At 41.0% G+C, this 137,296-nt stretch overlaps 7 protein-coding genes and 1 long non-coding RNA gene across 21 annotated transcripts; 5 read left to right on the top strand and 3 right to left on the bottom strand.

Annotated features, from left to right (window-relative positions):
- Positions 1-874: 874 nt before the first annotated feature.
- Positions 875-31,392, top strand: nup214 (nucleoporin 214). Of its 5 annotated transcripts, none has more exons than XM_005459467.4 (36): positions 875-1,108; positions 1,802-1,997; positions 2,140-2,294; positions 2,424-2,622; positions 2,716-2,786; positions 2,877-2,940; positions 3,146-3,249; positions 5,297-5,403; positions 5,575-5,641; positions 6,128-6,251; positions 8,777-8,935; positions 11,470-11,902; positions 11,993-12,120; positions 12,237-12,325; positions 12,775-12,858; positions 13,887-14,036; positions 14,282-14,440; positions 14,566-14,669; positions 14,784-14,957; positions 15,228-15,310; positions 15,414-15,500; positions 15,841-16,149; positions 16,324-16,488; positions 16,834-16,945; positions 17,272-17,335; positions 18,002-18,071; positions 18,189-18,273; positions 18,776-18,828; positions 18,925-20,448; positions 21,171-21,238; positions 21,348-21,567; positions 21,804-21,956; positions 26,582-26,753; positions 28,073-28,251; positions 29,175-29,208; positions 30,749-31,392. In XM_005459467.4, the coding sequence occupies exons 1-36, from the start codon at positions 1,067-1,069 to the stop codon at positions 30,783-30,785; spliced, it is 6,024 nt and encodes a 2,007-aa protein (XP_005459524.4). In that variant the 5' UTR covers positions 875-1,066; the 3' UTR covers positions 30,786-31,392. The 5 variants fall into 5 exon arrangements, with proteins under 5 accessions (XP_005459524.4, XP_005459523.4, XP_005459527.4 ...); XM_005459466.4 differs by having other exon boundaries at positions 12,772-12,858; XM_005459470.4 differs by having other exon boundaries at positions 876-1,108; positions 12,772-12,858; positions 21,351-21,567; positions 28,106-28,251.
- Positions 31,393-43,514: 12,122 nt separating this feature from the next.
- fam78ab (family with sequence similarity 78 member Ab) lies at positions 43,515-67,943 on the bottom strand. Of its 4 annotated transcripts, none has more exons than XM_025909388.1 (5): positions 67,793-67,943; positions 65,348-65,668; positions 58,783-59,151; positions 53,196-53,499; positions 43,515-47,736 (listed from the first exon to the last, which is right to left on the bottom strand). In XM_025909388.1, exons 2-5 carry the CDS (start codon positions 65,358-65,360, stop codon positions 47,211-47,213), a joined length of 1,212 nt encoding a protein of 403 aa, XP_025765173.1. In that variant the 5' UTR covers positions 65,361-65,668; positions 67,793-67,943; the 3' UTR covers positions 43,515-47,210. The 4 variants fall into 4 exon arrangements, with proteins under 4 accessions (XP_025765173.1, XP_025765174.1, XP_013132882.1 ...); XM_025909389.1 differs by having other exon boundaries at positions 65,348-65,489; positions 67,793-67,942; XM_013277428.3 differs by lacking the exons at positions 65,348-65,668; positions 67,793-67,943 and having other exon boundaries at positions 58,783-60,833.
- LOC100692831 (inactive phospholipid phosphatase 7) lies at positions 55,355-64,345 on the top strand. Its single transcript, XM_005459472.4, has 3 exons — positions 55,355-55,719; positions 55,894-56,638; positions 62,750-64,345. The coding sequence occupies exons 2-3, from the start codon at positions 56,164-56,166 to the stop codon at positions 63,136-63,138; spliced, it is 864 nt and encodes a 287-aa protein (XP_005459529.1). The 5' UTR covers positions 55,355-55,719; positions 55,894-56,163; the 3' UTR covers positions 63,139-64,345.
- A 4,647-nt stretch (positions 67,944-72,590) lies between the features above and the next one.
- On the top strand, positions 72,591-98,686 carry prrc2b (proline-rich coiled-coil 2B). Of its 5 annotated transcripts, none has more exons than XM_005459473.4 (31): positions 72,591-72,764; positions 77,183-77,360; positions 77,468-77,645; positions 77,996-78,098; positions 78,432-78,495; positions 78,664-78,807; positions 79,398-79,711; positions 79,851-79,975; positions 80,079-80,242; positions 81,247-81,334; positions 81,427-81,595; positions 82,255-82,594; positions 82,690-82,880; positions 83,580-83,763; positions 83,927-84,134; positions 84,435-86,477; positions 86,671-86,837; positions 89,558-89,673; positions 92,107-92,248; positions 92,823-92,899; positions 93,059-93,331; positions 93,469-93,570; positions 93,733-93,925; positions 94,015-94,112; positions 94,220-94,347; positions 94,506-94,746; positions 94,906-95,073; positions 95,225-95,304; positions 95,446-95,527; positions 96,246-96,454; positions 96,696-98,686. In XM_005459473.4, exons 2-30 carry the CDS (start codon positions 77,246-77,248, stop codon positions 96,450-96,452), a joined length of 6,504 nt encoding a protein of 2,167 aa, XP_005459530.2. In that variant the 5' UTR covers positions 72,591-72,764; positions 77,183-77,245; the 3' UTR covers positions 96,453-96,454; positions 96,696-98,686. The 5 variants fall into 5 exon arrangements, with proteins under 5 accessions (XP_005459530.2, XP_019216575.1, XP_019216576.1 ...); XM_019361030.2 differs by having other exon boundaries at positions 77,471-77,645; positions 96,246-96,478; positions 96,696-98,589; XM_019361031.2 differs by having other exon boundaries at positions 83,930-84,134; positions 96,246-96,478; positions 96,696-98,589.
- Positions 98,687-98,879: 193 nt separating this feature from the next.
- Positions 98,880-100,778, bottom strand: LOC100692562 (uncharacterized). Its single transcript, XR_267114.4, has 2 exons — positions 100,639-100,778; positions 98,880-100,207 (listed from the first exon to the last, which is right to left on the bottom strand). It is a non-coding gene; the product is annotated as an uncharacterized LOC100692562 (long non-coding RNA).
- LOC100692291 (uncharacterized) lies at positions 100,120-104,225 on the top strand. 2 transcript variants are annotated; one of them, XM_013277431.3, is made up of 4 exons: positions 100,120-100,232; positions 102,452-102,590; positions 102,702-102,806; positions 103,099-104,225. In XM_013277431.3, the coding sequence occupies exons 2-4, from the start codon at positions 102,453-102,455 to the stop codon at positions 103,261-103,263; spliced, it is 408 nt and encodes a 135-aa protein (XP_013132885.1). In that variant the 5' UTR covers positions 100,120-100,232; position 102,452; the 3' UTR covers positions 103,264-104,225. The 2 variants fall into 2 exon arrangements, with proteins under 2 accessions (XP_013132885.1, XP_003455009.1); XM_003454961.3 differs by lacking the exon at positions 100,120-100,232 and adding an exon at positions 100,678-100,833.
- Positions 103,980-107,326, top strand: edf1 (endothelial differentiation-related factor 1). The gene is made up of 5 exons (XM_003454960.4): positions 103,980-104,224; positions 105,288-105,339; positions 105,482-105,642; positions 106,551-106,644; positions 106,742-107,326. The coding sequence occupies exons 1-5, from the start codon at positions 104,147-104,149 to the stop codon at positions 106,798-106,800; spliced, it is 444 nt and encodes a 147-aa protein (XP_003455008.1). The 5' UTR covers positions 103,980-104,146; the 3' UTR covers positions 106,801-107,326.
- Positions 107,327-111,362: 4,036 nt separating this feature from the next.
- prag1 (PEAK1 related, kinase-activating pseudokinase 1) lies at positions 111,363-130,531 on the bottom strand. 2 transcript variants are annotated; one of them, XM_005459462.4, is made up of 6 exons: positions 130,176-130,531; positions 126,768-127,106; positions 124,966-126,686; positions 117,916-118,061; positions 116,040-116,803; positions 111,363-113,859 (listed from the first exon to the last, which is right to left on the bottom strand). In XM_005459462.4, exons 2-6 carry the CDS (start codon positions 127,029-127,031, stop codon positions 112,714-112,716), a joined length of 4,041 nt encoding a protein of 1,346 aa, XP_005459519.1. In that variant the 5' UTR covers positions 127,032-127,106; positions 130,176-130,531; the 3' UTR covers positions 111,363-112,713. The 2 variants fall into 2 exon arrangements, with proteins under 2 accessions (XP_005459519.1, XP_005459520.1); XM_005459463.4 differs by lacking the exon at positions 130,176-130,531 and adding an exon at positions 129,550-130,084.
- Positions 130,532-137,296: the final 6,765 nt, after the last annotated feature.

Raw genomic sequence — 137,296 nt, 5'->3', positions numbered from 1 at the left:
AGCATTTCATCTTTATGATATATAAATATTTATATGTACTGGGGGGGGCTCTTATTAAGCTACCACTCATTCTTACAATCTTTTTTAAAATTTATTTTGCTATGAAAATGAGAAATACTGAAGATGCAGCAGTTTATTGAAACATGCATGAATATATGGTATGTGAGGTGAAAGAATGTGTTCAACTCTAACAAGATTGAAAGTCGGTATTTGGTATGACTACTTTTATCCTTGAATACAGCCTGAACTCTTGTAAATTCTTGAACTAGTCTTCAAGGATCGTTCTCCAGGATTCTTGAAGGACAATCAGAGCTCTCCTTTGCTGGCTTAGCTGGCTTTTATTCCATTCCCTGACAGCCACCAGTCCATTTAGATAATTTATGCTGAAGCTTCGAACAGTAGAATTGTAGATTAACTATTAGCCAACACTATTATAAGTTTTGGTTAATGGCTCATGGAAATCACTTTGTTGGTGGAAAAAGTGCTATTATATTACTGTAAAAAGTGTGACCTTTTTAACAGTAAGTAAAAAAAATGCATAAAAGTTATGTTTTCGTATACACACACGTGTGGGTATGTATGTATACATATATGTATATATATACATATATATACACACACACACACACACACATATACAGTACATATATGTATATACAAACTTACACACAAACATAACTTTTATGCACTTTTTTACTTACTATTAAAAAGGTAAAATATATACCTTTAATTATATATATATATATATATATATATATATATATATATATATATATATATATATATATATATATATACACACACACACACACACACACACACATGCCTTTCACTCAACCTTTAATTGCAACTCTGGAACATACGCGACTGTATGAGCTCGTGTTCCCGCAAGCTGCTCTGGTATCTACTCGTCATCCTAGCTGGTTTTTGTTTTTTCTACGGAAAAATCGCGCGGTGTGTGTTTAGTTGTCCTGATGTAGCTAACCAAAACTTTCTGTGGTACATACTAGCAAGAAATAAACGAATACAGCAGGTCTTTTGGAAGAAAAACCCTCAAAATTTCACAATGAGTGACGATGCGGACTCCCCTCCTGAGAGGGAAATGAAGGTATGTCTCTGTTAAAGTTGACTTGACAGGTTAGCATGTGTAAGTTACCGTGTCAGTTCATCCTCAATGTAGTGGCTAGTTTAGCTAGCTAGCTAGCTAAACAAGCCACTTGTCGTGGGTTATGTTTTCTGGTTTAGGTATCCTTAGCCTCACGATATTTACTGAACTGTAATGACTACTTTGATACGATAAAACATTAGAGACTTTCACAGCGGTTTAAAAGCATTTAAATTAAAAGTAGTTACGGCAGTTTCATTCATGCCATATTTTTAGCCCGCTACTTAGGGTTAGCACCGTAGCCGGTGTGATGTTGTGCTTGTAAAGTTAAACGCCGCTGTGTTGGGTGGATTCGTCCTATTAAATTATGCATTTGTAAAATAACGTGTTCTAACACACGTTGCATTTTTTTTATGTTTAAGTTTTATGTATTGCTGTAATATTACAACAAGCCTTGCACCGATAGCTAACACGATATTGTAACGTGTTAGCATTGTGCTAATTGAGAGGCATTACAAACATTTGGCTTTGAGATCACCCTTCAGGCTCACCAGCTAGCTTGTCAACAATGTTTATTTACAGTTTGTATTATTCTGTCTCAAAGACGCTGCGTTTGCATTTACCTAAGTGGACCCACAGTTGTTAACAGTTCATAACAGTTTACCATGAAATGAAAGTGTTTGCCTTTCGTTTTAGGATTTTCAGTTTCGTCAGATGAAGAAAGTCAGAGTGTTTGAGCCCACCGAAGATTTGCCAAAAGACAGATCCAGCCTCCTTGCCATCTCAAATAAGTATGGCTTAACTTTTGTGGGGCTTGACAGAACTTTCAAGGTGTACTTAACTCGAGATATTCTGGCTGCTGATAAAGGTGATGGCAACTCCAACGAAATAGGTATGAATCCACTACAGTTTTAAATAGTGCAATAATGACAGGTTAAAAACACAATGTTGTCATGACTGATACACCACATGTTTTATGTCATTAATAATTTTTGCTGTTTCACTGTCCACTAACATCTTCTTCCGTATTTTAGTCAAAGGAATACCAGTACTGGCTGAAGTGACCGTGGAACTAGTTTTGCACCACTTGGCTCTCAGTTGTGATGAGCTCACACTGTCCGTGTGTGGCATGTCTGAGGAAGCTGGCTTGTCACTCACATTCTATGATGTCCGCACGTTCATGAACAAGGTAGTTATTTCAGTCTGTCTACCTAATGTGCTAACACAGTCGAACAGCTGCTGCCAAATTTCACCTTGTCTGTTAAATGTAATGATGTTGTCTGATTTTTGTTTTAATTTGCATTCTTTGCTTTTCCAGGGAAAACTACAGAAGCTACCATTTGCATTCCACCAACCAGCTGTAGCACCTGACGTCTTAGTGCAGGACCTGAAGTGGAATCCTGTGCAGGTGTCTGTGTTGGCTGTCTGCCTCTCTGATGGCAGTATAATGATTTTGGATGTTACTGACAGTGTCAATGTGCAGGCCAGGCTGCCTTCTTCAAGTGGAATTACCTGCAGTGAGTGACACTCTTGACATAATTGCTAAATTTATCTGCAGTCCATATCGGTGATGTGGCTCAGTAGTCGTTTACTTGCTTTGTTTACCACAGTTTGCTGGAGTCCAAAGGGAAAGCAAGTAGCAGCTGGAAAAATGGATGGTACAGTCACGCAATATACACCAGTAAGTTATTATAATAATTTTGAATTAAAAGCAAATTGCTTAACAGCCTGTGGAAGCTACAGGAACAGATTTTTCTCCTCTGTTTTAAAGGGACTGGAGGAAAAGAAAGTTATCCCATGTCCACAGTTCTTCACCCCTGGCGAACCTGTAAAAGGTAAGGTAGCCATACCTATGTATATAAATTTAAACTATGAAAATGGTCCATACACTAAGGTTTTTATCTTGGTGGTGATAGATTAGTAATAGATTGCAATGATTCCATAAAATATTTCAAATTGTATAGGAAAAGGAGGAGCTGAGTCTTGCTGTTTCGTTGATGTTCCAATTTCTTGTCTCTCTTTCCTATTTGTCTCTCACAGCTGTGGATGTACTGTGGCTGAAAACCTATGTGTTTGCAGTAGCATATGCTGCTGGAGATGGCTCACTTGAGACCCCCCCTGAGCTAGTGTTGATCTCACTCCCAGTAAGTATGCCAGGCATTGGTTTTTAGATAGATTTTTATCTGGGTTTATCAGGTTTATAAGACTCTGGTTCTACTGTCGAACTGCTGATCAGAGTATGAAGCTCAGTTAAGACCATTTATGGGTACTGGGGGAAAAAATCATCACTGCAGCTCAGTTATGGAGAAAGGAGTTAAATTCATTATCCACATTTTCATCTTTTACCAAACTTGAATTTTCCTTGCTTGCGTTTCTAAGTTTTATCACATACATTTTAAAATGTATTTATATATCAGCAACATGACAGTGATAACAATTCAAGTAACAGAGTTAAACACATGTATCTAGCAGATTAGTTATTGATCCGTGAAGTGTGTGAAAAAGATAACCAAGGTTCAAACTGTAACAGTTCAATTTATACTCAAAATATAAATGCACAGCAGTTTTTAAACATTGTTTACAAATATATTTGTGTATTTATGTTTAACATAAATACATTTAGATTATGGTTAGGAATTCATTAGAGCTGCTTTTAAGTCTGGAAATCTACAAGTCATTTGATCACAGTCATCTTTATTCAGAAATATTCACATCATCCCCACATGAAGTGAAACAGAGCTGGAATGATCCAGCAAACTGATCATCACGATCTAATTGTTCATCATTAGTGTTTTATGCCTCCAGAGCTTTATACAGGTTTTAATAATTAAACAGGGATTAATACAGAAATGTTTCAGTGCAAAGAAAATGACCACAGAAGAAAAGCAAAGAATAACAGTGTTGATTGTTTTTTTTTCCTCCTGATTTTGAACCTTTATCAGGTAGCTCAGTGGTTGCCATTGACAGCCATGAGTACCAAAAGAAACTTCACAGCATTTTGGCATACAGTATTCCTGTATGCCTGGCACAACCAGTCTAGAGGCATGAGAGTGCAAGCGGGTCAGTCAGTGAAGACATTTCTATGACACATCTGTGAAGGAACTTAGATTTCCAGATGGTAGAAATAAAGATTTAAAACCAAAAAGAACTGCTTATTCCTATGAATCTGTGATTTATTTATTTATTTTTTCCTTAGGCTTCCGTTTCAGTGTATGTAGTTCTGGTGCTCTGATGATATCACAGCTGTGCATGCAATGACCAGTGCTTTGACCATAATTGGGCTTTTGTGCTTTCTTTTCGTATTTACACTACTGTGCAAAAGTCTTGAGTCACCACTCATTTCTTCATATTTTGCTTCCAGCTAGACTTTTTTTTTTTTTTAAATGACAGAGAAAGCATTATGCAGGCTCTCTGAATGTATTTCAAGGTTTTTCTTTGGACATTGGCTGCTTTTCCACTCTTTTTTTTTTTTTTCCCCTGTCCAGTCCTTGTATCTGACCGTTTTCAGAGGAATGTTTTTGTGTGTAAATTGAAAAAGGCAACCCTGTATCAGTCATGGATTGACCTCCTCAGTGCCCATTAACAGTGTGGGATAATCTTAACAGAAAAATTAACAAAACGCAACCAACATCCAAAGAAGAGCTTTAAATGGCCTTTAAGGGACTACTTAAAGAAATTACAAGAAAGACTACATCAGAGAGTTCAGGCTGTGATAAAGAATAAAGGTGGTAATACCAAACTGTAACCTTTAAGCTTGTTAGAATTGTACAAACTGTGTTATATGCTGTATTTCCATTTCTGTTTGCAGATGTTCCAATAAATTGCTGCACCTGTTTCCCAGGGGTAGCTCAAGGCGTTTAACTGTCTTAATGTCAAATCAGTTTTATTTTTAAAGCTCAGACTTGTATGTGTGTCAGACAGCTTTACAGTCTGTATACTAAGACTCTTGAGGCCCACTCATCCCCCTTAAATTTGTTTAACAGAAAGCAGATTTAGCATAAAAAAAACACCCAACCTTGAGACACAGTTTGATGTCACTAGCTGACAGGTTAATGCACATAAATTACTATATGCATATTGGGGTTCTTTTTCTGGAGTTTAAATTTTTGACATAAATTACAGTGCTACTGAAGTATGCCACTTCTCTACTATAGATTTCTTTATTTATTTGTTTATTTATTTATTTTGCAGAAGAAGGATGAGAAAGTGGAGCCAAAGTTTTTGAACTTTGGTGAATTTGTTTTTGGAAGCTGTACGGAGCGTCAGCACCACTACTTCCTCAGTCACGTAGAGGACTGGTAAGACCAATTCCAACTGATAGATTTGCTCCAGCAGTGACCTGAAAGCCTGATTACTTTTAAGCTAAAGTGCATTGTTTATGCCCTGTAAGTTTTGTGCTTTGTTTAATGTTAAGGTCATGGTAAATTGAAGCTTTGTCTCATTGATTTTATTTTTTTTCTTTCATCCAGGGACCTTGTGTTTGCAGCATCAGCAGCTTCCATTGAGGTCAGCGTCATTGCCAGACAAGACGATAAGGTAAACGCTAAAATGTGTGAAAATGTTTTAGGTTTGTCTAAATGTAGAGATGAATGAAAGTGGTCTTGAATGTATTTTCATTTTTCTACTTTGTCTTTACATCTGTTTGTTTTACTCAGTTAAAGTAAAATGCTTCCAAAAAATCGAGGAGGGTTACATAAGTGTTACAGCAGCTTCTACTCAGTCACAATACTTTCCTTCTAAATAATTTAGAATAGCTAAACTCCTACCAGGTCAAATATCCAATGCGTACCTGACTTTTTTGGTGACAGTTGAGCCAGCTTGTGCTTTTGCTGAAGTTTTATCAATTAGGTAAACCAATAATTTTATCTGAGTGCTTCAGCGTTTTAGTGAATTAGACTTGATGCTTTTAGAAACTGTAAATACCCCCCCTCCCCCCAAATCTATTAATTTTCCTTAGATTTTGTTTGAATACTTACTCTCTGTAAACGGTGCTGACCATGCCTTATTGTTACCCCCTTTTAGATGTGGGAAGTTTGGCTCCTAGAAGATTCGAGCAGGGCTGAGCTTCCAGTGACTGAAACAAATGAAGACACTTTGCCCCTTGGCTTAGCTATAGACTACACCAGCCAGCAGGAAATCCACATAAGTAAGTGAATATGACTTTTTATGTATTTAGTTGCTTCACTTGTCTGAGCAGAAGTTAATTTCACATATATAAAGATTATTACTGTTGTTGTTGTTGTTTTGCCTTGTTTTTGTTTGTTTGTTTTTGTTTGTGGCATAACCTTCATAGGGACTTGGGTTATGGTTCATGTTAATTCAGAATATATCAGAGCTTCTCCTGGTTGACTGTGTCAAATAAGCATGACCAGTCTGCGTACAGTACAGTAAAGGTGATCTGTCTGTGCTACAGTTGTTGACAGAAATACTCCTGTCTTTTGATTGAGCAAATGTTAACAGAGATAACAAATGTAATGCTTGACTCAATAGAATCCCAAAAAACAAAGCAGGGTTTTAAAAAAATGAGTAAATAAAAAATCATTACAATGTTGGTGTCTCTGCTTAAAACCGCTTTGACAAAAACCAAAAACAAAACCCTGACCTCATCTGGCACCTTGCCACGTAGATGTACACCTTTCACAGTGCTGGTGCTAGAAATGAGACCCAACACAGTGAGATTTATAAATATCATTAAGGATAACATTCAAGTTTAGTGAATAATCTTGGATCACGATTTTGACATTTTCTGTCATGGTAGTCAAAGCTTCTAAGAATTTGGATCGGTAATGTTGGAAAAACGTGTGGATTGTGTGGGAAAAGTAATGCAGCATTTTGAACACTGGAGAAGCAGTGCAGTGTTAGTGCTCACCATGGATTTATTGTGTTTACGCTGTGAGTCTGGCGATCAGTAGTGAGCTGTCTTCTAACTTGTGTGTCAGCAGAAAACTGTGGAAATGGATGGAAGAGGAATTAATGACTCGATCGCACCATAAGTCAGCAAAACACAGAGGCTCGTGTTAGTTTCGAGTGAATTTCTTTTAGCAGAGACAGGCACATTATATTTGGTTGACTGTGGTGGGTGCGTAGTTTCTAATTCTTTTTTCTTCTTCACCAAGACACACAGTGACTGTCTCTTGTTAAAGAATCAGACAGCTGCGGTGTGAAAAACATCATTCAGCCCTCTTACCGCACTCTAAAGATAGGCGACGGTGCACGTCTCCTCTGCCACCAGACAAAAGTTAATTTGGTCATTTTTAAGTTTAGTTTAATTTAATTTAGTCGGTGTTATCTCTTGTAGCGCATTCCCTTGCCTTTGTTTCAACTTTAAAATGTTTTCTGGTGAGAAGTCCCCTAATGAGCCAGTGAAGCTTAAATCCGTCAGGTTTCTGTGTGCATACAGCATTCACCGCAGTGCTGTATTGCAGCATGTGTAAAGAATAGTGATAAGCTATCGTCTCAGTACACTGTTTTATCTTAACTGGCCCAGTCTGCCAGACATTCACGTAGAGCTGCTGTTGCTGTCTAGTCACATCTCTTCCTGTTCTCTCTACGATTCCCTCCCTCCCCATTACGGGGAAAAAAACCCTGCAATTTGAGCAACATTATGACATGATTGTAGTCTGATCAAAACCTTGATCTAAAGTTAGACATTAGGTTGGAAAAGCAAAGGGAGAGTAGGAGGGAGTTATCTGTAGGGAAAAATGCACTCATTAAAATGGCTCACACAAGCTAGAGGACCATAACAAACAACAAAGCCCAGACAATCCTGTTGCAGAATGCTGATGAGGTTTACCGTGTGCCTCTCCCGTCTGTTCGCTCTCTCTCACCCTCTCTCTGCTTGCGTCTTTCAAACTTTAGTTTCATAACAGAAAAGCATTAGATACAGTTTTTTGGGGGTGGTGGGGTGGGGGTGTATGCTTTCTTTTTGTCTAAAACTTTAAATCGCACCGCTTCTTCAAGTGTATTTCTTGGCATTTTATTTGTCAGGTTGGGTGTGTATTTGTGTGTGTACATTGACTGTGATTATCATGCATGTAGCTCATGGGTCAAATAGGTGCAAAGTTGGTGGATATTAATCACACAGTCAGAAAAAGCAAACACTTCATCCACTCATGAACAGTTATACTTGATAAATACAGTAGTTTTAGATATAAAACGTGGTCATGGAGAAAACAAAGAGGACTGTGTTCAGTGTACTTTTCTGGCATTTCTGAAATGACTAGTATCAACTCTGACTAATGCATCTTTAATTTGTGTCGTGAAGAGTCAGTTTCGTTATTTGAATGGTGGTTTAGACATGATTTGCCATTTTCTCTGCAGCCCACAGCATACTGCAAGGCTTTGGAAAGGGCAAGAAAGTGGGTGTGAGGAGCAGAAAATGTTTCAGGGTTTGGCGAGAAGAGAAAGGCATCTTACTCTTTTACCGAATTACGAATCTTAGGACAGTCGTCTTTGTAACTGACTGGAGTATCTTTTTTTTTAAAATGAAGACTGGATACCTTTTTTTTTAACCACTAGAGGGCGTAAAGCTCCAACTTCAATCAGATAACTATAGTGCTAACCTACTGACTTTATACTCAAATGTTCTTAAAACTTGATTTTTAATGTATTGTGTGGAAAATTGCTCAGTGTCTGACTTTGTTTATATCGAATCTTTCCACTCCCATAAAGCTGATGAGAAGACCTTGCCCCCAGCGCCCACAATGCTAATGCTTTCCACAGAGGGATTACTTTGTCCGTTTGCTCTACTCAACCTCAATCCAGGGGTTAAGCAGCTAGTCGTGGCTCCTTCTAACCTGGCTTTGGAAGGGGAGAGACTTCCCAAACCCGGTAAGAAAACCTGTGAATTGGAACGATATTTGCCTAAAATATTTCCTCAATGTCCTAATCATATAATGTATTGATTGCATAGTGTTTGAGCTGTTACAGCTACTCCTTTGGGGATTTGAAGTGGCTATTTGTGCTTTTTTAATTTAAGTAACAGTGTGTACAGCTCGGCCACTGTATTCAAAATGTGAGGGAACACAGAGACTTCCACAAACCAGTACCTGCTCCGATGTATTTTGATGGATTCATTCGAAGTTTTTAAGTTCATGAGAATGCACCCGTTTGTTGGAAGACACAATTACACACTAATCAAAGTACATTTATGAGTACAGCATTCTTTTTTATGTTAAATAAATTTAACAAAATGACTGACTTTATCTTTAAGGAAGCAGATTTTCTGAATATATCCCTCGTGTTAATTTTGATGTCTTCTTCTTGTCTTTCAATGTTTGATAGCCTTAAACTGTGTTCATAAAACAACTTAAGAAGCAGCTGAACACAAGTCATCACATGACAGCAACTCAGTGCATTTAGGCATGTAGACATATTGAGCATCAGAATGAGGAAGAAAAAGTGATTTCAGTGACTTTGAACAGGGCATGGTTGTTGATGCGTGTCGGACTGGTCTGAGTTTTTCAGAAACTGCTGCTCTACTGGGATTTTGACACACAACCGTCTCTCAGATGATGCAAAAAAAGAAAAAATGAGCAGTAGTTGTCTGGGCGAAAATGCCTTGTTGATACCAGAGGTCGGAGGAGAATGGCTAAACTCCTTCGAGCTGATAGGAAAGCAGCAATAATTCAAATAACTGCTTATAACCAAAAATATGCAGAAGAGCATCTCTCAATGCACATGTTGAACCTTGATGCAGATAGGCTACAGCAGAAGAAGGTCATGGCGCTTGCCAGCCCTGTCAGCTGAGATACAAAATAGGGTTATAAAAGATTGGAAAAATGTTGTCTCAGTCTTAAGTTTTGCTCCAATATTCAGATGGGAGTGTTGGAATTTGAGTAGTTCCCAACTCAATTCATCTCTTTATTACCACAATACAGCCATCATCTGCTGGCTGCTTCCAGCAAACAAAGTTCCATGTGACAGAGCTCAGATAATCTTCACCTGATTTCTTCTAATCTCTTGAGTTCATGTATGCAAATGGAATCCACAGTCACCAGGAGTGACTCAGTCCAGTATTGCACCATTGGGATGTGGAAGATTTGCATCATGATTTGACAAATATGCTGCAACTGTGTGATTTTTGTTATTTTACATTTCTGAGGAATGTTTCTGTCATCCTTTTCTCACCAAAAAAATCTAAGTAATTTTAAAAGCAAAAAAGGTCCTACCCTGGATTATCAGGCTGTACCTAATATAGCAGCCGTGTAGTGTATTGTTGGTTCTAGTAATATTTAGTAAAGAGTTTATTTCTCTAATTTTTTTTTGTTGTTGTTGTTTTTTACATGATGTTCACTGACGTTTGTTAAATGTGACCAACTGTTTTTGCCATGCAGTGAGCTTTTACTACACTTAGGGCTGTTCGATATAACGATATATATCGGATGACGATATAAAAACGTCTATTGTTTCATTTTACGCTATCGTTTGTTTCGTGGTGTCGCAAAATAAACTGTTTACGGCAATATTTTTTCACCGTTTTGATGGGTCACTGTAGTGGCTATATTAATTTGTTAAAGTTCTCTCTTTCTCTTATATTTAATATAACCACACTACGGACGGACAAGCGCCTGTTTTTATGCGTTGTGGTTAGAAACAACGACGGTAACACCATCGTGTGTCCGCTTGTTTATGTTCCACATAAACCTTTCACAATAAAGCTCAAGATCCTGTTGAGACTTTTCAAAATAAACTGAATCACGTGAAAGAGCAGATTATTTACGGATGAGAAGTAAAAAAGAGCCGCCAGGTGCTAAAAAATAAACCTTAGACTCAAACGTTAGAACAGGCTTTTCCCTGCAGCATGCCGTGTAATAAATACTCACAAAGAAAACGGCGGCCGTTACAACTTATGTCTAAAAATGTATCGTTTCATGCATCTGCTAAAACACTGGACTTCAGCTACATGACACGCAGCTGGAAACACTTACCGCAAGTCGAGCTGCCTGAGATTCACAGAATTTACAGAAAATGTTACATTTTTGTGATTTATATCGTTATCGGGACGATAGAATTCTTATATCGGGATATGAGATTTTGGTCATATCGCACAGCCCTAACTACACTCTCAAGTGCCTTCTATTCTATGAACAGCTTTTTTTTCTTTTTTTTTGTTCAGTCAGAATCACTCGTAAAGGGGTCATTTGTGCAGATACCTTTAAAAACAGTCAGAAATTTGATTTTAAAGATGTTTTTTCACCTTTCCACTTTTTTTTTTTTTTTTTTTTTTTTTTTTTCCCCCCCCACTATTAGAAGCTTGCACTTGTAGATGAAATTCTGCTTAAAATGTGATGAGATCAAATAAAAGTAATGTTTGTTTGTTTGTTTGTTTGTTTGTTTGTTTGTTTGTTTCTCTTCTTTCACAGGCTCTTTGGCAACCCAACCACCCAAAATTGCTGCCTCAATCCCATCTGCCCCAGCAGCATTTCCAAGCCTTGGTCTTACTCCAGCAGCTGCTTCCAGTTCTCCATCCCCTGCTACTTCTTCTGCCGCTGCCCCATTCAGCATTGTTCCAAAAGCTCCTGTGTCATCGGCAGCATCAGGCTTCACTTTCTCCATCCCAACTACCTGCTCCACTTCAGGCCCTTCAGCTTTCTCCCTGGGGGGTTCTGCACCTTTTGGCTCAGGATCATCCGGCTTCTCTTTTGCTTTGAAACCTCCCTCTGACACTCCCTCTGCACCTTCAGCTTTTTCTTTCAACAACCTTTCTGTCAAACCATCAGCAGCACCAGCTCTAACTCCTCAGAGTCTTGCCACTCCTGCGTCCCAGTCTGCAGTGAAACTGAATCTAAATGACAGGTACTGAACTATCACGTGTTTTTCACAGTATTAGTCCTAAGATGTCGATTTTTGTCTAAATGTTTAAAAATTGGTCTGCTTTTTCCAAAGATTTCCAATAGTGGAGGCTACACAACCTCCTTTCTCCTTTAACTCCCCACTGTCCAAAACGGTTGCCACGACTTCCAGCAGTTTGACTGCCCCTCCTTCTTTAGCCAGCAAACCACCAGCTATTTTAGGTAAGAAAGGTGTTATATTTAATGTATGTAAATTTATGTTGTAGTTTTTCTTACAAAGGTCCTCTTGGAATCTTAATTGCAAATGCATGTTGTCTGTTGTTCCAAATGTGTATCAGCTCCAGTGCATCAAGTTCAAACCAGTGTCTCTCCAGCAGTTGTCCAGAAACCTTCTCCTGCTGTCCAGACCCGTACCCAGGCTCCACAGGTCTGATCTCTTTGCTGCGAAGAAAGTTCACTGTTCTTATATCAAATAGGTTTCTTTCAGTGATGTGATAGACTTTTTCAATAGATTAAAAAAAAACAACCTTTTAGTCACAATTTGCCAATGACACAAAATGATGATGATTGGTGTTAGATTTGGTCACTCCCAAAGGAGGTGTTGTCAGATAGAGCCCTGGATACGTAAGCAATTAACTCATTGCAGCAAAAAATATATTCACAAATCCTAAATAAAGTAACACAAAACAAACTTCTGTTTGACTCTGCAGTAACTGGTTGCTACTGGCAACAGACTTCAACTAAAACAAAGTGAAACTGACAGATTAAAAGTAATATCAGATGACAGGCATTTTGATATTTTTTAGTTCAGACTTTTTTTGTGTTTGTTGCTATCAGTGAAAAGTAAGTTTTGATATACTTTTCATGAAAAAGCAGGCGGCTGTCAGTGTGAAGGCCCTGGAGAAACAGCTACAGCAAAAGAAAGACTCTGATCCCATCATGGCTGGCATATTGGAGGAGGTGAGACGCATCATGTACTGTAGTGCCATGTAGCAGTGGTTTGTGGGGGAAGAAATGCTGGTTTTGTCGAGTGAATGCTTTAAATCTCTAATATATGGGTTCTTGAGCCTGTAGAGAAAAGAAAGGGATAAAATGAAATGCATAATATCAAGTCTCGAAGTTAATCAGAATCCTTTTAATTATAAACTAACAAATAAATTATATAGAGAACATATAATACTTATACCAAATGCATAATAAATAAATGCGACTGAGCTGGAGGTAGCAGAGTTGAAGGTGCTAAGATTTTCACTGGGAGTAACCAGGAGGAAGAGGATTAGAAATGAGTGCTGGGGGGACAATTCAGGTCGAATGTGTTACTGACAAAACTGTCCAGTATATCCACTATCTCTCCTCTGCACATGTCCAAAGCATCTCAAAGGATGTTGAAGACAGAGCTGCCAGGCAGGAGGAAAAGTCCTCAGAGGAGAATTATAGATGCAGGGCATCCAGAGGGTTGGTGGGACAGAGTCAGATGCTAGGGACAGGGTTAAATGGAGGCAGATGATCTGCTGTATGGACCTGTAAAGCAGCTTGAAGAAAAAGAAGAAGAAATGAATACATTATTTATTTCATTGAGATAACTTGTTTCTTGTGTTTTGGGTGTTATAACACAGTAATTTCCCAGTGTTTGGGCTCAATAAAGTACCTTCTTATTTTTCACATTATTTGTTATATGGAGAGGCAAAAGATAACAAGCAAGTAAATATTAATGCCATTATTTTATAAGGACGCATCAGATTAATTATGTGCAATAATGTGTTTCGATAAATAGAGCAATAAGCATAGAACTTTTTAGCTAATGTACCTATCACCAGCTTTAATGGTGCAGGTGTCTAGTTATTAACTAGTTCCGAAGACTTAACGTACAAAGTTGTAGGATTTACAAAAAGTTAGTGGACTTTATTTAGGACCCCATTAAGGCAACGTGTTATTTAAATGTGGTGTCTGGCAGAATATTACTAAACATTTCTCTGACTTGCCATCAGATCGCGCACTTCCAGAAGGAATTGGATGACCTTAAGGCACGAAGCGCAAAAGCTGACTTTAAGGTTGGCGCTGATGAGGAAATGAAGGAGTTGAGGAAAGAGTCGGAAGACCTCCATATTTTCACCCTGGAAATCAAGGAAACTACTGAGGTAAGACAACGGTTGAAACACTGAATCCTGTCCACAGACTGCTCTTCTTCCTTTTAACATTTGATGTTGAGAAAGCCAGTAAAAATAATTTTGAACAACCCTAAATTCTGCAACCATAAGACTTCAACCACTGTGACTTTAGAGTCCTGTCTGAAGCAGTGTTTGGAAGATGGTGTCACTCTAGGTTGATAAATCTTTTAAAACCTCCTTTCAAGCCTTTTTGTGTGTGTTTCTGTAATCTTTAGTCACTCCATGGTGACATTGGTACACTGAAAACTTCGCTACTGGAAGGCTTTGCTGGGGCAGAAGAAGCCAAGACCCAGAGTGAATTGAGCAAAGACAGAAATTACAGACAGCTACTTTACAAAAAGCCTCTGGACCCACGCAGTGAGGAACAGCTCAAGGTGAGAAATAAAAGGACAGATGACCCCATGTTTGCATGAATTGACAGTTTTAAGGTTTTACAAAAAATAATCTCCTTCATCATGTATATTTGATCGTTGTTGTTTTTTTGTTTTTTTTAATTCAGGAGATTCGAAGGCTATACCAGTATGTCATGTTCGCTGTGGAGGATGTTAATGACGTCTTGGATGTGGAATGGGAGAAACACTTGGAGAAGAAGAAAAAGCAGAAGTGAGTTTTAAAGAAGATGGAAGATAATTGCACCAGCAGTTTGTGTGTTGGATAGAAAGAGAGAATAAAAAGTTTGATGGAGTGTAATTTGTTATTAAATAAATCTCTTTACAGACACATGGTTGTGCCCGGGCGTGAGGGTCTGTTCACTACACTGTCCAATAATCTGTACATCATCAACCAGCAGAAGAACAGACTGGACCAGCTGGTTAAGGAGCTCACTTCACTGCGCCTCTACAACAAAAGAACCACTCCTGCCAGAAGTCCTGCAACACCAATGACAGCTAGGTAAGGCCTGGCTGGACAATGTGGGGAAAAAAATCAGGGATTTAGGAGGAGATTAGGAGTTTGTTATATGGGGTAGTTTAAGGAAAGACTTACGTTTTAAGTTAACCATAAGCTACGGTTTTTGGCAGTTTTTGAGTTATTAAAAAGTTTTTTAGTCAGCTTGTACTGTAAAGAATGGTTCCAAGCAGCATTCCTTACATTGCATGGACGTTCACACGCTTTCATTTGCTCCTATTGGATAAAAACACCATGTTTTTGTGTTATTGTTAGTTTGGAAAATGACCTTGAGACTTTAAGAGATGCTCTCCTGAAAACCAGGCTGGACCCTACCCCTTCTAAGACCAAATCTCCAGGTATCGATTTTTTTTCTACCGTCTGCATAAAAACAGCACAGGATATATTTAATTATTTCAGTATATTTCTCAGTATATTTCAGTATGTATGATGTCTCTGCAGCCGTCAAGATATCACCAGTTAAACAGTCCCAGCTGCGCAACTTTCTCTCAAAGGGACAGATGCCTCCTGTCCGCTCAACTGCACCAGGTACTAGAATTTCTGGTTACATGAAAGTTTTATCCTAAATGTTCAAATGATTGTGTATTTCGCCTTTTGAAAAAGTATACGAGAAGCCTGATTTTAAAGTAAAGGGATGTTAATCAAGACCTGTTAGTGTGTTTCATAATAAATCATAGTAAATCTGCGTGCCAATTTCATGTCTACAGTAGCTTTTTCCTCACAACTGCAAATATCGCTTCCAAATTCAACACCAGCTTTATTTCAGTGAAATTAATATTGAAATCCCTATGCTGTTGCTCATACTGTGTAATGCAGCAGCACTTCACATATTGGCATCGAAATGTATTTATTCATTTTTCTGTTTCAGCCAACCTGTCTCGCTCAGCCTTCCTTTCACCTAAATACTACGAGGACTTGGATGACGCGAGTTCAACATCTTCCCTGTCCCAGTCCCTGGAGCCTCACCCGCCTCACTTGGAGCAGGAAGAAGAGGAGTTGCAGACACGGCCCCCTCCCATGTCCTCCATACCTCCAACATTGTCCACCCCCCGCCATCCTACCGTTGTGAGGACCCCCTCTATCCAGCCGGGCTTTGGAGCCAACCAGTCCACCCCTTTCTCTAAAATTCAGTCAGGACAGGGTATGGGCTTTGGACTCAGCCCTATTGCCAGCCCCAGTAAGTAAATTATACCAACTGTTGCTGTTCATAAAAAATTACGAGGATATATTCATAAATAATAAATAACTTCATGTTATAATGCCATATTTTACTGAAAGTAACGTAAAATAATGTCGCTAGTCCTAGATGTGGATGTTTTTATAGATATTGATTACTGCAATAATATTCCAGTTCCAACAAATAAGATCAACCTCAGCGGGGCTGAGAGCACGGCTCTCGCCACAAAGACAGTCAAGCATGGAGCTCCACCAATTGAGAGGACCGCACCCGTCACCATCTCTGCCCAGCAGGCTGCAGCCACTGCTGCTTTACGCAGGCAGATGGCCAATAAGTTGGGTAAGTAGTAGTGTGCAGCAGTCAAAATGTATTTATTTGTTTTTAAACAATGAGGAAGATGTGCACATTTGTTTTTAGCTCCAGTGGGCATTTAGGGATCTTTTAAATATTATATTGTTATTCCCTCAGTAATTCACCAGGGGGAGACAAAGACTTAGGGAACAAATAATGTGTAACCGTTAGCTCATTACCCCATCCTGCCTGAGAGTAATTTGGTAAAATGTTTCCATGTAAACAAAGCAGGCTTAAATAAACCTGGAGCCTTTCAGTTTGATTGCTTCTGTCTCATCTGGTCCCTTTTTTCCAGCTGTGAATTTGTCTAATCTGCATTTATTTATATTCCAGCTGTGATCAATACTTCACTGACAGAGTCCACCTTGAAGACTGTTCCTCAGGTGGTCAATGTTCAGGAGTTCAAGGACAAGGGGACTCCTGTGGTGGTTCCTTCCAACATCAGGTAAAACCTAAAACGAGGTCACTTCTCACCTTGCTCAATAAATCTCTAATTTAGCAGATGCAATAAAAATAATGCCCCCCACCCCTTTAATGGCAATTGACAGGAAAGCAGATAAAATGTGTCAAGGGTAAACTACAAATACAGCAAGACTATATCTTCCAAATAAGATGGTAAACCCAAAGTAGAAGTCTCTATTTGTTTTTATTCTTGGTCAATGTTACAAACTATTCCTCTGTATAACTGTAAACAAGATTACTGGCATATTTGTTTATATTTTTGTGCCATATGAAAATTGTGCCCTTTTACGGTTCTGCTGATGTCCCCAGCTCCTCGGTACCAGATCCAGGATCTCAGGTCTTTGCAACAGTTTCTTCCAGTCAGGCCAAACGGGTGAGTATTTTACATCCATCACTCACCGACCTGTCATTTTGTGTCTTTGTGTTTCTTGTTACTGTTACTTGGGCGACATAATAATTGTCACAAATCTCAGTTGACTTGCATGTGAAATATTTGAAACGGTTTTTATATATATGTATATATTTTAATAAATAAAAAAAACTTTAAAATGAAAAAAATCATGTAAAAAAACAAACAAAACTTAAGTCTTCAGTATATTTTTATGTGCCCAAGTGCTAAATGGTAAAAGTTAGGTATATTCATAGCTTTATGTTCGTCTTCTCACAACTTTCAAGAACATTCAGCATGTGAGAATTCACAGTTTGCTGACAGCTTTTTCCTGTGAAGACCATTATCAAGATGGGTGAGAAATGTCCCACCTCCCACCCATGTTGATGTTACAAATTACAGTTGGGTGACAGGGGTACTTCTCGCAGAGATCCTGTTCTTGTGGAGCCCCAAGTTCATGTGCTGCACGATTACCTATTACCTATTTTTCTCTATATGTGCCTTAAGTTTATGCCTTAGTGGACTTGAGATTTCACCTCAAACAATCCTGTGTTTTTAAATTGTGAATCCATCATAGTAGTGTTGTTTTTCTGTAAGGTTAATAGTTAAGCTGTAATATTCATTTCATACATGTATGAACTGTCTCTGCAGAATCCTGTCCAGGGTGTCCAAAAAATGCCTGCAGAGACTACAACCATCCCACAGAGCAGTTTTGTTTTTGGTAAGCACTGACACACACACACACACACACACACACACACACACACACACACACACACACACACACACACACACAAACTGTAAAATCCTGATATTGACTATAAACTTTTTCTTTCAGGTCAGCCGTCCAAAACTGATGGTTCTGTTGCTCCTCCTAGCTCAGCTGAGCAAACCAGCAGCAAGGGTTTTTCTTTCAATTCAGTGTGAGTTGATGTTTATAAATATAATATATTTTTAATGACCCAGCAGTATTTTATCGATTATACAGTGTTTGGGATTATTTTTGTCATAAAAGCACACTATAATAGAAAATGTTTTAAAACACAAATTATTTTGTAGCCTGCACTCGGGGGTGTATATAAAATGCATCCTCTCACAAAGGATTTGGGCCAGCTCACTAAAGCTTTCCATCAGCTTAAAACTATGCTTGACTGGGTGGTAATAGCTCCTGGAGCAAAATCATAAGTTGTGTACTGAAAGAGTTCTCTAATGTAATCCAAATCTAGCCTAATAGGAGAAGAAACTGTAGGTGGGGGTGAGCAAGTGTTTGTTTACATTGCTGTATTGCTGTGATTGGCTGGTTAATCCAGCAATTTTCACACGTAAATATGTCTTGTTACAAAATATAATGAGCTGCTCACTGTTGCTGCATTTAAACTTAAATGGTGGGGTTTTTTTTTTTTTGTTTTTTTGTTTTTTTTTCAGGTCCTCAAGCTTCAGTTTTGCTTCAGTTACACCAGGAGCTGGAATGCCACAAGGTAAAAATGATACAGCAGCTTGTTAGGATAGATGTAGGAGCTGTGAGATTACTGATGCACATTATTTCTATTTTTTTCTTTCTCATGTTTCTCCAGTGAAAGATGCAAGTAAATTCTCTTTTGGTGGAAATGGTAAGATGGTGTTTGGCCAGGCTGGAGAAGAGTCATTCTCCTTTACCTCAAAGTCCACCTCCCCTGGTCTTGGCACTGGGTCTCCCACTTTGGCTCCAAACGCAACAGGTGAAGGTGCTAAACCCACCTCGACCACAGCCACTCTGAGGATAGAGCCACAGCCTCCAAAGACAGCTGGTGGCGAGACTCTGGGCATTTTTTCTGGACTAAGGGTGGGCCAAGGAGAAGAAGCTAAAGATTCTTCCACTAAACCTGCTGTGGCAGCGTTTGCATTTGGGGACACTGGACTTGGCAAGGGCAAGGCAGCAACACAGTTTAGTTTTGGAACAGGTCTTCCAAAATCTGGAGAAGATTCTTCAACACCAGACTTGTCCGAAGGGGCCCCCTCAGGCAGTCTGTTTAAGCCTCCTGAATCAAACGCCAAGCCAGCCTTCTCCGTTCCACAGTCTGGTTCAGCCAGCTCAACTTTCTCCGCATCTTTCAGTAGTCTTCTTGCAGCCGCACCAGAGACACAAGAAGAACCAAAAGCTGTCCCTCAGCCTTCAGTACCTGCTTCGCCCCCTGTAAAAGAACCTCCCACCAGTGAACCTGAAGTAGAGAGCACCAGTCGTCCTGTGATACCTGAACCTGCAGCACCTGCAGCCACCACAGAACCCACCACAGCAACCACCCAGACCCCTACAGTGTCAACACCTGCTCCTGCTTTGGCCACACCTGCCCCTACCCCAGACCCTCCCTCGACTTTAACTGTGCCAAAAGAAGCAAACCCTCCAGCACCAGCCAGTGCCCTGTCCACAACAGAAACCACCCCAGAGCCATCTACCACTGCTACTGTACCCTCTTCAACTGCTGCCACTGCAGCACCTGTAACTCAGGCAGCTCCACCAGCATTCCAGATCCCCACGTCTGATAAGCCAGGCTCCATTTTTACTCAGCCCGCTCCTGCAACTACAGACAGTAGTTCTGTCGGAGTCACACCAGTTATCAACACAGCTGCCCCAACTGCAACTACTCAAACCTCTACCGTTGTTAGTAGTGCAACAGCGACTGCTGTGAATAACGTGTTTGGGCAATCTGCTGCACCTCCAGCTTCCTCGGCCCCAGCATCAACAGGATTCGGCTCAGCTGGGTTTGGTACATCAACTGGTTTTGGCAAAAATGTGTTTGCCCAGGTTAGTGGCTTCGGCCAGCCTGCAAGCAACACTGGAACATCGAGTGGATTTACTTTTGGACAGTCTGCATTTGGAGCCACTTCTAGTAGTGCAACTACTGGCGGAAGTCTTTTCGGTGCTTCTACTGCTACCAATGCAAGTTCTTTCTCCTTTGGAACGAGCAGTGCCAACACAGTAAGCAGCACTGGCACTGGGCTGTTTGGACAAAGCACAAACCAGGCTTTTGGCCAAAGCTCTGGATTTGGACAGGGTTCTGTGTTTGGGAGTAACACCACCACATCCTCATCTTCAGGATTCAGCTTTGGACAACCGTCAGGTGAGTCAGTTTCTGGACTTGATTGGATCAACTCCAAAATGATGTTCAGAACTCTTAAATTAAAAAAAATCATTGAAATCTTTATTTAAAGCTATTTTAAGTTTTGTGGCTTGTTATAAATTGGAAAAATGACACCAAATCTCAGAAAGAAATTGGTATTGAAACTTCTATCATTTTGCACCCACCTAACAGGGACCACACTGTGTCACCAACATGGTGAAATGATCAATAACTAGAGCTTCTCGGCTGCATGCTGTTCAGTCACATTTGACAGTGATGATAATAACACTGTCTGACAGCTTATGAACTGTGATGTCTGTAAGGTTAGTGGGCAGTGGAGGATGTGCAAAGTTTTACACTCACTCTGGCTGACCTCCACATGTTGTGGTAAATGTGGCACTTGTGTTTGAAATGGTATCATCTTGCAGGAAAGATTTGTGGTGTACTGTCAGCCTGAGTGGGATGGTGGGTGTCATGCCGTTCCCAAAGCTTCTATAAATTCTCAGAGCAGTATGTGAATGCCTCCAAGTTGGAAGCACAGTTGATGTCAGTGCATTAACTCAGCAGTTAGTCCCAGCTTGGCATTCCTGATTTCATACTTTATGGGGGGTCCCACTTTTCACTCTGTAGTGAGGACTATAAAATGGGCCTGGCATCAACGGCCAAATGCAGTAATCTGATCTCGTCTATCTTAATTGAATTTGTCTTTTGTTCTCAAACAGGTTTTGGCTGCTCTTCTGCCAACCCGGTGTTTGGCCAGCAGTCTAGCAGTGGCAGTGGATTTGGACAGGTATGACCCACCTTTTTTTTTTTTTTTTTTTTTTTTTAAACCAACTTTGGGAAATTTCTTGAATTCCCTTTCTTCTAGACACATTTTTGAATTAATGTTTATCTCCCAGCAGCAGCCATCATCTGGGAGTCTCTTTGGTTCAAGTTCAGCCAATACAGCAGTCTCATCTGGGAGTCTCTTTGGTTCAAGTTCAGCTAATACAGCAGTCTCATCTGGTGGTGGAGGATTTTTCAGCGGCCTGGGAGGCAAACCAAGCGAGGACGCTGCCAACAAGAATCCGTTTGGCACCACTTCCTCCACTGGAGCGTTTGGACAGTCTAGTCAGACAGGTAGGCTAACTCAGTTCTATGAAAATGTCTTCTGAGGCTGTGGTAAGATGTAATAAAACTGCAGATTAATTAGAAAATTTGAACAGTAGTTGCCGATTTATGTCGATTGAGAAATATTTTCATTTTCGCTCAAGACTTCGTTCTGAGTCAGTCGTAACTACTTTGTCAGAGAACAAACCAAATAAACCCAGATCATTTTATTGTTGTGCAATTACATTTACCTGTCTGTCTTCTAGGTACCAACAGTCTCTTCGGTAATAGTGGTGCCAAGACCTTCAGCTTTGGACAGTCCTCCTTTGGGGAGCAGAAACCTTCTGGGACCTTCAGCACTGGTGCTGGAAGTGTGGCATCCCAGGGCTTTGGCTCATTCTCTACACCATCAAAACCAGGTACAGCTTTCCTTGTAATTTTAATGCATTTGTTCTTCACTCCCTGCTTTTTACTCTTGATATATTTTCACAAATTTTGAAAGTTGTGCCTAGCTAGTTGTAATTCACAGGTAACGTTTTATAAGATTTATTGCTGCTGAGATTTTAAAACCAGACTTCTTTCTGTGTGCTGTTCCCCATTGCTTTGGAAAGGGTACTTGTGGTGAAAACTGAGAATTTTTGAGTTGTGTTAATTTAAATAGATCTTATAGACATGAACACAGGGCTTGAAAGCAGAGTTTAAAAAGTGTCTATATTTCATTTTGGATTTGCAGCTAAAATAAATATGTGCAAACTTTAAGACATATTTAGGAGTTCTTGTAAAAGTACAAACATTGACAATAGAAGGATCCCTTCTGGAGAAACAACAGTCAAGACGGTAAACCCACATAAAACAAAAGAACGTTTTTAGTTGACAGGCACTACACCACTTGTATAGTATACAAGTGGTGTAGTGCCTGTCAACTAAAAAAAAATATATATATATGGGTCATTTATCAAATCACCAGTTCAAAAGCATAAACATGTTTTACAGTTTTTTTCACATCCTCTGACTCACTGTGTGTATTTTTTTTTTTTTTGCGCTCTTAATAGCTTATAACATTTGTTCCTGATAGCTCTTATAACTCTTTTACACATACGGAAATGGCTTGGGAAAAAACTACACAGAAGTTTTAACAATGAATAAAGAACCAGAAAAATGTTATGATATCATGTATTTTTTTTCCTGTTCAAGTAATATCTGTCCACTTATTAAGGATGGACTAAATCATTCAGTGGTCTTTCTAAACTAGATCAACTGTCATTTGGTGCTCTCCTGCTGGTGGCTGTATTTGTACATGCATACAAGGGAAGGTTTAAAAGACAGTAGTGAGACCTACTATGATGTATGGTTTGGAGACGGTGGCACAGGCAAAAGGACAGAAGGCAGACCTGGAGGTAGCAGAGTTGAAGATGCTAAGATTTTGCTTGGGAGTGACAAGGAGGGACAGGATTAGAAATGTGTATATCAGAGGGACAGGTGAGGTTGAGCTGGTTGTTGACAAAGTCAGAGAGGAAAGACTGAGTTGGTTTGGACATGTGTAGTGGAGGGATGGTGGGTATACTGGACAAAAGATGTTGAATTCGGTGGATGCTGGGGATAGTATGAGAAGATGGAGGCAGATGATTCGTAAAGGGAGCAGCTGAAAGAAAAAGACATGTCTACATAATGTATATCATCAATTAATTGATTTAAACGTTTCTACACTTGTTAGTCACGCCAGAAATACCAGTTGTTAAGCTAAATAATGCATAACAATAATGATTTCATTTTGTAAAACAACAGTTACCTGTTTGTTCAAAGCCTGCAGCCCATCTTTTTCTGTGATGGGAACTTGTAAACAAGTGAGGTGGAAACTATGTAGATGACAAAAGTGCAAACCAGTGCATGTCTGGAACTTTGATGTAGAAAGTCAGTCACCGTATATCGGCTGTGTCAAAGGAAACTGACATATAACCATGCAACTGAAGCGGTGTGTAACCACACGATGCACGACTATGTGGACAAGAGAAGAGATCTACTAATTCTGCTGCTGCAAACGTTTGGCGGGGGGAGTAAGCATGAAACTGTGATTAGTTCTTTTGCATTTCTTTCCAGGCCCTGGCTTAAGTGCTCTGGTTCATTGATGTGATAGTTCAGTGATAGTTGGATGACTGTGATAGAAACAGTTTTAATACTTGGCAGCCAGTTCTTGACATGGCTCTCACCTTTATCATCTGAGCTACAGCGAGCACTCTTATCTCCTCACCCCTGAGGACAGAATAGACTGTGAGGTTGTCAAAAGCTTCATTGTTCCCCGCAGAATATTACTAATGCAGTGCCAGTCTTCACCATTGCCAAGTCACAGTATATGACCTCAAAGATCTGATGTTTATTTGAATCGATTCTTATTTACTACACAAATGATGCGTTTAATCTACAACTATTTATTTATAATGAAATGACTGCAGGGGTACTTCCTCAATGGCTTCTTTTTTCATGGTAGTGTATCCAATCTCAGCTTCTGCATCTGACATCCCTCTGTCACCGCAGTGATCACTCAAAAGCAACTATATATAGTAACTTTTCATACCTCTTTAACAACTGCCTCTTCTTAAACAGACCATTTTTCCCAGTGACTGGACACTGAGGTTTTGCTCTCCCATAGGAGGAAGACGTGTCGGTGACATCACGTCTGTTAAGTAAAGGCAACAGCACGTGTGAATAAGCTTTTTGTATAAATAGAAATTTGTTATGGACAAAATTTTTCCTATAACAAATGAACTTATCCATCCCTATACAATCATGGATGCTTGCCTTTGCAGAGTGCTGATTTCAAAAGTCAGATGGTTTCTTATACTCTTTAACCTGGGTACAGGGTGAATAGGACTTTGAAAAAGAAATTCTAATTTTCTTTTTAAATCTGTCTCTCAATCAAAGCAAGCGACAAAGAGTCATTTAAACCACTGCTTAACTGTGTGAGTTATCTACAACATTTCTATTTCTAAATGAGGAGAAGACTGAGGTGGTTGCTTTTGGTCGCCCCGAACAGCTCAGCGACTCTGCTCACACTCTTGGCACGCTTGGTTTTAAGAGTCGATCTTTTACTGGGAATTTGGATTTTATTTTTGACAGCGGTTTCAAATTCGACGGACAGATTAGCTCTGTGGTCAAAGCAGGTTTTTATCAACTCAGACAGTTGGCCAAATCAAGCCCTATCGCCTTCATAGGGACTTTGAGAGAGTTATTAATGCTTTTAATTGTATTTGCCCCAACTATTGTAACTCCCGTTTTGCAGGCTTGGATCACTCTGCTATCCGAAGTTTATAGTTAGTTCAAATTGCGGCTGCTCGACATCTTACAGGGACAAAAAAGTGAGAGCACATTACCCCTCATTTATTTGAGCTTTTAAGTATCCACACTCCACTTAGGGCACGAAGGTCTTCCAATCAGATGATTCTGGATGTTCCCAAGACAAGGCCTTTTTGGTTGTAGGCCCTATCCTGTGGAACCACCTACCCCAAAACATCAGATCTGTTTGTAATGCAGAGACCTTCAAGTCTTTACTCAAAACTCACCTGTCCTTCCTGTTCTTTGAGTTGAGTACAGACATCTCAGTGCATTCCTATTTTTATTCTGTTTTTATTTTAGTGTATTATATCTATTGATCCTTATTTTTTGTTTTCACTGGATGAACCTGTAAAGCACTTTAGTCAAGAATTTGATTGCTTAGACAATGGGATAGTTTTCCACTTCTGCTCAATGCATCTGAAATTAAGCTCAGGCTCTAACAAGCAGCACTGCTTTCGGACCTCGTTTAGATATGGTTTTGTCTTTGCATTCTAACTTTTTAACTCAAATTTGTGGATGAAGCAACAAAAATTGGTGACTGATCACAGCATTCAAAGGGTTCCTGATTTCCACCCCAGAAATGTGTGTTTTCCATGCTGCGTTGCCTGAGGGCCTGAATCTGTTACGGTGTTAACACAAAGAGACGACCACTCACGCTCATGTTCACACCTGCTTTCAAATTTAGAAACACAACTAACCTAAACTCATACATGTCTTGGATATATAATGTAATTTCCTGTAAAAGTTGAACTCCTCAAATTCTTTGTAGTCTTACTTTGAAACATTTAAAATGTTTCTCAACACACTGGTGAACCCCACTATATTTTTTTTAAAAGTGGTCTTTACTGTGTAAATCACTTCTGAACAGAGCTGGGGTGCTATGGATAAAAACCAGTGCAGCAGGCGTAGTTAAATTCACCCTTAGAGGCATCTTTTAAACCAGGAAAAACCCTGTCTACATCACATTGTAGTTTGTCTGAAAACATCATGTAAATTTAAAAACAGAGAACTGATATGCTGATACTCTGCTGCTCGTGGCCATGAGTAGTCATAGTAGTAGCAGCTATTCAAGCTGTACCTCAGAGCCTCTGGGATATTGGTACCACTCAGCACACTAATTCTCCATCACTGGCCATGCAGGGGGAATGTAATCTTGTTACATTAGCTCAATCAATTATTTACTGGGGCATGCTGCTAGTCAGGCTGTAATTTCAGTACACTCTTTCTCTCCTGCCAATCAGAGGCTTTGAATTGGTGTGAAGTACTCATCGTGCTTATAACAGTTTACTGCTCCAGAGGCTGTGCACAACAATACTGTAAATGCCCACACGTGTACTCGGGTAGCTTCTGATGAGATACAATAGGGGGATATGCAATTTTTTAAAATTTAAAACATAGCTAAAATACTTTTTCTGTCTTTACTTGGAAATTTATTTTCCTTTTGGAAGTGCCAGCACTAAATTCAATGTATGTGTCTTCATACAAGTCCAAGAAGGACTCTAGATTAAACTCTTTTCTTTAAAGTAGCTTTTTTTTAAAGGGAAAAAACATCTACATGGATGTAATGCCTGATCCAAATAAGCCACTTAGCATATAATGTTATAAAAGCTCCAGAAATTACTTTATGACTCACATTTCTTTTGTATTTTCTGTGTAGAAAGAATGCTGAAAACCAAGTAACTTCCTGCTCTGTTATCCTATTTCCTTCCTACAGGTGGCTTTGGCAGTGCTCCAGTGTTTGGGAGTCCTCCTTCTTTTGGGGGTTCCCCAGCATTTGGTACTGGAGCATCTTTTGGCTCAAGCCCTTCATTCAGCAGCCCCATTGGTTCCTCAGCTGGCAAAGTGTTTGGAGAGGGCACAGCTGCTGCCAACATGGGAGGATTTGGGTAAGCAAGACTAAATCTTTGAAAGGTTTGATATGGAAAAAAAAATCCATCGTTACGTAGTTAAAGCTGACTTTAGAGCAACCTAAAGGTTCAGCCACTTTGATTCAGGGGACTTTTTTTTTTTCCTCTTTTTTTTTCTTTTCTTTTTTCGTATAAAGCTAAAAGTAACTGGTTTAGAATTGAGCCACACAACAGCCACACTGGAAGCCAGTGCTGGTTCTATCAAAACCAGTCATACCTTAGTTTACAGAACATCTGTCTAGATCTAACTTGTCTAGAATCTATTTTCTGTGCCTGCTCTGATATTCAAGGTGTAAAGCAGCAAATATTTTCTGTGGAACAACCTCTTATTTACAAAGTAGTGTAACAAAGAACTGTTTTTTTTTGTTTGTTTTTTTTGTCATCCCACTGTTGCAGACAATGAGTATTTGAAAATGTCATTGTCACCAGGCTATTATTGTAATAATAGGCGCCTTTCAGTGTGTGCTCAGAACTACAAGACAAACCAGCTGAAAGCAGCATTTAACAACACTATTAAAAACCCCATTAACATTTAAGTGAAGAGAAACGAAACATTTTTATTGGTCTATAGAGTTATATGAGGCAAATTTAGGAAGTGAGGCTTATTTTATTACTGTTAAACACACACATTTCTAGCTAATCTAATTCCAGCAGTTCTGACTTCAGGCAGGATTTCCTGATTGTTATTATTTTTTTTAATCCTCCCCTCCTTATCATTTCTACTCTAATGATTTGCATTAACTTCTGGTGTGTTCACCATGTGCATGTGTTTTGATACCAGCAACCGTGGTTGCCAGCGCAAAACAAACCCAGCTCTGTGCCAGACTAGATTATTCCCTCCAGATAATCTCAATCTGGGGTCATGAAGCCTACAGATTAAACTGACATGCTCTCTCTCTTTCGCTCTCTCTCTTTTTCCCTGTTTTGCTTATTCTCTTTTCTCTCCCTTGGGAGTCAGCGGGCATTGGGTCCTGTAGAAAGGATTAATGCATAAATCCCAGCCTGTCAATCCTCGCATGCCAAACAAGTAAAAAAAAATAAAATAAAGCTAAACAAATTCACATTCACTATTTTGAATGTTCTGCTTTGTTTACATGTTTAACTAAACAATGAAAACATCCTGGACAAACTATTTGTCCACATGTATGTATGTATGTATGTATGTATGTATGTATGTATAATTATGAATTTATGACTATCAGCCCAGTAACCTAATATTGTCGAGCATTTTGTCTTACCAGTCCCATTCAGGTGTGTCTGCTGGGGTTTTTTTCAGTTGTAACTTTTGCATTTTACAGTATCACAACCTCAGCACCTGCTCCGGTTTTCAGGTTTGCCCCACCTCCTAGCACTCCTTCCTTTGGCGCACTAGCTGGTCAGAGCGCTCCTTCATTCGGGAGCCTGGCCCAGCAGGGACCTGGGTTTGGAAGTCAGCCCAGCACCTTCACAGGTTTTGGACAACAGCCACAGCCAGGAGGTGAGACTACTACTTTACCTGAATTATTTTTGTTTTTATTTTTTTCCCCTCTTCCTCATCATCTTCAGCTGCCGTCTTGCCTGCTATCATTCTAGTTAAACAGTACAGTGAGTCACTCAACAGGGCCATTCTTCCAGCAGCTGTAGAGTTTTTGCCATTGTACAGTGTTTATCACAAGTTTGTACTTCAACTGTCTTTCAAACTTGAAAAAGGAAGATGGCTTTGTTGTTGTGCAATAGAAATTTCCTGAGTATTGCTACCAAACAAGTGTTTTGTTGTATTGATTACACTTTTAGGGTAGATTGTGCATCAGATGAAGATTTAAAAAAAGAGGTTAATTTCCTCATTTGGCAATACAATGCAAGTTTGAGCAAAACATATCCAAAGAGTACTTCCCTCTCAAACATGATCAAGCCAGCTTGGTTGCATTTTACCATTACTGCAGATGAACAGCCAACTGAAAAAAAACAACCCCAAAAAACATCATGTGTCAGCCAGACAAAGGATGGATGAATACATTTTAGGATTTTTCAGGAGCTAACGAGACAGAAATGGGTTCACTGTAACGCACTGTATGTTGAATTTGCCTGTCCTGCACATCTATAAACTTTCACTGCATTACAGCGGTTACAGGTTTGTTTGCAGAGATGACTGGTGTGCATCCCTCTGAGTCTTCATGCATGCAAGATCTGCTCCTTTCTTTGGTTTTTCTATCCTTTGTTTCAGTCCTCTGCTTTATTTTTTTCTGAAGCTTTAATGGTATTGTGGATGCACAATATGCATACTGTACATAGGACTGTCCACTGACCCACCTCCCACAGATAGGCACACAGATCATGTCATGACTCCCATTAGTCTTTTTTTCTCCACTTGCAGTAACAATTACCAAATTAATCATGTATTTATTTTTTTTATATTTTTAGGATTCTCTGGAAACACCTTTGGGTCTGCAAACCAGTAAGTGTGGTCCATCCATCTAGTTTTAATTAGTCTTTGTGTGTGTGTGTTTTTTTTCTTGTGTGTGTGTGTGTGTGTGGATGTGAACTGATAAGTAGACAGACCCACATTTCTCTGTTCCTCGCTGGCAGCACTGCATTGTGCCTGTGGTGTTTGAACTCTGCTGAAGCTTCCATCTTGCACCGCAGTGCTCCCTATAGAACCTTTCAGATTTAATACCACCTCATCTAACCTCATTTCTTTCCTCTTTTCCATCTTCTCTCTTTCCTCTGTTCCTCGTAGTCACCTATATTCACCACTATTTCACTGCATTATCTTACAGTAAATTTTGAAAGCAATTATTATAGGAAAATATTGTTGTTAGTCATATTTAGAAGATATTCAAAAAACTACCCAATGCTGCACTTGCTAAATCTATAGCACATGAAGGGTGTGTAGGTGTGTCTTTTCATTCTCAGCCCCTGAGAAGCTGGTGCTCCTTACTTGGGTGTGCATGGTTTAAATGTTCAAGCAGAGCTTTCTTACTAATTAAACCTCGGTGATTATTTTTTCCACCCCCTCCTCTTCTCTATCTCCTCTTCTTTCCTGTCATCCTTCAGTTTCACTTTCTACCTTTTTATACTGCTTCTCGCTTCATTTTCCATGTGTCACATGGCAGCCAGTGTTTCCCCGGGGTGTGTTCCAGTGGAATGCACTCTGAAGTGTGCAGGAGTGTGTGAAGACAAGGCTTAGTCTATTGGACGCATTCACATTCTGTTAATAATCCTTCTCTTTCAATCTTTTCTGCTTTTCTCTTGTGTATGCCTTCAGAACTGCATGCATATTACATTCTTTGTACAGACAGGATTGTTGCCACATCAAAATTGCCGTTACTTTTATTTCTCAAATCTGCAAGCATTATAATTTTGGATTTATTAATATAAAAAAGACCTCTGCTACAATCACACTGGGGAAAAAGACTAAATTAAAATGAAATCCATTCATGGTTATCAAGAAATTGTTTGTGGGAACCTTGGATTTCTGTTCAAACCTTAAAAAGAACAAACAGAAACATTACACTGTTTTTATTACCCTGTGCTGCGAAAACTAAACATCTCCATTGACAACTGTAAAACCAGTTTTAAAAAACATCATCATTGCTAACAATAAATCAAAATCCTACAATAAAATATGGCATATCAGCGTTCTTAACAGCAGCTCTCTCCAATGTGAAAACCATTCATCATGTACACTTGTCATTGCTGCCAAGACAAAAGGCAAACGCAGGACTACAAAATCAGACACTTTCACTGAATTCACCACGTTTTTCATTTGATTTATTTCACAACTTGCCTGAAAAATGCTGCGGAAAGCAATTAGGACGACATGATGTCAAATCTATAAGAACACCGGGTGGGTGCGTGGGTGGACAAGGTGTCATGGTGTCTGTGTTTTGATTTGCTCGTTAGAGGTAATTTTAATGGTCCTGCTGCTGACTTTTTAAACATTCAAAACTCTTCTCAGTAATGTCTCTTCCTCTCTCTCTGATCTCTTTTTACAGATCAAATTCTCAGACATTTTCCAGTTGGAGAAGCTAGTTTTTGTCTTTTAAACCACCTTGAGCTACTGTAGATGCCACTGCGACATTTCTTCTTCTTCACTTAAAGCTCTCTGGGCCATACATTGGGAGAAGCGCAAGGCTGCATTGCGTTTGGGTTGGCTGCTCATAGAGCAGACACATGCTATAACTTTTTGTGATCTAATATTTTCTTGGACACAGTTGAATCAAGTTTTGACATGTTTACAAGTAAAGAGTGTATAGTTGTCTTCATTGTCACAATATACACACATCAAGGGTTGTGTTGCCTTACAAGTACAATTTTTTTGCGCTTTGAAAACATGACTTAAAAAAACCCCCCTGAGCTTTACTTTTAAACCTTTCACTCTTTAACTTTGTAAAGCTGTTAAAACAACATCCAGTCTACTTTTATGTTGCTGCCAATGCAGACTTTGACAGATTAGATATGTGTGAAAAATGCAAAACTTGGAGGTGTGTATTTAATAACAAAAATTGATTTTAAAATTTGACTTGTTGAAATAAGATGTTAAAAAATTGTTTTTTTGCTTTGTTTTTCCCCCACTAAATCCATCCCTCGGATGTGTATTTTTACATGGAAAACTAAGAATAAATCAAATATTTCAAGTTTTTTGTCTACGCTTAATGTGAGCTCTGGTAATAATTTGTCTTGCTCTGTTTTCCCATGAAAATAACTATAGCTGCCTGGTTAGAAATCTTTGATTTAAGGTGCTTTCAGTGCCATTGCTAAAAGTGTGTAAAATCGAGCACCTGTCCATGCAGCCTGCCTTTTACAATGATTTGTGAAAGAATGAGTGGCTCTTAAGAGCATGGTGCTGTAATAGGATTCCTTTATTTTAGGCCGTCCTTGATATTCCACGATATTAAACTTCAAGTACTATTGTTACAAAGTTGAATCATTAAGGAGCTACAGAACCCAGCTATGAAGTGGCGGACTACATAAACTTACCGACTGGAGTCACAGAATATAATAAGTTGCAGCGCTTTACTGACTCAATCTTCTGACATTAACATCAGCAAAAAAACTGCACCAAGAGCTTCATGGCATGTGTTTCCATGGATGAGCATCTTCTGTAGGAATAATGTGCAGGTGGCCCATTACTAGTATAAAAACAGGCATCATCTGAACATCAGTCTCTCTGCTCACGTTCATCGAAATACACTGGCCACAATATAATTGTGAGGAGAAAACATAAAGTTACAGTTTAACATGAGTGGGTGGCATGAAGAACAATATTAATTAGTGAACCATGATATGTACCTTATTTTCTTCTTTGCTTCTGAAAGGATTCCACATACAGGAGCTGAAGGTGGCTGTGGGCAAATGTTGAGGGAGGTCCGTGGCTTGTATCAGAGCCCTGATGTTTGTGGCATGTGGCCGCAGGAAGCACAGTTACATTGTTAGCTTATGGCTGTGGAGGATGTCACTGTCACTCTGTCAGCCCTTATCTTGCCACTCTCTGCAAACGGATGGCAGAAGTCCTGGTGGGTCTGAAGTGGCATGGGAATGTCAGGGTCATGGCATGTGGCCTGTAATAGACACCTGCTAAAAAAGAAAAACCCACATTCTGTCCTCAATAGATAAAAAGAGCAGGCTGGAGCCTTTGATGGCTTTGGCATCCACAAGTGAAGAATAGGTGGCTATAAATGGATGTTATATGCAAGTAATTGGTTAATGAACAACTGAACAATGAAGATACAAAGAAAATATTCAGTGATTTGAATTTTATTTTGAGGAATCCGATTAGCAGCATTACATACATGATCGCAGCGAAACCCGTTTGACATCTCAGGTAAAGATTGATAGCTGGACATGATGGCAGATTGCAGCAGCACACGGGCAGTTGCAGAGCCTGAAGTCTATAATGCTTTCAGCTAAACCGGATGAGCTTATGAGATTTTCAGCACCCACTCCACAACTGGCCTCAATGAAAGCATCAAAAAAGGAGCCTTTATTGTAATTATTATTATTTTACCACATGCCTAACCGAAATACTAAGAGGTGATGTGTCTTATGGAGCCTAATGTCATTGTTCCTGAGGATAAGGAGGGCAGGAGAGTCTCACACTCGGGAGGTTGGCAGCTGTCTTCATGGAATCCGGATAAAAATAGTTTAGTCCAAACCAAACACCCACCCATCCCTCCCCCAGCCCCACCCTCATTCTCTGTTGTCTCCCAGCCCAACCCCCCATTCACTGATGATTAGCAGCTCCTGAGCACATATTCATCATTGCTGCATGAGCCTCGGTCTGTGCTCGTTCAAGTCTTTAGGCATATCTATGAACAGAGTGCTATTTCTACAGTAAATGCTGCTGATTTCGGTCACTAAAGCGGCCCAAGCTGTGCATATTTTAGCAGCTAGCCTGTTTCGAGTCCCTGTTTTGCAAGGTTAGGGTTAACCAAGGCTTTTGTGAGCAGCATCTCTACTGAAGGAGAATGCACAATATGCCCTAATGGGTAATTGTGTTTCTGCAGATAATCCAATAATCCACTAACAGACAACAGAGACCTCACTTCCTATTTCTCCTGCCTTCTGCATGCTTGCTGACTTAGTGGTGCACAATGGATTTCCTCTTTAACTATGCTTTTGTGAAATTGTGAAATATTTCAGTATTTAACAGTAACAGAGAAACGATTAAAAAAAACAGACCACTTGGACCATATTCATTATGTTACGTTAAAGGGGATCTGTCTGTAATGACTGTCATCAACGGTTTGCAGTGTTGGTGTGTTAGTCTGCCATTTTGTTCCACACTAAAATATCTCGACAGATATTCAATGAACAGCCGTAAAGTGGGGCGCAGATATCGATAGTACTTTGAAGGGATTGAATCAATTCCAATCTCTGTGGTGATTCCTTGATATTTTCTCCTGTGCCAGCAGTGACATAAAAGTTTTCATCTATAGATCAGTGCCAAATTTTGTACAGACATTTAGGATTCCAAGAGAAATCAATTTAAGTGAAATCTCATAACTATTGGATATTTTCTTTTTATAAAAATGCATTTTAGGCATGTAGACATGGTCAAGGATGGTTTGCTCAAGTTCAAACTTTGCATCAGAAAGGTTGAAGAAAAGTGATTAAAGTCACTTTGAATGTGACTTGGAATGATTGGTGCCACTGGTCTATTTCAGAAATTGTTGTGTGCGAAAATGCCAGTAGATTAACAATCTGCAGGGTTTACAGACTGGTTTTAAAAAGAGGAAATATCCAAAATCCAACAACATTGGGTAAAACTGCCTTATTGATGCCAGAGGTCAGAAAAGAATGCTCAGACTGCTTTTAGCTGATAGGAAGGTAACATTAAGTCGAATAACAACTTGTTACAACCAAGGCATGCAGAAGAGCGTTTCTCAATGTACATCACATCAAACCTTGAAGCAGATCGGTTACGGCAGCAAAAGACCACACTGGGTGGCCCTCCTGTCAGCGAGGGAAAGGAAATTGAGTCTGCAGTTTGCGCTGATGCTGCAAATTGGACAATAGAAGACTGCAAAAACATTGGCAGGTCTGATGAGTCTCGAGTTCTGCTGGAACATTCAGATGGTCCGTTCAGAATTTGGTGTAAACAACATGAAACTTTGGGTTCATTAGTACCAGTTCATCATTATTTAAATGCTACAGCCTATGTGAGTAATGCTGCTGACCATGCCCATTCCTTTACAGACACAGAGTGCCCATCTTCTGATGGCTGCTTTGAACACAAAGCTCAAATCATTTCAAAGTAGCTTTGTGTAGATTGTACGTTTGCTATACTCAAATGGTCTCGACAATAACCAGATCTCAATCCAACAGAGCACCTTTGGGATGCGGTGTAACGAGGAGATTTGGATCATGGATATTTACCTGACAAATCTGCATGATGTTATCGTGCCAGTATGGATCCAAATCCTGATAAATGTTCCCAGCACCTTTCTTTAATCTGTGCCTTAAAGAATTGAGGCAGATCTAAAGGCAAAATGAAGCCCAACCCAATAATAGCAAGATGTACCTAAAGAAATGGCCTGTGATTCTATAAAACCTTAAAGTTTGCAAGTTATTAGTTAAAAGTGTCACATCCTGATGCCTTAGTTTGTGACTAAATGTCTGAAGGCGATACAATTATATTTGTACATGTAACAAGTTTTCCTTTAAGTCTCGAAGCCAGACGGACTCAACAGGACATGGTTAATGTTACTGAAAAGGGACTTTGTAAAACCAAAATAAAGAGTTTTTCCGAAATCGAATCAACCTGTGACTAAAAACTGAAGAAAACACAGCATTCTGTCAGAGATGCCTAAATTCTACCGCTAGCGAACTAAATTGGTGAATAAAAAGTGCAAACTCTCAAAGCTGCCAGCGTGGCTGTAGGCTCTTGGTCTTGTTTAGCAGCTTTTTCTGCTTACAGCTGAAAGTTCTCTCATTCTTTACCTAAATAACTCTTGCAGTCATTGATGTAGACTGCAAGAATGATTAACCGTTTTTCAAAAACATCTCACTGGTACAAGTTCATCTTTTACTTCATACGCTGATTATATTAGAGATTTTCATTTTTTTCTTGAATGTTGTCACAGTTAGTGTTTCAAGCGCTGGCGTGCAGAGCCGACTTGTACACCACTGAACACTCACTTTGTTTCACTCTCATCACCTCCAGCTGTTTTTGTCCTGCAGTTGCTGCAGAATGCAATGGTCACTTTATGCCTTTATGCCACTTTATTCTTCTTAAACGCTATCAACAGCTTTGAGCACTGTAGCAGCACACCCATGAACAGAATGAGTGATAAACAATATTTGAGCCCCCCCTAACCTTGCAGGTTTTAGCTCTTTTTTTGTTTTTATTACTTCCCTACTTCAGCTCCAAATCTCCCCTCCTTTTTCCCCTCTCTGTCTTTAACTCATTCACAGGGATTATGCGAGGCCTGTGTCATCGCTTAATCGCTTATCTTGATACTTCAAAGGAATTTTTTTCTTTTTTTTATTCTCCAAGTTCTAAATTCATGCAAATTTCACTTAGTCTTCCAAGTGCTTGCAAAGTGTTCAGGGCAGTGCTGTAGCAGAAGAGATCAGTAACATGTGAAACCACAATTTCAACACTTACACTGCATGTGAGTGGATTAGTGAGGAAGGGCTTAAGCTCTTACCTAATAGACATGATCGTGGATGTCCAGTGTTGCATCAGATGTTAGATGCACTCAGGTTTTTCAGAAAGGCCAAAAGGCTCGTAACGGCTACTTATGACAGCTGCTGCAGTGAAGCTTTCTGGTGTTACCCTTTAAACATCATTTTGACCTCACCGGTTTTAATATATGCATGTTTTAGAAAATGCTTTGCAGAACAGAGCTTGGGTAGCTCGTTAGTGCAATTTGTTGAATCTCTTGTTTGCTGAATCTAGCATTCCTGCTTCTCACCAAGCAAGCTTCTTGTATTTAAATGCAAATATACCCAGCTGGTGTCAGCAAATGTGTTGTAGTAACCAAATTTTGTGTCAATAAATGTAAAAAAAAAAAAAAAAATCCATATCCACCAAAAAGTATTCATTTTTATTTTATTTTTTTTTGGTCTCTCTCACTCTCTTTTTAAAAATCCTAAATTGAATCTTAAGATATTTTGAGTCCACTGCAAGTGATCTGGTGTTAAAGGCATTTTTATTTGGAGCATATGCATGGATCTATCAAAATATGACCTTCTCAACACCTTTATTGAAATGTATCACATGAATAAAGGAGATTTTTTTTAGGGAAATAATATTCCCTCAAATGTATGAGGTGTTGTGTTGTTACAGCCGGTGTAATAATGGTATTATATGTTGTAATTCTGAATTATTGCCAGCAAATACTAAACAAAGGTCAGAACGTTATTCTGTGACCTAAACTTTAAAAAAAAAAAAAAAAAGGACACATAAGTCATTCAAAATTGGCTCTAAAAAAGTTTGAATGTTGTGTAAAATACACGAAAAAACAGAATGCAATGATTTGCAGATCTTATAAACCCATATTTTATTCACAATAAAACTCTCTTTTTCCAGGCTTCTTGAATTATATTCAAAGCTCTTGTTTGGATGTCTTTTTGCTCTGTTTTCTGTCTCAAGGATCTCACACAGCCTCAATAATGTTAGTGTCCGGGCTCTGGGGAGACCAATCAATGTCTAATAGTGCTCCACCGTGTGTTTTTCGATACAGCTATGCTGTTACTGCATTGACGGTGTGTTTAGGATCACTGCCATGTCTGACTGGCAATGGTGCTATGAAAATTATGCCGCTGTTTTCCACATGGTCCTGCATGGTGGATTAAAACCTGTACACTTTTCACATAATTTGTTCAGTTTTGACAATAGTCCACTAGCTAAAATTCAACCCCAAACAACACACGTTTCGCGGACAATTTAAACCAGAAGTCGCATATTTGGATTCATCGCTCCATATGATCTGCTGCCACTGATTTTCATTCCAGTTCTTGTGTGACTTGGGATTCCTCTGCCCTTTCATCCGGTTTCATTTCCCTAAGGACGGCTTCTTGGCAGCACCCTTTACACTGCTGATGAGACTTCATTGTTGATGGCTCAACTGAAGAGCCAGATGCATTTCTCAAGACCTGTGTCGGGTCTTTGCCTGTCCAAATGTGTTACATCTGGCATTTTTCAAATGAAGAATGGGACCAAATCATGTGTGTTTTTTGCAACAGGCTGCTAGTAACAGAATGCCTAAAGATAAAATTTAAAATTGTGTCTTTGCTATCCAATGTGCAAAGAAAAACTTTGAAAGCCCTATTCGCCTTTTGTATTTGTCACAATGTTAATGAGATTCACTTTTGTATAATAAACTGTACAAGTGCTATATATTATTATATAAATGATTGTTTCTGTTATTAAATAATGCATTATTAATTTACTGGTTATAAATGAGCAATCCTATAATAAGACCTCTCCAGACTGAGAGCCATTCCTCTGAGCGGTTCAATCAGTTGACCATTTATCTTGTGGAGCATCGTCTATTTATTAACTGCAAATTTTAAATTAATTTAAAAATGAATGTTTCATAAGTTGAATTTTTCATTAGAACATTTTAATGCGATTATTACAAGGTAGAAGAAAACCCAGGCCTCTCACAATGTGCTGTCGTTTATAGTTGTTTATGTCACCTGCCTACTGGCGGTTCCAGGCCTTCTGTGAGGTCAATGAAGTTGTGCTACCGTGAGGAGAAAAATTATGACATCAAAGCGGAGTGAGTCTCGTGTTTTATTGTGATCTTAAGGTTTTAATATTCACAGAAGTTAATGATGGACATGTCTGATGAGGTGTTTAGTAGTTGAAGGATCTGGATGCATTCCCTGCTTGAGTTTACTACAACATGTTGGAGGTGTGGGGTCTGTCACATGCTGTAATTACACAGTAGACAGTTAAAGCGTGCCCTGTACTTATGTATCCCTGCCCCAGTTTATTTTTTTGCGATGTTCAGCGCTCAAAGAGCATCATTAATCTAAATGGAAAATTCCACAATGGTGTATGCTAAGCAGTAATTGTCCTCATTCAAGGCTCAGCTGGACAGCCCAGATGTACATGTTTATAAATCAATCTCTTACATAATTGTAGGGGTTGCAGTGTGTTTGTCAGGGCTAAAGCTTAGCAGTGATTTATCTGCTTTGTTGCAGCATTTTGTTTTTAAATAGATGTTACGTAATATTTTCTGGATGGTTCCTGCAGGCACTGAAAAGTCTTCAAAAGTATGAGATTAAGCTTCCTCCATAAGGGTCAGCTATATGCTTTGTTGCTAGTAGCAGCTAGCAGACCCCGCATCTTAAAGTGATAGATTAAAAATGAGCCAATATTAATTGATGCTCACAAACACGGCTTAGGTTTCTTGGCATATCTAAGCCGTGTCTCAGCTCCTCGCCCTGGAGCTTTTTTAAATATTAGGTATATCTCCAACCGTTGCCCTTTGTTGTGTAAAGCCGTAGCTTTGTGAAAAAATTCCCAAGTAACATATAAAGCCTAATAATACTGGAATCAGGCATTTTTTAATTGTGAAAGATAACAGGTTGCTAAACCCACTGTCCCACAAATAACAGTCCCACAGTTAAAAATGCTGTGGGAAATCCTTCATGTCCCCAGTGTTTGAAAACCATTTCTATATCCCATTCACAGATTACGCTAGGTTGTAGCTCAGGCCATCCACTAATTGAAAGGTAGGTTGTTCAATTCCTGCTCCAGTGCCTTTTGGGCAAGAAACTGAACCCAAAGTTGCTCTTTGATGTTTTTATTTGTGTGTGAATGTTAAAAAGAAAGCACTTAGGTGTAGGAAAAAAATTGCTTTGTGTGAATGGGACATGTTTGAGTGTTCCAGTAGAGTAGAAAAGCATTTGGTGTGTCCAAACTATGAGAATCAAGATGGTACAGTTGATATAAATATGTACACCAAGCTAGGACTGGGTTTGAGCCTCTTTTGCCTTCAGAACTGCTATAATTCTCTGTGCCACAGATTCAACAAGGTGCTGGAAGCGTTTGTCAAAGATTTTGGTTCATTTTAAGACGACAACATCACACAGTCGCTGCATATCAATGATGTGAAGCTTTCATTTCACCTCATCCCAGAGGTGCTCTATTGGATGTGGCGATGATGCTCTTGTGCATACCTTGGTTTTAATAAAGCGTTATTTGAGTTATTGTTACCTTTCTGTCTGCTCAAAGCAGTCTGGCCTTTCTGCTCTGACCTCTGGCATCAACAAGGCATTTTCATCAAGAGTACTTCCATGTGTTTGTGCAGGAACGTCTCACTAAATCAGCAGTTTCGAAAATACTCAGATCAGCCCAGCCCAGCTCATCAACCATACCACATTCAGAGTCATTTTAATCACCTTTCTTCTCCATTCTGATAGTCAGTTTGAAAATCGTCAGGTCGACTTGACAATGTCTCCATACTTAAACGCTGGCATCGTGGCACTATTAATAGAAATGTCTGGTTCCAAAGATAAAGCGATGCAGTGATTATTTGGTATTACAAATAGGGACAGGTGGATACTGCAGCACCCTCACAGAGACTCTGAGCCGTGTAAATATAGCTGTGAATGTGCAGTTCAGGAATGCGACTGGGATAGCATTGACAGTCGAGGCTCAAACTGACTCAAGTAACTGAACACACACAGAGGCTGCTGGACAAAACCCTTTTTTTTTTTACACATGGCCTTCCACAAATCACTCTGGCATCTCTTCAGTCTCAGACCGCATGTAAGATTTTGTTTTGTAAATGGACACATTTTGTTATTTTAAAGCTGGACAGTCAGTGTCCTCCATTGTAGAGATGGTTCTCTGAGATATGGGGTCACAAGCGATGAACAGAAAATTAAAAGAACCCAACAAAGGGCTGTGAGACGTCCTGTGAGACTCGTGGTGGAGGTGAGAAGGGGGAAAAATCCATACTGTTCAGCATATGTGTCCTCTTGCATACAAATTACTTGACCAGACTGATACGTTTTGTCCTCATGAGATAGAAAAATAATTCCACAGCCAGAATTTAAGTTGATTATCTCTCTGTTAATTGTTTCATTCGCTTTAAAGACGTAATCCTTTTGGAAAAGAATCTGGGTTATGCATATATACCTCCAGTTTGGATGACAGAACACATAAATGGATAAGGGTGAAGATAATTTGTCTTATTGCCACAAAAAAAGAAAAGAAAGAAACCAGTGGTAACTTTTACCTGCATAGTTTACGCAGCTAAAAGCCCCACTTGTAAGAGCACTTGTGTGAACTCTGTTATTGCACTGCATAACACTCATTCTATCCTTGGGCATTACAGTTTATTCCAAGTCAGTCTCTCATGCTGCAAAATCCTCACATGCACCAAATATGCATTAATAAGGAACTGAAAGTAGTCCCCAACCAGTGCACTTTTTTTCTCCTTTTTAAATAACATCTTTAAAAAAAATGGTTCCTAGCTGTTCAAGGAAATTATTGAGGACTTATACAAATGCGACTATTTGACAGTGACCCAATTTTAAAGATTTGAGTGACGCAGACAGGAGAAAAGTAAAAAAAAAAAAAAAAGAATTAAGAGATGGGATTGACTGACAAAAAGAAAAACAGAATATTCCCAGCTTAATATTTTATAACTGAAAATATTAAAAACATGGGTTTATTCATTCATTTTGTATCTCAGATTTCTAAATCCATGTACCGCTGTGGTCTCCAAATCCAAACAGTGTGCATCGGAGAGCTTTTGAGCTGCAATGGGAATATATACATAGACACACAATGGTGCAAATTTGCCCCTAAACACCATTCATCGGAAAATATTCCTATCTTTTTATGGAGTTTTGGAGTCTTTGCAAAATTCTACTTTTTAAGCTACAATTGTGTGCATACAAAAAGTAAGAAATCTGCACACAGATTTTTCTATATGATACATAGAGCAATTTGTAGAAAGAGCTCTCAACTCTGCAGGCTGAGAACAAAGTCCCCTGCTAGAGGTTAGAAAAGAAAAAGCATGGGCTTCATGCACTAAACAACAGTAAAATACAAAATGGCTTGAGAGAATTTAGTACACACTCAATTATTTACAATGCGGTTTGTGATTTGGAAAATTCAGCATATTAATATGGATGATTCTGTGTACACAAAGTATCCGTGAGGTAGTTAAGAACATTCTCGACCCACTTTTTTTTTTCCCTCTAAACACCAATATATGTGTGGAAAAAGGCGTACACGGGTTTTTGTGTGTATTTGTGTGTGTCTATACATCTGGCCCAGGTGTTCAGTAGCTTCAGCTCTACTGACTGCAAAGAAACTACAGTGTTTGCTGCTTTCTTAAATCAAATTCAAGTGAAAATGATATACTGCCTGAACACATGAGTCCATGCCATATTTTACTGCATTCTTGGCCTTTATCTTTTTAAATCCCTTCTTGTCCCTTTTTTAATGTCCCATATTTATTTTGCTTTACTGCCATCAGCAAAATGTGACATAATTGCATACATAGAGTAGTAATATCCATACCAGTGTTACAAGAATCTACTGTGCACGCTGCTGTGTATGCGAAGCCTGGGGGATTTTGTTCGTATGCATGCAGGCTTTCAAGATTTTTTCAGTTCAGCTCTTAAATTCTGCCTGTCTTTGTTCTGGTTCAGAGCATGCTTGGTCCTTTGATTTGTACACATTGAAAGAAAACACCATCCATCATAGAGAAAAACACCCCGAAGTGACACATATATGGATGAATGTATGATAAAATGCTATGTGTAACTGCTGGGCAACAAAGAACCATCAGCTCTACTAATAAAATCAATACATTTATCAGCGGAAATAATCAGCTTCTTTCTTCTTTCATGGTAAAAAGTACAAGAAACTACATCCTCTTTGAAGTCTAAGGTTTTTACATGTGAGGACTTAATAAGAATAATCCCAGCAGGTCTTATGATGATGGAAATGCAACCTGAGATGAACTACAGAACTTATGTGTCATTACTTATTTAACAAAAAAATAAATCCTGCAGAAGCATTGGGTTACTACTTTCATAGTAGGGGGCAGGTGCTGCAAATCAAATGCACTTGATTAACTGAACCAGTGTATGCATCTCTATAAAAGCAGAAGTTTTGGGACTTTGGAGTATTCAGGAGTTTGTTAACACAATGCCAGGGAGGAAAAACATCAGCAATGATCTTGAAGAAATAGTTATTGGTGCCCATCAATCTTGGAAGGGTTATAAGACCATTTCCAACTAGTTCGACTTCCATCATTCTATAGTGAGGAAGATTATTCACAAGTGGAAAATATTCAATACACCAAATTTCCTAAGAGACACAATTCGGGCGCTACAGGCCTCAGTTAGCATGTTAAATGTTAAAGTTCATGACAGGACTATTAGAAAAAGACTGAATATGTTTTTTTTTTTTTTGTTTGGAAGGGTTACCAGGAAAATTATTCTTTCCTCCCCCCCTTACAGCTTAGGTTTGCAAAGTTGCATCAAATAAGTTACAAGACTTCTGGAACATTGGCCTCAGGAGAATGTGGAAATGTCTTCTCATAATCCACAGCACCATGTTTGACGCAAAAACAAACCCAGCATTTCATCACAAAAAAGCATGGTGGTGGAGGGGTGATGATTTGGGCACCTTGCAGTCATTGAGTTGACCATAAACTCCGTAAACCAAAGTATTCTAGACTCAAATGTGAGGCCATCTGTCTGACAGCTAAAGCTTGGCTAAATTACAGCAGAACAAGAATTCTGAACCACAAATAAAAAAAAAAAAAAGTCTCAACCTGATTGAAATCCTTAAGAACTTTGTATAAACTGACATTGTGTGATGTGTGTTGTTCATCTCAGGTTGTATTTACCTTATCGTAAGACCAGGTAGGGACCATATAATCCTTTATTAATTCCTGATATATCAAACCTTGTACTCGACAGAAAGTGGCCTTTGGTTTTACCATGACTGTATAGGATTCCTCACTGAATTAAAATGTATATAAAGGTTATAATTTCCAAATAGGGTTTCAACATCTGTGGGTAATGAATAGCACGTGTAAATTTAAAAAAAAAAAGCCAGACTGTGCATAATATTTCTACATTTTATTAGGCATGAAAAAGATCTCTTTATATTATATATATATATATATATATATAATTTTTCTGAGGGTTTGTTTCCCCAGTGTTGTGCATTTTCACAGTTTTAAATATTTTACCAGAACTGACCCATTTTCAAGTATTGGTGTAAAAGTCAAAGCGGAACAGAAAAAAACCCCAAAAAACACATTCGGCTTGAACTATTTCAGTGCTGTATTTCCAGAAAACAAACCAAAAAGAAAGGAGGGACACACTTAGTTGCTCCTATTATCTTTTGGGCTACAAGTGGGGGTTACATTTAAAACGACGACTTATAATCGCTGACACGAGGAGAACAGCACGATGGAGCAGCACCTGTGGAATACTAACTTTCGTGGGGTAAAAGTAAAAGCTGGAAAATGAAGGCAGGTGGTCCTGAGTGTGAACTCAATTTGAATTTAGTTCACTAGATAACTAAATAAGGAAATGAAACAAAGCTAGCAGCCCTCACAGGAACTGTAAAGGGTGTGGGTTTAGGAGAGGAAACACTCACTTGGCACAGCCCTACTAGCATGGCTAGATTCGTAGTGTTTCTCTGGAAATACAAGCATGCATTCAATAAAAAACAACCAAAGAAACAGGTCTGTCACTAAGTGCCAAGAGGTTTTTGAGTTCACATGTCTCTAAAAACAATGCATAGTTTTGGCTTTGTCCAATTTTGGCACCTTTGTTTTTTCACCATTTGTACAGCAAAAGTACAACATCGTGTGGTTTTGTTGTTCTGTGGCTTAGTCAAGGAAACACATACAGCATTTTTGACGTTTCCGCGCAAACACAAAACACACATTTTCATCTACACAAAGCTCAAAAGATTGAGACACACACAGAGAAGACAATTGGCGCCCTTTGCCTTCAGTATTATATAAATGTTGTTGATAGCTGGCAGGCACCCACTCGGTGAGCTCGGTACTTTAATTCTCTCTGATCTTAATACAATACAATTACAATACAATGTTTACATGCTGGGAAGCACTTCCTGTTTAGTAAACAGGCGTGCTGCTGAATATGGCTTGTGCATGTGTTCAGACGGTCCACGTGCCGGGCTGATAAATGAGTTCTCACTGCCAATGTGACACTGCTGTGACAAACAGATACCAAGCCAGGCCGGTCCCTTCGCCTCGGGGTGATTTTGTGTGTTTGTGAGGGCGAGCTCATTTTATGACAAGGACACAACCTTCCCTGCCCTCTGCTTATATGTGTGAGAGTGAGATGGGTGAATAGAGAGAGAAAGACAGAGGGAGGGTCATGACTCAACAACAGCATAAGCACATGAGTGAAACTCCTCATCTTGCCTAAATCCTCCCAGCGGGATTTAAAGCGCACACACTGAAAGTCAGTGACTGCGTGTCAGCACTTAATTACATTACACGTAGTCCAACTTGAGTACGATCCACGGTGTCCATTGGTCATCGCGTGGCTTTCCGCGGAGCAGACGGGCCGCTTATTGCCCGAGAGAGGTCGCTGGGTTCGCAGCATGAGCGGCATCGCCTTCACTACAAGCCACAAGCTGAAGCAACTTGACATCCAAGTTCTCTGAAAATGCCAGCGTTATTTTTAAGCTGGTGCGAAGATCTAAGTTGGATCCGATTTGTTGTCACCTTCACATTCAGCATCCACCGCCCCCGCTCCCCTCCACCCAGCCGCCTGCTCTTTGCTCGGGGTAAACGCAGATGTTACCCGTCACATTAATTAAACTCCGCTCCTATGTGGAACAGATCGTGATTATTTACATTTGTGTTTGCCTGCTTTCTCACGTGAAAGCAGCTGATGTGCCGGACCAAGTCTGGTGGTATACACCGTATGATGCTTGGACTCTGAAACAGCAGCAGCAGCCTAGTGACCTTTGTGAAATGCACGAGCAGATCAGACTTGAATGCAGATTATTTCTTTAGTTGGTGCTGAACACACAGAGACTGTGGAGGGGGCGGAAGGAAATTGCAAGATGCTTCGAAGAACTGGAAGTAAAAAACTGTCTACACAACCCATATTTTTTGGGGGATACCCTTGATAAGGAAATGACCCCCGTCCCCCTCCTCCCTTATTGCCAAATTCAGCCTCTTTCTTAACGCTTTTGCAAGCAGTTTCAGTTCGCCACCAAAGCCCGTCTCAAAGATTAGCACTTAAATACGCATCATTTCATCGACCGTCGATCTTTAGCTGACCAGAGCCACTTCCTTATATGGGTGTGTGGGGGGGTTCGTGCGCCAGCGGTGAAATAAAAAAAGACGGGCCCCACATTTCTGCAGCGAGAGCTAAGGAGAAGTGGGTCATCTATATGCCAACTGAGCATCAAACTCGCATGCCTCCTGCTCTGCTTTTGCAGCCTCGACAGCAGATTGGAAAAAAAAAAAAAAAGAGGCAGAGAGGAAGTGAACAAGTGAGCGAGTGGGAGGAGGAGCACTGGTGTAGATAAAGATTAGAAGTGATTGAGGGAGAGCACGGGGGGAAAAAACAAACAGAAAAGTCTGTTAACATAGAAGACAAATGATTGGATTAAATTAGATGGAAGGCAAATTAATGGCAGCAGCAATAAAAACGCGATACCCGTGAGATGACAAAAAGATTGCAGGAGAAAAAAATAAAAGACAGACTGCTGTTTTCATCGACCACTTATTAAAAGTTATTTCCCTTCTTATTTATAACAGATATTGATTGCTCAATGTGAGCAATGTGATAAGGAGGAGGCGAGACAGGATGGGTGGAAAAAAAAGATTTGAGAAGGGAAGGAAGTAAAAGGGGCCCTGAGATGGTGTAATATCGCGAAAAGAGAACTTGTTTTCTGCTACTGAGCTAAAATAGTAAAGGTTTGAGCAAAATAAGTGAAATGAGGTCAGCTGTGGAGTTTTTTATGCTCAAGTTGTTATTGCATGTTTATTTTGTGTTTATGTGTGTTTGCTGCTGATGAGACTCGCCTCTCTGTATGTCCATCTGCACAGAGCATCTCCCCTGTTGCATAAAGCACTTGAAACACAGCTCAGCTAGTTAGCTCAGTTGTGTAACTGTGTCTGCGCATAATGCCAGTTGCATTTGTTAAGACAATAGATTCAGCAGGTAAATGAAACCCACAAGCCAAGATCTGAGACCCGAGTTTTTCCTCTGTGCTGTGGTTCCTGTCCTAAACCCACACGTGCCAGCGCCAACAGTCTGGAAGGAACGGGCATGAGTTTACCACATACTGCATTGCACTTTGTTTAAGGCTAAGAAGTTCGCAGTGGAAAGCAATGTCAATGTAAGGCAGCATGGATTGAATGTCTTGCATGGTTTTTTTTTCTTTAAAAAGTACTAAAATCTAGCATGTCACCCAATGCAATTTGTCATGTAGAGAACACAGCAATAACATCAAATACAATTAAATACGCTTGTCTTCCAGCCCATAAATTAAAAAACAAAAACAAAAACACAACTGATGCTCGTTCATGACCTCTGTGCATATCCACTTGCACGCGCACGGTCATGGAAATACTTGAATCCGCCCTGGACTCCCAAACCCTACGTCGGTTGGCTCAAACAATTATACAGTACTGTAAAAAACCCCAAAATGCTCTCTTTCGTTTTTGCAGTTTAGCACAGTGAGACCCGACCAAGTCTGAAGGTAGAATAGTTGCATTTTCTCCGGTTTCAAAAGTGCCTTTAGAAAGTTTTCAAGCCCGTACCTCAAAGCAACAGCTGGTCTTTTGTTTTGTTTTCTGAGAGCTGGTTTCATTTTCAAACATGAGAGAATATAGAGACAGAAAAAAAGAAGAGTTAAAGCAGTGAGAGCTGGTGAGGAGCAGGAGTAAAAGAAAGAAACCAAAGAAAATGATACTGTTAAGGTATCCAAGGCCAGTCAGTGAAAGTCAGAGGGAACACAGGTCAGTATTTAGGTGGGATGACCACCACAGGGTCACCAGTCTTTGGCCGCCACATCAGCACCTGGGCGTCGTTGGCATTGGGCTTGACCATGGCGTTGGGGGGGATGGGCTCATTCTTTCCCAGAATCTGTGGCTGTTCCTGGGCCACGGGCTCTTTCAGAACGGCCCTTTGACCCAGCGGCTTCTCAGGGTCCACTTTTATGTCAAGCCGCATCCTCCAGCGGATCGTCTGCAGGACCAGCGTCTCTGAGGTGGCCTGATTGATGGCCACGAGCCAAGTCGTGAAGCTCTGGTCGCGGAAGATGCTGCTGAGCTGAGGCACGTTGCTGTCGCTGACGGGCACTCCCCAGGTCACGCTGGGGTAAAAATTGTCATTCATACTGACAACGAATTTGCTGTCCTTCTTGGTGGGGCCTATGACGGTGCAGGTTTCAGTAGTGTTTCCGTACCACGGGTAGTTGACGCCGTCTGAGTCGCTGATGGCCTGGATCTTGCCGTCACGCAGATCAGGGAGTTCCCAACTTGACCTGGAAGTTAAAAGGAGGCACAGATGAGGATTCACAGACACTGATCCTTTATTTAAAATCATTTGTTTTTGAAGGGAAAACTGGATGTAAGCACATGTAAAATGTTATGTAATAATGCTTAACAGGGTATGAAAGACGCAGCACAGTAATCTGACCTTTTACCTTAGGTCATTTGACCCCTTTAAAACACTGATAAAAATGATGAAGAACAGTAAATACACAATAAATGGAACCACAAGTGTGGCCTCCTCCTCAGTTGGTAGATTTTTCTGTCTATCTACCAAACGCAGGACAGGAGCAACAAATTGGATCAAAGTCTCACAGCTAGATGCTTCCAGCAGTAACGTCCCGCTGAGCTGGAACCCAATACAGTGATGAAATATTTTGACATGCACAGCGGGCGACACCGAACGACTTAAGTGACCCTGCACCTCTGCTCTGTCCACCTATCGATTTTCCGCCCGCAGCAGGAAAAAGATTACCTTTCGTTCAAAGAAACCGAGGCTCAGCAGAACAGAGATAACAGTGCGATCACCAGCCCACATGACTTACTAGCCTGCTACGCCTGGCCTCACATTGTGATTTATGAATTCACCCAGGGGGGTTGGTGAGATTAGCATGTCAGGCATGCTAATAGCAGGCCCGTGTGTGTCTGTGTGCAAATGTGCATTTCTGTTCTGAAGGATCCCTTCATCCTCTAATTCGATGCCTCCCAAACATTTTGCAGCAACTCTCCATTTTGTCATGAACTCACACATTTCCTCAATTCAAATTATTTGAGACCTTCTGTTGAAAATTCTTCCAATTCATCATTTATGACTGCATGATTTACGGTAAACCTCAAGCTTGTGTTTCATTGAGTGTAAAAAAAGCACATGTATCAGAGGAGGATTAACCTAGAACTGCGGGCTCATCTACACGCTGAGGAACTTTGATCACGCCTGGGGAAAGCACTGCAGAGATAGGGCTCACTTCCTGTTTGCGCCTTCACTGCCTGCTTTGTCACAAGCAAATGGTCTCCCATAGGTCGAGTTTGTGACACAACCGCAGACACGCTAAAATGATTCACCCACTTCTTTTTTTCTTCGTTCTTTTTTACACCGTGACTTGTGAGCATGTCAGTTTCTGTATAATGTTACGTGTGCAAGATGATAGATACAAATATCTAAATTATGATCTATATTTGGAAAGCAGAAGAGTTTTAACACATAACTCTCTGAGTTAACGTGAATAAAGACAGACTCTGTTTCCCAGACATAGATTGAGATGAGTGTTAGACTAAAAACCTAGTTTCAAAGGAGAAGCTCACTGGATTTAAACGTTCGGTCTAGCCTTAGGCCTAATCCATGTCTGAGAAAATGGCTAAAAAGGTGTAAATGGCTAAAAGTATTACAGAAATACTGAATGTGTGGTGATAGATAGGCAATAAAAAAAATGTTTAAAGAAATGGATCAGTGGAAAATTGAGCAACTTGACCAAGATACTGAGTTTAACTGTATGACAAATTCTTTGCAAAAACCCCCACTTTGAGTATGCAGTAAATGACATCTGGTTTATTCACTTCTGATGAATGAATTGTGTGGTGTTGCAGAAGAGGTAGTTTAGCGCATGTGGCAAGGCTTGAAAAAAACAAAACTGTAAACCGCTGCTGTCATGAAGATAGTTGTAATTCCCTGTCACCTAGAATTCTTCCGGTCTTAAGCCTCGTATGCTGCATGTCAAAACTGAAAGCTGCCGACCAAAATGTGTTCTAAATAAGAATCTATTTAAAACTATTTACTATTTATATGAAAAGTTAAAGCTTTATGGCGAAAGAAAGGATTTTAAATAAGCTTTTTTGAGGATTTGTCCGTGCACTGCAAAGGTCTCATCACAACTGTGAACAAAAGCAAGCAGTGAAATTGCTTATTTCCTGTTTTTGCACCTTTGCTCCCACACTCGTTTGCATGTTGCGGGCAAATAGTTTGGAAAGCAGTCTGTTTGATTTTTTAAAAAAGAAAGAAAGAAATTATAAAGACGCCCAGGAAATGCTTATTTTTTCCCCTCCCCCACGGAGACTGAAGACTAGGAACAAAAGTAAAGACAACAGGGTGTCAGAGCAATCAACGAGATAATTGCATCATCATTGAGCGTCACCGTTTTCTGTGAAAATAAATGTTCCTCCCATGACTGTTTTGTTCCATATGCAAAAGGGATACAATTTCTTTCAAGACATAGCTATAACAAATTGGATTTTTGTTGTTTTCTTTGTGCATGTCTGTTATGTTTTTTTTTCTAAATACACACAAACTGTTCAAACTCGATAAACTGCGCCTCGTTAAAAGCCCATGGGTGCACGGGGGAGAAGTGATGGATGCAAACAGAATCCCGAGCACATCATCCAAAGCCGGCAGAGAAATCAGCAGCATTACCATCCTCGGCTGTTCTGTCCAATTACAGTACACTGAAGTTTTATTAGCATCAAAGGAGCTACTTAGTATGAGAGTCTCAGCAGCGGTAGCAGACTCATCTCTTACAACCTAAGTGTGCCTTTAAAAATGTACATAAGGAATAGGCAGCCTTTTCTTTCATTGTTTGTCTTTGCAGGAAAGAAATGCTTAGCGTTCCTAACGCTGGACAGTGATTTAAAGTCAATGTTCGAACGCATGAGATTCAAGGATTTTCCCTCTGTAAACACTGCTGTACATCTGGGTGTGCACATTCTAACACCCCTATATACAGCACAGTGCTATATATACATATACCATATCTGTTACAGTCATGTAGGGTAATTCAAGTCAAGAGTGCATTTACTATACACTCACTGGCCACTTCATCAGGTACACCAGTTCAACTGACCATTAACGCAAATATCTAATCAGTTAACCACACAGAAGCAACTCTGTGATTTTAGTAGACATGGTCAACACAATCTGCTAAAGTTCAAAGTGAGCAACAGAAAGGGGAAGAAAAGTGATTTAAGCGACTTTGAAGACTTTGAACATGGCATGGTTGTTGGTGCCAGATAGGCTGGTCTGAGGATTTATTGATAATGGTCTGAGAAAAAAAGGAAAAAGCAGTGAGTGAACGTGTCTCTTTGATTCCAGAGTTTGGAAGAATAGCCAGACGGCTCTGAGCTGAGGAAGGCCATAGTAACTGAAATAACCACTTGATACAATCATGGTTTGCAGAAGAGCATCTCTTAATGCACAACAGGTTGAACATGGACAGCGACCACACCAGGTGCCGTTCCTGTTAGCTTCTAACTGAGGCTCACCAAAACTGGACAATAGAAGATTGGAGAAACATTGCGTGAACTGATGAGCCTCGATTTCTTTGCAACATTTGGGTGGGAGGGTCAGAATTGGAATCCAATCCAATCCTAAAGGCAAAATGTGTCCAAGCTGGTACTAGCATAGTAGAACTAATGAAATGATTGTGAGTGTACGCTTATGTGGTTTCTGAGAAGACTAAGAAATGTGGTAAGTGGAATTATATATAGTCATGATATCAGACGTTCATTACCAGTAATGTCAAAAACAAAATTTACCAAAATGATATTATCTCAACAGCTATGGAAAATGTGAGAAAACCATAAGGCCATCAGCGTCATTTATTTTGTTTTCTGTCTGTTGGGGACAGCGAGCTTGTTAGTGACTGTTTTTGTCTTTTCGTGGTGGGAGGTGACAAACGCAGGGGTACAATACCACCACTTATATGCTGCGTAACAAGATAGTTACAGGCGCTGGATTAAATGATCATAGATGTATTCGCATGTCATCTATGTTTCAAACTACCACAGCCATTCTCATTACTGGTATATTGCGAAAAACTTCTTTTTCAAGTTCAGCATTTTTAAATGCATGCATGTTTTTGAATGTGGGTTTTCTTCTCAGCATGTATTTTTATACCATTATCTAAAAAAAAGAACTTGACAAAAGATGGAAAGTGTAAAATCTAGCCAGATAAAAGGGCCAATAAGACCCAGTGAGACTGAGTTTCAGAAAGTAATTGGGCTCTGTCCCCCTCTCTGTGTCACACAAGCACACACACAGGCCCGTACTGGGGTGTGGGGTGTCCGGGAGGGGACTCTAATCTTAGTCGTGCAGCACCCAAACATCCTCTGCTGCAGTGTCTACAGATAAAGCACACAGATCGACTTGCGTTTGCCTATCACATGATACAAGACAAACCCTACGTATGTAAACACTCGTTCTGAGAAATAAAGGAAATTAAAGAGCGAGCGAGACCTTTTTATAGTCCCTGGGTGAGATGAGCACAGTTAAAAGCAGCATTTGTTCATGTTTGCTTTATTAATAACAACTGATGAAAAAATAACTCCACTCCACTCCAAGCAGGGGGCATCAGAAAGGTTACAGCAACTATTATTTCTCATCAGTGTCCCACACTCATACATGTGTAAGCTCTTGAAGGCGTTTGCAGCCTGCAAGCATATGCTTAAAGCCCATGTGTATGGGGACAGTCGAGCTATTGATTATTAAAACACACTCACAGCCACTCACAGTTATCTTTTAAGTTCTTTAAAACTGATGCTAATATGTGACGTTCTGCTTGCATGACGCACACTTGTGCCCTTGCTCAACTGGGAGAACCACATGCAACCATGGGCTAGTTTCACTACTGTGAAATATTACCTCTAAGGAGTAATTTTAACATTATTTGCAATATAAAACAGAAACTGAGATATTCTTACCATTTAAACCACAAATTACACAGGAATTAAGGTTCTGGCTCTGTTGGGTGGCTGGCACTGACTCTTTCTGCTACTCGTCTTTGCCCGTACTTAAAGAACTCAAGCTCATTTGCTTATGTTAAACTGGTTAAACCTTTTACCTAGACGTCCTTTCAGTAACTGTTCCTGGCAGATTTTTTGATCCAATTAAAGTCTTCCTACGTGGAATCTTCACATTTTCAGGATGTAAGCACTCCCAAAAAGTTGTGTTATAACAGTGTCAGCTTCCAGCCTTTTAATTTTTTAATTCTCTTTGTCACATCTGTAAGCTAAATAGTTTCAAGTTCTGAGCTTTTGCTCAGACAAAAATAAGACAACTGTGAAGCTGTGATTGTTTCCTCGTGTTGGGGTCATTTCGTACATTAGAAACCACATTTAGTTCCCTAACATTTGTGAGCATTAGATACTTTCTTTGTGGTTTGTCGTGGATTAAATCTAATAGAATGGCAAAATAATCTGAATAGTTTTTGGAAACCAAGCTCACAGTTGGCTAACTGGAATAAAATTAATTTAATTAAAAGTAGAAGAGCCAATATTGACCAAAAGTGTCTATAGCAAAAATGCCACTTACAACCTAACTCAAATGGCTTATTTATTCATCAGCTGGAACTCTAAAATGATGTCAGAGGTGATTTTTTTTTTTTCATATTTGAATCTCATCCACGTGTTCAACGCGCTGTCATCCCTTACACCTGACCAAGCAACAACAAGATCCGAGGATACTCACATTCCTTTGTCCCCATACGTGTTAAAGAACTCCATGTGGTTGCAGGCTTGGATCCAGCCGATGGTCCACGTCTCCTTAGCTGCTACTGGTGGCACCAGTATTCGGGCGTTCGCTCGAAAGTGAGGCGTCCGGTAGCGCAAGACCACGCCGGATGTCTCGTCGATGCTGGTGGGATTGGAGTCGATGGTAGCGTTCAGCTCCAGGATGACGATGCTGTCTCGGAAACTCTTGGGCTTACATCTGATACTCTGGATGCAGCCCATTGCATTAAATAGCAACACAGTCCACAAGAACGTCCAGCAGTCTGGAGGAGAGGAAAGACGCATGGAAACAAGCAAGACAGTCACCACAGTTGGCTCCACGTCATGTTTCCCCAACAGAGAGAAGAAAAAATAGTTTATCAGCACAAAGAAAGTATTTATATGAAGCAGTGTTTCTCACGAAAAGCCATGCATTCTTTTTCTTTTATCCAAAACTACAAAAGAAGGCAGGCCTAGAAAATCTTCGCAACAGAGCGCATGCTTCCCGGTGCGTGAACGCAACTCCACCAAAACCGGCTCTGGCACCAGAAATGTTCTTATCCGAGCACAGATGTTTTCATGCTGCCAAAGTTACAAGACACTGCCACACAAAGTTCTGGCCTTTGGGCAAAGTGGGTCCATTTGGAAAGGTTCGTGTCATTTATGAGCTAAATAATTAACACACACGCAAAAAAACCCCAAAACAAAAAAAAAAACTACTTGTGTTACAGCTTGGCATCAGATTCTCCTTTGCGTGTGCACTCAAAAGATAACCCTGTGACTGCGTCCAGCTGGTGACGAGAATCCTAATCACAAATATTGGAGGTGTTCGAGAGTGGACGCCCACAGTTTAAAATGCCTCTAGTGTAACGCGGAGCAGCCGAAAGTCCGTTTAACAAAAGCGTAAAATGTTCCACCAAACTTAAAATATCGGCTTCAGTTTCTCATAAGGAAAAGTGTACCATTGAACGCTACATCTGCGGAACAGAGGTTCTCGCAGTGCAATTACGAACTGAGGTCTGTTTCTTTCTTTCCCGTTTTTAAAGCCGACATAGCAACATGCAAAAAAAAAAAGAAGAAGAAGAAAAAAAAAAGTCTACCTATAAAACAATTCACTGGAAAGTCTCCAGTGAATTGTTTGGGGCGAAATCCTGGAGAAATTCAGCGTAAACGGCGGCTCGCACAGTTCTCCGGTCACAGAGGTAATTCCGTTATCTCCTTCCACAGCCGATCCCGTTATTTATTTCTTCGCCCCCTTCTCTCCCTCTTTCCTTCCAACTGCAAACAATTTCAGCGTCCCGTTAACAGAGGTAGCATTTCTCCGAGCGCTGACAGTCTGGTCGAGTTTGAGACTGAGCACCGCAACATCCAAAAGGACGGCGCCGGGTCAACTTTTGCGACCATTCCACGGGATCAGGTGTCAAACTGAATAAAAAAAAATAAAAATAAAATATAGATACAAAATATGTATAATGCAGCTCTGATGGGAGAAATTCCAACTGTTACATAGTTCGACCGAGCGGACAGCTGCAGTGCTCCGAGAGATGGGATGCAGTTCAGCCTAAATTCCTGCACAAGCTGTCATTTCTCCGCGCTCGTCCCATCTCTGCCTCGGCAGGTTCACCCCGACACGCATTGGTCTATCTGAGCTGCCTGGGAAGCAGCTTTTAGTAGTCTTCTTGACGACACTTCCGCTCCGCGAGTGTTGCAAGCATGCTGGGAAATGGAGGCTAAAGGGTCCTCATTTTGAGAAGGTTATAATTATAACTGATAACTTATAATTAGTAAGTGATTTTTGAGAGCCTAACCGAGCCCCCAAAGGTAACTTAAAACGCGTGTCCGCTGTCTTTGGATGGTATTGAAAATTTGGACACAGACAAATGAAATCATCTTTGTGGGGTTTTTGGAGAAGTCTTTCCACTGACTAATCAATGGATCGCAGTCACCTTTAGATAAATTATAAATGATTGATAAATTTTGATTTATTTATGTATTTTGCTGTTGTGTGGCAGTAGCAGCCAACAAATAGTCTGATCGGTTCGATAAATACTGTAAAAATGTAGGTTGTGTGTTCATCGCTTTGTCTTTTTGTTTTGTTTTGTTTTGGGTTCTTTTACCATTTCTGAACATTTGAAATTGTTTCCGTGGTCCTCCATAAGCCCTGCCCCCTGTCTTTGTGTGTAATAAAGCCGAATGCGGGGTTTCTGTGCGTCCTGGCGCTGTCTGTTTAAGCACCTTGGAGAACTCCGCTGTCCGCACTGGAGCGCAGCGCCGAGGCTGAATCGGGAATCGTGCGTAAGCTACGTCAAATCCGCCAGGAACAAGCAAACGCTGCACTGCCTGCGCTGCGCTGCCTTGTCTTTTCCCTTTTCTTGTCGACGGTTTGGTGATTGTCAACTTTCCTCTGATTTTGCGCGAATCGCTATATACGTGAACGTCTCTGTATATCGGAGAGGATTTAGAGAGATGTGCGCGCCCCCGTGTTCCCCCTTCTTCTTCGCTCGGTAAGATGACAACGCCGTGTCTTTCGTAGTCTCTTTACACAGTATTTTTCTTTCTTTTTTTGTTTTAAATTTGAGCTTGTTTTCCACCAAAAGCACGCGCAGTGAGGCACCTGTTCGTGGTGTATCGGTGCGTAACGAAATGCTCATGTTGTAATTTTTATCTCCGTGCTTTAGATCGTGTTTCTCTGGATTGTACGGAGCAGATGCTATTCAATACACTCTTCCTCCCCGCATGGCATAAACACCACGGACAACGTGCATTCCAGCGTGTCTAAATATATCTATTAAGGCCACAGTAGGTGGGGGAGGAGTGGTGTAGGCAGGGGAGGGGAGGGGGGTTTATCCTGGGACATTTCACTGTCTCGCACCACTTGCATTATCTTCTGGAGATTGGCAATCGGTTATTATAGCCACAGAAGAAAACTTGGCCCCAACACCCCCAGTATGCCCTCCAGTGTGAGATCCAGGGCGCGGGAGAGAAACAGCATCCTGAGCAGACCTGAGTTTATGTCCCTCAACCATCAGCCCCTCTGTAGCGGCGGGGGCCCCGCTGAGAGCCGAGGCAGCTCAAGGCGACTGGGTCAAATCAAGCACCAAACAAGCCAGCAGAGTGAAGAACCTACCGACAGAGGCAGCAGGGACAGAAGAGAGTCCACCAAAATGCCAGAGGAAGACTGCATGCAGCTGAACCCTTCCTTCAAAGGAATAGCAATGAACTCCCTGCTTGCCATTGACATCTGCCTGTCCAAGCGCATGGGGGTGTGCGCCTACACGTCGTCCTCCTGGGGAGGCTGCCGCTCCATGGTTGCCCTGTTGGCTCTCACGGGGCATGGCATCACGTGGATCATTGGCACTATCGTGTGTCTCACACGGAGTAATACCCTGGCTGGACAGGAGGTCCTAGTCAACCTGCTGCTGGGTAAATGCCGCACCACACTCACCAATCTCTGTCGTTCAGTACCCAAAATGCACCACGCAGCCATACCTGGCACCCACAGTGACACAGTGTCTTTGCCGCTTCTGTCCTTCTCACACTTGAAACCAGCCAGCTGTGCCAAAAATGAGCTTGGCAAATGAGTTTCAGTGTATTCGGCCTCCCAGTGCAGGGGCTTATTGACAAACAAGTGTGGGTGACATTTTCTGAAGGCACATTTCACAAGTGTTTATAGACCGTATCTCATGTGCTTAATATTACTTGAACTGCTGCTTTTATAGTAGAGCACTGACAATATCAACATTTGATACCTTTTCCCAGTTGTCAATAAGCAACAGAGAGGAAAACCTGCAAATTCAGAAAGGAAAAGACAAAATATCACCTAGTCTCATTTTTTTTTAGTGAAGTCACAACTGCGTATTGAGGTTCCTATGCAGGCAATGTAACCTTTTCATCATTTTCTCATCTAGCAAATCTTCAGTTTTCCGGTTTGGATTTAACTTAACAGTATATTCAAATCAAACTGGTAACACAGCACAGTCTAATACAGTCAAAGCAGTCAATCATTCAAGCAAAAGTTGCCTTTTGCAGTCCGTTTCTGTCAAATTGCATCACTGAGTGATTCTTCAGAATCTTCTGAACCGTCTTTATTAAAACATATGAATCTGAAATCTGTGGGCAAGATTCTTTCCACTGCACATTTTCTGGTTTCTATTTGTAGTCTGTTTGTAGTTCGAGTAGACTAATCAACTGACCAACCACGTCTGAGGTGCCTCTGATTGCATATAGAGATAAACTGTGCATGGCAAGAGCAAAAGAGAGACTTCATCTGCTGAAACTCAACCTGGAAACTGCCTTTCTTTGATCTGTCTGCATTCGTTGGAACAGGAAGTAGACAGGAAGTTCTTATTGTACCAAAAGCCCGGACAAATTGACCCATGCCCCCAAAGGCAAAATCAGCAGACATACATAACAATAACAACTTTTTATGTATAGCACTTTTTAAAACAAACAGTGACAAAGTGCTTCACAATTCGGATAAAAACACTTAAAAAAGTCTAAATAGTTACACATGCAGACACAGAGTCAACCCCACAGGCTTTCATTCATTCCTACATACACACATGTTAGCAGAACAGAAGGTCACAGATAATGGGCAGAAGATTAAAGATCTGCAGTTAAGAAGGGCAGTAACTGCTGAACTTAGAGGCTTTGAGGGCTGTGATTTAAAGGGCAAAGGAATTAGATGATTAAGTCCGGAAGTAGAAATTTGATGAAAATGAGACGGTTTGCTTCTGTGCCTTTATAATTACAGGGATTGGTAAAAATGGCAGCATCAGTGAAATATGAGGTTGGTGAAATACTATGACTGGGTCTTTTTGTTTTAAAATGTGATCTTGGTTTATTAAAACGGATAATGGGCATTGAGTACGACTGAACATAAGGCATTAGAGGAGCTGGTGACAGCGCTATGAACACAGGAGGGCAATCCGGCGTACTCAGTTGGAGAGGCCTGAAAGGGGAGCTGCTAAATAAAACACAACTAATCATTACCAGACTAGCTGCTGTCGTGCCAAAAAGTGATTTCTGCTGTTTCTGTGTGTTTTTCATGTATAATATTGTTGTTTATAATGGCAAATAGGCTGTAGTAAACAAGATTAAGAAAGAGGTTATATATAAAATTAAAAAACTGGCTGTTTTGAAAGCGTCTTTATGACTCTGACATGACATTATAATCTATCCAGTCCTTTTTGGCTAATTAGAAAATCTTTATGGAACTATTATCTTATATTTGTTGTCATTTCTGCTGCCGTCTTGGCCGGATCACTCTTGAAAGGGACATTTCTATCTCCAGTGACACTTTTAACCCGGATAAATGCAGGATAGAAAAAAGTCACTTTGCCAAAAACTGATTTCAGCTTCTGCCTTGTGACAGGAATTTGCTCTGTGGCCCAAAATAATTTTATATGTTAGACAGATTATATACCAACAAGTCATTTACAACAGTTTAAATACTTCTCTTTTCTTTTTTTTCTCTTTTTTTTTTTTTGCCAAATAGGGGAAATCAGTTTTTGGCATGACAGATTAAGGCTGTGTGTTCTTACGCAAGAGAAGTGCATAGTCCTTACTTTGTGCCCAGAGAGGAGAATGCTGTAACTGTAGCATCCTACGCCGGGATGAGGTCCGTTTATTTGGCTTCATGGTGGGGTGGCCGGCCGCTCTGGTGTCATCAGCCACCAGTGGTGGGAAAGCTGCAGTGTTTGCAGGCATTGTTTCTGGGTCCACACCCGCTTGGCCGTCCACATGGAGTAAGTTGTCATCAGGCATTGCTGTGTAGCAGCTGGAGAGGTTCAGGCTGGGTGGAGAAACAGCACCACTCTGATCCCTCAGGCAACTATGGACCATCACTTCAGCCCGGGACGACTGATGGGTAGGTGTCGAGCAGGAGGAGGGCCGAGGACCGGTGACAGTGTCCCACAGCGCAGTGTCCTGGCCGGCTGCATTGAGTGAAACAGACTTTTTAGTTTGACCATGCGTCACATCTATGACGCTGGACAACAGTGAGTCTTTCATATCAAGTTCTTTCAATTCGAGACCCTTCAAATATCCTCTTTTGAAGTTTTTATTTGTGTTCATGAGCAGTTTATCAACGTTTCCAATCAGGGCCGCCATGGTACAGTGGAACAGTATGTACAAACAATGCAAAGGCCCAGATTCCTAAGAATGGGTTCACACGTTGTTATTACAAGTCCTGTTACTGACTCAGTACTGGGTTATTGTTTCCATTAGTAACTACATAAAGCAGTACTACAGCACATTTAATATTATCCTGCAGCAAAATTTTGATCTCACTACATCAGTTTAGAATTTTCTGAAAGTCTGGGGGACCTGTGTGTTTGCTTGTTCATGTGCAGGCACGCACACATAAACACAGTCCCAAACACAGATTAAAGACCAAACAGAAATACAAATCTTGTGTGGCTGTAGCTGCATTGAGCTCTGAGTGGGAGCTATTAAATCTCTGGATTTGGGACACTGTTGAATTGTGTTTGGGACTTTTTGTTTTTTGCCCTAAGTGCTTGCTCAATATTTGTTGGTTCCAGGATAATTTCTGGTCTATTGAAGTCTGTCGGGAGAAAATACCCCAACATGGTCAACAGTGGGCAGAGGAATTAATGTTAAATACTCGCTGAAAGTATGTTTTGTTTTTATCTATCGGGGAAACTAATCAGCCATGACTGGTCTGTCGGGATTAGTTTGATTCAGCCCACTGTTGCAAACACGTGGTGCTGCACAGTGTAGAAATGTTTCTCCTTTAGTTTTTTGAAAAGTTGTTTTACTGGCACGCAACCTGGGACCTTCTCAAAGACTATTAAACATGTCAGAGACGCCAAAAAGCGTGTCTTAGCTGTGGAGGGGATTTTCCTATTTTCATCAGGTGTGGTTTATGTGTGTGTGTGTGTGTGTGTGTGTGGCTTTGTTTCTCCTTTTAAAGTACTCAAGTTTATTTCATGTTACATTATCATCTATATGGTTCTGTTAAGCATGCGGGTAAGATTGCAACATTATCTTCAACATCCATTTCACCGCTATTACAAGGATGAATGAGAGAGAGTCCGGTGTGCTCTGAATGACCATCTCTCTGTGCTGAGGCGGAGGCCTGTGTGCAGGGTGACAGTAACAAACAGACAGGATTAGGTCATGCTCACCCAGCTGCTGTCTCTAATTAATTTTTCATCATGCTTGATGGAACAGATAGCTCAGTATTTAGCTTTATGTTTCAAGGGGCTTACCTGTGTAGCTCTCCTTCCCTTCTTTTTGTCTTTTGAGAAGCAATAAATTAATGGTGTTTTTTAATGTTAATCACATGTAGACAAAGCATTTGTGAAGTGTCACAGTGTTGCGGCGCAGGGGATGTCTGTTTGAGATGAACATATGAGATATCGCTGGTTTTCACAACGGAAATTTCAACAATTTTTCCACTTTTAGCTGTTTAGGTGGATTCCCCAAAGTTCTCAGTTTGATTACCAGCTCGACCTTCACTATATGTCACCCTCCTGCTCTTTTGTTCTTGTATTTCGTGTCTTTCTCCCATTGTACTTTCCAATAAAGGCAAAAATGGCACAAAAAACGTTGTGCCTCCATACCGCTCCCTCCAATACAAAAAAACCCGTATATAAATACATGTAACCTTCCTTGTTGAAAAGTAAATGTGAACAATAGCAAACATAGCCTTGAGAAAAATGGCTTGCTGTGGTCATTACTGTGTTTTACATCTATGTAGAGTATATACAGCAGGACTATAAGTGCATGTGAGCTGACTAACCACAGTGTGTATGTTAGAATACGCAACAGACTGACTACTCCTTCTGTTTCTCAGCAGCGCGTAGCAGCCTGACCTACTGTCTGCTCACGCCTGCTACATTTCCTAGAATCGGAGTTTCCACCCTCAAACGGCAAATCTGAGTTCATCACCTCAAATCTTAGATGACGTACTTCTGAAAACTAACCACAATGCTGACCGCAGCTTTGCAGACAATCTTTCACGGCAGGAGCACGGAGAAAACCTTAGTTTGTCTGCAGTAACAGCAAACCTTAGAGAACCTCAGTCGCACCGAGACTTGTGCTTACAGCCGATACGATGCGTCACTGTTTGGCTGCAAGCACCGTCCCCGTCTGCTGAGATGGCACAATGGGGCCGTGCAGCAAAGACCCCGAATGTCCTTCCATTGCACCTCTACTCAATATCAGTTGGCATCTTATGCCTCATTTTATTTGAACTATAACAAAATTTTACCTCCCAGTTGGTGATATTTCCAACTTGTAGGCCTTTGAGGTACTTTTTTTTCTCTATAACCAACACTAAGCGTCAGTATTGTGGGATATATTATTGCTTCACTAACAAAATGATGACACCAATTTGATGTCAGTCACATAGAATCAAGCATTGGTACCGTGGATGTTTTAGTGTGGCTGCTTATGAAAGGTCTTTTTATCTGCGTTTTGATTCCAGGCTCATCTTCGATCTGTCAAATGATTTTCTGTCATATTTTAACACTCATTGTTGGTTTTCTGTGTAAGAGCTGGGAATCATCACACTGATCAAACATCTTTAGAGTCTCATCAGTGGATGAGGCAGCAGACGAGGTCCTAGCAACTGGAATTCCCCCTTCTAAAGTTTAGAAAATTCAGTAAAAGGGACCTGTTATCTTACGCCAAAACAAATCTGTAACAAGCCCAAAAAGCAATGAAGCCACAAATTGCAAATAGACCGTGTGAGACCCTGTAGGGCTTGTAACTGGGAAAAAATTCACTGCATGAGTGTAAAATTTAAACAGACTAAATTCACTGTGCAAAACAATTCGGCTGATTCTGAGACAACTTTTTCAGATTTCGTTGATTTTACATGCATCGACACATTGTATCGCCTTTAAAGACCTGAGATTGATATTGAAAGAACGGTCCCTTTAGGATAGCAAGTATTAGAGCAGTATAGCTAATACCTCAGACACTTGACAGTTATTTAGCGCAGGCTTAGTTTAGTGAGTGTGAAGATGGCTTTAAATGGCTTTATAGATGGTCAGAGTAGAAATATTTTTGGGGAGTGCTGTGGAGTTATAAAAGGCGTCTCCGAATGTCTGGTATGTGGAGCAAATGTTACTCACTGGTTAGTACTAGTCACCGAAATATCTACTTACACATTTACTGCAGTTTACAGCTGTTTTATGTGAAGACTACCAAATGGACCAGTAGTTTTATAAAAATGATTATTGAGTTGATTTCCATTTGATTTTACTTTTATTTGAAGATTTTTAAAGCTATATCCATCCTCATTAATCATCTCACACCTTAGAGATATCCAGTTAGGGGAGACAAAGTAAAACCACTCACAGTGGTTGTTTTTCCGCAAAATGATCACTTTTACCTTAAAATCAATGTACATATCACCAGTAACACCTTTATACTTCTTTAAATATGGTTTCAAATGAGGACTTTTACTTGTACCATAATGCAAGTCAGGTACTCCTTTAACCATTTCCTTTGACTTTCACTCCATATTCATACTAACTGTCTGCTTTCTTTATTTCATGATAGCCCTCATCCTTGACGTGATGACCGTGGCTGGAGTCCAGAGATTGGTGAAACGGAGAGGACCCTGGGAGATGACGCCGAGCTTCCTGGACTGCGTCGCCATGGACGTGTACTCTTTCCCCGCTGCCCACGCCAGCCGAGCCGCCATGGTCTCCAAGTTCTTGCTGTCCCATTTGGTGCTGGCTGTGCCGCTTCGCATCCTGTTGGTGCTGTGGGCCTTCCTAGTGGGCATGTCCCGGGTGCTCTTGGGCAAGCACCACCTAACAGATATGGTGTGCGGCTTTGCGCTTGGCATGCTCCATTTTAGCCTGATGGAGACGGTGTGGCTCTCGTCAAACACCTGTCAGACTCTTATTTCCATAAGCACGCTGAGCTGGAGCCCCTTTTTCTGAGCTTTTTACTAGCACACATGGCTTGTTTGGTACTTTAACCTTGCAATATCAAACACACAGACGGGTGACAAATTAAAGGAAACACTTGCTGCCAGAACAGCCTTAATGCACCTCGGCTTTGTTTCAACAAGTCTTGCATTCTTCTGTTCATGATGAAGGCTCAAGTCTTTGGGTTTTTCCTTTAAATTGTCACCTATGCGTTGGTTAAAGTTGCAAAGCAGGTTTTCGTTGCAGGCTGCGAGCAGGAACCCACTAATATTCGGATCCAGATGCTGACTTGCATGCAATTCCTAAACCAGGAAGCTCGCAAGACCTTCATAATGCTTTACAAGTTCTAGTATGACACTGCTTCATAGTTTTAACGAAACACTAACAGCCACAAGCAAAATAAAATATCTGCAGACTGGCTACAGGTTTTCTTAAAAGTGTACATGAAGGAAAAATGGTTTGGATTTTTTCAAAAGACTTTAATTCATATTCATTTATTATTTAACTTCTATCAAGGACACCAAACTCCATGCGATCTCATTTTTTCTCTCTTTTATTTTAGGAGAGTTAAACACAGAAACCACAGCCGAACACTGAAATTTAGAGTTAGACTGTATTGTTGGATGTAACATTCAAGTATATATGAAAGTAAGGCAGTTTGGATAGTCTACATTGTTTATAAGTGGCATGACTGTTAAATTTGTGTATTTCTTTTGCTGATATGTTTATCATATTTGAAGATTTTTTTTTTTTAATTATGCTGTTTATGTACAATTATCACCCAGAATTTTTTTTTTCATACCCTTTCAAGTATAATTTCTGTCAATGTGCCATTTGTCATTTAATGAGTTGAAATCATTTTTAAAGCTAATATTTCTCCACAGCGCTTTCATTAAAGGTCTTTAATGATTCATTAAAATCTCTACATCAGCTGATCATAAACTGTTTATGTCAGTGAAACTGATTCTATGCCTCACTAAAAACAAGTGCATGTGTGTGAGAACATATGCATACGAAGCAGAAGCAAACATTGGTTTGAAATATCAGCTGTGGACATGTTATGCCTTTTTTTATGGCTTAGAATGAACTCTGCCGTCATTTCATTGGTTTAGTATGATTAAACAGTTTAGTGTACGCGAGTATGTGCTGTACAGGGATCTGTATATGATGTTTTTACTGTTGTTCTATCTCAATAAAATGAAACGGACCGTTAGGAAAATGCAAATGTGTTTTATTTAGTTTTGGTATGAGGATGCCACTAGCTGTCCGAATTTGTTGTTTTCATGTATATGTGCCTGTGGGTGTTTGGGATTGCTGCTCCATTCTGTCTGTGATTAAAGATTCGGGCAGATCTGTCACAAAAAGAATGTGGGAAAAAAATTATTACAATTAATAGGATAAATGCTGTTTTCTGTTTACCAGTAGCTTATTTGTCTGCTCTTAAGACAACCTTCCAGAAAAAGTAGTTTTAATTACTTCAGACTTCACAAGGATTGTAAAATGCCTCACAGCTCAAGAAAATTAAGTTATGGATTTCCATAGGGATGTCATACAGAGAGGGCTATTCGCCATTAAGGGCAAATATTTTGGTGGGATTTTATGGTGTCCTGCCTTATTTAACTGTGATCTTTACAACATTTCTTTCCAGATGGGGTGGAGAATTGGTGATATTTGGACGGCTTTCCACAGATGCTGACTGGTTGACAAACGGGCTAGCATAAAAAATAATAATAATAATAAAGTTAAATTTAAAAATACAGTATGAAACATATATATATATAGAGTGGGTGCAGTGGACATGTTTCACTCTTTTTCAACCTCACCTCTTTACATGTTACAACTTTACTCTTCTCTGTGAGTTGCTGATGGATCAACAACAGCAAAAGCATGAACAGCCCGCAAACCAGTTATACCAGTCAATTTTGCACACTGCCTCCATCCACAACAGATGAGATGGAGATTGTCAAGATGACCTGCTGACATTAAAACTGAGCATTAGAATTTAAGTGATTTTAAACATGACGTAGTTGTTGGTGCCAGTCAGGCTGGTTAGAGCATTTCAGTTAATCTACAAGGATTTTCCTACACAGCCACCTCTCTGGTTTACAGAGGATGGCTTGAAAAAGAGAAGATATCCAGTTAGTGCCAGTTCAGGGCAGAGGAGAATGGTCAGACTGCTTCGAGCTGATAGGAAGGCAAAATGACTCAAATGGCCACTCACCACAGAAGAGCATCTTGGAACGCACAACACGCCAAACCCTGAGGCAGCTGGGGTACAGTAGCAGGAGACCACACCGGCTGCCACTCCTGTCAGCTTAGAAGAGAAAGTGGCACACAGGCTCACGAAACCAGACAGTAGGAGGCTGGAAAAACAAAACAAAAACAAAACAAACTTCCTTGATTGGATGAGTCTTGAGTTCTGCTGATGACGCACCACGTCACAAAGCTCAAGCTTCTCAAACCGGTTTCTTGAACATGACAGTGAGTTCACTGTACTCCGATGGCCTCCACACTCGCCAATCCAATAGAGCACCTTTGTGATCTGGTGGGACAAGAGATTCACATCAAGGATGTGCAGCCAACAAATCTGGAGCAAGTGTGTGACACTGTCATGTCAATATGGAGTGTAACTCCCAGAACTGTTTTCCAGGGGGTGGCTGATGAGTGTGCATAACATGGGCACTGCAGCCTCCCATCAACCTAAAATTACTTGATGAAAAAGAGATTTCATTTTTAAATTAATTTTTCCTGTATTATTACAATTATAGATTAAAATGCTCTGGCTGTATGGCAGGCCACAGTCTGCCTTTAAATATTAATGAAGTATTTAACAGTATAATAAACTCAATCATGCAAAGCCATGAAATGATATTGCATGACTGAATATGCAACATAAATTAATATTCTAATTTACACAAATTAAATGGGACCAAAAATAGACAGGAATATCCAAGGTTACGCTTACTCGACAGAGTTTTTATCCAGAAAGCAAACTTTAATGTGCCAATTCAGACTACTGTTAATACTTCATACCCTTATAGCTCTCCTGTCACACTGTTCTTACCTCAGAGGATTTTTATAGGAAACAGCACCAATGCGATGGAGTGCGCTGTGAAACTAAAAGCAGGAACAGAAACTGATTTAAAAATCAATCAGATTCTCACCTTAATGTTTTTGGAACTGAGGATCTATTGTGAAACTACATGTGCTATTTGAATATTTAACGGACAGTTTAAGACAGTAAGTGTTGTGCAGAAGACACAGAAATAGTCTCTTGGACATATATGTTGATCATAGGTAAAATGCTGTCATGCTTCAGTGTGTAACTGTGAATGCGATACACTGAAGGATCAGCATGGGAATTAAAAACAACTGCGGTGCGATAGGCCATAAAAATAATACTGCAAGGCAATATAAAGAAGCTATGGGGTCATTTGCAGCTTTATGCAGCTTTAATAAAAAGTAACAGGTTAGACAGGTGCTCCCTCTAGAGGAATCTTCTTGACTACACTCCAGGACACCATGTCCAAATACACAGTGGGCTGTGGTGGAATATAGTCCAACCTTTTCCTAATCACCTTTCTTTGACTGTGATGGGAAAGGTCAGGAGAAACGATTTAAAGGGCTTAGGAAAAGAGAACTGTGGTGCTCAGAGAATCTGACTTTGCTGAACACGACTGTGCAGACAGATGGACTACAAAAAGTGCATCTCAGATTTGATCCCAGGAGTTTTACCACATTGTGCCATGCAAGGACAACCTGGTGAAGGTGTACTTATTATCTTTGTGGCTTGTACCCCACCCACACACCTATCCTGAACCCTAATGCTATGTTAGCTTTTTATGTATTCATAATATTAATTCACACACTCGGGCTTGCATTTTTATAGGTTTACTGCTCACTCATAGCTTTATCTAGCTCACATCTGCACATATTGCCACCTCTGAGCCATCAGTTAACCTAACATGCATGTCTCTGGACTGCAGGAGGAGAACAGAGCATGCAGGGGAAACCTGCCCCATAAAAAGGGCTCCTAACTGAAGGTTTGGAGGGAGATTTTCAAATACGAAAATGGGCCGAATACCAAAGTCTGCTTTATACCATATTTTAAATTTGAATTCAGTTTTATAGATTTATGTTTCATATGGATCTCATTCGAATTTCTGAGTTTCAGAAACTGCCTTCTGCTGGAAGAATCCAAGAACTCGTCAATGAATATCCGCGATCCATGATTATAAGAACCAGCTTCTTGGCAGCAGTTCAAATAGCAACTCCAAAAATTCAAATGATCCCAGAAAGAGTCAGAGATTTGTGCATCTCTCCATCCGCTCATATGGCATAACAAAGTTATGGTGTGATGACAGAGACCTAATATTGTGCATGTGGAATGAGTTCCCTCAACGGTTTGAATTAAAGTACTGCATTATCAAGCAGGACAGCCCAGTGATGATCATGCACTACTGATCCAGTGGCCTCAAAGGGATTTTTATTTCCTTTGGTGATTCAAAAGGATTTTTGTCTGTGCTCATCTCCCACAATACAGAGGCGCATATCCTTTAACACTCTTAAAGAATCTCTCTTAAGTTTTTTTTGTACATTAGGATTCCCATCTTCATCAGTGTGCACAGCATGATTCAATTGATTGCTCGATCCTCGCTGTTCTCACCTGTGTTCACCAAACCCAGCATATCTAAAACAGTCTTTAAGAACCGATTCTTTTAAGAGCGTTGCACGTTTGTTGAAAGCTCTTCATCATTTCCGAGGTTGGTGACTGGTGGATCAGATATATCACTGCGGTTGTGGCATCCAAACAAACCAACATCCTGCAAATATAAATTAGAGGGACACCATAAACTCATCACCCACATCATATACAGTTGCACTGATCAAACTTCAGTGATTTCATTCTGCAGTTTGAATTTACTTTTCTGGTCTAAGGGTGACTGGATCTGGGTCCGGTGTCTGTTACTACTCAAACAATGAGTTATTCCTGTCTAAGAAGAAGACAAAGATCCCATAATAAGCACCTGTGTGTGCACTCTGTTGCAGTATTTTTAAGCAAGTTGCCTCCATTTGATAAAATGGCGTGATCACCATGTGGGATATCTTAACACCATGCAGTTCAGCATCCCTCCAGCATCCTGTGTTTCTGAAGCACAGTTTCTCAGCAAGGGGAAGTGGAACTTTAACAATGGAAAAGAGCTCAATCACCAGATTGTTTGTTTCAGGAAACAAGTGACTGCTTGACTGTTTGACAATTGTTTTTGACTTTTACTTATTAAATGACATTTGCTATTATGGATGTGCCTGAACCCGGAGTACTTATCACATTCAGCAAAAGGAAATATTGTTATCTGGGATGGTGACAGCACGGAGGTTCTGCATTATATATCCGAATCCATGATAAACTCCTGAGCATGGCAGGAAAAAAGGAGGAGGAGATACGGGTAATCTGCCCGCTGAAAATGTCAGAAAAATATCTCCATGCATGTCTGAGACGGGGTCAGCCCTGATACTATAAGTTAGTGTTGACAGAGCCATCAGATGGCTACATCTCTGGCCAGTCAGTGTGGCAGTGCAAAGGGATGGGGCATATATTGGGGCTTGTGTGTGAATGTCAGACTGTGGACAAACGTAGGTTGCTGTGTGGGCTTTTTTTGGAGGAGACCAACGGGAGCACAATGATACCCAATTCCCACCCCAGGAAAATGCTGATGAAGAGGAAAAAGACAAAAAAAAAAGGCAAAGAGGAGGCAAAAGTCTCTCAAACTTTAGAGTTTCCAGCAGCACCCCAATCATCAATACCAGACTTTACAGAGGTCTTCGAGAGAATAAGTGAGAAATTACATATGAACACAATGCTAATATTGAAAGTCATGATGTTAAAATGTTGAATATGAGAATTTTTTATGCTATTATTGTTTTTGTTTTTTGTTTTTTACAGTAATCGCCAACAATCTGTCTAGAAGCAAGTCTTATCATTCAGCACCCATCATAAAACACAGTTTGCAGACTCTGTCCCAAAGTAACATTTGAAAAAGCCTCGGAAGCCTTTTTAGATTTGTAGTCAGGAGTCTCATTGCCGTGTCTCTCTTCATGTTCTTTTAAAGATGGTGACGGGCACAGACGCAGCGGCTCACTGCTCCTCACGTTCGGTGCTTTATTTTTTATATTTTCTACGTGTATATGTGTGAGTGTATGTGTTTTTTACTAATCTACATCTAGTAGAGTCTACTTACAGTCGTCAGGACCGCTGTGCAAGGAACATACGACTATCACCACTTCCACGGCATTCCGGAGGACATAATAAGAACTCCAGGGTCTCCGTGGTTGGTTCTTCCCAGCGGCAAGCCAAAGAGGAAACGTAAACAGAGGAGGCAAAAGCGTGGCTGCAGGGCGGGCCCGCTAGCACGGCTAAAGAAACAACCATTTAAGCCATCGCTTTTGAGTATCTCCTCTCCGACGTAGTCAGCGAGTGTGTACGGGACAGCAGCTCCTACTACTCACAGACTTGACTGCAGCCATCAATTCCGGACTCGGCTATTGAGTTAGCAAGCCGCACGGTCCACCATCACGACAGGAACCTCCGGTAAGAACCAAGGAGGGGGTTTAAACATCTACATCAATGACAGCTGGCGCAAAAACACAAAGGCTGTAGACAGCCACTTTCCCCGGATTTGGAATATTTTACTGTGAAATGCAGACCATTCTACATACTTCGCGAGTTTACTGTCGTCATGGTAACGGCCATGTGTGTACCACCAGATGCTAACGCTAACTCGGCCATGGAGGAGCTGCACAAGGCAATAAGCAGTCAGCAGCAGAACTCCCATCCCGACGCAGTGCACATTATAGCTGGGGACTTCAACCATTCTGACTTTAGGTCAGTATTCCCCAGATTTGAACACCATGTTAAATGTGCAACAAGGGGGAAAAACACACTGGATAAAGCCTACGGCAACATCCAAAAAGGCTACAGAGCAACCCCTCTACCACATCTAGGTTTGTCAGACCACATGTCCATGCTGCTGGGAGTTCAGAACTAATCAACTACAAACCTGGCAATACCACATTGACTGAGGGCAACGTGGTGCTTGCGGAGGAGCTGAACCACTTCTTTGCAGAGGTGAAGGGACTAGAGGCAGCAGCAGCTAAAACATCAGACGGCAGCAACAGCCCAAGCCTCATGGTGCAGGAATATGACATGAGGCGCACACTGAGGGCAGTGAACCCCAGGAAGGCCGTCGGTCCAGATGGGGTGACCGGAAGGTTTCCAAAAGAATGTGCAGACCAGCAGGCTGGGGTCTTCACTGAAATCTTCAACGCTTCACTGTCCCAGTCCTGCAACCTGCCATGCCTAAAGTCGGCCACAATTGTCCCACAGCCAAAGCCTACCAACATTTGCAGCCTCAACAACTACTGTCCAGTTGCTCTAACACCCGTTATAATGAAGTGCTTCGAGAAACTGGTCCGACGTCACATCATGTCCTACCTGCCACCCACACTCCACCCGCTCCAGTTTGCATACAGAGCTAACAGATCAACTGAAGATGCCATTGCTACAACGCTCCACACCACCATCTCTCACCCAGAACAACCGGAGCGTTACGCCAGGCTGCTCTTTGTTGACTTTTGCTCTGCTTTTAATACAATACTCCTGGACAGACTAAAAGTAAAACTGCTGGATATCGGACTTCCTTCTACCACCTGCCGCTGGACCAGAGACTTCCTCTCAGACCGTGTACAGAGAGTTAGAGTGGGGCCTTCTCTTTCCTCAGCCCTCAGCCTTAACACCGGCTCTCCACAAGCCTGTGCACTAAGTCCCCTACTGTGCACTCTGTACACACATGACTGTGTTAGTTCCCACCCAGACAATGCAGTCATTAAGTCTGCAGATCTTCTCTGGGGGAGACGAGATGGCATACAGAGCTGAGGTTAAGAGGCTGTCAGATTTATGTGTAGACAACAACCTGGACCTCAGTATCACCAAGACTAAAGAGCTGGTAGTCGACTTCAGAAGAAGGAAGTCTGAGCTGCAGCCTGTCAGCATCATTGGGGAGTGTGTGGAAAGGGTGTCCATTTTCAAGTTCTTGGGTGTGCACATAGACATGGAGCTCAAACACCTCAGCTGTTTTAAAGAAGGCCCAACAGTGTCTCCATTTTCTGAGAATCCTCAGAAAAATGTACCTGAAGAAGGAGCTGCTGATCGTCTTCTACTGCTGCTCCATTGAATTCTACCTCCCTGGACTTTTTTTTTCGGGGGTAACAACAATAACAATAATAATATTGATAACATGGTGCAATAATAACAATGTGCAATAAACATACACTTATTCTTCTTTTTGTTACTTAAGCTAATTTACTGTGTTGTGTTGTGTTGTACGTAGTGCCGACGTGGGACAGTTTTCAATTTCATTGTACTGTTGTACTATGTATGACTGTGCAATGACAATAAAGATCTTATCTCTCTTATGTTTTTGACAATGCACGCTTAATAACATGTTTGTCAAATATTTGGCCTTCCTTAGTAGGCTTTCAGGTCTGTGATTTATTTCACTTTGAAGTTAATCTGGCCTGTAATCAGCATTTTAAAGAAAGGTCTCTTAGTGTTTCCATCAAGGACTATTCATTTAAGCAGCCAAAATTGCTTTAATGCTGCTGGCTATTTCATTTTTTAAAGAACTGTGAGAATAATAAAAAACAGAGCTTGTAACGAGCCAGACTGCAGAAGGCAGCTCAAGGATGAACTTCAGATGATGATTCAAGACAATGGAATTTTTTCAAAGGCCTCTGTATCCGAAAACATAAACTTTTCTCTGTTCATAAACGTGCACACAGTGTACTCTTGGACATCCCTGTGGTAAAACACGTTGGTATTTGTGTAACAAAAGTTCTGAAAGAAGTTGATTAATGTAAAGAGAGATTTCATATTTTGGTTAAAGGAATAGAAGAAGATCACATGGATGTAGTGAAACATGCTGAGGGTTGGTGTGACAGAAAAGAATGCTAGGGTGAAGTGGAGCAGTGATCCAGAAAAGAAGTTCTGTATTTCTTCAGTGCATAAAGAGGAGTACATGCGTTTTTGAAGACACCTAGAGGAACCATTTGCCTGCTGTTACACTCAATTTTTGATGAATCAATGCCTCCATCATAAAATTACAGGTGTGAGTCCAATTATAACATCTCCTATTTGTCTTGTTATTATTTTGTATTTTAAATATCAGTCAGTTTAACCGCTTTCACTGTAAAATATCTATGCAAAAATCAATTTCATACTTGAAAAAAACTGCTGTGCTTTGTTCTATCGTGTGTAGGGGTCAATCAAAAAGGGCTTTTGCGGGTTAAGGGCCTAGAAATATCAAGGGAAGGGTTTGTGTGATTTCTGAAATCAAACGACAGGGGGCGATGTTGTGCTGGTTACGTCCCTCTGTGACGTAGGACGTAGTGAGCCGAGCCGATCCAGCCTCCACTCTGCCCTGTTCATTCTCAGGCCGGGTAGGACCCCAGCAACAACATTGCAATCGGTTAAACCTAAAGAAGATTCGGCTGTACAATCGCAAGCCATCCTTTGAGTAGACAACATTTTGTGGAAATTTCTCACCGTCACTGATCAGAAGACACTCCAAGTTGTTGAATCGGTGAGTTATACGTGCAGATAGCTCCGTGGGAGCTCCCGGTTCGCTCGTCTTCTCCGCTGCCCAGTTTTATTGTTGCTTTGTTCCTGGCAGCAGCCATTTTTAATCGTCTTGTCCTACATTCCCATCGCTGTATTCAGGCCGTTCAAAAAGCCAAGCGGGATTGGGAAAAAAATAAGCACAGGTCAGAGTATTTTATAGAGAATTTCCACAGAAAAGCCTGTATATCCCCAGTAATAAAAGCACCACTGTAGAAGCACTGAAAAAACACCGGTTGTAGTTTGTCATCCTCCACTGGAAGTTCTACGGGATTGCCGTTTCGCTAATTTTCCAACAAGCTGGCAGTGTCAAGGCTGTTAGCTGAGGCTAAGTTAGAGCAGTTGTTATGGGAAAAAGAAAACAGAAAAGCAGCAGTTTACATTTTTTGTGTGTGTCTTCGTCGTTTAACTGTGAAGTTAGATGACTCTACAGGACCCTCACTACGACCATTTGCTATATACATAACCATATTGGTTTAGCCAGCACTTAGCATATTTTGTCGCCGAGTAGTAGCCGCTACATCTTAGATCTTTGTTAACGTTTGTGTGACTTTCTTGCAATTTAACATACAGTCAGCCCGTCTTGATAAGTGTGTTAAACAGACCAGATACGTTCGATTTGTAGTCTAAACGATGGCATTAGCCTTTGACTTTCTTGTTTTTGTGCAGCATTCGCTGATGTCAGTTTTGTGCTGGAGAACTTAGCATGTATGCTAGCTTTAAAAAAATGAGAACTGTAACTCGGGTGAAACTAAAATTTTAAGTCCAAATTTTTGTTTTACGATTACATAATGCCCACTTTTATTGCTTGTGGTGTTTTCTTTGGGGTTTCTGGTGGATGTAGCCTTTTGAAATTCACAAAAGTCAAGGCGGAGCTAGCGTTAGCCGTCAAGGCGTTAGCTTACAGATCTCAATGTATTTTTAAAATTGGTTGTGTTTGGAGAGGTTGGTAGATTTTATGGGTTTTTTTGGTGCGAGCGACCATAATCGAGTGTATTGCATAACTAAATTTAGCTTGATAAACATATTTATGGCTACAAGTCTCTGTAAAACGCCTATGCGGAGCTTTTAACCGAACGGCCTCCACTGTGCTATGGATTGACGGGTGTTAGCTTCAAATGATATTTACTATTATTTAGATTTGCAAATACGATAATCCACTATCCGCTAATGGTTGAAACCTTAATTTCATTCACACATGAAAATACTCCTAGTATATACTAGTGCTCGTGTCCTATTACAAATCTATCAAGATGTATTTTGTTTTGATACTGTGTTATTCAAGACACTGAAAAATCTGCTCATGTAGCCATCATGAAAAAAGACGCTTCAACAAGCACAACAACAATAATTTTAACACTGGAAAAAAATTACATGAAACTGTTTAAATGAAGACAAAGGAGACATTTGTAACTGTGTTACAAGGTTGTGTATTGCTTAATCACACTGAAAAAGTAAGTCACCATAATACTATTTGTTTACATGTGTGGTTGAGTAGCCATATCTAGTTTTGTTGATGCTATGGCTTCTGTCAGCTTAACTTGATGTTTCTCACTAAAGTATCCTGTAAATTCAAATAGTTTCTGCAAACCTCCATCATTTGTTCAGAATAGTTCAACACTGAATAAAGAATAGATGGAAATGGAGTTTGAACTAGCCAGGAAAGAGAAGGAATTCTTGGCATTGCAACATTGTGACATTTGCTTCCTGTCAATATGGACATGCTTGAGTTTGATTTGAATGTAACATGTCAGATTATTTTTCTCAGGTTGTTTTGCATAAAACATTTTTTCTGTTACCCAAAGAGATATTTAGCAATACCGGCAATTATAATTAGGTTTCAAGACAACTGTTACTGAGATATTGGGACACAGTGCCACATGTATTTTTATATATTGAAAAAATTTTAAAAGCCAAGATGTTGCATACCAAAAGCAAGGTTCCTGGCTGTAATAATCATACTGGCTTACTGTTTTCAGTGTAAACTATTTCCTATTAATCATCAAAGTCCATCCATTTTCCTAGCTGCTGGTCCATTTCAGGGTTGTGGGGATAGTGGTTGAGCCCATCCCAGCTGTCACTGAGTGAAAGACCTGGTACACTCTGTACAGTTTGCCGGTTTAACATCAGGCTAACACATTAAAGACAGATAACCATTCTTCGTGCTTACATTTAAACCTGCAGCCATCATTCATGTCAGGACCTTACTGTGGTAAAGTGGCAATGTAGGCCTAAGTGCATAAAAGAAAAAAAAAAAAACATAGGGATGTGCTTAATAATTGGTGTCAGGTTGGATTTTTTTTTTTCCCCACTCAGTGTTTCTTGAAATTGATAATTTCTTGAAAGTTGGTGGCATTGTTTGGTTTTAGCACTAGATATTGACCTGGACATAATATCAGATATTCATTTAGTCTGCATTTCTTTCTTTCTTTTTCTTTTTCTTCTTTTTTTTTTTAAGCTCAAATATTGTGAGAGTAATTGATGTTTTTAAAGTTTGTAGTGTTTTGTATCACATGGTTAGTCCGGCCTTAATCTTTTGTTGGCTGATGTTTACCTGCAGAGGTTATTTGAAGACTGCATAAAGATGTTCTATGCATGCGTACTAAAACATAAGGTCTGTATGCCTTGATAGTGTTAATTTTTGTGTTTTTGGGGGGGGGGGGGTTACATGTCTTTTAAACCATATCCTCAATACATTTTCCTGCTATAGACGAGAGAAATGGCAATTTAAAAAATGTGCAGAAATTCACCAGGAAAAGAATGTTTAAAATCATGTGAAACAACACGTTGAGTTACAAAGCAGATTTGGATTGCTTCAGAAGAAATTTAGTATATCACGGTAAAAACTACACACATGGATTTCTTGTATTACCTTGTTTCATGATTCATATAGAAGCTTCTTTCAGCAGTTCCCTTATTCACAAGGGGTCATCACAGCAGATGGATCCACATATGCAGCTACTACCCAGGGATTTGTCTTCTCCTGGTCTTTCAGAATAGATGGCTGTATTGTGGTTCATGTTTATGTGATAAACCACTTGAATAATGTTGACTTGAGATAATATCTTAAGAAAATGATCCCAATAGGACAGTTTTGCAAGTATTTCCTGTCACCCAAAGACTTGGTCTTTGTAACACATGTGGTGTCTGAAGGGAGCATCTTTAAATTTGACAGTACAATATATATTGGATTGAAATTTGCAGTGAACATCTTGTTTCCATGGATTTTAGAACCTATCTACTGCATCCCTTCTGAGGTGCAGTTAAATTTATTTGTACAACTATTTCAGTCAATAACTGTTGTTGTCCCTGCCTCAGAGACATTGCTGACAATGTTCAGAGGTCAGACAGAGGGGAAAAACAAAACTCAAGTCGAAGTGAATGTCCACAATAGATGGTAATGTACAGGGGATATTTGCTTCAAAGAAAGAATAGCAGTAGTGGTTTCAAAATCATTTCATTTAGATAAAAATTTAAGCTACACAAAATGTATTTTTATGTGGTTAATTATACCTTTGGAGAAGTATTGCCATAAAGGCAAATACATAAACGTACTAATCTGTGTTGAGTCTAGCTGGAAAGTATAAAATTACTTCTAACACTTAAATAAATGAATTGCCATTTGTAGCCGTTTCATGTTGGTTAACACAGTTCACCATATGGGTATTATGGAATACTTTCATGGCCTCATTATTTATTGATATTGAAAACACAATTCACACCAAAATGTGTTGGTCTTTTGGTTCTTGGTAGGTTTTAGGTTATGAAACTGCTATATATGTGGTAAAGAGATGCATTAAAATAAAATCCTGACCCCTGGCACCCACACTGAGGGACACTGGTGACCTTGTTTCATTATGATGTCGGAGGCATTTTTGCTGCAATGGTTTGGGTTTCTTCTTCCCTCAGTGTGAATGGTCAGTGTAATTCAGTGGAAGTGTTGATGAAACATTCCTGTAGGGAGCCGTGGACCCATCCAGAGAGGATGTGATATCACTAAAGTGTTTCGATCACATGCTGTCAGCTTAATGGCTGTTTTGGTTTCGCACTTTGCTTACATGCCCTATTGACTTACTTGGAGTGTATTAACTGATATTAATATATAATATTTATATTATATTAACTTGTATATTGTTTACTCATGTGTATTATTCCTGTTAACATTTATCTTTTTTATTTACATGGGTATTTTGTAAACCAGTATTACATGTAGAATATCTCAGTTACAGTATGCTGTGTTTTATAGTTTTTGGTTTGGTCTGTATTGACAGATTAACACTGAATATTTACAAAGATGGTGAATTAACATTGTTTATTCTTGAGGTTTGGTTTTTCCTTGGGTGACTTCTGTACTAAGGTGGATATTTCATTTCCTCTTTTTAGAATCAGAAGGCACTGGGAAGAGGCGCAAAGAAAAATTTCCATACTAGATGACATTACATCGCAATGTCCGATCGTTTGGGGCAAATAACCAAGTCCAAGGATGGGAAAAGCAAGTATTCCTCACTCAGCCTATTTGATAAGTACAAGGGAAAATCAATAGAAACTCAGAAAAACACAGGTAAGGCTCATTTTGTTTCTCTTGTACTTTTTCTTCATCTGTTATCTAGTTTAAGCCCCTTTACTAATGTTGGTCCTACTTCTTTATCTACATGTTTTGTCTCCCAGTAGTTCCGCGACATGGCTTGCAGAGTCTTGGTAAAGTGGCCACAGCCCGGCGTATGCCCCCACCAGCTCATCTGCCGAGCTTGAAGTCTGAAAACAAAGGAAACGATCCCAACGTGATTATAGTGCCCAAAGACGGTACAGGATGGGCGAACAAGCAGGAACAACCCGATCAAAAGAAGTAAGGCGTGTTTTATAGACCCGCTCTCTCTGATTTAAAAAAAAAAAAAAAAAAAAAAATGTCAGTCAAGTAAATTAATTATGCTATAATATTTTTATATTTTCACGTAGTATCATTGCACTGGGAGTCAGACACCCTTTTTAGTTGATTACAGTGGCTGAAATGGAAATGTCCTTCCTGAAGTATCAACATTGACATTAAACTCTCATATTTTTCAGGGTTCAGTGTCAGGATAAAATAAGTTAAAGCTTTGATCTTGATAGAAGTCAGCTGTTCACCAGGAAGAAAGAGAAGCAGTTTAGAGGCTTTTGAGGGTTAATTTCTCACAGTTGTCTTTTTATTTTTCGTAGTTCTGTTGCATCAACACCACAGCTGCCGGAGTTGCAGCCGCCGCTGGCTTTGCAGAAATCTGTCTCCAATCTTCAGAAGTCCTCACCGGTAGCCAACCAGGAGGTGTGTATGAGTATACATATGCTTATAAATCTGCTTCAGTCATATATTTCTTGCAGATTTTCGTTAACACATTGATTGTGTTTAAATGTTTTGGGTTATTTGCTAATTGAGAGCTACTCATATACAAATGAGTGTCTAGTAGATATTCTAATGAAGACTAATAATGGCAGAAAAGCAAAGAATTATACCTTCTTTATGGAGGAAAGCTCACATTCCCAAGTTGAACAAGAGAGGTTGTTAATATTTAGGATAATTTCTCATTTGTGCCTCGAAGGTAGAGAAACTTCCATTAGGTCTGTGGGGATGGTGACTTTGGTTTCTTAATTTTCACAGAACACAAACACAAGTGGACCAAAGCAATGGGCCCAGCTAAATGGAAAGGCAGTAGAGCAAGATGGTGAGTCATTCATTAATTCAGAATAAAGTCTGTTTAAAATGAAATGTCACGCAGTTGGTGTTCAGTATGCTGTTCAGATTTCAAACCCCAGTTGAGAAAATGGCTTTCTGTTTGCTCAGCTCAGACAAGCATCTCTCTTAATGCCGTGTCTTTCAATATCTACATCAGGTTCAAGGGCCTCAAACCGACTTCAGCCCTTCTCTCACGAGGAATTTCCCACACTGAAGGCAGCTGGAGAACAGGACAGGGCTGGCAAGGAAAGAAGCGGCTTCGATCCGTCGTATGGGCCCGGACCAAGCCTCCGCCCCCAGAGTAAGTTCTGTTCTGTGCTTCACCTTCTTTAGTAATTGGTAGTCTCACAGATAAGATTTGCCTCCTGGAAGGCAAAGTATTACACTGGCAGACATTACTTTATTTAAGAAATGAAGGAAAGAGGGCAGTTTTTTCAGAGTTCCTATAACCTGCATTACATGCTTCTTGATGTAATTTACTTTCATAGTTTGCAAGCAAGCTGTCTTTCAGAGCAGAAATTTGACAACTTTCTTACTAACGACTACTGGCTCACACCACCCACCCTCACATTTGGCCATGATCTGTCCATGCAGGCTGGGAACTCGATAAAATATTTCTGATTTAAAAAAAAAAAAAAAAAAAAAAAAGTATTAACCAACTCTTTCACTTGTAATTAGTTCTTGAAATTACCACATTGAGTTGAGATGAAACAACATGGTCAGTGGATGTGTTTTTAAATTATAGTCATTGCTTGTTTTCAATTAAAGTTGTTACCTATTGCTATTTGACATTCAGTGCAGTTCCTAATTCCACGGGGATTTTGACATTTTATCAGTTTAGGTTGGTCCGGTCCTCTAATTTCCCCCCCCCTTTTCTTTTTTTACTTCTAGATGTGACAAGCTGGAGGGAAGGTGGTGGCAGGAACCTTCAGCCCTCATCCCTGACCCTTAGCCTGCCAGCAGATCCTGAGGGTAAGGCCACTGCCCTGGCTGAGACTGGCACCCCTCCAGCCTCGTCTCACCCCTCCTCCACCACAGTCACCACCTCATCTAGTACGGTGACGGCTCCGTCACCAGGCCCTGACCCCAAGGAGCCTTCCCTGCGACCTGCCCAGCCTGTCCGCAGAACAGCCGTCCCTACTGCATTGCAGTACCAGCTTCATCACACTTCAACTGCTGTCTACCATGACATGTTGCCTGCCTTTGTAAGTACTGTATGACTCATAACATTACAGGTCATTGTGGAAGAAAACAACATGGCCTGCTTTTAGATACAATCTAAAACAGAGTGTTTGGCATTTGCATGCCTGATATGATCGTCCTGTGTGGTGCTGCTGTTTTCAGATGTGCTCTAAAGAGACACGTGAAGCTACGGGTACAGACCATGTTCCCACCACCGTAGCAGCCCCCGCCCGTTTTGACAGCAAACCTACTTTTAGGCAGAGCTATGCCAAACCTGAGCTTGTAAAGTAAGTTCATTTTAAATATCCAAGTAGTTATCCATTTTTCAGCAGTTTGACATAGAGATCTGGGATACCTAGCAGTTGTTAATTTGCCACAATCTCATTGCAGTGGTGACGTAAGGAGAGAAAATCGCTTTGTCCGCGCTGCACCTCGACTTTCTTCGCAGCCTATCCGTAGACCTACTGACAGACCACTTCGCCCAGCCATTATTAATCCAGAGGATTTGAAGGATCTGGATGAGCTTGACAATGACTGTGAAGATGGATGGGCTGGTCAGTATATCTTAGACATGTTTAATGGTCCTTGACACTTTCTCACTGTGAGTTTCTTCTGTAGTTTGTGAATATCTTTCACCATTATATTTTTATGTGTGGAATGCTATATTTATTACTTTCTAGTATTCGTTGTTGGGGCCTTTCGTGGTTGGCCATAGACTTATACATGATCAGTCTGTTAATTTATCTTACAGAAGGTGATGAGTATTTCTCATCATTTTTGACCATTTTAACAAAAAAATAAATTTCACGGTAGATTTCACTGTGACTGCAAGCTTTAAATTGCAGTCACAGGGATCTTTTTCCTTTGGGAGAGGGTCACAATCTCATTAGTGGCCATTAAAATTTCTTATATGGAGGAAAAACCCTGGGGATGCATGATATGTCTGTGGCTTATAAGTAAGAAAAAAAATGTTAATGTTACTTTATTAAATGTGTAATGTGATCAAGAGATTTCAGTTAAAGGCTTGGAGTGGTGCTTTCTCTTTATCTTGTCATATCCTCAATGGTGCAGCATGTGTACTTTAGGGTAATGCTAATCTTCCTCACACAACACTGCGAACGGTCATGTGTATATTTCTCAAAGCAAAGCCACAGAGGACGCAGTCAGATGGGCTTTGTATGTACTATGAAAACCAAATACCAGCCCGGTAGAATTTGGCAATTGCTGATGAGATCCAGTTCCAACTGTGGATTTTTAATAACAGTTTTCTGGTTGACTGTTGTTAAATAAATGGGATGTCGGCCTACCTGTTTAGAGCAAATCAAGTGACTTATTCACCACAGTCTGACAGATAAATGGGGGAAAAAAGAGTTGCTTTAAACTGTGATTCAAAAGAACAGGTTGACTGTTCTTCACAATACAAATATGACCCAGGAGAAGAAACTGTTTGTCACAGCTAGCGTTACTTCACTCTATAAATACAGCCAGGACAGTATAGTTTAGACCTCACCCTGATTCACCACTGTGACTGACTGTTTTGTTTTCCCCCTGCCCACAGGACTTCATGAGGAGGTTGATTATAGTGAGAAGCTCAAATTTAGTGATGATGAAGAAGAACACTCTTCCAGTGACAAAAACAAGATCTGGTGAGAGCACGTCCCTAAAGGCTGCTTATTACTTTAAACACTCCAATTTTGTCTTTATTTAAAAATGTGTCTGGCTTTATTTTTCTTTATAGGGCTGACTGGGAGAGGGAGAGAGAGAACCAGCGGGACTGCCATTCCTCCCTTAGCTCGGGGGAGGCATCTTACCCACAAGAGGGTCCAGAAGAGAGTTACTCTTACCAGCATCACCACCACGAGCCTCCCAGGAAGACCAACGGCAAATATCTCTCCACAGACACCCAGGTAGCTATGCACAGGGCAGTGTTTTTCCATTTCAGCCCTCCTCTTTTGAGATTACTTACCTAAGATCAAATTATTATGATGATCACTGTTAAAACACACCGTTTTCTTTAATTCCTTTGTGACTGTGGAACGTTATAGAGACCCCACTATAGAGCATATGAATAGCTGTCTGCCTTTACATACCCTGAAGTGAGTCTGTCATTGGGAATTAGGAGATATGACCTTGCGGTAACCATAGTGATATGTCTAAGCACTTTTCACTTGCCAAGTTCTTTTGGTGTTTGTTAGTTGCAATTCATTGTAGAAAATCTGTCAAACCACCTATCTAAAATAAACTAAAGGTACCACAATATTAAAATATGTCTTACAATAAAAACAAAGCTTTTATTTGTTCCCAGGGTGACTGGTTATTTTAGCAAGAGCTACTATAGGATATGCAATTTAAGAAACAGGACAAGTGTCCTGTGACATACGGGTAACAGCGAGTTGCTAGTCCTTTTTTTTCCCCCCAAAATAAATTTAGAGTGAAATAAAATCTAACGGACCTCCTTACTTTAAAAAAAAGAAAAAAGAAAAAAAAAGTTTAATATTAATTTATTGGCCTGGACTAGTAAGGGATAATCTTCATCACTCAAGTTCCTCCCCTTTAACTCCTTTAGGTCCAACAGAGAAACCAAGGAGACCCACCTGCTGACCAGGATGATCACCAGCGGCAGTCTCAGGTACCAGCTAGGGCCAAGTATGTGTCGCCTGAGCTGTCTGAGGCTGTTGAGAGAGCCCGAAGGCGGCGGGAGGAGGAAGAGAGGCGTGCTCGTGAGGAACGTCTAGCAGCATGCGCTGAAAAGCTCAAAAAACTGGATGAAAAGTTTGGGAAGGCTGAAAGGCAGACATCAAGGACAGATGACAGCCAGAAGGAGGTAGAGGGAAAAGAAGTTCCACTGTCCCCAAGTCGGGAACAGAGTCGAGGCCACCATGATAACTGGCACTACAGCACAAAAGGTAAAAAAGAGTGCTCAGTCCTTTTTATTTTATATAAAATAGTGTTAAAAATGCACAAATGCAACTATTCAAGTGTGTTTTATCACGATGTGCAGATGGAAGTGAGTGTCCCTCGGACAATTCCCCTGGCCATAGTTACCGTGAAGAGTCTGGCTTCTCTACCTACCGTGGCAGTGAAGAAGATGGCCCAGAGCCCTCCTCACCATCAGGAGACTACAGTGGGCGTCAGCCATCCAAACCAGTGCCACCCCGCTTTCAAAAGCAACCACAACACCACCAGCAGCAGGTGAGCACCAGCTGATGCCAATAGCTTCAACTCCAAATTAAGGAGAACTCTGGTTTCATTGCACTGTTCTTAATAATATGGCCCATGGTCATGTTAACATTGCACTGTCCACCTTGGTTGTAGAGATTAGGGAAATGAGGAGCTGCACTAAAACATCTATAAATAATGTAACAAATGTGCGACAGTAGCCTTTGGTGTATATTCGGGTGAAAACCATAAACTCCCTGCAGCTTTACAGAGGCACAGATTAGCCATCTGGAACTTCTAGTGTTACCGCATTCGGGATCTCTTAGAGACGGCTTGCTTGCTGACCTTATTATGCTGCATTAGGCCGCTAATACACCTGGTCAGCCCAGGCAAGTACATCTTGTGTGTTGGAACTGGTCACCTTCATAAAGAACAGCCACTTTGATATTGACCATGATGGGGTTGTGCTAGAGAAGTGAAACTAGGATATTTAGAACGTTAGGTCTTAATTTCTTGAGAAGAGAACCTTCAGCATCTTCTTGGTTCATTCTAAAATATATGAGAATAAATGTACTTTAATTTTTTTATTATGAATGCTAAATGGTGAACAATATCCTGCTGACTTTGTTAGCTTAGCCTGGAAATGTCTTCAATTAGTTTGTCTCATTTTACACAGAACAGACGGTGTCCATTTTGCCCATTTATTGAATGTCTATTGTGTGGATTTTAAAGGAACAAATGTTCAAGATGCAGCATTGGCAGCAGTCAAGTCACCCTAATCCATCAGGGTCAAGCCACACTCAGCGGGGCTACTACCCTCCACATGTCCTCGGTTTTGATCCGCGCTGGATGATGATGCCACCTTTCATGGATCCCCGCATGACCCAGGGACGGTCTCCTGTTGACTACTACCCTGGTAATTACTATATCTGTATATACTTAAATGTATTAAATTTAAACAAATAACAGGTGGTTTGGCCAGACACATTTGTTTCGGTATAGACCGACTATACAGTCCATAATGGAAGGACAGACACACCTGAAATCATGTTTAACATATGTGATTGATTGATTTTCAGCAGGAATGGTAAAACCTATGATGCACCAAGATCACTTGAACAGTCCCGGTTCTGATGAGGGATGCCATCCAAACTTGCCTCAGGAGAGACGAGCGCCTTCCACTGAGCCTTACCCAGTGTGGAATCAAGATGGCTATCCCTTGCGTAGCTTTACTCCACCTTACCAGAGACAGCGTGAAAGCTCGGAAAGCGGACATCCTGATGACAGGTAAGTTTATTGCGTTAGAATTCTGCAGTCCTTAAATTAAGGCATGAGGCCCTCTTGTGTTTTAATCTGTAAAACTGAGCACTTTAATAATTCCTTTAAGTCTTCTGAATTGAGTGATTACTGAATTAAAGGATATGCTGACATTATTTTTAAGTATATAGAGAGGATTTTCTTATCAACACTGTAAAGTCCATTTTTTTAAATGGGATCTATGTTGTTAAGGGCAAGAGGCTCTGTTAATGGGCCTCTGTCTGTTTTTGTCATTCCTAATCTTTTTTTTATGTCTCCTCATATCCACAGAGGTGATATGGCCTCTTCCCAACAGGACTCCTATGAAGAGAGGGCCAGTGATTGTTTGTCCCACACTCAAGATGATCTTCCCCATCACAGTTATCAGAGCCGAGGTTCAGACAGAGAACAACATGACCAAGGCTTGCTCACCACGGCTCAGAACCTCTCTCAGAATTATTCAGATAGTGAATACCCAAAGCAAGAGTCGAGAGACAAGCATCTGAAAGATGGCCTTGAATCCCACGACGAGGCCTTAGATGGCTCCACAGACAACTGGAAAAGAGATTGTAGCCAGAAACAAGACGGAGGGGTTAACAGTGCCCAAAACCAGTGGTCTGAAGCCAGTTCCAGTTCAAGTAGTGTCAACCAGCCATCTGAGGCTAGTGGACGCACCTTGACACGCAGAACCGGGCCCATCAAGAAACCAGTTCTTAAGGCCCTCAAAGTGGAAGACAAGGAGAATGAAAAGCCTAAACCTGAGCCTGAGGAGAAGCCTGTCCCCTACCGCCTGGAGAAAGAAGTCCTTACTAACGTTTATGACTTGAAGAAAGACAACCAGCCTGCCAACAATAGGCGTTCCGCATCACCTGTGGTTGAAAAACAACCTGAAGAGAGGCAGCGCCAGTCTCCAGCTCCGTGTAAAATTGACAGACCTCTGAGCATCCACAGCGATGACTCTCCCAAGGAGAACACTTGGAGCAGTGCTAAGAGTCAGTCACTTAGAGATAGTCAGGAGAACCGAGAACCCCAGGCACCACGGCGCAATAACTGGATCTTCATTGATGAAGAACAGGCCTTTGGTGCAGTGAGGGGCACGGGTAGAGGCCGCAGTCGAGGCTTCCGGGAATTTAACTCCAGAGGTGGAACCCGTGGTGGCCGCGGTGGAGATAATCTCAGAGGTGTTTATAACAACAATAACAACAGCAGTGGCAGCAGCACTCAGCGAGCAGGCAGAGGTCGAGCACCACCCAGGGATCTAATCAAGGTGGAGGAGTTTCAGAGGGGCAAACCCCGTAGGCGAAATGTCAGTGAAACATTGAGTGAAGCCTCAGAGTATGAGGAACTTCCCAAGAGGCGTCGCCAGAAAGGATCTGAAAATGGAGAAGGCTATACAGAGTCTGGGGATGTCCGTAAAGCTGATAGAGACTCTTGGAGATCCAACAAGGTGTACACAGATGATCAGACTGCCCCAGATTCCAGAGAAAAGACCAAGGTCACCAGAGGCTTTGGAAATCGGGTGCTGCCTCCACGACTGAACACCACTGGTAGTTACAGTCGAAGCTTTGGAGGATCTAGAGATATTTCTACATGGAGGGGCCGTGGGCCTCAATTTAGCGGCAGCAGTAGTGGCTCGATGCAAGAAAATGGTTATGGTCCTGGAGCAGAGACTGCTTACTCCCGCAGACCCCCAGTTGAGCGTGACGCTCTCAAGTACACTCCTAAATTTACTGGCTCCTTCATGGAAAATGGAACAGAGGAGCGTGAAGGAGAATACTACTTTGACAGTGAGAACCCTGACAGACAGATTTTAAGGAGAAGGCGTCCTCCACGTCAAGACAAGCCTCCGCGCTTCCGTCGTCTACGACAAGAGCGCGAACCTGGCTCAAATCAGTGGACAAGTGATGAATACATAAACGGAGACTTTGCAAATCCCTGGCCAGGTCGCTCTAAAAGCACTGGCGATGATAACTGGCCCAGTGGCCACTACTCTGGACGCTCTAGCCAGCATGGCCAGACAGAGGAATGGGAGACGGGTTCAGACAACAGCGACTTTGGTGACTGGAGAGAGAAACGGAGTGGAAGTGGAGGCATTGCTACACAGGGCCATGGTGATATGCCCTCAGACTCTGGCCAGGAGCCAGGCTCCAGTGAGAAGAGGGAGCTTTCCAAGAGAAGCTTCTCTAGTCAGAGACCATTGGTGGAACGGCAGAACAGGAAAGGAGAACCATCACTGCTGGACGCAAGCAAGATGGTGCGTGCACCTGATAATCCCCCCACCTCCTCATCGAACAGGAGTGACAGCTGGCAGAACGGAGGCACTTCTTGTAAAAGGTGAGGTGAATAACTTACTGACCAGTCGCCTGTTATAGCTGCTTAGAAACCAACAACATTGTCCTTTGTTATTTGTATGATGATGACTATAATTTTGATTACAAGGACACCATTTTCAGTTACTCAATTTGGTTTATTTTGAAAAAACACACACACACACAATTTAAGCACTTTTTCTATGCCCTGTTTACAGCAGGAGTCCAGATGAGTCAGGCTCTGTATACAGCATAGAGCAGCTGCCAGAAGAGAGGGAGCCCATTGAGCCCACTGGGAAGAAATTAGACAAGGAGCTGAAGCCAGGACCTGTCAAAACAGACATCGCTGAACCGCTGTCCCCATATGAGCTCAGCAGCTACCCAAGTGAGTCCAACTTTCTTTCACATCTTTATGGAACCAATAGGAAATGCACTCCGATGGAAATTAAGTGTTGGCAATGGTGTATTTTTAGTGTTAAAAATACTGTAAAAATGTGTATTTGCTTTCATTCATTCCTCTAATCCCCTTGAATCTTGTTTGTGTTATGTGATTTTGTTTTTCTTAACATGTGTGGAATCAGACAAACTTGTTTAAAAATTAAGTTGCACAGCTGCAGAACAGCAACTCCTGTGTTCTGCAAGGTGAAGTTCATGTCTGTTAATATAGATTGAGAACTAAACACTCAGATAATGTGTTAGAGGTGTGAGGCCTACAAGTAGTACTCTGTGCTCTTGTCCCGACAAGCTGAAAAGCCAGTAAATAACTTTTTATGGCAGTGTCCCCACAGCAGTAGGACAATCCTGTTAGCACGCAACCCAGCTAACGTGGCTAACATGATAATTAACTTTGATGTCATGCCCACAGGCCAAAGCTATGTGGAAAATTTAATGCTGAGGGATAACCATGGGTGGTGGAAACAGATTTGCAAGCAATAAAGAAGTTCTGGTGTGGGCTACTTTTTTTTTTTGTCTCACTTCAGTGCAAGCTAAACCCAGCTGGCTTGCTGTTTGCTGTTGACGTCTGTTCTTTTCTCTCTCACTCTGTGTGTTCACATATACTATATTTTATATACAAATTTCTACCCCTCAGCCGTAAAAGGCGCCATTACCATGCTGGTGTAGGCGGTGATGACACAAGTTTCTGAAAGCGATAACTTGAGAACAAGGAAACACAGGATTTTAAAATAGAGATTGACAGTCTCGTGACTTTCGCGCATTGCTTTGTTGGTACCCGTGGCAACAAAATCAAAACACTGCATCAAGCGGTAGTATTTCCAGCACCGGTAATCATTAATTCTGCTGTTTTAATCCCTACTTGCATTTTATTTGCCCCAAAAACAGTTATGTACAAAACGACGGAGAACACGGCAGGTCCGTACAAAGACAGACTTGACGAAAAGGCAAAAAAAAAAAAAGGACGAGGAAAAAATCAAAGGAGTGAAAGGGTTAGACCCATACGAGCATACAGAGTGGCGTAAGGACATTAGCGTGCTGCCCAACTTTCATCAGGGACATATTTATTATTATATGGTCCTAAGTGTGAGTGCATACACTCACAAGATGTTTATTAACTTCAGATCCCTGCAACAAGCCCAGGTCCAGTTTACTTTGGTGATTTGGACTATTCCATTTCACAGCTGTTGTTACATTTTTTTTCCTTTGCGTTGGCCTGTACAGGAGATAATCTACTTGTCGTTTCAGGTTGTAGTATTACACAACATTTTCAGATCTAATAGAAATAAAATGAGTGTTTGGTAATTCATTCAATTTATTGTCTTTATTTATAACTGGCATTATTGTTTCATTCTATTATAGAATCTTACAAGAAAGAGGCAAAATTGTATTCCATTATGCTTTATTAGCTGCTTCGGTAAGAAACAAATCAACGATGCAAAAAAAAAAATAAAAAATTGCAAAACAGCATACTGGAAAACAGTTATTCATCACTTGATTGCTTCAATACAACCCTTGGGCACATATATGCGGGATGTTTCGTGGCTGTTTTGATATTGCTCTCTTAACCGATCAAATCTCGCTGTGGTAGCAGCTTTTAAACTCAGTATGACCCAGGTTGACAGAGGGTGCCCAGTCTGGATCGCATTCCAGCATTTTGTAGGCTGGTTTTTCTACAAAACACAACAAACATTAGCCCGCAAAGCCACAGTGAACAAAGCAGCATAGCGCAACGAATTCAATTCAAATCAATATAAGACTTATTTGTAACCTACATCAACAATTATGTTATGGTAAATTACGTAATAACTACAACAGAAGACTTACCTTTGTGGAAATGCTTGAAGCAGACTAACATGTGAGCTGGAGTGTTCTGAAACGTTATATTTGGTCTTCGAATGGCTGCAGTCCAGGCCATCCGTCGGCTCTTTGTTACTTCGGAAACATGGCTTGAACAATTTCTCTTCCACGACGTGATCCGATAAAAACCGATCTCTTTACCCGTCGGCTTCCCGTGGCTGTCATGCGACTGGCTATTGCAGTTAATAGTACAACAGCTTCTTGCCATTTTTTGTTTCTTTTTATCGCTGTGTGACTGTTTTCATGTGAAAGCCTGCATGCGCTAGTACCGCTTGCCACTCGTTCCCAGAATCCTTTGCGGTTTTACCCTGGAATGACGTCACATTTTCAATCTCTATTGATACCATAGGTGTGTCTCATAAAACAAAAAAAGCTTGAGTGACCTTGAACTCAAGGTCAGAGGTCAGATCTTCTGAAAATCACCTAGGAATTTCAAATGTTATACCATAGATGTATCTGATAGGAGGCTGAATTGTAGCTCTATAAGGCCGCCAGTATTTTTCCTTTCTTGTTTTCAGACAACAGAATAACTATGATTTTTTTTTTTTTCTAGGTGCAGTGAGAATACCATTAATTTATTTTGAAATAGTAAAATTAATTGAAAGGTCTCATATTTTAAGGTTTAAACTGTTGGGAGAAAGTCTTTAGCAGCTGTACATTTTACGTTAGATAATTTAATTCAGGGTAAAATGTATTAATGGAGCATTTTACACAGGTACAGATACAATTCAGCACTGAAGCTTTTACTTGAGCACTCATGATTTTTCCTCTGACAAATACTTTGTTTTGTAGTTGAAGGAGACGCAGGGGGACCAGTTTCAAATCCAGATGGATACCAGGATGCCTTGTCAAAAAAGCAAAGACGTCCACAGGAAGATGACAGGAGGCGGAAAGAACAAGGGGCAGCTGTAAGTTTAACATACACCAAATTCTAAATACTCAAGAAATATTATTAGTTTGTTTTGTTTGTTTGTTTTTTTTTTTAGTAAAAATGTCCCTCCTAAAATGTGTTTAATTCAGAAAGTCGTTGTTATGACACTGTTGGCCCAATATGTGAACTGCAGTCAAGTGTCCTATTGCTCCCTTTATGAGTCCTGCAATGGTTGGTTGTTAATGCTCTTTAGTCCTCAGTCACCAATCAGTGAGCAGTTGGCAGATGTTTTCAGGAAAGTCGCTGTCTATTATGCAAAGTACTGCTGACCATGGCAATCTCCTTGTGAATTGAAGCGAGATCGATCAACTGTAGACCAGACAACAAACGACGGAGGCCCCAGAAAAGTGCAATCAAACGATGAGTTTATTGACAACGGAGAACAACCGTCAGCATATGGCTTATTTGCTCTGACAAAAATACACTGAGTTCTGGTTTTATAGCATAGAGGATCACACCCCCACATACACGTCAATACAGGTCAAAAATACATTATGTCCAGTCATTGTTTACAGACAAGGGTACATCTTGTACATCTCTAATAACTATGAACAGACATATAACTTCTCTTTTTGATAACACCTTCCTTTTAAGGTAATAACTTCAAGCTTCAGGGCCTCTAAGGGCTAATAATGGACCCTCGTCCTCAATCACTAAGTAGACTGAATTGGCGCAGGTCTCAAATAAGAAGCAGAAGACACTTGGGCCTTCGCTCAGGCCTGCTACTAGATTTATGCGTATTGTAAGCATGCATGCAATTAACCTGCTATGTTCTCATCTTCCCTCAACATGTATCACCTGGACACTCTCACCAGTGAAGCTTAAAACCCTCTTGGATAGAACATCAACTCTAAACAAGCACAGTTATGCATTGTGTATAGAATGAACTCAACCTGTGAATAGAATGAATGTGATGACAAACATATTCAATGCAATATGAACCCTGTACACAATATTACTGATAAAATAATACTGTAGAACATGTTATTAATGCATTTATCATAAGGCAGAGTATATGGCAGCAATAAAAGAATCTCTAAATCCCAACAGAATTCACAAGGTTTTTGGGCAGGCTGATTTTTTTTGCCACATATTTTACCTGGCAGCAGCCAGTTAAGCTACTTCACACCCCACTGAGAAATATACCTTTTTCCCCAGGTGACTGGTCGCCAAGGGTTAGCTGACCGATGTGATATTATCTACCTAGAATGGTATAATACAGTCTTGACGGGGTTTACATGAGCAAATCAGTTCAGCAATTCAACTAAACCCTTGCTTGTAAATTGGCACGCCTCCTGCTTTCAAACAACTTTGCCAAAAAATGCTACAAACTAATCGTCACATTCATGCATTGTTGGAGTTGGAGCAAGCTGGCAAGCTTACTTAATTGTTAAGTGATACAGCAATGACCTTCTGATAATACTGTTCGAGTCCAAGCTCCTTCTGCATTGGCAAAGCCTCTTGTCTTTCCAGCTTGCTGCAGCATGCTCGTTTGTTTCTCTACAAGATGTGAATCCTGAAAAGTGATTCAGTTGTCATTCTACACATATACAGCTTATTTTTTCCATTACTATTAGATTAGTAATGGAAGTATATTAGATATATGAGTTTAAAAACTGAGTGTGTGCACTCTGTCCTCTCTGAGAAAGGATGACTCGCAGATGGGCCAAGGAGAATTATGGGATAGCGATTAACCCCTCTATCATGACCTTCTGGTAGTTGACTTAAATCACACAGCAACTTCGTGTTTAACGTTGTTGTGAACAGTTTTATTAAGATGCTCTGTTGGCTGCCATGCTGTCAGTTTTTGTTGCGTCTTTTCTTCCATATAATTGTCTCTGACTGACTGACCGCTGAACATGTGCTAAAATTTTAAAGTAATTCAACCCTTACTTTAACATGTCCAAACAAAACAAACAGGCACAAATACATGGCATTGCTACTCTTTTCGGATTACACAGTAGATACCTAGTTCAATAAGTGCTGGCTGTGATGCCTGGACTCTGATCTCTGGGAAGGTGGCTGCACTGATCCCTTAATTACACTTTAAAGAATTAACTCATTACATCAGACATTGGCATGTGAAGAAGCGAGGGAATGTGTAATTTTTTATTTATTTATTTTTATCCCTCAAGTGTAAAAAAATGATGGCATAGGAATTTCACATGTGTACCATTTACCAAAACTCTGGGACAAGTTAAAATCTCAGCAATGACTCGAGGAAGTGATCTAGGATTTTCACATTTATAACTCAGGTGCATGTACAAGGAAGCTGAGGGGGGTAGCACTGGAGGCCGGCAGTATTTTCTAGGATATATCACATTATATTTACACAAAAGTGTTCATTGCATTTAGTTGTTTGCCATTTTTACACAGCCAACCTTGAAGCTTTTTCATTTAACCATCTTAGGTACCAGTGAAAAACAGGACAGTCACTTCCAAGATGCCACCACGCTTTGCCAAAAAGCAGGGAAGCATGAGCATTGAACAACCCGAGGAAGGAATTTCTTCTAACAATCTGGGAACTGAAATCTGGGAGACCAACAGCTCAGGTATTGTTATTTATTTAATTTTTGGTCAATGCTTCATTGAGATATGCATTTTGTTATATTAAACATTTACCTTTAGCCTCGACACACTGACAGCACATACAGTCAGGCCCATGAGTTTTTGGGCAATTACATTTTTTGAAAGGTTACCTTTGTTCACCATCACAGTGAACTTAAACAATGAAGGCATGCTTTAATAAGTGCAGACTTCTATATTTAATTTTAGGGCTTTAACAAACGTTTTGCACCAACTTAAAGTAATTTTACTCTCCCCTTTCCAGGGACTCAAAATTAACTGAAATTAACTGACGAGTCCTTTCATAGCTTGTGGTGAAGCCTGGGCACTCGTTACTCCATGAGAAATTAATCATTTAATCTAACCTACATATAGAACAAGAGCAATGTAGTATTATTCCCAGTATTTATGGCAATCTATGACTTTCAGTAAAGTCCATAAAGAACAGATGTTGTAATATGAATATGCATAATATGAAAGCTTGAGTTTTTTGTGAACATTTTGTTTTTCAAATGATCGCATTCTTCATTAATAATGGTGAGGTTTGTGTATCTGTTTAAGCTCTTTCAGTGCAGTCTTCAGGGGGAGATTCATGGACCAAACAGGTGTCTTACACTGGGAGTGAGCCCAACTCTGAGGTAGTGTGATGCAGCTGCTACTAAACTGCATGTTTTGTGGGGTTTTTTGTTTGTTTTTGTTTTAAATCTCATTTTAACTTTTTTTCACATTTTCAGTGTTGTTCTAGTATTACTTTGAAAAACATAGACAGACTTGTAACATTGCATGTTTTGGGACAGGACTCTGATGCGGGCCCAGAACAAAACAAAGAGCAGCACAAACCAGGGCCCATCGGAAATGAACGCTCCCTGAAGCACCGGAAGGGCTCAGAAGGTGTTGATAGGCTGGAAGGTGGCCCTATCACACCAGTCAATGGTGTGGACCTCCATGTGGACACTGTGCTGCCTGTCCCACCCATTGAGTTTGGTGTCAGTGCCAAAGATTCAGATTTCAGCCTGCCGCCGGGTTCTACCCCAGTACCCGTGTCCAATCCTGTGAACAAGCTTCAGGACGTAAGTGACTTACTGTACTTTATAGAAATTAATGAAACGAGCTGTAATACATCTGAAACCATTAATGGAATAGTGTCCTATTTGAAAATAAGAAAGTTGATTTGTAAGTATTTATAATCTTCTTTGTCCTCAAACAGACGGCTTTGAATCAGAGTATCCCCATTCTGCGCTCCAACCACCTGCAGCCTGGCATCAACCTCAACCCCATCTCCTTTCCCTCTGCTGATCTCACCCTCAAGGTATTTAAATCACAATCCAATGTCAGATAGTTTTTGTTTTTTTAGATGTATAACTTAGAAAGAATGGTACACCTGTTGATTTGTGGTGCTTTTAGTAGGAAACATTAGAAAAACTCTGATTTGAAATGTGCAGCTCAGTTATAAATGTTTGTGTCTCTGCAGATGGAGTCAGCACGCAAGGCGTGGGAGAACTCCCAGTCTCTTCCTGAGCAGGGCTCTCCTGGTGGCAGCGCTTCAGGTGCTCAGCCTCCCTGCAGTGCCGGCTCATCCACTGGTGTCAGTTACAGCTCGTTTGGAGGCGTTTCCATGCCACCAATGCCCGTTGCATCGGTAGCACCTTCCATGTCCATGCAAGGTAAAACTACATTTTGTTTCTTGAGTTTGATGAAGGATTTATCTTAGAGGAGGAAATGAAAGTTTGTTTGGGTTTTGCCCCTGATGCAGGTAATCATATTCCCCCGCTGTATCTGGATGGTCACGTCTTTCCAAGCCAGCCACGCCTCGTACCACCCACCATGACCCAGCAGCAGACTTACCAACAGGTAACACACACACACACACACACACACACACACACACACACACACAAATACAGGCTTGCTTGTGTACCAGCAAATCGTCATGATGCTGCATGTGCTCACTCATTCAGGCGGCTGCAGCCCAGCAGATTCCCATTTCTTTACACACGTCTCTTCAGGCTCAGGCTCAGTTGGGGCTTCGGGGTGGTCTGCCTGTTTCTCAGTCCCAAGAGATGTTCAGCTCCATTCCCCCCTTCAGGTACTGCTTGCTTAAAGAATTTCCATATTGCTTCACTTCATTTATTTAGAAAGCAGATAAAATCTTTTTGAGAGGTTTTTTTTAAAAAAACAAAAAACAAAAAACTTTTTCCTTTTGCTCATTGTGTTGCTCTTCTTTTCTTTTCCTTCCTTTTTCAGGTCCCAGGTTTACATGCACCCCAACTTGTCACAGCCCAGCCCCATGGTACTGTCAGGTGGAGCCCCTCTCAAGGGCCCATACTCAGCTTTCCCTGGCATGCAACCATCAGACATGGTTAAACCCCAGTCAGGCTCACACTACCAGCCTATGAATGGCAGCCAGCAGCTAGTCTATGATAGCCAGATGAACCAAGGGCCTGGCATGGGCTCTTCACAGTTAATGGACTCTCAGCTCATTCAGGTTTGTGGGCTGATGCTGCTCAGGACTAAAATATTCATTTTGACGTATAAGAGGATTTTAAAATTGTACATAGTGTTTGTTTTAGCCTAACAAATATAAGCCGTCATATAAATGGCATTATATATTAAATGCTTACAATCAATTCTTCATTCTCACCAGGTCACTATGCCCCTGCCTGGCTCTCAGCTGCGTTATGGTTCAGCTCAACAACACCTCATCCTCCCGCAGTCCATCCAGTTGCAGCAGGGACAGAACTTGTCAGTGGGAGCCCCACGCCGAATGCTACCACCAGGGTCGCAGGCAGCTGTCATGACTGGCAGCAGAGAGGTGAGCCTTACTGGCTTCATGTTACTCAACTTTCCATCCATCAGATATCTCACCACTGGTGTGCCATTTTTACCTGTTACACCCCTGACCAATACTGAAATTCCACTACAGTTGTCTGACAGTGTACCTCTGTGTGTCTCTCCACTCTCAGGGCTCACAGATGGAAATGAAAGGTTTTCAGTTCTCTGAGAAGCCCAATCATTCCCCAGGCATATCTGGAGGTTCTTACAGGTCAGTGGAAATAATTTGAGGAAGGTAGTAGAAGTTAGTTATGTAGATCTTTTTATCACTCCAAATGTACTCCACTGTGTAACAGTGCACATTTGGCTAATTCATTTGTAATATTATTATTATTATTATTTTTTATATCAGACCTGGCTCTGCTAGCCCCAGCGGGAAGCCCTCTGGTCCTGGGGGACCTGTAGGCCCTCTGCCTACACATTTTGCTCAGCAGGTATGGATTTTCACCTTAAAATACTACCATTTATTTTTTTTAATATGACCACTGTTTTAAAAGTGGGACGCACTATACATGATTAGTTAAATGCACCATTATGCAATTAGAATATAGTATACTGTAAAAAACCCCCTTTCCATTACCTTGGTTTCTGCTCATACAGAGTACTAAGTACTAGTAAGCTCTACACTTTACTTTAAAGAAGAGATGGGGAATCATTCTTGTTTTTACATACGGTATCAATTTCAAAGTCATAGGAGTTTGAAATTCATACCGTATGTATATTTACTAGGAGCACTGGCAGCCCCCGGTATTTTATGTCTAAGACAGCATCAGGCTTGGATTTGAACGTTATTCAAGTAAACTGTCACAGGTAAATACAAATACAAGAATATGCACTTACTCACTTGGGGTTTATTATTTTAAATAAATAACAGCAGGACCAAGATTTTTTTAATTTTTTTTTTTAAAGGTATTTGTTACTGGTCTCATTTCTGCTCAGTGTGTGTCTTTGATGCCGCCGTTGATACTGCTGCCAATATCATATCCTAATATAGGATCGCTACATCCCTTAGCCTGAACATCAGTATTTGGAATCTAAAAGTCAAGTCTAAAAATGTGTTAAGGAATTCAGCACTTGCTAATTATTTGCATCTCATTTATTTCCCAACCCTTCACCTGCTTTTCCTCCTGTTGTTTCCTCTGTGACCAATAGGTCCCTACTGCTCAGGGCAGCATGGTGATGCACATGCGGCCCCCCACCACAGGCCCCTTCCCCAACCCTATTCAGAGACCTGTTATGCAGGTCAATAAGCCCGTCATCATCCGTTCCCCCCTTACCCCAATCCTGGCCGTGACCCTCCCCACTCCACCCCTCCTTCAGCTTCTGAGCCCCCGGTCAAAGGGCCAGAGGATGGCATGAAGGTGAGCCACCCACTGTAAATATAGGTAATTTAATTTAATTCATTTTATTTTTCTCTTATTTTGAAATGCTTTTCATGTTCACTGTTGTGTGATTTGACTTAAAAATGTAACATTTTTTTGTGTAATTCATTTTCAGTAATGTGAGACTTTTATGGTGCTACATAAAACACTTGTTGGTGCATATATGTAAGACTTACCAGGCACTGCTGTTGCTTTAATAAGTCCTGTCTTTTTTGTACAGAATAAAACAATAAGAGATGTACGCAAGGCAGTGGGAGAGGGCAAAACACCGTCCGGGGGCATGACCAGCAAACTCCAGGAGCCCCTACCTTCCACAGGCCAAGCCAAACCAGCACGCACTGGAGCCATCAAACCCCAGGCTGTCAAAGTAGAAGAGGGCAAGGCGTAATAATGGACCTTAAAATCCTCATCACCACCAAGCCTGCCAACACAAAGCTCATTGACCAGTGTCAGCCTTTTTAAAACCCACCTTACCCCCAAGGCTCCAAGGCCCGGGGCCTGCAGGCAGACAACATAATGAATTGCCCCCTCTTGAACTTTCAGAACTGGACACTGTTATTTCACATCACGTATAGAGATATATAAATATATATAAATATATGCATAAACACAGTCTTTTAAACAGATCTCTTCAAGGTCCTCTTTAATTTATTATTAGTCACTTTTAAGGGGATATTGGTAAGGAGAAAAGACATTTTGTTTTTGTGTGTGCATTTTCTCTGAAGTGGGGGAAGAGGAAAATGGCCAGCTCACATGGTTCATTTTCCATACCGTTTTGCCAAACTGTAATTACTCCCTGTTTATGGACTGCATCCCTTAAAGACCCGACAGAAACTTCATACAACTGAGAAACAAAGTCTGTTAACTTTTTTTTTTTTTTTTTCTTTGTTAAAGCAAATTTGAAATGCAGTGGGGCACTTTTTGTTTTTCTTTGGTATTTTTTCTGGTAAATAAAGTCACAACCCAGACATCCATACTAATGCTAAAAGACTTATTTCATTAACCCAGGAAAAAAATAAAACACAATTGTTGGACATCATGCATGTCAAACATAGCAGAAGTCAAGTGGATCACCTCAGAAATGCGTCTTTTTTGGGCTACTTAACCCAACACATGAACTGCGTAAAAACTGCTTAGATTCTTAGAAACTCTTTTTTTCTTTAAACTGTTCTTTGCTTTTAGATTCTGTTGATCACTCTGTATGTAAATTGAAAGGAGAAAAAAAAGAGATGGACGTTTTACCAAAATTATGTTGCTTCCATGGGAACTTCACTGGCATCGACGGCGTGTGCATGTGATGTGTTGAATGTGTGTAAACTTGCAGGACATCTACCTAGAAGCTAGCAACATTTCACAAAGACTGTACCTGAACTCGGCATTTATTATGCTGATGTGTGCTCTGTGTGCGTGCGGGGGTGTGTGTCTGGATTTTGATTGACCACGCTGAAAATTTGTGGGCTCATTGTGAAGTTTTGGAGGGCTGAGAGGTGGGCATTCACAGTTGCTGTAAAAGGACCCTCAGACAGCCGATTGAAATGTTTGCTTTCTTATCGCTTTGCTTGGGCCGTAATGAAATCAAACTGTGTTAATGAACATGTGATGTAAGCGATTTTTCTTTTTTCCTTCTTTAACATCCATTAGTGTTTGTTTTGTTTTTTTTTCTTTTTCTTTAGGGCTCCTGAAAGACTTTCATATTGTTCAGATCCCATTTCAAAATCAGTGAGGGGAGTTATTGAAAAAAAAAAAAATCTCATCACTATTTGATAATTCAAAATCTGGTTTCTGAGGTGGCACTAGCAATAAATGCAGCCTAACTATAATCACAATCAGGGTCCAATTAATTTTTTTTCCTCCGTTAGAAGCTTATTATCACGAACGAGGAGCGTTTGCTTGTTAAACTCAAATCCACCCAGTGTTTTTTCTTTTTCTTTTTTTTTTTTTTTTTTTTGTGCGAGCACAGCAGTTCCAGCAGACTACGAAGGACTTTAAAAAAAAAAACAAAAAAAACAACAAACAAAAAAAGTGTGTTCTGTTTGAAAATGTGAAGCTGATGGAATCATTTATTTTTGTTCGTCTTCTGTTTTTGTAACGGGCGCTCACTTTGAAACTCACGACGCCCCTGCCATAACTGTTACTGCTTACTATAATGCTCCATGACACTACAAATGTTTATCTTTACGACAGTGTTTCACTGCTATATGTGTATACGCATACTTAACTGTACAGTTGAGCCTTGTGAGCAAAGGGAGGCTTAAACTTACATTTCATTTTAGATATTGTGGCACTATAAAGGATTTGATGTTAAAAAAAGAAAAAGAAAAAAAAAAGGTCACCGTGTTCTCAGAACGGACTGCTTTCACCTGTTAGGTTTATCGGGCTTGGAGTGTGGGGTTTTTTTTTTTTGTTGTTGTTGTTTTTTTTGGCCTCTTACCCCTTTCTGGGAAGGATCTTGGCGCTTCTCATCATTGTACCTGCACCGCAATGTTGCCCATTTTGAGGTTTTTTTGGTTTTTTTTACTTTTAAGATGCATATTTCAGTTTTTTCACAGAGGACCAGTGCTTTCTACAGCTGATCCAGCATTCTATTTATCCTCTCTGACCTTTATCCTTTCAGGTATTTGGTCATTACTCTCCCTTGTTAAAGAAAAAGAGCTTATTGAGAGAAAATAAATAAAGCAGTTGTGATTTCTTAAATGCACTGTTGTTTCTGTACTCTCACTCTCGTACCTCAGATTCTTCTGATGACAGCAATTATCGGGATGAATAGTTTGCAGTTTGTTGAATGTGCGGTGTCCTTGAAGGTTAACTGTGTACTAAATATGTGAGCTTCAAAGGAAAGTTTCAAAAAAAGCTTTTTAAAAGTTGTTATTTTTGTCAAACAGAAAGCTCTGGGGTCAAAATCGGCCTGCTTAAGACGATCTGGCCCACTGAAAAATGTGAAGGGGAACATGGATTTTGTGCTTCTCAGTGTATTTTCATAGGTTTTACAGCTTTTCCTCCATGCCATTCATGCTATCCTAAGTAGGTAATGAAGTAATAGATGAACATTAAATTAAGAGAATATGAGAACTTTTTGGCTCAACAGTTTAAAAAAATAAAATAAAATAAACAACCTTATTTTAGTATTGTAGGACAGCCTGGCCAATAAGCTACCATCATTTTTCAGTAGGAAATTTTATTTATTACATATTTATTTCTTACAGTTTAAGCCCTGAGAGTCATGCTGACAGCATGTTACAGCAACATTTCTTTATCATGTAGAAAATGAAACGTACTGTTGGAATTATACTTGGGTATTTTTTGGTTTTTTTATACAATGATATCTTAAGGATTTAATGTGTGGTTAAACTTCTTTGTGCTGACAGAAAATAGAATTTAATTTGGTCTGGCCCACTTAAGATCAACTTTGACATACCCCATGAAATCCATGCAGGAAATTTACTTACCAGACACCAGAAAAGCAAGGCTGGGTTGGACTCAGCCTTGCTTTTGCCCTCAGATTAAACTTTTTTTTTTTTTTTGGCATGGATTCAACAAGTTGCTGGAAACATTCCCCAGAGATTTTGGTTCCATTTGTTGACTGCACATCAGGATGCGAAACTCCTGTTCCAGCACATCCCAAAGGTGCTCTGGTGGACTGAGATTGGCTGTGGATTCATTCCAATGTCCAAGAAAGCAGTTTGAGGTGGTCTGAGCTTTGTAACTTGGCACGCTGTCCCGAAGAAGCGCAAACTGTGGACATAAAGGGATGGATATAGTAAGTAACAACACATAGGTAGGCTGTGGCATCTAAATAATGGTTATTGATTTATTTTGTATGATCAGCAAGCACTCAGAAATTCTAGTAAACTCCCCAAGGCCCACAAAATAAATGTAAGGGTCACGAAAACTGAGGAGGCACAAAAAGAAAGCTCCACGTATTTTTCTGCCTTTTTTTCCCCTTTACTCTCAAAAAAACCCTCTACTCTCTTCAGATTTGTTTACACCCACTCTATTATTCGGTCAGCAGTGGACACACAATGCAGGTTTTTGTGTCTTGGGGGCAACGCCTTTGCTGCTTTATTTCTTTTGTGCCGTACATTGTTTTACTGTCATCACAAAGTTATCTTTAGTTAACGTCCACATGTATTAATAACTTCCGTAGTAACACAGCAACAACGCACCTGTGTAGTTCAGGCACAGTGACGTCACTCGGGTCAGAGATTCCGGAGATTTTTGCGGCGTAAAAAAAACCAAAGGAGGCGAGCCTGGACGAAGAAAGTTTCTCCTTCCTGCGTGACTGCGGAGCGGGAGTTTGCATACCTCACCGCGCAACTTTCCACGAAGCTTTTCGAGTGTTTCTTAGCGAGAAAGCTAAGGTAACTTTTCTTTCTTCTTCTTCTTCTTCACTGTCTGAGGACAGAAAGATGCACCATCTTCTTCTTCGACGTTTTTCTTCCTGTGCTGCACGCGTGACGATAACGATAAACAGCGAAAAAGTACCGCCTCGCTCTGAAATTGTCTGAAAACTTACATTTTAAAAAAAATATTTAATTAGTTAATTTTCTTTTTTCAGCATTTTCTACTACAAACAGAATCCAAGCAGGGGAACAATGGCTCTTGGCTAAAAGCTGGTTGTTTTTCATCAATACTGCCTGTTCACACAGACGATCCTCGTTAATAGGACTTTTTTAATATTTAATATTCGTCAGAACCCTTTAGCAGTTCACAGAAGGGTTGCTTAAAATGCAAAAAAAAAAAAGAAAAATCCATATCGCTCCTTAACAGAAAATACGGCAGCCATCTTTGCCGCATAAAGTTAACTCTTCAACTGATTTATGAAAATAAAAAATAGAACATTTATGTTCGTATTATTATATTGTCATTTTTAATTAATAGATGACGGTCGACTGTTTTTGATTGCTAAGTTGATTTGCACTCACATATTTAGCTTGCATTTGAAGACAACGCAATGTTATTTATGCTGTTAATATTCAGATGGTCTAGTTGTTTGTTGTATAGTGTGTCTTAACTGTGTCTTAACTAATTCAGAATAAACAAAAATAAGGAATAATTAACACATTTCTGTGCCTGTTAAAAACAAAAGAAAATCCTACATTGTTCATTTTTAGCCTTCTACCATAAATAAAGAGCTGACAAAAAAAAAAAAAAAAAAAAAAAAAGCTGTTTGCTAGAGTTTTGTTAGTTAACACTGAAGATAGACAAGGTCAATCTGAGGTGTTTGCTCCACACACCTGAGAACTGCCAGCTCTCGGTTCATCATTTTTTAATTTTTGCAAGGAGACGCAAGATCGGAAGTTTTGTTTTCTCTGTGTTCATAATTCTGTTAATTTCGACAAGCTTTCCAGTACCACTGGCTGAAATGGAGCTCCAAACCATGAAACAGCCTGCACTGTTTTAAAGGTGGCTTTAGACACCCACGGACTTACATTTTTCCTGACCTCCTATGTATTGATGATTATTTGGATTCATCACTCAGACTTTTTCCCACAGACTTTCAGTCCAGTTCTTGTTTAGTTTTAATTTCCCCCTGTTTCCCTTCCTTAAAAATGTCTTCTTGACAGCCACTCTTCCACTGAGACCATTATGTGTGTTTATTTGAATTTAGATCAACAGGAAACTAGATGTGTTCCTTTGCATCACAGGAGGCCACTCTGCGTGGAATGAGAACTGTGTCGCCCACTGGTGGTTTGTTCATAAACATCAGTTTCTCAGATTTCAACCCCAGAAATATAGAAAATGTTAAAAACCTGCCCAGTAAACAAAACAAACAAAAACAGTGTATTCAAAAAGGTTAAAACAAATATCAAAAACAAAATGTAAAAACCTCAATTAACATATGGAACTGTTTACATGTTCACAAACAAACAAATGACATTAGGTATAAAATGCTCTCGGTTGATGCCAATACATTCCTATAGGGTGGTACTATAAGCCGATACATCTTTGCATAACAGGTCTGTTTCTCTGATCCAGGATGACCACCAAAAGTGCTGTCAGGCCCGATGAAGGCCTGATGATGATGCAGGAGCTTGATGACCGCCTGAAAGAGCAGATTGACAAACTGGAGCATGTTCGTCTCGCTGCTGTTGAACTGAAGGATAACTTGTCTGGGGTACTTTCATTAAAATGTTTATCTATCATATAAACAATTGTTTAATAAAATTGTATTATAAAGAAACTTTTCTGTTTTTTTTTTTTGTTTGTTTGTTTGTTTTAAATTCAGAGCAACAGTGATCTAAGCCAGTCTATCAGTGACCATTTGGAGTGGCTGAATCACCTGTCTGAGCGAGTTGAAACTCTTCACATGAACACAACTGTTTTTATTCAGGTGGGAACGGGATGGGTTGTCTGAGGGGATGTAATAAAATGTCTATCTTTTTGTTATAACTGTGATTTTCTGGCATTATCAGTCAAAAAGCTCACTTCAGCAATGAAGGCAGGACTCCTTTTCACTTTTAAAAAAATGATGGCAGTAGGGTTCACTTGGGCACTAGTAGGAAGACCTGAAAGTAAACGACAAAAACTGTGACAAAAAGATTTAGGAACAGTTGCAATGATTGTTAGGGGAGTTTACTCACGAATTGGAAAATAACCGTGAAAATTCTTTGTATGTTTTCCAGATGAATCCAAAACCTCGTGCATGGGCAGGAAAACAGAGTTCCAAATATGGGTACCGCTGGGGTCGTCTCCACCAAGCAGATGATGCTCTGTCAGAGTTTGGCTGGTCCCCCATTCGCACACGACGTGGCAGCGATGCGGCCTCTGAAATGTCCTGTAATTGGTGACCGTGTAACCAGCTCCATATGTCAGCTGAGGTTCCAAAATAACATGACTATGTTTCACATTTTGTTATAGCTACAGTTTTCATGGATTTAATACTTTTCTGTGGTTTTGGTCTGCTGTGTACTATGTTACTGAACACCCTGTATTGTTATTAAAACCATGGCTTTTTAGTTTTGGTTACCTTTGGGTAAGATTCTCTCTTCTCAGCTCTGTCTTTTAGCAACTTAAACATTTTTACATAGTTAAACTCTCTAAACATTTTTGATATATTGCAAAGTAGGAAATTTGTTACTTTATTAAGTTTATAAGTTATGTTTCAAAAACTGTAAATAGTGCGATGACTTCACTCTTGTTTCGGCTGCTCTCTTTAGGGGTCATCTACTTCCATCTCAAACATCCTATGTCATTCCACAACCACAACTTGTCTCCTTATTATTCACTCATGTATTCTGTCTTCTACTGACTTTAATTCTTTATGGAAATCTTGTTCTCAATGATTCACATGTTTGATTCGGCAAAGATTTTATTTATCCGGGCTTTGAGACCGGCAATAGGGGTACACTGGCTTGTGTGGTGACTTCACACAAATCTCGTAACAACAATATAGGGGCACTTCGGTTTGTGTCCGTGTCTGATGCAAGGTGCTGTTTAACCGTGAAATCACCGCACGCTTTGGCCGGCAGAGGTCGCTGCTGACAGGCTACCATTATGTCATTGTTAACCACACTGTTGTGAATAAAGTTTTGGCAGAACGCGTGGTCGATAATTCTGGAAGGTGCGCCTGGTTAGTTAAAGTATAAACACCTTTCCCCGAAGGAAACTCAGCTAAACTTATTTTTGTATATATATTCAACGTTACGGGTATTGCGTGAACAACCGACAAACATGGCAGAAAGCGACTGGGACACCGTAACTGTCTTGAGGAAGAAGGGGCCGACTGCTGCCCAGGCCAAATCCAAGCAGGTTAGTGCAAACGCCTTATTCCGTTTGTGCTTCCCTTCTTTTGCTGGCTAACAACATTTTCGGATATCTACCTTACTGAGTGAATTAATCGTGTGAATTAATGTGTTGGTAAAAGCTCTTTGTGCACGTGGTCGTTAGTTGAAGCGCTAACAACCATCGCACATCCTTCTGGTTTACTTCAATAACAACAGATATGGACGCCCGTTTCCGTTAATGTTAGCTAGCAAGATGAACCGCCTCTAGATGAACGGTCGTGTGTGTTTTCTAACTAAGCAAGTGCTAGCTATCTTCGGAGGAGGCTAGCTAGCTAACCCTTCCTGCACTAACTTGAAGCATATTTTTCTTTATACCACAGTTAGTAGCATATGGTACCTTCAACAAAACAAACTTTACACGGATAATGGTCACACTAATCCTGGGGTAGCCTCTATAATATCAGTAGTGGATGGTCAGGACAAAGGCTACTCCTCACACTCACTTTGGTGTTTATTTATACGAATGGTGTGAATGCTCATCAGCAGGCACGTAGCGAACGTCTTTAAATGCCACAAGTATAGTTTAACTGTAACTTAAAGTAATACTTTAAAAAAATCATTAAAATGACTCACTAAATAATTAATTTTGGAAGTTAAAGAACTGATTATGACACCATTTTGACATTATGCTGCTGCTGCTGCTGCTGCTGTTGTTGTTTTAAACGTGTATTGAAAGGAGGGTTCAAGATGTCATTTTGGGCTCATGTGGGTTGGCTGTGGTGTTATAAATCCTTAGGACAACTTTCTTAAAAGAGTGGACTTCAATGTCACATCTCTGTGTGTGTGTGAACGCTTATTCCAGCTTGAGAAATCTGAAATATTGTTTGTATTCAGGTTCAGTTTGTGTGCTAAGGTGAACTGTCTTAAATTCAGTCAATATGCTTTGATAAACAGATTGCTTACTTATTAACCAAATGGCATAAGGCTAAAGAGTGTGTGTCAAGAGCTGGGTCGTAATGCAATCTGCTGCAATGTTATGACTTGTACTTGTCCTATATTTTTTTTCTGTTTTGTTTTGTTTTTTCCAGGCAATCACATCTGCTCAGAGACGTGGGGAGGAAGTTCAAACATCCAAGAAATGTAAATTTGCAATAGTTGGTTTTACACTATAAGAACTAAGTCCACTTACTCACCTGTGTTATGATTACTACAGTCTTTGCATGCCCGGCATCTTTCGCATTGCCTAGTGAAGCTTTGATTTTATCCACGGCTTGTCATGCAGGGGCTGCAGGGCAGAACAAACAGCACCTTGTGACAAAAAATACAGCCAAACTGGACAGGGAGACAGAGGAGCTGCACCATGATAGGGTTCCACTGGAGGTGGGCAAGGTCATTCAACAAGGCAGACAGGAAAAAGGCCTGACCCAGAAAGATCTGGCCACTGTGAGTAAACAAATGTATTATGCTTGTATAAACAGTGCACAGACTGCTGGAAAATGTGCCATGTCTGGTTTTATAAAGCATCTCAGAAAGCAGTCTACACATATCGAAAATAAAAGTAGTAGTTGGTAAGATAAAGCAAAAACCAAGTCAGTGACGAGTAGTTTGAACGTTGTTGTGATATCAATATGATCCATGTTTTTAACATGATCACAGTCATGGGCAAAGGTTTCAGCAGTTTCACACAGTTTTTACATGTTTCTGGGGAATAGTGAAGAACAATGATAAGCATTTCAGAAGTTTCACAGAGTTTTATTGTCAAATAATAAATAATATAATTTATGCAAAGAGGTGTGCTTCAAGGCCAAATCCTGACTGACAGGTCTCCGTTCCCATCTTATCAGGGCTCAAAGTCGAGTAAAGTTTGTAGGCTTCACTTGCTTTTTAAAGGATTGACCATGTTAAGAGTGTTATCAACTTCTTCATGCAATCCCAGAGCAATTTGGGGGTGATGTGTGCATGATCGTGCACTGTTCAACAAGGCAAACATGATAGCTTAGCCAAGTGGGGAATCTATGGTGAGTTTTTTTTCCTCACTGTAATCCTAGAAACTTAAAAAAGGAAAGTAAAGTTGTTGAAAAATATCAAAACTTTAGCCACGATTGTACTTTGGCTGTTGGTTACATTTAAGTATTTGCTAGCAAAGTAATTTTCCAGTGCAAACCTTACAGTTGGTGTTTATTATAACCCTGCAGTTATGTGAAATGTGCTACCCACACTTACCTAAAAAAAAAAAAAAAAAAAAAGAACAATACAGCTGTTCAGTAGAGCTACAGGAGTACCTTCTTTCTGGCTTTTTGGCTGTATGGTTTCCCACAAGTTCTAAATTATGTATTGCACACTTTTCTCAGAAAATTAATGAGAAGCCTCAAGTCATTGCTGACTATGAGTGTGGGAGAGCCATTCCTAACAACCAGGTCATGGGGAAAATAGAGAGAGCAATCGGTAAGTGTGTTACTTTTAATTTTTCTGAAAACAAAATGTTGAAGTTTGTTATTATTATTAGTATGACCCACGTATTTTTACCTTCTACCATGAACAGGACTGAAGCTGCGTGGGAAGGATATTGGCCAACCCCTGGAGCCTAAAACCAAAAAATGAACACAAAGCCTCGAAATCAGCCCTCCCCAACCCCTCCTGTTATCTGTAACGGAATCCTGAATCCCCCTCCCACCTCTTAGAACCTTTAAAAACTTTCCTTTCCTTTCCCCTCCCATCCGATCCTCTTTCTGGGCTGATCCCACCGGTGTCCTGTCATAGGACCTGGTGCTTCACTGCAATGCAGGCTGCATACTAACAAATCATCTGAAACACTCTCGAACACCACAAAAAATGAATGATTGAATGCTTTTTAAAGCATCACAAAAAATGTTCAGTGAAGTTCTTTCACCTACGTCTGCTTGGGCTTTGACACGATAAAAGTCAGATTTTTCTTTTCTTTTTTTTAAAAAGGTGAATTATTTTTCATCTTCAGACTAATGTTAATTCTGAGCATGATGTTAAACCAGAAGTGCTTGATTGCATCTTTTCACTCTCTTCAGACAGTGGGTGGATGTCATTACAATGTTGAAATGTTTTAATGCTGTGCGTTGTTTTGATCTATAAATAAAGTTTGGCAGTTCATGAATTATTCTTTGTGTGACTTTAAAGCTAGTGTGGCACAGAATGTCTTAACAAAAACAGTGAGATGTATATAGATACAGATAATATATAGTCTTTTAAAAACTACATTTATCCCAGTAACACTTCAGTAACTACTTCAGGTGAATTTTGGCAGCTATCTTTGAAATGTCCCAGGGCACTTATTTGGAAAGTTTTGTACACATAATTTCCAAGTTAAACTTTAGGTTCAGTGGGCATGAAGACACAAAAAACATGTAAGGAATCACCAGCCAAATCTTTGAAAAATACAAAAGCTTTAAAAGTCTGGCGCCTTTGTAATGGGTAACTGCCAAAGATTTCCATTCAGGATCCTTGGAGTGTTGTATTTTCGTCATGCTATACCTCTGTCACAAGGCACTCCATACTCCAAGAGTTGGTGTTTGCTCTAGAGCTAGTGTTTGTATTCTTCAAACATATCCTCCTGAGATGAAGCCTAAACTGTATTTCCTCTGTAGTAGACAAAAAAGTGAAACTGAAAGATACTTTAGTTTTACTCGGATCTCAGGTGGTTAAAATTATTTTCTTGGAAAATAGTATAGCATTGAATACAAATGTAATGACAGAATTCAGCCACTAGATGTCAGAATACTGCAAAAAATTCATAGATTTTTGCACTTTGAAGTCTGTAAAAGCAAGTTACACAAGAAACTGAGTGTATGAAGGATGAATGGGGGGGCAGATGCCCGTATATTTCAGTGTTTACGGCTGCTGATAAAGTGCAGGTGCATAACTGTAAAATGTTTCAAACACTTTTTCAGAGAAATGTTTTTTGTTTTTGTTTTCTTTTAGTTTTAAAAAGTCATCCTCAAATTGAGATGGCACCTTCTAACTTCCAAAGACTGACCTTGATGAAGCAGCAATTTGCATTTCTTCATAGTGCCCCCCTTTTCACAATGGCTTACTGATTTAAGGAATATTCTTTATTGCCATAAAGACTGCCTTATGTTCTTATTAATGATTCATAGAATTGTTGCAGAGCAGCAAGGGCATAATGGAAGAGGAAGTGCAAGTGGGACAGAACACGTTCAAGGGTGAAGGACCGAGGAGCTCGTCAGTGTGAGAACTTAAAGTGGGGAAGGACGAATATTACTCCGGCTTCCTATTTAGCTCCAACAGCAGGCTGCAAGCCCTCCAACTGCTCCGCAGGAAACACCTGAAGGAAGCTGCAGCTGTGTGCATCACTCGTTTGGGATAGATGGGAATGCTGGGTGACACGAAGTGTTGCTGATATCATTGTGATTAATTAAAGACCAATGCCATGTCAGTGACTGTTACTATTTATTTCAGTTTTATTTATATAGCGCCAAACCACAACAGCAGTCACCTCAAGGTGCTGACTATTTCCGGTTAAAGACCCTAGAATAGTACAGAGATTAGAATTACTACTATATATTAGATACTGAATGGGCCTTTTTCATGGCAAGTATTTTCACTCGTAATGTTAATAATATCAATTCTGTTCAATTAAAGTTGTAAATGATACATGTTAATAATATATATACCTTTATTATTTTTCTTTCTTTGTGGTATGTCAGATGTGTCCTGTGAAAAAGCCCTGTGGGCCTGTTGACTTGAGGCTGATTATTGGCTATAGGGAAATGGAACTAACTAAGGCCATGCTAGCTGTGCCCCACATTTCCACTGAGCTGCATGTAGCAATCCTCCTCAGTGTTAAAAGAGCATTTTTTAATGGGCAGCTTCATACAGTGGGATATAACATTGTGAATGGGTTTTCTGTCTTTCTTAAGGTATAAAGACCAGAAAGAGCCAATAAAGTCTCCATAACCAGATTTTAGTTTGAACTTTTAGTCAAAGCCACAAGAAAACAATGATTCTAGAGTTAAATGAGCAATAACTGGTAAATTAGCGTTTTGGGTTTTTTTAAAAGTCAATTAAATACTCATATAAATCATTTCCCCCCTGACTATAGCTAGATCTTTACTTTAATCATATTGTAGCTGAGCTGAGCCGCTTTGTACTCTCTTATGTCTTTTGCTAAAGACAGTTTGCTGGCATTCCTTTTTTCTCTTAAATAAAGAATGCAACCTCTTGACCGGTGTTCATGGCACAAACAAAGAAGGGGCCTTGCTGTTGTTACCAGGGGGTTATTTAGATTCTTGCTCAACAGGCTGCTTCAGTGTGTGTGTGTGTGGACTGGTGAGCTAGTGAAAGGGAGAGGAAGACAGAGACTGACTGCTTTCCTGGAAATGCCATTCCATTGGTCAAAACACCATAGCAACATAGTTCCACCTATGACAAGGCAGCAGCCAGTGGTTTTGAAGGAGTGATGTGAAGCAGAAGGCTACACGGTGTGGGGGGAGCAGGTGGGAGGTATTGAGTTTGGGGGTGTTTGGGGAGGGAGGGGGGGTCTGGGGTCTGTTTTGGCCTGAGGCTCCAAACTGAAATTGAGATTCCACCACATGACCAACCTGTTGTCTTCCACAGCGGCAAATGTTTTTCTCTTTTGTCTGACAGGAGTTTTCGGCTCCTTTCATCCTGTACTTATTTTACTTTTTCAAAAAAAATCTAGTTTTAATTTCCTCACGACGCTTTAGTCCCTGCACAAAAAAATAGTTTACAAGACATAAAGAAATTATTCTGAATAGAATCAACAGAAGTTAATTCCCTATTATGTTTATGCACAGTCTCTCAGCCAAGCAACAGAAAGGCCAGGACCAATAGGAGCAGGTATCTGCAACATCGTTTACTGCTGTGTATTTTTCTCAGTACAGAGTTAATTAGTTCATTTGCATGTGTTTCACACAGTCTTACATAGCATACTTTGGAGTAATAGGATCCACAAAATACACTGAGCAACATAAAAAAAAGGCTGCTGTTTTCTCCCCTGTTTATCAAAAACACCCTCTACTTCCTGTGTGACATCCAATCAGGTCCCCTTTCTGAACAGCTCTACTATCAAGTCCATTAAAAACACACATAAAAATGAAGCAAATTGTGTAAATGTGGTTTATCATCACCTACTAAAAGACTGGACACCCTTTTGCCTTCAGAACTGCTTGCTTGATGCAAAACTCCCTTTCTACCACATCCCAAAGGTGCTCTCTGTTGGACTGAGGAGACCATTTCTTCAATGCAGCGAGCTCACAGTCATGGTCCATGTTTGAGCTTTATACAGTTAAGCAGCCATTAGAAGATAGGTACACTGTGGTCATGAACAGAAACAATACTCAGGTAGACTGTGTTTAAACAACGCTCAGTTGGTACAAAGTAATCCAGTGTGCAGAGAAAAATACCCCCACACCATTATACCATTACACCACCACCTGAACCACTGATACAAGGCAGGATGGATCTGTGCTTTCATGTTGTTTACAGCAAATTCTGACCCTGCCATCTGAATGTGGCAGCAGATAGAGACTCATCAGAGCAGGTATTTTTCCCCCCGATCTTCTAGCTTGTGTGATCTGTCACATCAGGTTCCTGTTCTCAGCTGGCAGCGTGGCACGCTGTGTGGTGCACCAGGTGTGGAACCTTGAAGCTGTGCCCCATCTGCTTCAAGGTTCGACACCGTTGCCGTCCTGTAAGCTTGAAACGTTCTGTTCTTTTCTGACCTCTGGCATCAACAACAAATTTCCGCCCAGAGATCTGCTGCTCACTGGATATTTTCTCTTTTTCTGACCATTTTCTCTAAACCCTAGAGATGATCTGCGGGAAAATCCCAGTAGACCAGCAGTTTCTGAAATACTCAGCCCAACACGTCTGGCACAACAACCATGTCCAAAGTCACTTCAATTCAAAATCACCCTCAATCTTTATTCTGATGTTCGGTTTGAATGATGTCTACATACCTAAATGCAAACAACTGCTGCCATATTTGCATTAACAAGCAGTTGTGGAACTAATAAGAAGGCCAGGGAATGTACCTATCAGTTGTCACAAACAGCTTGCAGATATTCATTAGCAGCACCTGCTAATAGCTCAATCATTAAAATGGATAAGTACAACAAAACAAACAAAAAACTACCTCAAGACACCACATCCTGCAGTGAGAAAATATATGCAGTTTATTGATAGATGCAAATAAGAGGCACACACACAAAATAATTCCAATCAATAATGCATTAGTCGTGAGTTCAGGGCGCGTTTTACTTTTCTTCCACATTAAAAACAGTCGGTCATGGATAAAAACCTGCGTGCAGGCTGTTAATGTGTTGCCACACTTTTTGTTTGAATATAATTTATAACTTGAAGCTTTCATGACACATAAAAAAAGCCCAGCTGCTGCTGAATAACATGGAAATAAACAGAAATTCCAGTGACTACTACAGGATAACAACTTAAATCATAAATATCTTCTTTTTTTTAACTGCTGCTCATATTCATGGCTTTTTAAGACCTGCTTGGGCCCATTCACTTCTATTATCATCTACAAATCACTGTACAAAACCAAAAAAAAAAGAAAAGAAAAGAAAACATTGTTCCTGTGAAAGGCCAGTTTCACAAAGGACAAATGGTGGGGAGTATTTACATTAGGCTCGAGTCACTGTAACAAATACAAAAGAACAAAAGGCACTGTGACAAATGTCAACAAACATTTAAATATATAATAAAATTGAGCAAAGGAGGGAAAAAACTGTGTGTAGTAGAACAGTAGTAGTATTTTTTTCCGAAAGGCTGTGTTGATCATTTCCAAGTATACACAGAATAAAAAGAAAAAAAAGGATAATCCTGCAGTAATTCTGCAATACAGCACTATGTGCCCATGACAAAAAACATGAGAGTAAAAGGTGCAACACGGTAAAGCCTGCAGGTGACCTCACATTTCCATTAGCAGAGAAATTAGCCGTACAGGTTACATGTAGACAAAGTTAGCTGCACATGTAGGTGCGACACAGCATTACCGACACAGAATTAGGTTATGAATTACTATCCTGGCGTCAGCGCGTATAAATGTCTCCACTGACATTTAATAAATACACAAAACACAGTGCCAAACATGAACTTTGGTAAGTGTATTATTATGAATACTGTCCATGTTCTTTTTTCCCCTGATGCATCCACTGGGATCCCGAGAGAAAATAAAAACAGATTCTAGTTCTCATGAGAATCTTTCTGACTATTACAAAATCAGTGGCGTGTTCACAGGTCTTTTTTTATACTATGCTCACTGTCGCAGGATACTGTTGGTATAAATTAAAAAAGTTCAGACTGGACGGCTATTTTGATGCATGGATCTCATGCATGAAGTAGATCGAATACACGGGTGTGGGTTTCCTCCAGAGGATTGTGCCTCCTTATCCCATCCTTTGACATCATTGGTCTCTCTCACATGTACAGTCGCATATAACTATGCTTTCGCCCACATGGATTTTTAACCCTTAATGTGAGCTTTCACTTTAGTGAGTAGAGCAGTTCAGCTGTATGGCAGAGGGACAGAGGGTGAGCTGAGGAGAAGTACTGACAACACAGCCAGTCCTCCAGCTCTGCGTTCCTCTCTGGCTCCAGCGAGCGCTCGGCAAACTTCATCATCAGCAGCGCCCTTTTCACGTCGAGCCAATTAAGGAGACCCTCGTGTCGGGATCCATCGACAAAGTTTCCCCCCTGTCCTTGTCTCTCCCACTGCTGCTCCATGAGGTCCTTCCTCGGTCCCCAGAGCAAGCTCTGCAATATACGCTTGGCCTCCTGGATGTGGATGCGTTTGATGGGGTCAGGTTGGAGAAGGAGCTGGGCCAACCTCTGGAGGCCAGCTGAATAAAGGGAGACCGAGGGGATTGGAGGCAAGTCCTCACAGCGGTAGTCTTGTTCCTTCAGTGCTGGACTGACCTCGAACGGGTTTGGCTGGTGGAGGAGCTCATAGATCAGGATGCCCGTCTGGAACTCATCAAATTTGCGGTACTGGGCTGCTGAGAGGATCTCAGGTGCCAGCCTGGCGTGGTCCCGTTTGATGCGAGGGTCCACATTGGTTGACACGGCATCCTCCGAGGAGCGACGCTTGGCCTTTGCGAAGTTACTGATCAGGAGCCGGGGAAGGTGACGCTGAGCCTCTGCACCGCTTGAACCATTACTGGAGCTGTTTTCAGTCTGTGGAGCGAACAGAGCGGGCCTGCGCTGATGAGGTACCAACAACAAATTTTCTAGGCAGAGGTCACGGTGCGTGACCCCGTGCTCTTTCAAGTGCTCCAGGCCATTGCAGAGCTGTAGGAGAAGGAAGCATATGCGACGCTCGTAGACCTCTGGCTGAGCTTTGTGGAATGCCTCCCACTCCCGAACAAAGTCAGCTGCCGTCTGCTGAGGGATCTCAGGTGTGATGACCACCACTCGCTCTCTCTCTTCCGGCTGGCCCTGCACAGACTGAGGCAGTGGCGAAGCAGGTGTGGTTGGCTGGGAGACTTCATCAGAAGGCAACATGCTCTGGGGGACACAGGCGAGGAAGTGACCACAGTCCTGCTGAAGGTTGAAGTGAGGAGGCATGCTCTGCTGCACCGACAGGCCGTAGAGATGGCCCTGTTTGGCTTCAATGCTTGAACTCTTGCAGATCTGCAGAGGTATGTACACAAAGGAAGGGAGAAAGGGGTGAAGCAGAAAAGAAGAAAGGGACAAAGAGGGAGGGAGGGAAAATTCCAGAGAGACGGGAAGGGAGTGGAGCCAAGAAACATAAGAAAGGAATTCTTGTTAGTTAAGTTCCAAGGTCAGTGCTAATTCAGTTCCTGTTCCTATTCATGTGAAATCAGCACCCCTGATGGACATGTAAGCTCAAGCCTCAGCTGAAAAGCTTTCTCAAAAAGACTTTTTATACCACAGTTTGGCAAGTTGATAGCAGTACGAGATTCTGTTGGGATGAAAATAAACTACTACAGCCCTTCAGTGTCCATTCTCGTTCTAAAAATAGAACATTTCAAACTTGTCTGTGTGAAATATTACATCAAATTTTTTAAACAACACCTATTAAATTTCATTTATTTTAAGACTTTGGTGGGACCGTTTTTTTCAAAAATAATGATCTTGTCTTAGTGAGAAGGTTTAGGTGGCAACACAGTAAACAGCATGACATGTAAAAAAGCATGCTGTACAACACTGACTTTGCTGGTTTAAATGTACAAAATTATCGTTAGCACAGGGATGAGTGTCTTGTATAAGTAAGTTTGTCTTGGCTTTGGACAACAGAAAGGGTTTGTCTGGGCTGTAAATCCTGCCTGGAATGTAAAAATTAATCAGCCCAGAGATATTAAGCAAGAGTCTGGGCACCCAGGCTGTGGCAAAACACACAATACAAACAGCTGCTACATTGTACAGAACTAATGACTTTCGGGCAAAGATCACATCACCCACACCCTCCTTCCTCGTTATTTGCATTACATGCCTTTAAGGTTTGCGCTGAAGTGGGGCCATCCCATCTGCAGCCTTAGAACAAATAAGACTGCTGCGCAGTTTTAATCTCCTCATCCTGTCCTCAAACTGTCAAGTACCTGCTTAAAAGTTCAACACCCACTAGGTCAACTGTACCTTAGACAACTGTAAGCTTTTACTTCTCTTAACTGCAACTAACAGTTACGATCAAGCAGAGTCCACACTCTGTTACTATACACTTATAACTTATCTTCTGCACAGTTTCAACAACAAATGTTTTCCTTAAATTTTTCCATTTCATTTAAATGCTAGCCTCGCAAATCCAAGTACATTATATGAAAACCAAGAATACAAGTACAATGGTGAAAGCTTAAAGTTTACACTTAGCTAAAAGTAATGGATAAGCAGTAAAAAATGGCAGCCAAAAAATGTGTAAGTGATTAAAATGAATGAGTAACCATCCAAGTGATAAAGATACAGCTTGCCAATGTTTGGCCAAGAGCTGAAACTACTAGTTAATATTTCAAATCAAACTGCTTTATGAATACATTTGCAAACTGTCGTTCTAAAACATGGCTAGCAGTGAATCGTTAGCTAGCAATATGGATTAGCAGCTGCCTAGCTAGGGAAAGTTGAAAGTGTTAACAGGGCATGTACTGGATAAATGGGTAGAATTGGTGACACCATCCTTTGATATTAATATGTGTTAAATAGAGTGTTGCTATCACAACAACAGTCCCCTCAAGGTGCTTTATACTGTAAGATAAACTTTACTATTAGCCTATTGTAAACCCTCAACAATCAAACAACCACCTATGAGTAAGCACTTGGCAACAGCTAGAAGGAAAAACAGGAAGAAACCTCCAGGAGAACCAGTTTCAGAAACCATCTGCCTTGACCAGTTAGGGGTGGGGTGGGGGGGGGCATCCAAAAGTAGCCCAAACAAGTTTAAAATGAATTCTGCTGAATATATATATGAAGATAAAACGTGTTATATTAAAGGAGTTTCTCAGTATGTTAGGGGATCCAATGAAAAAGATTGCCAACCACTTGTTTAAACTATGTAGGATATTATTGATAATATGAATACTGTAAACTGTACTGTATTGATGATCCTACAATCCCATTTTAATTAGAATCCACAGGAAGCATAACAGGTTGCACACCTGCCACCTTTTACCTGCTTTGCAGAAAAAGTACTTGGCTGCTCACAACAACAAACAAAAAGCTTGTTATTTATTCGGTGGCCCGGTTAGTCTTTTTGGGTTAATTCTGATAAAGTGCTCACAGAGTGTGTTGCATCCCTGGAAAGTAAAACATCACACACAACATCTCTCACTTGCAAATGAAGCTCAGTATTTATGGATTACCTTTACAGCGTAGGAGCTGCTGGGGTCTAAGGCACAGGCGGCAGAGTAGTACACAGCGTCTCCTGCATTGCAGCTCGGCTTGTTAGACGTGAGTCTGAACAGAGACCAGTTGCTCTCTTCAAACCTCAGCGGGTTCTTCTGTGAGCGAGTGAAGTGGTCTTCACATTTTAGAGCCAGGCGCCGCAGAGACTCAGCGTACAGCCCGCCCAGTTTGGAGTACACTCCTTCTCTACTGTCGATGTTGCTCAGAAGGGTCTGGAGCTGCAGGCTCGAGCCGAAATTTGGCGCTGAACCTGGTTCTGAAGCTGAGAACGGCACGCTGAGCTGAGGAGAAGATGAGCAAGTGATGCTGCTTCGGCAGTGCACGCCCAGCCGACCATGAGTCTTGACTGGCTCGTCCAGCGTCCTGGACCTCAAGGCTCGTCCCAGGGGGGCGTGACAACGTTCTAGCGACTCACTGGAGGAGAAAATGGGCCGTGGATCAACGGGGCTGGATGGCAAACTGGAACGGGAGCTGGCATCAGCGGTCCGGCACACGTTACTCTCTGAGCCAGTAAACGGGAGTCGCGGGTACGCTCGAACGAAAGGCTTTCCGTTTCCATCGGGAGCGGACACGGTGCGGCTGGCCATTTTTTTCTCTGGGAGTGGAGGCGGCTGCTTACTCGGGCTGGTAATGGAGGGAGGGTTAGGAGAACCTGGAGCTGAAGCCACTGGGCTTCTAGGAAACGGAGAAGAACAAGACATTCGTGTAGCATCCTGAGAACCTATGGAAAAAGAAAAAAAGACGTTAGCAGGTCTGCCAATTAAAACAAAACCAAACTCACAGACATAACCAATGAAACACAAACTGTGTCAACTTGGGAATTACAGGCTTCCACATGCACACAAACTAATACAGACACAAACAGAGAGAAATGTCTCTTGGCAGACTTTCGTTTTCCTGCCTTTGTGGATTCACACAGTGTATCCTTTGTGTCTGTGCGTCCTTCTAAGTTAATTTTCCTTAACAGGATTCCCTGACAGAATATTCAAAGGTGACAGCTGCGAATCTGATTTATCTACTACACCCCTTATGTCACTGCGCACTGCTCGGCTATAACATAAAGACATACCTTGTTTCTACAGAAGAACTGGAAATTTTCCACAATCCAGGGTCCATGGTGACAGTCAAAACATCTTCCACCCAGTTATGAACCATTTGTCAATTAAAGACTTAAACTTGGAACTTGACATTACACCAGAGAAGACTGAAGATATTTAGATAATTGTGCGGTGCAGTCTTCAAGAACTGCTTTCGCAGGGGGGGGTGGATAGTAAAGGTGGGTGGGGGGTGTCTCTAGGATGTAGCCAAGCCCTTTTTCCCCTCGTTATCAGAGTCCATAATTATCTCTTCAAACAACATTGCTCAGGAAGTTGCAGCAATTACAAGTGTCTGAGTGCCACCGAGGTTTAAGGCTGATACGTGAAGAATGACAACAATTTCCAAAGCGAGGACAGATGCCTCTCATTCTGAGCCACGTCTCAGGCTAGAAGACCGCGAAAAACGTGAACTAATGAACCCGTTACAACAAACTGCATGCGCACTGCATGCGAAAAAAGGAACCAGGGATAAGCTGACAGCCACTAACTGTAAATCCCTGCAGAGCTTCCTTTCCTTGTTTCGATGTTGCTGCTCAGGTTAACTCTGAACAAAGTGCACCTTTATGGTTCGCAGTCATAAAAGAGCAAAACAACTTCCATGGACACCCAAGTGTACATGTCAGAAAATTCACTGACATTGCCACGTAGACATGTCATGCTCGTTTCTGTTGGATTACATGAGTGTTTATTACTGCTATTATTATTTTTATTAACTGATTCAGTATGAGCTGCTTACCAGTGTCAGCTGCAGTCAGGTTGTCAGTGGAGGCCATTGGGAGGCTGGAACTGCCCAGGCCCCGCAGAGACGAGGTAGGGCTCTCTACTGACCCATGTTGGCCACAGCGGTCCATCTCCATGTTGCTGCCACTCATCCTACCCACTCTGTCATGGAGAAAACAACAAAGCAGAGATAATGTTACACAAGTTGATTTTTTACTATTTACTTTTCTGCAACAGGGCCCGGTGCAGTGTCTCGAGGCAGTCAATCTGCTGATCTGCAGCAGAAATGGGCATTCTTCTTGCATGCCCGTTTGTAAATGTGGAACCATTCCTCTTCCTCTTGCTTGTTTTATGTCTGCACTATGCAATTAATAAACCTGCGGGAAAGACGACTTATTCATCATTTCAGATGAAACTAAGTCATGTCAAGTTTCACTTCTTCGTTAGGAGTGGTACGCTTCCTGATTCAGCGTTGCCTCATAATTGCAATAAACAAGCCTCAATGAAAAATGTACCCCCAATCACATCGGAATCTAAAAGCGAGACTGAGCAACTGCTGCTGAGCGTTAGCCCCTCTGTGTCCACAAGTGGCAATAAGAGCATAGATGCAAACTGGATTTCCCTACATTTAGTTGCATTTTCCTAATTTATGCTTGTGGCTAGGGACTCAGAGTTACATTAACGACTAAAATCTCTAAAAGAAGAATAAATGCGAGGACCTCTCTGGTTTTTTATAATCTTTTTAAAAACTGCACTATGGTTCCCAAATGTAGCTTCAACTAAAAGCTACAAATTTAAGCACAAAGTACAACCACAATTCCTCCTGTCCATTTGCCTGATTACCTGACCACCTAACCATCGTGCCTGCCTCTTATAATGCCGGTGAAAAGTGTTCATGAGCAGAGTTTCTAATAAAGTTGACCAATTAGGGTGACTGACAGCTATTCGCTCTTCTCATTACAGCTGCTAATGGCTCAGGGAAGCATGGTCCCATCCCTCCCCTTCATCTGCCCCTCTCCGTCCTCTCCTCCATCACAAAATGACTCCTCTATCCGTTTATCTGCCGGCCCCTGACTTCAGTTCCACCATAAATCAGCAGAACAAACAGACGAGCAGAGGAGAGAAGCACAGGGGGGAGACAAAGGGTTAGGTATTCTCTGTTGGTAGTTAGCTAAAGGATTCGCTATCATTTTACAGACAAAAGAGGCCGTGATGAAAGGCAGTGGAAATGCTGAGGCGCAGGAGAAATGGTAATGGGCGCAGGGATTATGAGCGAATGTGCATGTCTGCGCCCGTGCATGTCTCGGTCTAGATCTCTCCGATTTGTATCCAAAACATGAGATTTTCCTATGTGAAAAAAAAAATGGCACTGATTTATGCTGGAGGATGAGCGTGGATGAGCAAGCTTCTCGAGGAGAGGCACGCAAGGAAGGAGATACAAGCGTTTAGGGTGGTACAATATTTGTCCTCATTATTGTTTGTTCCTATCATTAAATGGAAATAAATGTTTCAAGTGAAGGTTTTTATTGCGGTGAACACTTGGTATCTGCGGTTTGATAATTTAAAAGACCCCCCCCACACACACACTTTATACAGTGCTGTATAAAATACACATTATGCACCAAAAGACAACATTTTTTCCAAGATCACCGTAGGATGTCTGATTTCAGACTAAACATCTATTAATAACCTTGGTTTCTCATTTCCTCGGAGTAGATCTAATCAGCTTTCCAGCAAAAAACAAAGCTTACTCGAGATTCTCTTATTGCTCCAGTAAATCTCTCAGATGAGGTTTGTGCTTCGTTATCAACTCCGCTACCACAACATAACCCAGTTTCAGTATAAACAGTTAGTGTAGTATAGTAAGTAACCCACTCAATCTGGTTTGCTGACCTGTGAGTGTGTTTGTGCTACTAATAAAGCTGTGGGCGACAAGCTTTAAAAAGGCAGTGGACTGGCGTTGCAGCTAACTAGCTAGGGATAGCAGTGTAACAGTGTAAAATGAGATATAAACCAAACTGCAGCAGTGTTGTTGTTGTCGGAGGTTAGGCTAATTGAACTGATTTCACTTCCTGACTCTTACTTAGGACGTTCTTTGTGGTAAACATAAAATGATGCGGTGGGAGCGAAACCATGCATGCACTTTGTATGTTTACGTGCAAAAGGTCACATGCTCATATACAAACATACTTGGATTTTCAGGGCTATTTCATGTAGAGATGTAATCTTTTAGTCACGGGCTAAGCTGGTTAAAGAGTATTAAGAATACACCCGATTAATTTATAATACACCGTCCATCCTTTATGTATGCTGCAGGAAGCAGAGGTGGTAGGAGACACACCATGCAATGCAATGAACACGATCCCTGCAAAGCTTGCAGTGTTAGTTTTTATGAGTCTCTGCCAGAGAGGAATGGATTGAACTCTATCTCTGTGATATTATGAACAATATAAATATCTCATGTCCTCCTTTAATATAAAGACTCACAGGGGGTAAAAAGCTGTATATTGCATTTCTGTAACACTGGGTTATATTTTCTCCCGCTTGTTGTGCAACCTCTACATGTTCCAACAGAGAATAAAGAGACACATTGTTTGCCTCCAAAGACTGTAGGACAGTTACCAAGGCTGTACAGTTTTATAAACCAAAGATCCATTAATGTTTGACACAAATCCTTGCTATCTCTTGCAGACAGCTCCAGGCCTACCTTGTCATCATTTGTCAGCTTTTTTTCCCTCTTTTCTTATTCACCGCCGCTCAGCTCACGTGTTAAAAAAACCCCCAAAACAATCTTTGAAATGCAACTCTGTCGCTCCTCCTGTCTAAGAATGTAAAATCTATTAGAACTATCAAGCTTTTCATCTTACCACTTCTTTCTACTGTACCAGGGAGACTTGTTAAAACAGAGAATTAGATCAAGAAAGTGGAAAAACATTACATGAGATTAGAAGAAGAGCAAATGGCAGTTTGTAAAAGAGGAAGGAAACAAATTTGACCACATGCAATGCTGCATCTAAATTTTGGCATCTGATGTGGGGGGGGAAGAGAGAAAAGCAAATCTAGGAAGCAACCTGAAACGCAAACTCTTCACCAGCCTAATGACATAGCAGTCAGATTTTGTGTCTCACTGGTGATGCAGGAGAATAATTTGTCGTCAGGTGCCTACCTCATGCTGAGGTCCTTGCTGGGCCGGTTGGTACAAAATGCCCCTGGATCATGCTAGCGGCTCCCTAGAGCCACGCCGTGTGTAGGAAACACAACTCTGGTGCCACACGAGTAATGTGTGTATTTAAAGTGTCTCACAAGAAAAGCAACAGCATCCATTAGATGCAAGGAGTTAAAGCGCCCACATTTCTAACTTCATTCACCTACGAGTTCACTTTAGAAAAGCCTTCAAGTCTGCCAGACTGCAACAAGATGCTATCTGTTGTGCAGCAGAAAGGGGATCAGGAAGGCTTTGTGCAGGGAGGGGCAGCAAATCTTGGAACAGCAGATCACAGAGCGAAGCCAATTCAAACCCAAGTCAAGTCGAGTCCACAATGCTGATCTATAAAATCTACTTCTATCTGTGGCAACTGATCGCCAGGCTGGAACAGTTTGGGAGTTGCCCCGGGGGGCAGCAATCTGTTCACTAAAGCCCCTCCCTCTTTGGCAACATTTACACACCAGTTGACACGCCTTCCTTGTTAAGGAGTAGGCTACTTAATCATGCACACTCATCCATGACGTAGGCACATGCACAAAAGCGAACACCTCCTAGGTCCGACCCGACATATCATCCATTGTGGATGACCTGTTACACGGAATAAAAGAGCAAAATTTGGTGTTTTATGCTGTGATCAAAGGCTCTGGGAGCCAGATTTTTCTAAACCATCTGTGGCTTTTAAATGATTCAGAACTTTAAAATGCTCCTTCAAAGGGGACGTGTACTCATGTCTTTGAGTCGGGAATGTGGAACTACTCTCCAGTACCGTGTCTCCAGTAGTGACCAGGGTCGCTTGTTGCTTAAACAAATTAAACCCACTGATAAACTTGGAATGCCACAAAGCTAGAGCTGTCACTGGCTGGGTAAAGGCGTGTTCCCACATGTGTCCCAACAAGGTATTTTTATCAGCGCAGAATGTTGGCAACGTCATAACAGCAAAAACGGTTCCTTCCTAGAATTACCGCAAACATAAAGCCCCACTGAAACGTGATCAGCGGTCTGTGACGTCTTCTGAGCTTTGGCCGAATCTAGCTCAAGATGGGAAAAAGCGTGCTTGCGTAGGGGAAGTCACATTGTGTGTGTGTGTGGCTTGCACCTCATTGCACTGTTATAGACAAAGCAAAGTTTATTTTAAGGGGGGAGGGGGTTCATTTGATGCTCTAATAACTTCAACACAGAGCCTCTTCTCTTTTTCTTGTTTGGAAAACTGACTCAGACAGCACAATGTATTCTTAGAATCACGCAGCTTCAGTTTAAGGCAACTGTGCATTTTTTTTTTTAGAGCTTACATATGACTGCAAAGACCAAGGAGTGTGCGAACATGAGCATTCATCATTTTGCATATATAGCACATGATGTAATTAAACGTGATTACCAAGCCACACAAATGACCAGCATGTGTATTTCAGCAGAAATATCATACACACAAACAAACACACAGTACTGTGAAAATGTCACCTCTGGTCTCATTTCTTTATATTTTTCTTCAAAGAAGTCAGATTTTCTTGGAATGTTTTTTAAGTGGTCTTGAGCAATAGTTCTCTGGGCTTTCTGAAGATTTTTTCAAGTTTTTCTTTGGATATTTGCTGCTTTAAAAAAAAAAATCATATTTAGTCTAGTCCTTGCATCTGCCTATTTTCTGAGTAATGCTTTTTTTTTTGGTTTTGTTTATTGAACCTCTTAACACTGACCTATGAATCACTGAAGGATGAAAAAGGCTCTTAACTCACAGGATGTGAACCAGTGTTGTTTTTACATATAAGAGAAAACTTACCAGAGGGCCCATTTTAAATTGTATCTTTGTTACTAGCAGTCTGTTGTAAGAAGACATAATTTGTTTCCATTTCTTTAGCTGATTGAATCTATGAAACTCCCCAAAATAACACATTTTGACAGACATACAATAGTATTTTTTGCACCAACAAGGTGATTCCCAGAGAGCTATCAACTTGAATTTGGCACTTCTCAGCATGTGGTGCAGTTTGTCCTGAAAATATCTGAACAGCACCTGAAAGTCATGTCTTTAAAGAGTGGGAAAAATCTAATAAAGTCCTGAAAAAGGAGCTGAGAGATGTATTTGGGCCGTCAGTTGATCCAATGTACTGTTCACTAAGGCCTCATCAGAAATAATTTTAATGGAAGGGTGGCTGTCAAGAAGCCATTCATGCAGAAGGAAATAGGGAAAAAGGTGGAGGTAGGTGGCTTTATATAAGAATTTGACAGAAAATCAGGTCTTGGAGCGACTAATCCAAATGTGAAAGTTCTGATTCAAACCACTGTCAATATGTACCAAGGACATCAGGAGAGATGTAGAACAGTGAGTGGCTCTAGCCATCTGTAAAAACATGGTGCAGGCTCTGTCACGGTTTGGGGATGCGTTTTAGCCAGAGGTGTTGTAGATCTTGTCAAAATTGATGGAATTATGAACACAGAAAAATGCCATCAGATTTGGACCCACTAGCATCTGACTGACAAAGATCCCAACCACAATACAGTCAAATGCCACCAACATCCAAAGAAGAGCTTTGACAGTTTTCCAGGAAGAACTATTCCTGAAGACTACTTTCATGCCTAAGAGGGTTCAGGCTGTGTTAATGAATAAATATTGGCTTTCACGCTTGTTAGAAATCTTTTATATAAGGCTCGTTTTTGCTGTGTACACTGTATTTTCGTGTAGGTTTAAAGATGTTTCAATAAATCACTGCACTTACTGCCAATTTTCTATTAAAATATAAAGAAAGGAAGGGCTACTCAAGAGTTTTCCACAGTACTACAAACGCTTTTTGCATTCATTGTCTACTGTGGTGCAGCCAAAACAAATTTACAGTAACTTGACATAGCAGCAGACTACTTAACAGACGTACTTTGTGCATTAATTACAATTGAAAAAGGTCACGCTGCTAGCATGAATAGAACAAGGCGTGCATTAAGGAATATTCTGCAAGAGTCTGAATGATCACAAGGCATTAGAATGGAGGCTGAATAATGATGCTATGAAAGGAGAAGGCACTGCGAGTTTCACACTGATGACTGCAGTCAGATACTGTATCTGCACATATGTACGGTCACAGACACTGAATAGTGACTTGCATGACATAAATGCATCAGAACTGCATTAAGTTTATTTTATTTATAAGCACTGCCTTTGTGGAGAGCATTAGCTTAGGCCCAAGTGCATGTTATAAGTGCTAAATTAAATAATATAATCAAACCACAGTCCCAAAAATCCTAATGCAAGTCACTGAGACAAAACAACAGAACAAGTATTCGCTACAACAGGCAATTCACATGTGATAAACCTGCATTACAGTAAAACTGCATTACAGTATGTCAACAGCTTACCTCCATATAATTCAGTATCTATCACACTTTTTCACTGTTGCCTTTGAATAAACAATATTTCAGTTCCCCTGTCCTTAAGCCAAGTTGTGCATTTGATGGGTTTTATCACCATTTACCATTTCTTGAAGAGTATTTATGTGTGTTATATTCTTATGCAAAAAGCAAGAGAATGTCAGTGTTTGGATATTAGATGATCAGATAAAAGGATTTGTGCCTGTGACCATTTCCAGCTACTCTGAACAAAGTGATGTAGCACAGTTAGTGAACACCTTCTGAGATATTTTGTGTTTGTTGGTCAACATGAGTGACGAAGCAGTGTCGTTGCCTCAGTTAGGCTCAACCATCTAGCTGCTATTCTGTCACTGCTTTTGACAACATGATTAACTGAAAAAGCACATTTAGTAATAAAAAAAAAAAGTCATAGATCTTTCTGAGATCTGCGGCATTGCTGCTCTGTCCTGTTCAAGGGTTAACCAAATGTGGGACTGTAAAACAAAAACAGTGCTTTGCTATTCTTACCTGTGCAGTTTCTTGGGTGGGGGAGGCGGTGGATTGGGGTCATTGCTGGTAGCTCCCTTCCCTGGTGCCAGCGGCTCTGATGAGCCACCATGCAACGGTTGCTTTGCAGGCATGCTCCCGTTATGCTTGCCCTCCGCCTCTGCGCCGTTGCCCTTAGTTTCCCCCTGATAGGCACCATTGTTAGTGGCAGCTGGGGGGGCCGTGCCTGGCTCTGTCAGCGGAGGGGGGCCACTGTGGGCCTTCGAGTCCCTGGCCTCCTTCCAGACAGCAGCACCACTGACTATGCCTGTCACCCGAGAGGTTGCCTCGGCACTGGCGGCTAACTTTTTCTTTTCAGTCTCTTTCCGGTCTCTTTCTTCCTCCTCCTCCTCTTCCTCAATGCGGCAGTTCCAGCCAGAGCTGTGGTGGTGGGGCTTGTGCCATCGTTCGGGCGCTGGGCTCTGGTTCTCCGCAGTGGCCTCTTTAGTAGAGACGAAGAAAAGCATGGGGAGTTCAGTGAGAGGGACAGGAGATGAAACAGACGGAGAGAGGCTGGAGGTCAGTAGTCTGGGAAGTTCAGGAAGTGGGACTGGAGACGACATGGACGATGAGAGGCTAGAGGTGCCCAGTTTTGGGGAGCGGGTGTTCCTCTTTGGAGGAATTGGTGGGCTGGACTGGGGCTTGGGGTGCAGAGTGGGGGCACAGCCTACTTCTGTGGCCAGAGAGCCTGTGCTGTGGCTGGGGCTGGGCCAACGGAAAGCAGGGCTGCTCTGGTCTTTACGAGCCGTGGGGCTGAAGTGGCACTGGGTGCTAACAGCCGAATCCGGGCTGCTCAAGTAGAAAGTCCTGTTGTTCCCCTCCATGTGAGCAGCCATTACAGTGATGGTGGCCCGCTGACTGTCTCCTGAGAGGTCATGCTCAGAGCTTAGGGACTCCTCAGTCTGGTTTGGCGACTCAGGTTGAGATTGCAGTCCATTTTCTTGCTGCTTGCGCTTTTTCTTAGTGCTCTCAGCATAAATGGGCTCTGAGCTTTTCTGTCCACTGAAAAAGGTGGGAGTTGACCGTGGGCTATCCATAGATGGTGGGCTTTGGGGGCTCCTCGAGCTGTCTTTTCTTCCTCCTGAGCCTTCCGGTCCAGGAAGTGAATCTGTGCTGCTACGATAAGAATAAGAGGAGTCTGATAGGTTGCTCTGTTTGGACAGGATAGGACGAAGAGATTTAGGGCTAGCGACGTCCACACAGGAAGTGGAAGAAGTGCTGGATGTCTTTGTGGTAACACCCGTCGCACTCCCACTGTTCGTACCATTGCTATGGACTGTGGCAGGGCTAGTAGGGACAATATCCAGTGAAAAGGGTATCTCCACAGCTGCCTGATGACATTCTTGATAATTCAACCTGGTAGTCACAACATTTCCATTAAAAGTGCTTTTGGTTCGGAGAGCAGCTGTACTATTCTGCTGCCTGCAGGAGTCTTCATTGGCATTTTTCTTTAAACTCTGAGAACCTCGACCCTCCTCCTGGGTAACATAGATATTGCTGATGATCTTAGAGTCAGTGGGCAGGATAGTGGGGGACAAGGGAGTCAAAGAGAAGCAGTTGTTGCAGTCTTTCTTGGCGTCGGGACTCTGAAGAACTGCGTCTCTGTGGGCCTTATTGCAGCCGCTGTTATCAATGTAAAGAGACGACAGGTCTAAGAGCTGCTTGAGGCGCAGCCTCTCAGTTGGGCTCTTTGTGTTTTCCTCCTACAAACAAACATGAGCACACATTACCAAACAGATATCCAGCTGACAGAAATAAAAAATGTAAACATTTGAGAGGCTCACCTGCTCAATGTTCATGTTGACATCTGCAGCATCGCCGGTGTCGAGGCTCATCATAGTAGGTTTCACAGCTATCGTCGGCTTGCTGTAGGGTGAAGGCGCAGTCACTAAAGCTTCCTCATCACCTCCCGGGCTGCTCTTCAAACATGCAGCTGGTGCGCCGCCATCCGGGAAGCCAACGGTCTTGTGTGCGCTGAACGGGTGGAAGCAGTTCTTACAAGAGCCGGGTTTCCACACGTGTTCTGCAAAGTCGTTGCACGCTGACATCTTGGGTTCACTAAATCCGGTTTGGTCAGAGGTGGCTCTGGAAGTATCTGGTAGATGCAGGATAACCTGTCATGGCTGATTTTGCGACACGGGGTGTCGGTCGTAGGGCAGCATGTAAAAGGCAGAGAGAAGAATGCAGTTTTTGAGTTAGACATATGGCCAAAAAGTGATTACATTAAGTCATAACAATAATCCCACATGTCTTTGACACCCAAAAAAAAAAAAAAAAAAACTGATGTAAAAATCTCATCCAGCCCTTAAGTTCTTAACTTTTAAAACATCAAACTGTCTGACAGCTCATATCTCTTTTTAGATGCCCGGAGAAAAGATATCAGACTGTTTTTATTCATTTTGCCTTTAAACTACTAACATATGCATGATCTTCTGTCATAAATCCTAACAAACATTTAAAAAAAAAATAGTGAAAAGTTCAAGCATCTATTTAAAAACTCAAAGACAAGGAGGCCCAGGCTGACAAGTGTCTCTGACTCCATAGAAGACTTGTTAAGACTTAAGTGTCATTCATGGATGTAACTTGAGAAGACCTGAGGTCTGCGTGCACTGCATGTTCCCATGCCCTCTTAAATTAGAGGGTATGTGGTTTCTGTTCAACCAAAGGGTTTTGCCGGTGTGAGCCTGGCAACATAAAAGCCCTCCAGAGCCCTCTGCCGCCCCCAGCGTGCTACCAGAAGACGGAGGAGCCTCAAGCATCCCGGAGGTCGGAATGTCAGGAATGTCTAAAGGCGCAAGTCTCACCAGGGTGAATCTCACACCCACAATGACCCCCCCACCCCACTTCTGTCTTCTACACATGAACACACAAACGACATGTGCGTCCTCCACCTCTCACAAACACAACTGAACCACGCACCTCCTTCCTCTCCCTCGCTGAGCCCCGTTTAACTGGGCTGACAGAGAGAAGATCAACACCTTTTCAGAGAGATCATTTGTTTCCTCGCAGCCGGGAGCGGGGTGGGGGTGTGTGTCTCTATTTATGCCCCTGACACAGCTTTAATTGCCTTTCAACAAGGTGATGCAGTGACATACGGCCACATTAGCTCGCTATTTAAGATGCACCGGCTGGAAAACAGTCGTAAGAGGCAGGAGGATCCACAATTCCTCTTACGACTGAGGAAAGTTCTCAGCTAACCTGCGATTCATCACAGAGAAACATTAGAGTGACATTAAGCATTAACGTAGCCACGGATTGAAAAATACTTAAGATTATAAAGGTTAGGCCTATTAAGACTCCAGTTAATTCTTGCTTTATGACCCAATAATGCCACAGGGTGTGACGAGTGGTCCCGCCGGCAAAGATAAGATGCATGTTTACATTTTTCTTTGTTCTGTCTGACTCAGTTCATGCAGGAAGGCATCCGCTAGCTCACTGTTTGTTTTACCGTTCCTGCGACAACAGAGGAAACTGCAGCTTGGCTAACATCTTACAGCCCCGTGCATGAGTCATGCGGAGAGATGACTGATCAGAGGCGCAAGGGATTATTGGGCCACTGGTTCTCGAGAGCACAGACCTGCTGCCAGTGAACTTTAGGCTCCACTTTCTCGACAGAGAGTCGCCATCGACCACGCAGGATTTTCACCTGAGACCACTTCTGGCACTCTTGTCTGCATTTGCACAGCAACACTGGGACACAAATGAAGCTGCACACGGTTTTGGTTATTTTGGCTCTTGTTGACATGGTCAACGCTACTTGTTTTAACAGAGACAGACCCTGTGGTCTACATTCCCCACACCTTCTCAAGTTTACAGTTCAATTTCTCTCACTTCCTCTCGCTAAAAGTAAAAAAAGCTCTCACACGCAGCAACAAGAAGTTGAAGAAAAAGTGAAGCAGTACCTTTGATATAAGACACAGACTATGGAGAATATCTCATGAGCGTGTGAGAAGTTGGGGGCTAGAAAAATGACTTGAGGATGGATGTGGAATTTACAGTTTTGAGCCACCACCTCATATAGACTGTGTAAACCTTAACAAGCCTCTGCCCTCATTTCTTTCGACCTTTGTACACACACACACACACACACACACACACAGATATTTCAAACACATCCAAAGGTAATCTCAAAGATTCTGAACATTATAACCAACTGCTGAACCTAAAATGGGATCTTTCCCCTTTGATGAGCAGGGTGTGAGCATGCACTTTGAATCCTGAATCTTTACGCAGCAGCGCATAACCAAGGAGTCAACCACCTACAGACACACATGACACCCCTCCAACCCCACCTCATACCCCGACAGACACGCGCGCGCGCACATGTACGCGTAAGCAAACAAGCGCAGAGACAGTCGCTATGAAGTGTAGGTCATCTGATAGTTATTACTCTAGGGCTACTGTAATCCACCGACTTGTCCTACTGACTGCTTTTTAAGGAGCTGCTCTGCGCCGTGCGACCAAACGCACACTTAATTGGATGACAGGCCCACAAAGCGGGGAAAAACACACACAAAACAAAAACAAAACACATCCACTCGTACATAATCAAAATAATTGGACAACCTCTAGTTCACGTCACAGTCTGATAAGCAGGTCACTTCAGTGTGTAGTCCCTCACTTTGAATACAAATCCCTTTTCTGGCAACATTTGTCACGCCTGCTCACTCACACGGCCCCGTTCATTCATTCTGGGGGCGCAACCAGGTTTTTTCACAGTCACGAGGGGGGTATTTCCAACCCCAACAACCCCGAAATAACTTGTGAACTTTCCTCTAAACCCCCATCTTAGATACATTATCGGTCTATTTTGCGAGCATCAGCTTTAACATCCGCTCGACTTGCGGTAAACACCCCACGTGTTTCGGTCTGAGATTCTGTTTTTAGATGAGGTGCGTGAAGATTTGGGTAAACGTTGCTGTCGCCGTGCCAAATTTGGTCGGCGATGGGTTGTTGTAGATTAAATGTAAAAGAAAAATGATGTCCTTAGAATAGTGCGTTATTTAGAAAAAAATCCATTACCTGAATGAATAATACAACGCGCACGCCTATAGAAAATTCAAGTGAAACAACTTTGTTCAGCAGATGAAGCAGGTGTCGCCTATGCGAAGGAAATAAAGGGAGGGAGGAAATAAATGGCACCTACAATGAAACCATGCTGAAGTAGCCAAGGTTATCCGCCGACTGCTTACCTGCTCGGACTTCGTCCTGCCTGGTAACACAAAAGCGTTCACAAAAAAAAAAAAAAAAATAGACCTAAAATAATGAACACAAGTGCAAATGTTCTCGTGATTCCCACAGATGTCGATATCCGTCTGTCTTCGAGTATTCCACCACCGACAGGTTAAAGACGCAGGAGGCTGTGCGCTGCTGCGGGCTGTTTTCGGCTCCAGCCAGGCATGCTGCTGCTGCTGCTGTTGCACTGTGCAGAGGTGGAGTGCTGGAGCGCAGCCCTCTGCAGCAACGTGGGGGAGAGCACAAGGAGGTGGGAGGAGCTCCTAACCAACCAGCCTGCCTGCTGCCTGCCTGCCTGCCATGCAGTCGGCCCAGTGGCCACACTCCTGCTGGCTTACAGAGTACACGTGTATATACTTTTTATTTATTAAAAATACACAACCCTACTTCCCCTAATCTTAAACTTTAAGCTTCGGGCTGCAAATGATGGTCACTACTTCATGGCTCCAAGGTCCACTGGCTTGTGCAAGTTTATTCTGAAAGCCCTGAGACTGGATCAAGAGATCCTTTGAAGCAAAGAGAGTGTGGATCAACACAAGCTTCTCTGGGGTTCTGTTGCCCTCCACCCCTTTTTTTCCCCTGCTACCCCCAGGACTGCGCCTGCTTCTGTTCATCACGGTGACAGAGTAATAGAAAAACACACTGCTGCTGCTACTGAGCCTGGCTGGACCCCTGCTGGTTTCCATTACTGGCAGCATAGCTCAGGGACTGACAAACACAGTCAGTGTGGATGAACTCAATCATCCATAGAGATTAACCTTTTAACTGAGTGTATCCTCTAACATCTTATCAAGAAATGACACTGAAACGAGCAATTAACACTTGTCTCCTGACTAATTTAAAAAGAAAGTACTGTTTAAAACAACACCAGAATTAGTTTTGAAGATTTAATGTCGATTTTCTGTAGCAGGACATAAATACAGCAAAGGAGACAGGCTCTGATGACTCCTTGAAAAATCTAAGAAAAAACCCCCCAACAGTACTCAATCTGTCAAGCCTCAAATCCAAGGATCCCATTGATCTGATCTATTGCCTGTGAAGGACACATCCATGAATATGAATTGATTGGACACAGACCCTCGCAGTATCCTGAAACTCACCAAAGATTTATAGCAGAGCTAAGACAATCAGCATAAGTGGCAGAGCGGAGACTGGATCCAGGAAAAGGGATATCTTTTACAAGACCACCTGTTGAATTTGGAAAGAGTTGCAATCCTCTCAAGAGGATTAAGAGTTTGTTGCATTTCATCTATTTTTGGCACCACAGCACATGTAATAATTCTGCTAATGGGGTAATTCAGATTGGTGCGTTGCATAAGAGCGCTGGATGATGTGTGAGAAGCTTCTAGGCACATTCAGCTATTAGACATGGCCCAGGCAACAATGCATTGCACAAAAATGTATAGTTTTTTTGCTTTTGTTATATGAAATTCGTACAGGAGGTGGTATGTGTTGTTCCTGTACTGAAGTGTATCTGTGCTGAGAATCTTCATTAGCTTCATGCAGTGTCATTTTGCAAAGTCACAGGAGGAAAGGCTGTCATATAAAACTGAGATACTGTGGGAACATCCAAATGAGAGGAACACAGCAGATGGATAGGACCGCTCAGAAACACTGCATTACTACAAGAAGTTTTCCACACAAAATTTCTGAATAACAAGTGTGCGGGGAAATGTAATTTCACTAAATTCTTCCTAATTCATGTTATATCCAAGCAGAAACCTCTTAAAAGTCAAGCAGATGTACCAAAAAAGGATGAGGATAATTGGAGTCCCTCTAATGACCACATGAGGCAGGTCCCAAAAGCAAGTCATTCTCCCTGAGATGACTGTGTTAAAATGCCCAACTTTACAACAGGAATTAACATGTTTACAGCCTGGTACAAAAAAGTGATGGTTTCTGCAGCCAATTTATCCCCTTTGTTACTAGGGGTTCATTTACTTATAACTCACTAACTTAAATTTATGAAGTCTTAATGCTAAGCATTACTGAGGGGTGTGGCTCCTTGAGTAGCAGGGTGCCCACTGAAAAACAGTACATCTCATGACTCAGTAGCTTGAGGCAGCTTGAAGCAATTGTTTTCTGTGTGACTTTATCAGTCTCTCACATCGCTGTGGAGGAATTTTGGCCCGCTATTTCCAAAATTGCTTCAGTTTATTGAGGTTTGAGGGCTTTTATTCGAGGCCTGGCCACAGCATTTCAACCAGTTTGGAGTCGGGACTTTGACTGGGCCATTGCAACACCTTGATTCTTTTCTGCTGTAAACCTGCCGATGTGCTGGGATCATTGTCCTGCTGTGTGACCCAGTTTCAGCCAAGTTTGTTCAGATGCAGCTTTGTAAACCTACGATGTGCTGCAACGCTCTTTTTAGAGAAACTTTCTCCTTACAATTCTTCCAAACTTGTCAAACTTGTTCAGTCTTTTTTCTAATTGTGCTGTTGTGAACTTCAATATTTAACATGATAACTAATACCTGAGATCTCCAAAAGTTGAATCTGTTCATCTGGACGTAGCGTTTTGTGGGAGAAATGTTTCGTCACTCATCCAAGTGACTTCTTCAGTCTCAGCTGACTGCAGGTTTCCCCAAACCTTATAAACAGTACATTTGCATAATGACTGAAACCAGCCCACTGAAGGAACAATGGGCTGTGAGGTCAGTTCCTTAATCATAATTATGCAAATTCCCATGACCATTGATCAACAATCACTGACCAAAACCCACTGATCAAAGAACACTGATCAATGGCCATGAGTACCATTCACAGAGAGTTGGGGAATGGCTGCAATCACAGCATTGTAAGATGGCGAAAGATGTACCCTTAGGCCCCCTCCTCGATTCAGAGATGGTCTTTCCCTTTTCACGTAAATGGCCTCCTTGACTCCGCGCTCAAACCAGCGTTCTTCCCTGTCCAGGATGTGTACATCCTCATCGTTGAAAGAGTGTCCACTGGCCTGTAGGTGTAAATAAACTGCAGAGTCCTGGCCTGATGAGGTAGCTCTTCTGTGTTGTGCCATCCGCTTCGCTAGAGGTTGTAGGTTGTAAAGAACAGCACATCAAGAAGGCCCTGAGTAAATGTGGTTATCCCAGCTGGACTTTTGTCAAAGCTGGGAAGGCACCTAAAGAAAGCTCCAGCCGATCCAGGAGAGAAGGACAACCGCCGCCCAGGCGAAAACCTGTAGTGATCCCATATGTGTCAGGAGTATCGGAACAGTTGAGACGCATTTTTTCTAAACACCGGGTCTCTGTGGCTTTTAAACCCCAAAATACGCTGCGCCAAAAACTGGTCCACCCCAAGGATCGGGTCCCCCGACACAAACAGAGTAACATAGTGTACGCTGTTAAGTGCCAGGAGGATTGCCAGGATTTATACATCGGGGAAACCAAACAACCTCTATCGAAGCGGATGGCACAACACAGAAGAGCTACCTCATCAGGCCAGGACTCTGCAGTCTATTTACGCCTACAGGCCAGTGGACACTCTTTCAATGATGAGGATGTACACATCCTGGACAGAGAAGAACGCTGGTTTGAGCGCGGAGTCAAGGAGGCCATTTACGTGAAAAGGGAAAGACCATCTCTGAATCGAGGAGGGGGCCTAAGGGTACATCTTTCGCCATCTTACAATGCTGTGATTGCAGCCATTCCCCAACTCTCTGTGAATGGTACTCATGGCCATTGATCAGTGTTCTTTGATCAGTGGGTTTTGGTCAGTGATTGTTGATCAATGGTCATGGGAATTTGCATAATTATGATTAAGGAACTGACCTCACAGCCCATTGTTCCTTCAGTGGGCTGGTTTCAGTCATTATGCAAATGTACTGCTTATAAGGTTTGGGGAAACCTGCAGTCAGCTGAGACTGAAGAAGTCACTTGGATGAGTGATGAAACGTTTCTCCCACAAAACGCTACGTCCAGATGAACAGATTCAACTTTTGGAGATTTACTTTCCTGGATGATTGAGAATGCATCAAGACGTTTTAATACCTGAGATGTTTTTTTTTCCCTGTTTCTCTGATAATTGCATTCTCTTACCTTGAGGTAAATTTACTGGGACATCCACTTCTAGGGATATTGTAGCATTGTGTTTACACACTCCTGAAACCTGCAGACTAACCTGCCAAAACCTCTGCTCTTACAGAGGTGCCCACACCAGCTGATAATCAGTTAATTAAGTGTATTTAGTAGCAGCACCTGGCTGTGATTTACCTTCTTAATTCCTATAGAAACAGGATATGAGTGACCTTCGTCTGCATAAAGCATTTTTTTGCATGACTGTATAGAGTCTTCTGTTATTTCCACTAAAATACACTATGTCTACTATACTATACTGTCTAGTATACTAATGAAATGTACAATAAATTATGTATTCCTTATTACTGATAACCTAAATGTGCTATGAGTTTGTTTTTGGGAGTGAGTACAGTATGCCCCATAAAGCATTTTTAGCTGCTTAACTTTTACAATGCTGCCATAAATTAGGAAGAAAGCCAAAGCCAGTGAATGGTAATTTGACTCGTATGAAGGACCTCTGCCATACTATCAACACTGTTGAATTAGCAGTTTGTTGGCATGCTGCAGGCTGCACTGAGCTTGTGTATGCAGCTCAGGAGACTCAGATGGAGGTAACGTCCCTGTACGCTGCGACATGAGGATGCTGTTGGAAAAGAGCCAGTCACACATTGCCCAGGTCCCAGCCACAGATACAACACGAGGATAGTGAAATACGAGCATGGCATTGACACCTCTGTATGATGTATGTTGTTTTCCCTCCTGATGTCCCTTTACTTCTACACCATCATCACTTCCACACAGGTACAGAATAAATTAATTAAAATGACTCTGTAACGCTAATGTTAGTGCATTTTTATATGCAGGGAAAGACAGATTTAGGCTTTAAACACCCACATCTATGTGTCCAATCCGCTGCTGGAAATAACACCACTCTACCTGCTCTCACTTCCCTGTGAATTATTAAAGGGGCAATCCTTTAAAATTAAATTCACAGAGCAGATAAGTGGATTTTAATGCAAAGTAGCAAGAAATAGAAGGAAATAGAAGAAATAGTCCTCTGATAATTAAAGACATTACTGAGGTCAGACAGAAACAGCACAGTGGTGGGCTACTGTCAGTCCTGATAAGTAGAGTGATAATAAAGTAGGCTATACAGCTAAGAAGCTCGCAGTTTTACATTAATGCGCTGCAGAGTGAATTACTGGGCTTTAAAATGAAAGAGATAATGTGAAAGCTGTTCCTATTATTAGCTAGAAAGCTAGTCCAAATTGAATATTCCATAAAATGCATGTCTTCCTATTAGGTTTTCTTCTTTTAATACATAGACACACATATGTATGGTGCCAAGGAAAATGGGAAATAGGTGTAGTCGTTTTTTGGAAACTAAGGAGCTTGAAAGTCAATATTTAGTCTGAACAACTTTATTTTGAGCCAAGCTTTCTTCCCATTTCTTTAAGTAGTCTTCAGGAATAATCTCCAGGCTTCTTGAAGAGCATTCAAAGCTCTTCTGTGGATGTTGGCTGCTCCACATGATCCCACACTGCTTCAATAATGTTGAGGTCTAACCTCTGGGGAGGCCAGTCTGTGTGTTTTCCATCCCGACATGCTTAATTTATTTATTTATTTTTTTACTGCACTGGCTCTGTGGTTTGGAATATTTTCATGCTGAAAAATGAAGAAGTTACCAATCAGATGCTTTCCAATAAAGCACATTTTAATTTTTACAACATCCCGAACAGCACTGGCTGTAATGTAGCCTCAAACCATGACAGTCTCTAGAATGTTTTACAGATAGCTGCAGAAACTCACTGTTGTACCTCTGTTCTGACTGACGCACTGATGAAGATTTGCACCAGAAATCTGAAATTTGGACTCATCACTATGTAAGAACTGTTGGAGCTTCTTCTTGTATAATTTTGTATGTCTCAGCCTTTTCTCCCTGTTTCCCTTCCTTAAGAATGGTTTCTTTACAGTTATCAATGAACAGTAGATGGCTCAGTTGAAGGCTTGAATAGATCTCTCAGGTCTTATGTTAGGTCTGTGCATGATTTTGCCTATTTCTTATAGATATGATTTTCAGGTGCTGTTTATCTGCTGTTTTTTCAGGCCTCCTCATTTTTAAGGACACACTGCACAGTATACTGAGATATGCCAAGTTGTCAGCTAATGTCCAAAGAAAAACTTTGAAAGTCATTCAGAAAGCCTCGAGAACTATTGCTTCAGAGCACTTTTAGCACTTTTAACCACATATAAAAAATGAAGAGGGTAACTCAAGACTTGCACAGCTCTGTGCATTTCCTCATCATAATTGTCTTACGTAATATAAAATATTTGTAAATATCAAAACCACATTTCCTGCTCCTCAAAAAAAGTGAGATAAACAAAAACAAAAAATACCAAAAACACATCAACACTTCTTTTAAAGTCCATCTTCAGACCGGTTGTTAAAATGTTGACTTACAGCATCCCTTTAAACATGTAGTGCAGTGAGTAACTCTGTGTAGAATAAGGAGCACTGTTTGTATAGACACATTGGATGCATGAGTATGTTTTCAGTAATAAACAGTTTTGGGGGGTATTTCAGTGTGGGGTTGGTTGTTTGATGTAAATATGTAAGGCACATGCAGGCATTTAAGTTGGGAAAATAAATGATCCAAGAGTAAATGTGGTTCTCCAGACTGTCAGACCCATACGTGGTAAAGTGTTGGTATTATGTTCTCGTTATCCTTTTCATTGTAGAATTGTATGACCTGCAATGTAATCATTCAGCCGTACATTCAACTGGTACATGTTCTAAAAGTTAATGTGTTTGTATCCCGTTTTTATTGGTACAAGAAGTGCTCTCCAATGCCCCACTTTTTCGATTATTGATGGTCCTGCTTGTAAAATGGCACTTACTGCTGTGCTTATTGATGCTTGTTGTGGTGTGACAACACATCTGCTTGATCAATCATCATAAGTTCCCTGAAGATGCATTCAGTGCTGCCTCTCCAGAGCTCTGCTGACATTTAGCCCCAAAGCGGAATAGTTAAAACAAAAGCACCACATATCAAATGACATGCTTAC

Source organism: Oreochromis niloticus, linkage group LG7 (assembly GCF_001858045.2).
Source record: "Oreochromis niloticus isolate F11D_XX linkage group LG7, O_niloticus_UMD_NMBU, whole genome shotgun sequence".
Taxonomy (NCBI): Eukaryota; Metazoa; Chordata; class Actinopteri; order Cichliformes; family Cichlidae; genus Oreochromis; species Oreochromis niloticus.
The sequence above is the reverse complement of the archived record's forward strand: the minus strand, read 5'-3'. Positions and strand labels throughout refer to the sequence as shown.

Coding starts and splice junctions, on each gene's coding strand:
- fam78ab (XM_013277428.3), bottom strand. CDS start 59,326: ATGGCGGCCCTGATTGGAAACGTTGATAAACTGCTCATGAACACAAAT. Junction 53,500..58,782: donor TTCTCCTCTCTGGGCACAAA/GTAAGGACTATG, acceptor CCTCTCCTCCAG/ACTGCTGGACGTTCTTGTGG. Junction 47,737..53,195: donor ACGTATGGGGACAAAGGAAT/GTGAGTATCCTC, acceptor TTTAACTTCCAG/GTCAAGTTGGGAACTCCCTG.
- prag1 (XM_005459462.4), bottom strand. CDS start 127,031: ATGTCAGCGTGCAACGACTTTGCAGAACACGTGTGGAAACCCGGCTCT. Junction 126,687..126,767: donor TCAACATGAACATTGAGCAG/GTGAGCCTCTCA, acceptor GTTTGTTTGTAG/GAGGAAAACACAAAGAGCCC. Junction 118,062..124,965: donor CCACCCAAGAAACTGCACAG/GTAAGAATAGCA, acceptor TCTCCATGACAG/AGTGGGTAGGATGAGTGGCA.
- prrc2b (XM_005459473.4), top strand. CDS start 77,246: ATGTCCGATCGTTTGGGGCAAATAACCAAGTCCAAGGATGGGAAAAGC. Junction 77,646..77,995: donor GAACAACCCGATCAAAAGAA/GTAAGGCGTGTT, acceptor TATTTTTCGTAG/TTCTGTTGCATCAACACCAC. Junction 95,074..95,224: donor TCATGACTGGCAGCAGAGAG/GTGAGCCTTACT, acceptor CTCCACTCTCAG/GGCTCACAGATGGAAATGAA.
- LOC100692291 (XM_013277431.3), top strand. CDS start 102,453: ATGACCACCAAAAGTGCTGTCAGGCCCGATGAAGGCCTGATGATGATG. Junction 102,591..102,701: donor TGAAGGATAACTTGTCTGGG/GTACTTTCATTA, acceptor TTTTAAATTCAG/AGCAACAGTGATCTAAGCCA. Junction 102,807..103,098: donor ACACAACTGTTTTTATTCAG/GTGGGAACGGGA, acceptor TATGTTTTCCAG/ATGAATCCAAAACCTCGTGC.
- nup214 (XM_005459466.4), top strand. CDS start 1,067: ATGAGTGACGATGCGGACTCCCCTCCTGAGAGGGAAATGAAG. Junction 5,642..6,127: donor TTGCCAGACAAGACGATAAG/GTAAACGCTAAA, acceptor ACCCCCTTTTAG/ATGTGGGAAGTTTGGCTCCT. Junction 16,489..16,833: donor GCAGATGGCCAATAAGTTGG/GTAAGTAGTAGT, acceptor TTTATATTCCAG/CTGTGATCAATACTTCACTG.
- edf1 (XM_003454960.4), top strand. CDS start 104,147: ATGGCAGAAAGCGACTGGGACACCGTAACTGTCTTGAGGAAGAAGGGG. Junction 104,225..105,287: donor CCCAGGCCAAATCCAAGCAG/GTTAGTGCAAAC, acceptor TGTTTTTTCCAG/GCAATCACATCTGCTCAGAG. Junction 105,643..106,550: donor CCCAGAAAGATCTGGCCACT/GTGAGTAAACAA, acceptor CACTTTTCTCAG/AAAATTAATGAGAAGCCTCA.
- LOC100692831 (XM_005459472.4), top strand. CDS start 56,164: ATGCCCTCCAGTGTGAGATCCAGGGCGCGGGAGAGAAACAGCATCCTG. Junction 56,639..62,749: donor CCTAGTCAACCTGCTGCTGG/GTAAATGCCGCA, acceptor ATTTCATGATAG/CCCTCATCCTTGACGTGATG.